Source organism: Mastacembelus armatus, chromosome 1, assembly GCF_900324485.2.
Source record: "Mastacembelus armatus chromosome 1, fMasArm1.2, whole genome shotgun sequence".
Taxonomy (NCBI): domain Eukaryota; kingdom Metazoa; phylum Chordata; class Actinopteri; order Synbranchiformes; family Mastacembelidae; genus Mastacembelus; species Mastacembelus armatus.
The window spans coordinates 2,624,809-2,763,686 of record NC_046633.1 but is presented as its reverse complement, the minus strand read 5'-3'; the positions used below and the strand labels follow the sequence as shown (position 1 = coordinate 2,763,686).

Here is a 138,878-nt window from a genome sequence, read left to right as displayed (position 1 = left end):
AGCTGCTAACTGGCTTGAGAGCCCCAGCAATGGGCTGGTGCACCCCTGACTGCACATGTGTGGGCACCCCGTGTACCCTCGGCTGTGTCCAGTGCACCAGGTGGGTGTAGCTGCCCTGCTGCCACTGACGAGACACCGGCTCACGCTCCTCAGGATGGTAGTGCTGCTGGTTGTACTTCAGGTCATCGTGGCGATGGAGATCAGCTTTGGAGGCGTGAGTCTTGGGTGATGCAGGGTGAACAGGCCGGGGAAGCGTCAGGGGAAGGTGAGGTGAAGGGGGAGGCTGCTGTGGTGGAGGAGGAGGAGGGTTGTGAACAGATGAGGATGAAGAAGATGAAGAGGATGAGGAAGATGAGGCAGGTTGGCACCTGCAGCCGACATGATCTTCCACTGAGATGATGGCTTTGTCATAGTGGGCTTTCTTGTTTATGTACTGGATCTTAATCACCTGGAAAAGAGAGAAAACAAAAACATTGACACATATAACAGAGTTAGTGGTCCATAGTTACCGTATGACATAAGGAAACCATGTATTCATGGCAGCTTTATGCTCCATGTACCTGCAGGTATCTACTGGAGGTAACACTGGGAACACACTGCAGCAGCCTTGTGTTGCAGCAGCCTGAACACCTCTGCACTTCCACGCAGGGCGGCCACAGCAGAAAGTTGGCATTACGACGGTCCAGCATGGACCTCGTCACCTCCATCACCTCTGTCCGAACCTTACAGGCTGCCTGCTGGGCCGGCTGCGCCTCCACTGTGAATAGAGTTGAAAGAGGAAGAAAGTAATAAAGGAGGGTTTTGGTGAGAATACGATATAAAGTAATGAGAGACAGATGATACAACAAATAGACTGAAAAAATAAAAAAGGACACAAATTTATATGGAAACCTACCAAGACTTCTAATGTATCGGCCATGGGTGTGGTTTGTCAGAATATCATGCTCATCTTCTCCCTCTTCTATAGAAAAAGGTAAGAAGAGTTTGGATAAGTGAGAAGAATGAGAGAAAAATAGAGGGAGTTAAGAAAGTCAGCTTTACATTCTCCAACTTTTATATGAAACTGAGCTTTAGCCAGCACTTTTACAAGTGCTGACAAAAATCTATAAAACATGTAATGGAGTTAGGGCAGTTTTTAGCCAAGCTCATTGTTCACTGCACAAAGGAAGCCATTTTTCTCCTCCCGCTAAAACAATTAGGCTATTTTCTGCTGCAATTTGTCTCGCCAATGTCAAGAATACTGTTGAGGAGAGATATGAGTTGTTAAATATAGCTCATATGTGGGTCTGTGTGTGTGCACTTGCACTCTCACATATGTCGTCATTTCATACTGTAGGCCTTTAGTTCTAATTTTATCCGTTGTGTAGATTGTGTTTGGTCACTGTTCATGTGCTTGATTGTGTGTCTGTTAGGGAGTGTAGTTCATGGATGCACAAGGTGTTATCTGCTTGTTTCTTTAGCACTAGTTAACTGGCTGGTGCTGAAAAAGAACAGTGTCTGATTGTCCTTAGAGGCTGTTTACTAATTAAATGGGTTCATTTATTTGTCTTAATGTTTGTAGGGCTGATGCCTTTCTTCCTCTTTGATGTATTAACATGTGCCCCATTTAATTCTGTTAAAACCAAACAGCCAATAAAAACCAATCATCATTAGTTCTGCAGGTATTTAGTCAGAGAAATGTAACATTTTGTCCTGATATTGGTACCAAACGTCATGGTTCTCCATCCAGTAGCTGTCTAGACAAGACCACAAACGTCATCCTTACTACGGTCTAAAGGAAAAGTAAGGGAGTCATGAAAGTCAGAGCCTTTCAGCTAGCATGTCTAAAAACAAACTTTAAGATGACAAGCAATGAAATCTGGCAACACCAGAACACAGCATCATGAGAAACATGATGGCAACAACGTGCCCAGACTCCATAATCCAACTTGGGCCCTTGAGAAACTAAAACTCAGACTTCAGTTAGAATTATTTCAGATAAAAACATACACTGAGTCACTTCCTCGTGCCCTGATTCTGAGCATCCTTCCCTTTGTTGGTTCCTCTCAGTGGTTGCTGTTATGTCACAGTGTTATTTATGCATTATGGAATGATCAAAGGACCATCTATTAATATATGTATGTGTGACTTGGTTCCTCAGTTGGATAAGTATATAATGAATTTTTTAATCACCCACTGAGCTGCCTGCACATGTGTCTGACTGTGTGCACTAGTTTGTTTTGGCTCTGTTTGGAGGTAGAGGCATACAGGAGGGGGGGGGGGTCCCCTCTCTGTCACACAAACACACACATCCATATTTCAAAACCTGGGGCGGAATCCAGAGCATGAGAACAATGCAGTGACCTTGTGCTAAGGTTTTCTCTCTCTGTCTGTCTCTTTTTGTCCCACACCGCAAGGTCACAGCTACTCTCTCTTCCCCCCCTCTCCCTCCCTATCAGATGGGTTCATCACTCTTTCTGCTGTCTCTAGTAAATATAGCTCTAATGGTGCTTGGCATGTGAGACTCTTGCTTTCTACATTCCTGTCTCTTCCAGCCTGCGTAGACCCACCCACACATTCACCTGCTTCGTGTCTGTGTTATTAGCCTGTGTGTGGTGGTCATTTGTACCTATTGCGTTGGTCTCCTGCAGAAGAAGCAGCTTCAGGTCATCTACAGAGGAGATGGGAGAGTTCCTCACCAGGTCGACCAGCGACGGAGGGAGAGGATCACCCTGTGGAGACAGACACAGTGATGTGTTGTTACTTACTTTAGAAACACAGTGTTTGCCAAGAATGCTATCAATGGTTTGGAATCAATTACAGTAAACTTTTATGCTTCAGCAGCTAAAATTCTATGGTTGCTTTCACTAAAATAAGCCATAAGAGGGCACCTGACCTGTCCTTTTGTAAATGCTTCTTCAGTGTAGCTGAAAAATACACCGTCCCATTGCCAGACTTTACAAGACACAGCCTGTGTATTTAAAGCGTTCCATAATCTCATAATCCTTGTGCACCATCGTCAGATGGAGAATGAGGCGCTGAGATGATTTCAGTCGACTTGTAAAAGCAGAAAAATATTTGGATCTTGTGGTTAGACTCAACTGCAGTCACTGCAACCACACCAACACAACCATATAGTATAGGTTGTTCCTCCCTAAAGCAAACCATAAGTGAAATTAGAGTGATATGTTTACCTTTAATATGCTATTGCGTAAATCAGAACTTGTACTATAACAGGTATCTTGCACTAAACCATTATTTTAGGTTTTTATGAAGCCAAAGGTTCAGTCGGGGTTTCAGGTCCTCTGAAGGATCCAGTCTTTGAGAGCTGAAGTCCTGCCCCACGGCTGTGACGTTATTTATTGCTATTTCACACATAGAGTGTGTAAAATAGCAGGAGCGGCCTCTTTGCAGCAGAAAGAATGCACTTAAGTGGGACGTGCACAATATGCATGCATACAATCCATGTGCATACAGTGTAACACAATGGATTCTTGTGGATTTCATATTGCCAACAACTTTCTTTAATTATTTCAAAGTGGTGTCAAAAAGATATTAGGACTGAACTGTAATGCGAAAACAGCAGAAGAAAAATGGAAACATGCAGAGAAAGAGGGCTCATGTATAATATCTGAGTCCTCCATCTCCTGTCTACACTTGCTCCAGTTTCACTTCCTCCTGCAGTGGAAATGATGGTTGTGGTCGGTGTTTGTTGCTGCTGTTGTCACACTCTCCCTGTCTGTTTACCCACAAACACCGCTGTTGCTCCTCATGTAACAGAGGAAATTAGCCTCTCGCTCCCCGTCTCTCTTCTCACTGTTGAGCTGTCTCACCCATTTTCTTTAAATTCTGCTGAAATTCACTTGATCAGGCTTCCAGCTCCAAAGTATCAATGTTTTGTGCTAACTTATTATTGCATTAAAAAGTTGTACAGCTTAGAAAACATCTGCGTATTACAGAACACAAAACCTAATACACAATTATTTAACAGTTATTTATGCAATTTCTTCACCACTCAGGAAAAGAGAAATCTGTGATCTCTAGTCAACATTTAATGAATGCCATCGCAGGAATTCATTCTGGATTAATTCCAGCTGTTCTTAAGGAGATCCCTGCAGTTTCTTTATTGAGATCAGAAACAGATTGCTCAGTGTTCTGTGTCACATTTTGCTTTGGCTTGCTGTAAATTGATATTATCTCCGAGCGGTTGGAACAGCATTTAATAGAGTCACATGCCAGAAAGATGCCAAAACAATTAAGGAGTGTTAAGAATATGAGGAGAAATCATTTCAGCTGAGATGCCAGAACAGAGAAGTGAAGAGGAATAGCATGAATCTGAGAACTTTTACAGTAACTTTACTGCCACATGTTTGTGATTTGTTTGGTTGAAAGTCAAACTTTTTATTTGTGATCAACCTTATTCAAGACAAACCACCAGCACTGCCAAGGTTTGTTGAACCTCTGTTCTTCTAACATTCAAACCAGGGTTTTACTTTTCATATTTTGGATGTTTTGCTAAGAATGAAAAACACCTGGAGGTCCAAATTTATTGCTGTCAGATTCAAATAAGATTCATGAGATTACTAATCATTTTATCTCTCTACTCTCTAGACTCTTCCTCCTTTTCTGTCTCTCTCTGTCTGCTTTGTGGGCGGTGGCAGCTCAGGACACCTGGATGACTTTCACGAGCCACTGGCTGAACTAGTTAAGCAAACACACACATGCTCACACACTCGCCCCCTCTTTTCCAGTTCACATACAGATGTTTAACCACTTAACTGTCCGCCCAGTTTGCCCAGAGAACCTCACACACACACACACACACACACACACACATATTCACATACAGAGTTACACATGCAGAGCCAATTTTCACTCTGCAGCAAGCTATCATTACAATCCTAGTGTCAATCGCAAACACACATACATGCACAAACACACACATGCAAATCAGAGGTTGGAATACACAGACAGGAAGTAGTTCCATAAACCATTGGTTTAAAAAAGGAACGAGAATTGGAGAACAAGTTAATGATAATTATTTGAGCAGAAGCTAAATCATCCAGGATGAATGTCACACTACATTTGTTGCTATCTAAGACATGCACACAAAACAGGCCTCTTATGTTGTTTTTTTGTGAAGCCTGAGTGAGTTTTCTCTTGCAATTAAAGTGTGACATTTTTAATATTTAAAGCTGCAGGGGTGTGTTTGTAGCTAAACTAAAAGAAGTCTGTCTGGTAGGATGCCATGATCTACAGGCAGGTAACACACACACACACACACGCACATATGCACACACGCACACACACACACACACACTGCATGGGGCCTTGAAAGAAGCCTGGAAGGCAAAAAGGTTGTATGGAATGTTTGAGGAGAAAGGTGAAGCTCACTGCTCACACACAGTCACACATATACAAACACACAATCAAACAGTAGTGCAGACTGTGAGAAAACATAAACACATAAAATGGGAATCACACTGAATCCAAGTGTGTGACTCATAATCACACTATGCAGCACAACACATGCCTTCTTTTATCAGAGATGGCAGATGGCCAACATAATGCCGCATAAACTTGCTAGACTCACAGAGCTCAGCGGCTGCCGCCCTCTCATACACACAGTAAACACACACACATACTAGCAGAATAAATAGATTCCCACCCGGCTGCTGTTATGAGGGTACAGGTGTGGATGGAAAGACGAGAGAGGACAGGAGCCAAAGCAACTTGAGGGTTGAACAAACCTTCCAAACCTTCACAGTAAATACTCTCACTTTCAAAATTTCAGAAAAACCTGCGGGAGTTGTTCTACAAGTATTTCACAACCACAGGAATTTACACTGTAAACAGAACACTATAGCTGGAATGGACCATCAATTAATATATCGGGTTCATTAATCCAAAGTGCAAATAACCTTTAGTCGCAGTCCTGCATGTAACTAATGGGTGAAAGCAGCTCAGGCTTCTTGTTGATGGTTTTAAAGTCCTCAACTCATATGCAAACTTTTAAACTGATCTGATTCCAAAAAAATAATGCCAGTAATTTTGAGTGAATAGTTATTGTGCCATTTCAGGCTAGTTTATGCTGTTAGCTGTAGCTAAGTTGTAGCTACTTCAAAGTAAAAGCCTTCCAGCTGCTGGGAATCAGAAAGATGCCAAAGAGCCGTCGCTGGTGGGCTTCTTCTATTAAAAACACATTCACAAGACTGTTTCAGTTCGCCTGAATTCAATCTGATCTAAATTTAATGTCGGTTTTTAATGTTTTCTGTAGAGCCACAGCCACAGTGAAATACACACTGCATACATCTTAACTGTGTATTTTCTCCACTTCGACAACCCTTATTCTAAAAATGTTTTTTCTATTTCTAACCTTTTTACCTGCTTATTCTGTTATCTTGATGATGGCATTTGATAAATGTGTTATATTCTACCAAATTTATTAGAATATTGCATCTGTGATCTACAAATCCATATCACTCTTAGAATTTATAACTATCATCCCTAATGTTTCCTACTACTAGATTGTGCTCTAATACTGCACTACATCGGGCTTACAAACAAATACTTTTATGTTCCACTGTGCTTTTCTATCTCACACACACACACACACACACACACACACACACACACACACACACACACACACACACACGCCCAGACGAATAACCCCCTCACTGTACACACACAAAAACACCAGCACATATGTCCACTAACACATAATGCAGCTACACCAAGCCATGCACCCAGATGTGTGCACACACAAGTACACACACTGCTACATGGCACACAAAGTCTGTGAAATCCCTGGCAGATTAGTTGTTCTTATGTAAAATGGATCAAACCATGCAGCAGCAAATCATCCCAGCTTGCCCACAGAGACAATACCCAGACAGCAACCTGTTCAAAAGCAGTCAATCAGCTGTGTGTGTGTGTGTGTGTGTGTGTGTGTCTTTTCTGTTTTTTTGTGGTGACTTAACTTTTGTGATTTGAACAGCAGATGATGAAAGAACTGAAGTCTGACATGATGTGTGAATGCTATTGTGTCTTTGACTCCAGTTTGGTTTAAATGGATTTAAAAATGACCCATGACAACTGTGTGTGTGTGTGTGTGTGTGTGTGTGTGTGTGCGTGCGTGCGTGCGTGTTTTTGACAATATTCTGTTTAAGCTGCAAGGTCTGACTGCATTACTCACAAACACGGTAACTTGTGACAATGTTTTTTGGATTTACTTATGATAGTCAACTGTAGTGTGCACCTCCAGTGACATTGCTGAATAATCAGTGTGTGTGTGTGTGTGTGTGTGTGTGTGAGTGAGTGAGCAAAATCTTTTCTCCAGACAGAATTGGCAGAAATAAGATGTCAAAGACGTCAGCATTTTGCCCTCACTGGTCTAAACTTTGTAAGGATTAGAGCGTCACAGAGTCTCAGTTGCACTCACACATCGAGCTGATGTTGTCTCACTGGGATCACATGGCAGGTCAGTGTTTATTGAAATCAACAGAAAATAATGTGAGTTGTCCACAGAGATACAGGACCTTAAGCTGCAGCTGATCTCCTCATGCACAAAAAGGTCGGGGATACTAATAGTTGCTGTGATTTGTGTGCACACTACAGGAGGGCAGGTTTAACAGGTTAACAACCAGTTTCCAATCAGTGACTGAGGTCTCTGGATGTTGTGCCTCTGGGGCAAAGATTCTATTATATTCCAATGTGGTAAGAAACAGAAGGACAACAAAGCAAATTATGTGGCAGATGACAGGAAAATTCAAACAATTATCCTGAAGCTCAAAGACACAGCACAAGACTTTAACGGTGTGATGTTGGTGCACAATCTCAAAAAGCCTTTTTTAGGAGTGGATGGTTGTGGGTTTAGTGTGAATTTCATCTCTTATCAGCATTGGCTACTGTGAATTAAAAGAATCATCATTATCCACACTTCACAATGTAGTTTTACTCACTGAAAGTAAGCCTAGCTGTAGAGGAGACACATTAAAAGTGTTCTTATTTTTAGTTTTTAGAACATAGGAACTGTTTTACACAGTCCATGCACATGACCAACGATTGCTAGTGGGATGTGACCAAATAAAGGTGGAACCGCAGGATTTGTGAACCATCTCATTAGAAAAGTTAATAAGTGCTTTATGTTAAATATTCATGTCGAGATGAAGTGAACAAACACACACAGAGCAAAACCAAAGCACTAAGACCTCCGTCCATGTGCATCACAGTGATAATCCTTATTTGGACCAACATTTTTGTCAACAAATGATACTGATGTGCAGACTTTTCTCTTCTTCTGTGCTGAAGTTATTTGGCCATCTGAAGGTCTCTGTTTACTCACTACTAGATAAAAAAAAACAAGTCTGTTGGAAACATTGGGCTTTATTGGACAACTGCCCAAGTTTCACTAAAGTAATCAGTTCCAGAGAAAACTGATTACTAGTGGAGTGGCAACAGGGCCAGAGCAGTGTTAGTGTTATGGGGTGATAGTGATGTGATAGCAGCAGGGCTAATAGGTGGATTTTGGCTCCAGCTTCCTATGGTAGGTTAACTCCTGCTGCCTGGCCAACAGCCAAGGCGTTACCTCACCCCCTCCCGCTCTCCCTCTCTCTCTCTCTCTCTCTCTCTCTCTCTCCCTCTCTCCCTCTCTCTCTCTCTCTCTCTCTCTCTCTCTCTCTCTCTCTCTCTCTCTCTCTCTCTCTCTCTCTCTCTCTCTCTATGACACTCCTTGCAGGAGAATCACTGCCATGACATATGAAAAGGAACCGCAGAGAGAAACAGATCCCACATAGAGCACAGGCTGCTCAGTCACAGAAGGAAACATAGACTGATGTTTAGGTTGTTACACACACTGATACAGTTTTGTCTTGCACTTAAATTGTTGTACAGAATCATCCAACACAAGGTTTGCAGAATCACCTCATGGGACAAGATATGTTCTTTAAGAACACCTGACATCTCATCACTGTCACCGGCTTGAGTCAGAACATTAACTCAATGTTTTTACTTGTTTTGGTCTCATCAATTTTCCGGAGCTTCCTCAGGATTTAGGATTATATTAGTATTCTTAGTATTTTAAGATTAGCAAAAGATGAGAAAAGGAATCCAGGCACAGAGAAAGACACCAACACCCATCAAGAGCTTTTGGATGGTGCAGGGCACCAGCTGACAGTCTTCACTGTTATTTGTTCTGTGTTCTCTGTCTATAATCTTTCAGTTTAGTGAAGACAGTCACATTTAAAAATACACATTAGTTATGAAACAGATATAAATATGTGAATGAGCAAATCAAACGTAACAAAAGTTCTGTTAGATAACTAATAAAACAGTTTCCCCTGATAAAGGGTGTTTGAATGTCTTCTAATGATCCTCACATTTTAATTAACCGCTACATCATTAATGTTTTTGTCTCATGAAACAGCTGCCCATTATTAATCATTGTCTGTTAGTTTCCACGCACCGACATGAGCTCATGTGTTTGCCGGCAAATCCAGGTCTTACCTCAGCGCTGCCGAGCCGCAGATGGGCCGCTGAGAGCGCAGCCAGCAGCAGCAGGACCCAGGACTTCATGTTGCCGCCCAGCCTGAGGAGCCGCAAGCGACCGGCTGGGCATTTAGCACGTCGGTGTCCAATCCCCCGGTTGCACCGAGCCTCGTCCCGGTGTCGTGTGCTGGCCGCTTGTTAAATATCCCCAAATGTGTCACTGCCTATAAGCGCTGCTTGTCCAAATGTTTGCTCACGGTGACTCACACGCAGGCTAGACGTCTGACTCTGTCCATACCGCTGTTTTGAAAAGTCACCAAAGGAGACGTTAAGTGGACTATGGGACAGGAAGGTAATGCAGGGAATTATGACTGACGGAGGCTACAGAAACACAGATCCCATTATATCAGGCTGCAGTATGAGCGCGAGTCGCCGCTGCGCTTCCAAAAATGTCTCCAAATGTGTGATTCTTGAAGATTCTTCGTTAACATGTGTCAAAGTGCTTGATGCATGCAGGGGGAATTCAAGGCAGAAAAAACAGATTACGAGTCCCTTTTCCAAAAGAACAATTAACAGTAATGAACCATTCAGCTCATAAGCGAACCCTCACAACTCGAGGTCCGTGCGTAAAAGTTGGAATCCTTGGAATGGCGCGTTGTGCGTAATTCTTTGGACGCTCCGCTGCAAAAGTCAGACTGTTCTCATTCCAGTGCGATTCACTTGACTGCAAATAGCATCTGTCTTATCTACGCGTCTCTCATCGACATGACACACAGTTTATCTATTCCGTGTCTCTATTCACTCTCCGGCGTTGCTCCGCTCTCAGGTTGCTCTCGCTCCTCACACTTCTCCTCTCTGGTTGTGTCTTGAGTGGTGGGCAGCTTTTCCAAATAGAAACAGGGCCTCCCTCCTCAAGTTTTATGTGTCAAGTCAAACAAGGAAAACCGGGACCTAGACTTTTTTGCTTTCAAAATAAAAGCCCGAGTTGGACTTTCTATGACGATCTCTGTGCTGAAATTGGGTCCTCACATCCCCAGCAAAGAAATTAATGTGTATGACAAAAAACTACTGGTAATAACTATAATAAGTAAGGAACATACCCTGTACGCTGCAAATAGACTAGCGTTTCTAGTGTGTTTGTGTTTCAGTAATCAGCAATCATAGTACAGAAATTAGAAGAGATATTATTTTGAAAATTTCTGGAGGTCTGAATCCTTTAATGGTGAAATTGACTCCTCAAATCCTGAAGTTTGCGCCAGGGACCCAGTTCCTCTCTTAAAGGCTGGGCTTACCACCTCCTTATTAGGAGCAAGGAGACCTGAGGTCCCATGGGTGCTCTTAAAGGGAAAGTTTTATTAATCCCTTTCTGCACTGTATTGGCTTGAAATGTGAAGAACCTAATGAAATATTACTTTTTCCTCAAATTATAATAACATGCAATAAATTATTATTTAATAAATAAATTTAAAGACAGATAAGACTTGTGCAATCTATTCACATCACCATAATTAAGAATTTAGATTTTTATTTTAGTCTAATTACCATGAACTGTTCAGTAGCACCAAACAACTGAAATCTTCACTGGTCCTTAAATACAGTAATAACAATCAAAGCATAATGGATACAACTGGTGAGAGGCATGTTGTCTATTCTTTCCCAGTAAAATAAAATGCAGAAAGTGTATTACATCATCAGCAAATTCAGCTTGGTTTATGAAGTTATGAGTCAGAGTTGGAGCAAATGGTTTTCCAACAATTGCTCAGTGTGTGTTGTAATCTGGTTGGATTATTTTGTGGATTGAAGGGCTGGGGTGAGCAAACAGGGCTAAACAAAGACAAACTATCTCAGAATCACTTGCACCAAATATGTGCTGCATCATCTGTTCAGACAGAGTGAACGCCACCACATTAGGAAGCTTTACAGGAAAAAACCCAAATAAAAAAAGAAATCATAAAAATGGCTATACCTTGCAGACCTTTAAAGATACTCTAGAGATATTTAACATCTCTTTGGATTTAATAATATTATTTATTAATTTTATATATTTTAATTCTCTCTATATATATTTATTATATATAATATATATTTTGTCTGGAATTGTTTTTAACAAAACCTCAAAAGCTCATGTTACGAGTGAGAATTTAGAAATGTTCACTATGAATATGCAAGTAGAGATGCCATATATTTAGGGGTTCCTAATATGTTAAACAGCTAACACACACATCACAACAAGCAGATACTTATCATGTTTGTTTCATGTCTATGCTCAGACAAACATTTGCCTTGCAAACGATATGACTAATATTGGAAGCAAATTAGGTCGTCATGCTCAGATGACCTGATAACACGTGAATATCTAAAAATGTTCCTGGTATGAATAAACCTTTGAGAATTGGTTTTGAAGTTCAGATCATTTTTTTAGCACAACAGATCGAAGATGCTAAATTACGAAAGAAAACGTCTTTGATATGTTTGTTGTATGTTTAGTTTTTCTCTTCATTTATTCTGTAAAGTTTCGATCTGCTCTCTCTCGTCATAAATATGAGAAGATAAATGAACAGAGGACAAATCTGCATACATTCCTGGAGTTGACTGTAACTGTTTTCCAGGAAGCTCAGTTTTTCATTTCTGTGGTTGATGGAACCAGGCATCTCTAGTTCCTGGTTATTCCTGGATTACACACACACACACACTTATTTACATATATCTTTGTGAAGACACTCATTGACTCCATACATTCCCCAACCCTCACCTATCTAAATGCCTAACCTGAACCTTTACCCTGACCCTAACCTCAACATAATTTTGACCTGAATCCTAAAACCAAGTCTTTGCCCCTAAAACAACAGTTTGAAGGTGCATAAGAAGGTGTGGACCAATACAATATATCTAACTTTATCAAAATGCTTCACTGTATATCATAGGAAACCCAATGTGTTTCTCACAATATGCTACAATACAAGTACACATTAACTACAAACATGTACATTTTTGTCATTATTATAATGAGGAAACATACGTCACCCTGTTGGTGGCAGCAGTGTCCCCTCTCTCAATCACTTGGTGCACTGTGAATGAAGGTAAAAGGTCAGCGTTTCCATCGGAGAATATACTGGATATATTGGTGTGTGTGTGTGTGTGTGTGTGTGTGTGTAGGAGAGAGAGAACTTAAAACTGTATCAGGTTTACAGTGTCGCTTACATTCAGTCCTCAACGTGGAATTCCAAGTATGTCAGAGAGGAAGGAGGTGTGTGTGTGTGTGTGTGTGTGTGTGTGTGTGTGTGTGTGTGTGTGTGTGTTTGTGTGTTTGTGTTTGTGGTGATGTTTGTGTGTTTGAGCAGGTGAAATTATGTAAAACATGTTTGCAGCTTGCACAGTTGTCAGTGACTCTGTGAGTGAAGTGTGTGATATCGGGGCCGCTGTTTTTGTGTCATTGCAAAGTCAGGAGTAGCTCGGACGCAGGCAGTTGAAATGTAACTAATAGCCAATTAATGAACGTTCCCCATGAAAGGTTACAAAACAAACAGGACATAAGACGAAGGAAACATCAGCTGTTGGACAGAATAGATCACATACATGATGTTACCTAATTAAAGGCCTCCTTACCACCTCTTTTTGACACAGACTATACTATTTAATGATTTCATTGATTTAATAAAGCTCCCTCAGGACCACATATATAAAGGCATGACTAGCACTCTGCATGAACAGTAAACTGACTGTAATATATAAAATTGGCCCATTTGCACTTTTCTGCTCGTATAAAAGAGCCATATTTTGGCATTGGATGACACATGACCATCCCTGTTTGATTTGAATTTGAGAAATCATATCCAACCTCCAGAGAAGGAACTTGACCATAAAAATGTTTTATTTTATTGTCCCTGCAGGAAATTCAGTGTTCTGACCTATGATCAAAGGTAGGATAAATAAGACATGACCTAAGCCAGCTGCAGCTGTAGTTCTGTTGGGTGTGTTTGTATGACTGTATCTCTATGAACCTCAGCACTGTGTGTGTTCACACACATTTACTGACTTACTAAGTGTGTTAGGAAAGAACTTGAATAATGGTTTTGACATGATCCTAATTTTAGAAGCTATAAGTTCAGAGTAGACCAGACAGCCAGCACAGAACTAATCAAAGAAATCACTAGCCACATGTAGTTAAGATGAAGAGTCACATCTGTCTGTTTCAGATCCTTAGAAGACTCCATCTTTAAAGTCTTATTCATTCCACTTATTTGACTTAGTGTCTGGTCTCCTCTCTTTTTACTCTCCTCCGCTCTCTCTTCACTATTTCCGCCTCAGTGTGCATGTGCTTCTGAATGAAAGTGTTAATTAACCCCAGTATCCTGATCCAATTAATAGAGTGCATTTCTTTCCTCCTGTCCTGTTGCCAGCTTCCTCTGTAACCACAGCCAGTTGCAGGATGAGGCACACAGCTGCTGTGCTCCCACCAGAGTTCAAACTTGGGTCACAGTCTCAATACAGGGCCTCATTCTGCTGGTGTCGCATGATTCTGTGTTATTCAGGTGTGTACATGAGCTGTAGTGAGTCTTATAGCAAAGATTATTACTGATAGATCCCATGGGGTCAGTAGGTTTATTTGCAGTCTACCATCCCCTTTGGCAGGCATACAGTTATCATTTTAAATTCTACTTTATTTACATTTGCAAGTATCAGTTGACACCATTTGAGGCAGTGAAGAAGACTGCATACTGGTAAACATGGATGTAAACAGCGTTATGTAATTAAATAAAGTATTAAAAAATTAAATTTGCAAATATTTCATGCAGAAGGACTTCAAAGATACACATATGGCCCTTAACTGCAAAACACAAAAATGTAAACACAACTTTTTTGTTTACAGGAAAACTCCACAGCACAACTTTAAGTAACATCATTTCAGGTGTCAAAAAACCCACTAATTTACTGTGTTTATTTTATATTACTGTATATGATGTTTTTATTTTGAACTAATGTTGAATTTGAAAGATTTTCAGTCACAGGTAATTTCTATAGAATATTTTTTTTGTATTCACTTCTTTCTTGTTGGGAATCTGGAGCAGCATTTAGAGAAAACAAAATACATTTTTCACTCAAGCGCAGATTAATGAAATTCTTTAAAAATTACCATCTGCAAAATGCAGACACCCCCGTCAATTCAGAGTCTGAAGGCACAAACAGTGAACAGGGAGTTCTGGGATACAGTTGGCCTTCACAGTGAAAGGGTAATACATTCATGAAGAAAATATAATCGTAGGATGATGTGAATAGCTGGATAAAAAAATAAAAGTTTATAGTGAACTGTTTAGACCTGCAGATGTAGTCACTTTAACAAGTGTGACAATGATTTCTTTGAGGTTAGACATCAGAAATCACATATTGATTTATTATTAATGCATTCCACACATTTATATCCCAGACTTCCAGTATGTAAACATAAGTTAGGTATAAATACTGATCAAAGTTTTATACACAACTTACTTCAACTTTAACTTCCACTACATTTCAAGCAGGGACTGATTAGCTCTGACTGGCTGTACTGAAGAAGCCTGTGGTGCTGAGAGATCCCAAAGCTCAATGATCCAACACCAGTTATTGATCTAAGTATGTCAATTAGAAATAATTTTAGAATCCACAATATGAGCACTGGACAAGAAAAACTGTTTTGTACTATAAACTGATGTAAGTAATGGAATAAACACAGTAGAACCAAACAAGAAACCTGAGTAATAGCTGGTAGTAGTTTCCCTCCCAGGTCTTGATGAAGCTCTTATAGACTCATATTCCATTTTGGGCCTCTTATTGTATTGAAACCAGTGTTAATAAACTTAAAGCGTGACCTGGAAAAACATGGCTGCCCATTGGTATTGTTGTGGCTCTGTGAATCACCTCACAGTTTCTTTCTCAAAGAGCGCTTTAATGAGATGGAAAGCAAATGATCAGTGAATCAAGGGAAGGCAAAGGGAGGAAAAGGGGGAAGAGGAGTGGAAGTAGCTGAGGGGAGAGGAAAGGAGTGGGAGGGCAGAATCATGGCTGTATTGTTGTGTATTTTCCCAACGTCAACAGCAGAGGAAGTGGAACAGAGCAGCTAAATATACAAACAGCACAATGAGGCAGCGAGCATGGAGCAGCTGTGGAACATGGCTATCACCAGGTACAGGAGTGTGAAACACTGAGGATCACCTTTTATTTTCCAATAATCCAGACAGTCAACACTGGCTCATGTCAAAATCACACCTCTGAGCTTCACAGTGCAGTGTCGATAAGTGTCAGGACACTCATACCCACGGCTTTACAAAATCTGTCAAGCAGTCATTTGTTTCCCTTCATTTCAGTGCACTCACAATATTTACCTTTATTTATTTAATCCCCATTAGCTGTTATTCATACAGCATGGAAGTCAATATACTTAGAACTTAAACAGCTGTTTAATACTTAGTTGTCAAAAACTCAAACTAATAGTTCATCACTTTCAGTTTCAGTTTGTTTCGGACTTACCTTTTTAAAAAACAATATAAGAAAAAGATGCAAACATCCTAAAACAACAGCATTCACATCATCACACACATACAGAGGATCCTTATACATAGCCTACTGTACAAACATATTCCCAGCATATTCCTATGCACCCTGGCATATTTGGTGTGTGTGTGTGTGTGTGTGTGTGTCCGGTTTCCCCCTGCATTATTCATCTATTTATTCTGTTTCTTTTTTTTTTGTATATGTTTATTCAGGGACAGAAATACCATTTCTACTGAACAACAGTTCCACACAACAGTTGTGTCAGTCCTGACCTTAGACACAACACAAATTAAAACAGCTGCCAATTAGCATTTGGCAAATGTTTGACCTATGGGAAAGCAGCTAGGTTGAAATGGCAAAAGCCAGAAAGCTGCTTACTGGACTTTAGTAACTGGGTTGTGTTAAAATGCAAGAAAATATTTAAATATCTTCAGACATTTCACATGAAAACATACATTTCATGGAAGCTTTTATTAGTGATACACTATATACTTACATTACAATTTCAAGATGTTCATGGATGCATCCTGAAATAACCGGAAATGTCTGGACTTCATACAGCTAATGTGACATTACAATACGTAGCACTGGCATATTTGGTGTGTGTGTGTGCGTGTGTCCGGTTTCCCCCCTGTCCAGGTCATGTGGTAATTGGACCTCTTGGCCACAGGAAAAAACAGGAAGAACAGCAACAGATATTTTTTTCTCATTACTGTGGCAACAGCGGACGTAGTTATGGCTTTAAATGGACCTGCTGCATGATTTGACTAGTGATAAACACATGACAGCATGACTGGACAGCATCATCTTCATCTCTATTGACTTGTATGTGCCATTTAAAGGATGCTTTTATCCACAGCACCTGACCACAGCATGACTATAGTTTCCAGCACAGGAGGCTGAGCAGTAAGGGTCCATGTCAATATCATCACTGTTGTCCTCCGCTCTTCCTCCTCCTGCTTATCTTCTCTCCTCCTGTTCCTCTTTTGCATCACTTGCAGCAGCATATTAAAACAAACTATTTCCACTATTATATTCTTAGTTCATATCCATCATCTATATCCACTTTTTCTTCAGGTTACACTCTGAACAGGTCACCAGTCCATCACAAGGACAAATCCTGACGAACAACCACACAAGCTCACACTCACTCCTATGGGCAATTTGGAGTCACCAATCATAATCATATGAGTTCAGCTGGCTCAAGTCAACTCTGAGATGACACATTTCAACTGCTGTCCAGCCTGATAACTTACTGTATGTGCAGTCTTTTTCTCTCTTCCTGCTCATGATGACAGTCAAAACACTCAGACTGTTTCTAAAGCAAAGCTGCACAGCCCACATGCTGGCCAAACTGCTCTCAGCAGGATAATCAGTGGACACCAGTGGTCATTTTATTTGTGCACTGATGATGTTTCCACTGTGCTGTGCTAATGTGATAGTGTGTTAATCCTAGCACACCAGCTGAACCCATTTCAGTAATCTAATAATGAAGCTTACTGACTTCTAGTGCCAAGAGCACATACAATTTTTTCCTTTTAGTGAAATATCATCAGTGACAACATTCTGTACAGATTTGTGGTTAGAGTGTGAAGCAGGACCTCTGGGCCCTGTGATCACGCATGAAGATTGGGGAAGCAAAAAACACAAAACATTCAATTATGTATCTGATGCTCTTCCACTGATGCTCAGTGGAAGAGTGTTTGACTGCTGCTCATGAGGTCGCCAGTTCAAGTCTGAGTACAGTTCCTCTTTAGGAGAAAGTGGCAGCTTTGGTCCCAGTATTCAAGCATGTGTGTTAAACTGGGCAAAGAAGCCCAGCTGTGCCTGTGGAGCTCCCTGAGTTTTTACAAAACATAACTGATACACTAATACACAAGTATTGTGGTTTCCTTTTACAGAGAAACAAACTTATAAAAAGTCAATCAACTGTCCTGTGTAACTACATAAAGTCGTCCTTTGTTTCCTCAGCGTCAAACAGTCACAGCCCCTGCACATTTGAAAGGTGGCTGTAGAGGCTTTCTGGTTTTGTGGGAAAGGAACTGCTGACAAATGTTGCTCATCCAGCAAACTCTGGACTCTCCTGTTTACCTATGTGTTCGCTTAAATACGTGTTAGTTCTTAAAACTTATCGCTAGTATAGGGAGGACACATACACCAACTGGAGACCTCTTTAAGGAAGGGACCTCTTTAAGGCAGCATAGTGTTGACTGAGCATCCACTAAATGAATAATGCCTTTCAAACTCAACTCCACTGTAGGGGGCACCCAGATTTGAACTGGGGACCTCTTGATCTGCAGTCAATTGCTCTACCACTGAGCTATACCCCCTCACATTGGATGAAACATTACATCTATCTGTTGTTTTAGCAAGAGTTAGGTCAAAAATACCTCTGTCTTTTTCAAATAAGCTCCACAACATTAAACACGTCTTTGCTGCACTTACAGATTGCATCCCTTTGAGTTGCAATGAGAAGCTCCATCTCAGAGCTACACTCACAGCAGCAAAGTGGTTCTTCTGCCAAATAAACTATAGAGCATCATTTACATCTCCTGAATAAACAAAAGAAACAATTGCAAAATAACAAGAAGAGTTCAGGACTCCTGGACTCAGGACTCTCTTACAAGAAGTAAGAGATATGGACAGGATGTGTAAGGCATACTGGAGTTGACTTACTACTACAAAGGTGACACAGAATTTATTGCTAACTACTCCAAGCATGTATAGCATTACCAAGTTGCTTTAAAGATTTCCAAATAGATTAGACACAAGCGTTCCTCCACACCTCCTCTTCGCCTCTTCACCTCTTAAGGCGGCTTCTCCCACAGGTGTAGCGATGTCTTGACACTCACACACACACACACACACACACACTTTCATCTGAGAACTGCTTCATTCAGCTTGTGGGAATTTCCCCCTGTATTGCTGCAGGAAGGTCGTTTCCTCTACCTTCCAAAAAGAAAAAAATAATCTTCCATTTCTTCTTCCTCCAAGTCTTCTGAACCTTGTTTTACCCTTTGGCGTTGGAAGCGTTGCACAGTCCCCCTCCTCTTCCTCACTCCCCCTTTTTTCATCCTCTTCCTCCTCCTCTTTCAGCCACACTCAATCCTCCTGTTGTTCATCACCCTGTAATCCTTTAACAACCAGGCCACCAAGTGTTTTCCATAGGTCTTCTATAAGGTCTCAGTGTCACACATCAAACAGCCCCTTCATGCACTTTCATAACATGTCCGCTGTGTTGCTGACAAGAGCTTATAGGATGAAGGAGAGTTGCAAAGTGTGAATGAGGGTCCCTGTCTTTCTCCTCCATCTTTCATCTGACCTACTAAGAGTAAAAAGGAGAAAAAAATTAAGTAATGACTTTCAGTAGTGACTTTCATTGAGGGCATGGAGCAGTGTTGGCCTACCGTTGTGTGCAGACCAGTGCAGTAAGCTTTGATACTGTAAAAACAAATGATAGCCCTGAAACAGTTATTTTTTTTACTTATAGATATGTTTTAGCTTGTTTTGTCTCTTTAGTTTTCTCACTTAAAGCACACTGGGAGCCGCTGTACCAGAGTCAATTCCAAAACATCTTTGGCAAATAAGGCTGATTCTGATTCTAAGAAAATCATCTCACTTACCAAGTTTTTGTGAATATTTAGAATAAATAAATAATAAAAGTCAGAGTCAACATAACAGTTAAAGACACTGTGGAGTAACTTTCCTTTCTTCTACACAGTTTAAAATCAGTACACTACAGGCTCACTGGAAATAACTTAAAATTTTCCTGCACCTGTGTTTCCCATCTCTCCGACTCCAGCAGTTAACCTTTTTTTTTGCAATCAACGACTTTCAGTGAGGCACGACCGCAGTTCTTTCCAGCCAGGTTTATTTTCCCAGCGTGAGGGCAAACAGACAAAATGAATTTGGAATCGGGTTCTTAATTTTGGAACAAAGCATCATAAGTGTCCCAGAAAAAGCACAAGCTGCTGTGAATGATGAACTCACACGTGTACATACACAACCGTTGCTTGAAAAGCACGTATGCCAGACTCAAACACACATATCACCCATGCTTGAAGGAAAGCCACTTCCCTAAACTTGCCATCTGGGGAAGTTTTGGTGGTTTTTCTGTGTAAATTTGCACAGTTGTGGTTTTTACAGAGCTGCTAAGAAAAGTCTGTACAGATATGTGTAGCAGAGGAAATGCGTCAGCAGAGGAGGAATACTAACCTCTCAGGACAACTCATCCATTCACACATAGACTGTATTACATTAGGTCTGTGTTAGGGTACATATGACCCTGTACAGTCTGGGTCAGTAGCTTGCCATTTTGAATGTAGTTCAGACTGTGAAAACATGCAAAAACTGAAAAGCTGGCAAACAGTTTGGTTCTGCAACAGCTTTTTACACTAAAAACTCCAATTCAAAAACATTTCTGGAGCTGTGACAATTCCTTGCATGACGTTCTGTGCTGAACTGGACATAATCCTTGAACGTATCTCTGTGTTGCTTTTAATTTCCCACTGTCCTGGCCTCTCTGCAAACCCTGCGGTTATTCGGGATCACAAACATTTACACTATACTGCTTATATGAGTCACGGCTCTGGATCAGCTATTTTCATGTAACAGAGGCCTGATTGCCTAAAGACTTATTTGCCTATCAAATTCTGTCTTGTAGTAGTAAAATAATTTAACATGAAAACAATATTAACAGAGAGGCATGTTTAAATATCATTCCAGACCTGCCTGCTTGTTGAACCCCTTGTTGAGAACGGACTCAGGTCTGTCTTACCCTTATTGACCCCAGGCTCAGCCAGTGAGTGATTTCGTGAAATGCGTCAGTGGATCCCACTTGATTACTCTAAGTACCACTGTATTATTTTATATTTGCTTTTGCTGTTTGGTGATGTGTATAAATATTGTGAAATATATGTATATATAAAACATCTTTATAAACCCTGTACTAGTGTTGCCATCACTGGCCAGCATATAATTCGAAAAATTGAACTTTTAAGAAATTAAGACCAACTAATTCACCGAAAAAATGGGTCAGAACCTGAAGGGCAGGTGAGGGGGTTAATGATGTACGCGGGAGACAGAGGGATGGAGGCAAGAATGAGAGAAAGAACGAGAGAAAGAAACTGAAGGGAAAAATGACTGTGAGGTAAAAACTATTTCTGGAATGCACCTTCTCTTAAAGTCTAACCAGGCAACACACACAACCAGTGACAACCGAACCCATTTCAGCAGTTTATGATTAGGTTATATGGACACTGGGTTTCTACGTTTTCTCTACAAACACTGTCTGATTTAGGGAACTTCCTGCTCACCATCTCCTCCCTGCTCCCTTCATTCTTTGATATTAATACTTTGCAATACGTGTTGCTTCATGTGTGTGTACTCATGCCAGAAACTATATACACCTTATAAATGTCAGTCCAACAGTAGGGTGTGTCAGTGTGTGTGTGTGTGTGTGTGAGTGTGTATTTCTGTGAATTTATTTGTGCAATTATTTCTTCAAGTCAACCTAAAATTAAAATGATTTACATTTTATCTCAAGTGTTTGTTTTGACATTCACTTATTAACACTATGTGGGGAGGGTCCAGACAATTTTCCACACCGTGAACATTAAATCTACCTAAGTACTTCCTCTCACCTAATTAACTACTGCTAATTATTAGCCATTACCTCATAATGTATTTTCTGTAACCATTGAGAGGACTGACCCTCAAAAGGCTTAAAATACTTTATCTGATTATGACAATAGGTTGTATTACCTTACCCAAGAAATGTAATGCCACCTCTAATTTTATGTTCTCTATTTGGCTGTGTGTGTGTGTGTGTGTGTGTGTGTGTGTGTGTGTTTGATGTTGATTGTTGGATTGACCTTTGTTCTCCTTGTTGCTGTCACATCTACTGTCCTCACTGTTTCCTGTTTACATGAAGTGACTTCCTCTGGACATCAGCAAGCCTTCAGACCAAACAGCCACATATCTGTCTTCTTCTTCTTCCCACTTAAATCCATAAACACTGCCAGACGTGGGCAAATGAAGCAACACTTGCCTCCTTTCTGCTCTTTTGTCCTGAAGGAACTGATCAGTAGTGGAGATTAAGCAGGAAGCTGGGGCTCAAATGGCCAAAATTTCTTTCATCTCTCTCTCTTTTAAGATGGTTTAGTGCATAATACACACACACACAAACATACACATAGACCTAATCACACACACACACCATTCTGAGAGCTCTCTAATGTCCTGCCAGGCAGGTGTGTGCTAATCTTCCAAATCCAATAATAATGGCAATCCTGATCTTCATACTGTATGGGCCTATGTAGATCAGTGGTGCAGCTGTATGATGTGTGTGTGTATGGATTAATAGGCAGGTACACACAAGTATACACAAACACACAAAGTGATATACAAGTTCGTCCAGTAAGGGATTTGAGTTTTTGTTTTGTCCCTGTTGTCTTGAAGTGTTAGATAATTTGCTGTTACACAACAGTTTGCATTGTCCAGGCAAATGATCACTTTGATTAAGTTTACGATTTTATGTTCATAGTTTGGGTCAATATTTCTACTTGTTCTAATTATATTATATCTTCCCTGCAACAAAGTCCAAAAACCCAAAGCAGGAAAAAAACCAAACACATTTTAACCAGATTATCAAAAACTTTGTTTTAGGTCATACTTTTATATTTTATATCTAATTCATTTTCTTTTTCACATAGGTCGTGTTAAGATGGAGCTTTGTTTAAAATCGGAATAATCATTTACTAATGACTTGTTTCTTGCCCCAACTGACACCTCTGGACTTACATGGTGGGTACAGTGTGTTTTCAGCACTGACAGGAAGGAAGACTACTGTAAAAAAACAGAAACCAGAGGCTCCCTCTCTGTCTGCAGAGCAGCATTAGTTTCTTTTCTGTATTTTAATGGAAAAACCTGCAGCAGATAAATTGTAATTGTAGTGAGCTCCTCAAAATATTTTATACGTTATACACATATCTTAAAATAATATATTTAGTCTGATGGACTGGGGACCTGTCCAGGGTGGACCCCTGCCTTTCACCCAAAGAGAGCTGGGATAGGCTCCAGCAGATCCCTGGGACACTAGTTAGGAACATGTAGGTATAGATGGTAAATATATTTAGTGGGGGGATGATGTCTTTACTTTCCCAAAAAGTCCTCGCATATTACACACACACACAAAACATACACTCACACAAACGTAGGATACGTGTTTGTGTGGGTGTATGTTTTAAACACCAGTGTTCAATGCTCCATTGTAGGTTATGGAAAAGACTATTCCAACAGATGGAGAGAATTCACAGCACTGAGACAATGGAAGAAAAGGAGGGAATCAAACACACTGACATCACTCACTAAACCCCTGAGACCAAAATGAACATGTGAAAGAATAAGAGAAGGAGGACTCGGAAAAAGGGAATGATGGGAAAGAGATGATAACAATGGCATCATAAACTTAGCAGGGCAATGTGAAAATTCCTTTAATTGGACTATTGTGGTTGAGGTTTTGGAATAATGGAAGGAAGAAGGACAGAGATGGAAGAAAGAAGAAAAAATGAGTCAGAAAAAGGTAGGACAGAGGAAAGAAAAGAAGGTAGGAAAAGAATGATAATAAAACAGGAAAAGATCCATAAAAGGAATTGAAGAATTAGGTAAAGTTACAGAAAATGATTGACAGAAAGAAAAGGAGCAGGTAAATCAAAGGTGGAAAGCCCTTGAGCGCCACTATACTTCTTGTTTTCCAATGATTCCTGCCCTACCCACTGCTGACTGTCTGGATCAGGTGTGTCCAGGGTAAGGAAAGAGCAGAAAGACAAAGAGAGTGAAGAAAAGAAGTCAAGGGGAGAAACAACACGTGAAAGGGAAAATCCAAGTTGCCTTTTAAACTACAGTTGAGAAAGTAACACCACAGCACCTTCATCAGTGACTGGTGTGTGTTCCAGTATGTAGATAATGTGTGTGTGTGTGTGTGTGTGTGTGTGTGTGTGGTGTTGCAGCCCGAGCACATCTGAGTGACTAATTGTGCCGTCTGCTCGCCATAATACACACACACACCGAGATTATGCAATAACCATTAGGATAATCTCCTTGGCCTGGTATTTTTCCCCCAAGAGGATAAATATCAACACGTCTAGATTACTCTCTCGACTGGAAATCCTTCATTCTGCTTACCTAATCCCTGACCTCTGCTTATATTACACCATCCATCCATGCATCCATCGCTCACTTCATTCCCATGCTCTCACTCTACAGAATAATTAATCCAACACTGAAATTTCACTTCCTCCTACCATCAGTGAGCTGTTTAGTTTGAATCCTATTTACATCACAAAAGTATTTTTAACATTTTAAATGGTTCTTATTGAGTTGGATATATGTAAACAGAGGGTCCCGCTGTTCAAACAGTACAGCTGCACAACCTGTTAAGGAGCAAGGAGGAGTGTTGAAACTGATACATGTTGAAATTACCCACTCTTACTGTGGTCTAACAGTATATACCGTATTACACTCAAATGCACTTTGATGCAGCCTGTTTCTGTTTGCTGTTGCAACAGCCTAATTCTCTTATATGGATCATTAAAGTTTAATCTTCCTGCTAATGTAGTGAATAAGGGCTTTAAAATGTCGTTTGCTTTGGTGGACAAAGTCCCTGTGAAAGACTGTTATCATTCTTCAGTCAAGTACAAAAAAAGTAAAACTATCCGCTTTCTATCCACCCCTTGGCCTGAAAGCGCACACACACACACACACACACACACACACACACACACGAAGTGCACGCACAACTGCAAAGATGTATCCTGGAAATGTAACCATCTGAGAGCTTCACGTTATAATGTCATCTCTGTCTCTGATAAGTTAATATCAGCATTTTCTGATGTGACATTACCTTATACGACTGAAATGACCTAAATGACACTAAGGAAAAATCCTGATCCTGGATTGTTGAAATTCTCTGAACACATCCACGCTGTATAGAAAGTTACTATTAGCTGTATTCCAAGATTTTGAATATGATATAACATGCTCAGACATATACAGAGAGGTTTCACCTGACATTAATCATATTGCTTTTCCTTTTATGTTGTGTTTCTGATTGTTGGCATCAATTTCACCTCCCTCTATCCACAGACGGTGAGTGCATGCACGTACAGTATGTATGTGTGTGTGTGAGTGTCGGATGAAAATGTAGTGTCAGCCACAGTTCAGGTAGCACTGAAACACAGAGCAACAAGTGAAAATCAAAACACGGACAGCTGGTTCCACACACAGACTGGGTAGTTTACTATGGATGATTTAGCGCAGACAAATACAAACTGAAAAGGAGCAAAGATTAAACCGATATGAAGAGGTGACAGGCAGGGCAGCAAAGAGTAGGAAGGAGCAGAAGAGTTCCTAACCTGTGTAAACATTGTGCATTTTTATTGATCACAGTAACTGAGGTGAAGTACGTTCTAACTGCGTTTACCTTAATGAACCACCCTGTTAAACAAATAAATGTTTGTTTCACTGCAGCCCATTTCAGATGTATAGAGTAACTACTTACACACTCTGTCCATTTTGTCCAGATGGATCATTTAAGTTAAAAGTGCTGGAAAGTAGCTATTAAACAAACCACTTTAAATTACACATCAATGTGTTCTAGTCTGCCTGCCATTGTTTTATTGAAATCTAGTTTTAAAAACTTAGAAAAAAAGAAATTTGTTATTAAAAAAAGATGGAGCACCAGAGTAACCAGTCTTAGATATTTGTAGAGCCTTTATTTTCGTATGTGTTGAGCTTTTCTTTGTTTTTATACTGTTCGTACAGAAAAATGATAGATCCCATCCTAATGTGGATCAAATGTATTGTGAGATGTCCTGGCCAAATGAATATATAAACAATGGCAAAGTTGGTTTGTTGTCTCATTGAGTAACTTGAACAAGTGAATGACTGTGAATGAAAACATGAAAACATGAACACATGATAGTTTCAGCAGCACAAAGACGTGCACCTAGTGTCTGCAGGTCATGGACGAATTAAAGTCCTTCTGAGGTCATGACCCAGGCAAACATGAACGTCTGAAGCTTGCTTCACATTCTACATCTGGCAGATTTGTTCTCATAAATCTCTGCCTCTCACACAGTCAGACACACACTCACTTTAACACACTCACACACTCGCGTTCTCTGACACACTCCCTCCATCATGGCCTTTTATGTATCAATGGCTCCATTGACAGGCTTGTGTGAGTCTCTCTGGGTGGCTGCTGCTTTGGGGCTTTGGTGCTTAGACATGCTGACCCTAAGTTTCCAGACACTCACTCACAGCAGATATCTAGAATAATATCCTACGTTAGCTCATTTTCCAATGCCACTGATTTTAATGTCCCCTGGAAACATCCTTGTTGGTGGTGGATTTTTTTTACATTTTGCATGCTCTCCCTGTGCTGGTGTAGGTTTTCTCTGGGTACTCCAGCTTCCTTCCACAGTCCACAGGCAGGCTGAGGGTACCTGATGACTCTAAATTTCCTCTAAGTGTCAATGTGAGTGTCTCTATCTGTGAACTCATGATAGACTGCCAATCTGTCCAGGGTGTACACAGTGTCAGCTGATTGGCTCCAGCCCCCTCTTAACCCTGGATGTTCCATGATTAGCAGTAGATCATGGATGGATGGTTACATACAATATAGATCAAAACTGTGTTGTACTATTATCCCACTTCAGACAGTCTGTGGGCAGAGCTCCAGACATGAGATCACGAGGAGACTCCCTTTGGTGTGGTGACGAGGTGAGGGATGAAATTTTGTGGTGTCTGCAGCACCCAGGTAGAGATGCACGGTTTTGCAAATGTGCACAGCATCATGCCTGTTCGCAACCACTCAGAAACACACCCACTGACATGCATGCACTCACTTGCACATCTGAATTCAGCCTTTAATTACACACAAGCTCAAACATCCACAAATAAATAGTAACAGTTTGAAAGAGATAGACTTGTTATTTAAAGGTTCACCATTTGAAGTTTAGACAAATGTAAGCCTGGATGAGGGGTAATGATCTCTACTCTCCTTAAAGATTCAGCTGCTACAGGTTCTAGTGAGATTCACACCATAAACCACCCGTTACTCTTTTTTACCCCTCTCCTCCCCCCTCTCTATTTACCCCCTCTGTTTCCTAATGTTATAGTGTGAACTACAGAGGCCTGGTTGTGACAAATTAGCAGCCTCTAATCCAAGGCTAGCGTTAGGCAATCCAGTAGAACGCTCTGGTTACTGCTTATCTGGCACAAAGCACTAACAGTACAGAAGCCTGAATTACTGCCATGAATGATCAGAATTCAAGACAAACCGAGTTAGGGCACTAATGGTACCAAAAAACCTCACCATCTTTGGACATTTATGCATCCAGAAGGAAGAATGCCACATGTGGATCAAATTTGAGTCTTTTGGTTGCTTTTAATGGTCTCCATCTTGAAAATTCAAAACCAGCTTTAACCTGGTTCTTTCTCTCTACAATTAACTTCTCCCTCAGGTAATTACTATAAAAAGCAATTTGCCTCTTCTTAGTCAGCTTGTCTGGTTAAATGAAATACAAACTGACACATGTACAAATATCAGACATCTCATGTCACAGTTTCCTTTCATACTGTGTGGACTTAAAACCTCTGTTCACCTTAATATGCCTAAATCACTGTCTGGGTGTTTGTCTGATGTGGCTGTAGCCATCGTTACACAGTACACAATACAGCCCTTTTACTATTTATAGACCTAAATAGTCCTATTGTGATGTAACCTTTATTCACAGTCTATCATCATCTGCAGCTATTCATGAAATTGCATCCACAGAAATGATAAGATATGATGATGAGAGCACAGTGGTGGTGGTTAGTGGTTAGCACTATTGCCTCACAGCAAGAAGGTTCCTGGTTTGAAACCCATCAGGGGCCTTTCTGTGTGGAGTCTGCATGTTCTCCCTGTGCTTGTGTGGGTTTTCTCCAGGTACTCTGGTTTCCTCCCACAGTCCAAAAACATGTATGTCAGGTTGATTGGTGACTCTAAATTGCCCATAGGAGTGAGTGTGAGTGTGTGAGGTTGTTTGTCTCTATGTGGCCCTGTGATGGACTGGGGACCTGTCCAGGGTGGACCCCTGACTTTCACCCAAAGAGAGCTGGGATAGGCTCCAGCAGATCCCTGGGACCCTGGTTAGGACTAAGGGGGTATAGAGGATGGATGTACTGTGTATGACTTTCACCTTTTCTATATTTCTGTATTTCTGTTAACAGTAGTGATAAATAGGTATAATGCACTGCAGGTTTTAGTCTGTTAAACCTTATAATGTAATGTATGTATACTTTACCTAAACATTGCCCAACAACAAACATTTCATAGATCAGACTTTGTCATTTAGGAACTCCTTTTTTCTCAGGACTCTTCTGAATAAAGTACTGCACACATCAAGGCGACAGTATTTTTGAAACTTTAACTAAACTCCTTTAACCGAAACTGAAAAGGCTGCTCTATTCTTTAGTGTGTAATTTATGGATAAATATAAGTGGTGGTTTTGAGAAGTCAGACTTGAACAAAGCGATGACACCCACTTCCTGAGCAGAAAACATGTTGAGGACCAGCTAAATCTTCTCACAGAGTCAGTAGCTTTGGAATAACACTGAAATGACCAGTAGTCATTTACCAGCCTACTCATCCTCAGGACAATTTGAGGAAGTGGAGATGATGTTTGAACCGAAATGAAAAACAACACAGTTTTCCTTTTAAGGAGTCTTTATATTGGCTTCCTGAAACTGTCGCTGCCTCCCCTGCATCTTTCTCTGTCTGTCCACTACCTGTGATGTCACTGATAAAGAATTCCCCACTGAGACTGTAGGGAAGCTGTGGTTAATAAATGACAATATCTGACAAAGACTTACTGGCCTCTGTACCACACAAACACACATACATAGACACTGTCTCTCTCTCCAGTCTGGGTCACACACACTGACAAAGTCATACAACAGTTTATGATCTCAGATTTTTTTATGTCATGTATTACTCATGCTATGTCTCCCTTGCAGACACATTTTTTGTTATTGAATAACCATAAACCTACTTTAAAGCAAATCAAACAAGATATAACCACAACTTTGCCACATTATCCTTTGATAAAGTTCTTATGAACATTTTTCAGTTGCCTGTTTATAAATCCAGCAGGCACAGAGCAGCGCTGTAAATAAACTCTAGTTTTATCTGAGTTTTTTGTTTTTGCTGGAATCAGCTGCTTGCACTTTCTGAAATGAGGCTGCTAAGGGCAGTGAGACTGACTAAGAGCAGTAAAGTTGCAGACTGTAAAATCAAAATGAATAAGCTGAGAGAAAATGCTTTCAAACTTGTGAACTGCCAATTTGGCTTTTAACATTAGAAACAAAATTTAATCAGTTCTTAAAATAAATGTATTGAGTAAATCAAACCAGTCAAACATTTCTTTCGTGGTTTGTTTTTCAGAAACCGACCTTTTTTTTCTAAAAAAAAGTCCTTGTTTTGTGACTATGTGAAAAGATTAATGTCCCCATGAGATTAAACATTCAACTTTCACATTCTCTGGGACATTGCAACATACCACAGGTGTACTTCTCTTACCATAATACCCCTTTCCTGCCTTTACTCGCTTACAGACATCTCTGACTCACTGCGGTGAGGTCAGTGTCCTGCTAGACTGGGAGTGGATTATACCTGTGGTACGCTGCTGTCACAGTGCTCTCAGGGTAGCTTAAGATTGACCATTCAGATCCACTCTGCGTGGCTCAACAGATTAAAATGTGTGCCATGCTGCTGGTGATGTCATGAAGTTAAGGTCTGCACATGACCTATATTGCATATCATCAGTACTTCTTTTCCTGCAGACTCCACAGTCGTCTTCTTTAAGATATTGGGTTTGCTAGAAGGTAAATCACAAATTGAGATTAATATAATTTTGTTTACTGTGTACATGACACTATCACCACAGACACACCTTTTCACAACATGTTGTCAATGTTTTTACAGTAGTACGGACAGTTTCTTCAGTAAAATATAACTAAAATAGCCCTGAAAAAACATGTTTCTGAACTGTTTTCACTAGAGGTTGGGTACCTGAGAAAAAAACTGATGCCATTAGGTAAACTGTGTTGCTGAAAGTGATTGTTGGCTGCTATGGAAGGAAAATCTGTTCCAATTATGCCATTCAGCACATTCCAGTCATTTTCCTTGCAGGAAAGATAACTTGAAAATGGAAATGCCCTTCAGCTTTGTCATTAAAGTATGTGCATTTGGTTGTTCTTTGGGGATAAAAGAAAAGCAGCTGATAACATGGGAACTTTATCAACAAGTCATTGGAAGTTACTTTATTTCCTCTACTAGGGAAACCCCACTCACGCCCTATGGTCATCGCCAAGATGACGAGGGAAACCCCACTGACTCTCTATGGTCCATGTTAAGAGGACAAGAGATAGCAACATTAGGGGGTGAAAAATTCAAGTCATAAGGTGGTTGGTTGGACAGGAAAACAATATTGCTGCCATATCGCTCATGACTGTTTTTGGTTGTTTTCTTCTACTGTAATTCTAAACTTCAATTTATATTTAGAGCTCTGCAAATGTCTCCTTTTCATATCAACTACAGCTTGTTGGTACAGGATGGACTTGCCTACGGTTTGAGTACAAACCAACTCATTAGATATTATACTACTGATGTGTAGACTGCATCCCACATGTAGCTATCCAAATATGAGCTTCTCACCAGACATGCACTGTAAAATATTTAGTGCATGTGACCTAGAATAAATGGAGAGAGGCCTACTAGCCAGTTCTAGTAAACAGTGAGTACTAGTGCAGTGCACACACATCACGCTCTATTTGCTACATGCAATAAATATCCAACACACATTTTGCAAAAGGGCTAACCTGTCAATGTGACCTAAGCTTTTGCACCATCACTGCTCCAATTATTTATTGCTACAGTGCTGCTGCTCCGTCCTTCCTCACTCCAGTTCTGGGCTCTAAATGGAAAACTCTACTATATCACAGCAGGTTTAAGTATTAACTTCTCGAATCAGGTATAAAAAAAAGTTTGCTCCATCTAAATTTAGTGAATTAAGCTTCTTGTTCATTAAGCAACTAAACAAACAAATCTGGGTCCCTTCAGATTTGTCATGTGTGCATAGAAGTTATCATGTGTAAACAATCAGCATTCCATAATGTTTAACTTAGAACTACATACCTTCAGTACAGTGTGACCGGATTTGCTACGTGCTGCCTATAAGACCTTGATAAGAGATCACTGGTGATGACTCAGACAATGTGTGTGTGTGCACGTCTGTGTGTGCACGTCTGTGTGTGCACATCTGTGTGTGCAGCCAGTGTGTGTCATTGTCTGTAGGTGTGTCCCCGACTGTCTCTTGACTGTTTTCACTCTCTCTTGCCCTTCTTGTCCCTGCCCCCGCGTGCCCCAATCTTCCCGTCTTCATATCCCCACTGTCACACTGTTGGTCTCAAAAACAAGCCCCCACCACACACACACTCACGCACATAGACACACACACACACACACACACACACACACACACACACACACACACACACACACACATTTCACTCTTACTCTATTTTTGATGACATTCCAACACAGTGACTTTAAGCCAGAAGCAGGAAAGCTTGTGTGTGTCTGTGCATATGATGTCAGCTGTTTGTTTATGTATTGTGGTTGTGTCTGGGGCACCAGCTTGGTAGATAAGCAGGGTGGGAGTGTGTGGGTGTGTGTGTGTGTGTGTGTGTGTGTGTGTGTGTGTGTGTGTGTGTGTGTGTGTGTTTGCGTGCTGTGGGTGTTGAAGTGAAGGGAGGAGGGAAATGCCAGACATGAAAGAGTGCATAAAAAATGCTGTGTTGAAAGTCAGCGGAATAGGCCTCGGGAGTGATGAGCTTGTCAACTTTATAGACTCTTCATTGTTGAACAACTGATGATTGAGTGTATTCCTATTTCTCTGTCTCTCTGTCACCCCAGCCAGAGGAAACTGCTGCATAATGATAACAGACTCTGAGACAATGGGTTCAACGGGCGTAAATACACAGGCACGAACACACATGTTCAGACACAGAACATACACATGTATTGTGCCAGTGAAGTTCAGTGGCCAGAGGCCCCGCCTGTACTGCTGATAGTCCCCAGACCTTCTGAAATTATTTATCAAATAAGGAACAATCCGGACATACCAGCTGCATTTCTGAGCTGTTTTTTTCCCCCTAAAATGACCCGTTGGAATAAAAAATTATCTGCTCTTCCTCCTTCTCTCCCACTGGCTGGACCTTGTCTGCCTAGTGATAAGGTCAGATTGGGTTTATTTTGGGCTGCTTACCATACTATAAAGAGCACCAAAGCCCTGAGGGTTTAGCTTAAAAGCTTTTTGTTGTATTTTAGGTGAGCTTGGTCCCTCACCTGTGGCAAACAGACTGAAGAAACCATTCTAAAACCTGGTTTCTCTTTCTGAGAGGTCTGACCTTGGATGGTTGCACTATCTGCTGCTGCAGTTGTCGCTTTCTCTCTTCAGTTAATCAATACACATAAAAAGCTTTTAGATACACATTTGGAAATCAGCCCTGTCACCTCTCTAAAATCTCTAGTCTCTCTAGGTGTTATTATTTATCATTAAGGTTTTTAAATGCAATGAACCTTAAATAATTTAATGTACAGAGTGCTGATTTAGTTGCATTATACAGAACAAATAATCTCAATGGACAAGTACAATTTATTAGATTGCATTACCTTTTACCTGCCTAATAAAATGGTATGTATTATATATTGCATTCATTACAGTTATGCCTGGAGTTGTGCTTGACTTCCTGTGACTGTAAGTACAGCCATAGCATTGGACAGGCAAGTAATATTGTACTGTTTAATTTAACATGGGCCATCATTACCTGTGAGGAGCCTCCCTGTCAAAGCCAGCAGTATTTGGGAGTTAGTTAGTTAACACGGCAGGATGGCGCCACAGTGTGTCTGCAGGGCTGAACAGCAGCTGAAGAGAAGCATTTCATGGAGGGCACATATATATGACCAGTAGATGGCGCACTGTGTTTTGTTATTGCCAGAAGCATAGTGCTGTGAACCGCCCACACGATGAAACCGGAAACAATTTTCATCAGTGTACAGCGTCATCCCTATAGTCGTGTACAAAATAAATAAATAAAATGAAAAGGGAGCTCTCTGATGGTCACTATTTCCTGTTGAAAACCCTGTAATAAGAAATCTTTGATCGTTTAAATAAGAAAATAATACACAATTTAGCTCCACAGAAAGTTTATTTCATGATTGACAATAATTCAGTTTGTGTATATCTCAAACAAGCTAAATTTTAATTTAATTTTAAACAAAACTACTTACCTTTAAACCAACCAAGTGACAGTTTATTAAGCATTTTAAATGGTACAGATGCGTTGTTTCATTAAAACGCTCAAATCATGTAACGCTATGGGTTAAATCTCAATTATTATCTGAAAATATCCAAACGTTGTTAAGCTAACGTCAATAATATTAATATTTACAATAATTTTAGCCACACTGTGATAGAAAAAAGAAGAGAGAAGAAAAGTCCACAGAAGCGCATGGTGTCAAATAAGATGCGTGTTTGTAAAACGCAGAGCTTTATTTTGTAAACAAGGACCGGAAGTGTCCTGCCTTTATGTTGCTAGCTTGACTCTGCTAATGTGAACAGCGGCGAAGCCCCCGAGCTGTCACAACAGGCTGCTCGACTGTCGGTCCGCGTCATGTCACCCAGCTCCACGCTTGACTCATGGAAATTCACCAGCTTTTAAATCGCTGTTTGGGGACTTTACCGGAGTTGAGCACTAAGGAGGTGCTTCTTTAATCGGAGCTTGGTGGTCTTGAGGGCTGAAGAGAGAAGTATCATCGTTTCCTGACGGAGAATTTGACAGTTACCGCCTGGTTGTTGGTGTTTTCGTTCAACTGCGACAGACCTGGCAACATAACGGGGTAAGTTAACGGCCCCGAGTTATATTAGTGTGTTAACTAATATTGTTCAGTCAGCGTTAAACATAAAACACTGTCTTTCAGTGTCTGTGGACTTTATGTGTTGATGAACAACTGTTTAGTAGTTTATGCTGGAGTCTGTTTACGGTTAGTTAGCTAACATTTTTTTAATTAACGCTAGCTCCCTGCCCAAAATCGATACTAATCAATAAACGCGGAGGCGTGAACATTAGCTAGTTAAGTGCATTGTGTAGGCGTGTAGATATTGTATTTTTGTCAAAGGTTTGTTAGCTTGGCCACGGTAAGTTAACGGATCCAGTAGAGAGCGGTCAACAACTTTTTTTATTAATTAACGCTAGTTAGCTAGCTAAGTTAATGTTAACCCAACATGTTGTGCAGGTTTTCCGTGTAAGAAACTATTATAATTGCTAAGTACATCACCCCTGTGAGTAATAACCTACTCAACAAGTTTAAAAGAGTGTTTTTATGATTATTTATTTTATTATTCTGTTGTTCCGGTGCAGGATTTTTTGTTTACAGTCATATTGTTGTGTCTGAGTCTGGCAGTTTGTTGGGTAATACTAACTAATACAATCCAAAACAACAAATACTCCTTCCTGAAGATGGTAATGTTAAATAGTTGGTTGTTGAAAGTAAGGCATGGATTTACTGTGTGGTCATTTTGGAGTCTGTAGTGTGTGTGGCTATCTAACTGCACTGCTTTATACAGGGAGATGTGCCTCTGTTTTTAGCCTAACCTCGTTGATATAAATGTAGTGCATGAAATAATAGAAACACATGTCAGTATAATGCAGTGTGACTCAACAACAGCACAGTAATACTCTAGCTACAGCAGTTTAAACACAAACAGACCATAATCCACTCCATGATTTTAGGATTTATTGCATATGTACATATATATAATAAACCAGGCTTTTTATGAGTTTTATTAACTTATTACTCAATTTTATTTACACATTTTACAGCACTAAATCACAGCTATTGCACTAATAAACAACTGATAAAGCAAATATTGTAAGAACTAAATTAAGATGGTAATTAAAACACATACAACATATTACAACAGTTGGGAGAAGACTATAGGATAAGAGAGAGTTTTGGGGAGGGACAGAGGACATTTTGCCTGACTGAAATTGTCAGGCAGGGATCCTCAGACAGCTGAGTGACCCGGCTGTGGGACTTCTTTCCAGAGGATCTCAGGCTCAGCCATATTCCCTGGCACTACTGTAAGTCAGTGTACAGCAAGCTCTCAACAAAAGCAGAGAAATTAATGGAAAGACGCTGAGGGAATGCAATCCAGGCATCTGGATCACATTGATACTAACATACCATATTAGGTAGCTGCTCAGCATTAATGACTGGAGTTAGTCTTTTCCCCTCTCTGCATTACAAAAGGCTTTGGGTAATTTGTCTAAAGCTTGTGCACACAGATGACTCATCTGCTTTACATGTCGTATTTCACTGGCGCTACCCTAAAGTTAGCCACCGTATCAAAGCATTTGCCAGTTGGTTATGGTTAGTAGAAGACTTTGCATTCCTTTCTTTGCCTGCTCCTTCCCAGTGTTTATACTTTTCATGTTTTCCCCTTTTATTCGTGCACTTTTCTCTCTCTTTTTCTGCATGTTTCCACTTACTGGGATAACTCAAACCCTCTTGCTAGCTTGAGCTTAGCAGCACTAAACCTTGAAGAGTATTTTACACATTTTCTGTCCAATGAATTGACACTTAAACTTTCCTGTTTCTTCCTCTGCTTTATGATTTTACCCCTTGGTCCACCATTCAATCTTTCATCTTTGTTTTGCTACCTATCATTCTCTCTCTCTATCCATTATTCAGGCATCTTCGTCCCAAGCTGCCCATTCTCTTTGTCTTTTTTTCTCTTGTTACTTCTTTATTCTTTTGCTCCAGTGTCCTTTTTCCTTCTTTGTCAGTACCCTGCCAATGTCAGTGGTAAATATACTGGGCCAATTACAGCACCCCACCCCGCCCAGCCCTGTACAAACACCACTGCTACATCCTGGTCTCTGCTCCTTCAGATTTCAGTCCACTGTAGATCACTGCTAGTGACTTATTGGGGTCAAACAATTAAACACTTAGTTGATTACTTGATCGATAAAAAATGAAATAATTGCTGTTTTCATAGTTCATTAATCCTTGAGTAATTTTCTAAGCAAAAATAATTCTATACTATATACTATTATATACTATTCTCTGCTTTAGACACTGCTTTTATCTGTTTAGTGTCTGTGAAATAGATGTCTTTGCTTTTTGAACTGGTAGTTGGAAAAAAAAAAAGACCTTGCATTGGACTCTGGGGAAACTGTGGCCTGGATTTTGTACTATTCTCAGATATTTTATAAATCAAACAATTAATTGAAAAAATAACCAACAGAAGAATTTCACTCTGTGTCATTGTGAATCTGCAAGGGGATGTGAGATACCAACGGGATGACTACACCTGCTCACTGCTGTTCAGGAGACAGTTTCACTTTGGAGTTTTTGCACTAATTCACTTCCTGTGGGGAGAACAGTGACAGTACCCGAAATACAGTTAATGGGAGGTTTGATATGCTTTTTCTCACCTTCGTCATTGTAATTTAGATTACAGTAGCTGTAATGGAACATGGTTTAGATTTTTAGCAGTCTGTGCTTCCTACTCTGGATGAACAACTGCACCTTTTGTCTCTTTCAACACATGAATCCGGCATTAAAGATCTCTCTATGTATTGTGGCATACTGCTGATTATCATTTAACAGACCCCTCATGTACACACATATACCCAAGGACCACAGAGTAGTGCTGTGTAGTGACAAAAGCAAAGCATGGTGGGAATAATTGTCAAGAAAAGCAAAGGAGGAGCAGTGGTTTGCATAGGCATCTTCTGCTTGAATAAGAAGGGGGTTGGTATGTTCAGGAGGGCAAAAGTGCTGAGCCAGGTTGCACTGAAATGCTGTTTAAAGTAGAAGGGAGGATTTGAGGGAATCAAAGTACAACCTTACTCTCCCTCTCCATACTCAACTAAATCTTCTTGAAGCATTATGGAGAAATAAAAGCTGCTGTAATTGTGAAAAAACAGGCATTTGATTGCTCAATTACTGTGTAAACAGCCCAGTGGTTGAACAGAGGAGAGTTACAGTATTTGTAGCAGGTCGCTCTGCGAGAAACACTTCTCATGCTAAGTGTAGAGAGTGGGGAGTAGGTGCAGCTTTGTGATTCAAGAAAATAATGTGGTTTGCTGCTGCTCTGTTTCAGTGTGATGGTGTGTTGTCATTGTTTACAGTAAACAGAGGGGGCCTGTATGCTGGCATTGGCAACCAAAGCAATGGGTTGTTGTTAGGTGTAGTCATGTGTGATGTTGCTGTTATTGCGTGTTTACACTGTCACAGTTGGGTGATGTTCTGGCCACAGGACATGAAACTAATCGATGATGATAACATTAAATGAAAAAATGTGGACGAATAATGCATTAGTGTTGAGCAAGTGTGTGTGAGGAATGGCTGAGTGGATGTAAAATAGTCAAATTAAGCACTAACAACCTATTGGGGAGTGGAGGATTTCGTGTGGGTGCGTGCATGCGTGCGTTCACACTGACTTCCTGTCTCTATCTGTTGGGTACATATAGCCACAACTTCTCTTCCTGTCATCTTTTGCCGCGCTTCACGGTAGCATGAGTTAGTTACTGCTCTGCTGTAGTTCTGCGCTAAAGATAACAAAACGCTTATTCAAATTTGATGTTATATTCTTCTGAGAGCACACATCTCTTTTAATGGAGAGCAGGCTGCATTAGGATTGAGGACATACCATTAAACAGGACTGGACAGAGCATATGTTAAAGGTTGGTGGATTTTCTGATGGTGTGGAGTCAAATGAATGGAAACTCTAGCAGCGATGGTCATTACAGAACAGATTAACTCGCTGTGCATCAAGTAAAATCTAAACGCTTACCTTAAATGGCAAGTTTGTCACACTGTAACACTTATTTTATTGCATAAATGTAGGACTGAAGCAAAAAATCTTCCATTACAATGTGTTTTCCCTTATCATGTCAGTTTAACCTGTTTATTCACATGTGGCAGTCTTTAGAGAAGTATCTCTGGAACTGGTGACATGACAGAATCATCAGCCTTTAGTTAATATGGAGTAAGATGTGACATTATGGGTGGAAGACATTTATTTATTTATGAGATGAAAACTGATATAAACATAAATCTCCCTGTTACCTGCTGTAACTAAATGGTTGTAACTAATTAATGATGTCAAACCTGTTTTCCTCCAGTTAATGGATATAAACAAAGAGGGATAAACATGGGCCCTTATTTGCCAGAGGAGTTAGCACCACAAGTAGCTAAGCTTGTGAGCTCTAGTTAATGCTAATTATCAGCACTGTAAGAACACAATGACCAATGAGAGCGCTTAGTTTAAGATTCCTGTTACATAATCTTTGTGATGGCAGTGCAAGTTAAGCCAGCAGAGACTTTCTAACAAACAGAAGATGTAGTCAGGTCGCTCTTGTCGAAAACCTCACCGGCTGTGTCATACTTGGCCTCAATTCACCTTAAGTACGGTGTATAAGTTAAGGTATGTATGATTTATATGTGTGTTTGTGTCACTTTGCAGTATTGTTTTGTACTATATGTGTTAAGGCCATAGCATATTAACACTGTTAAACTTGTGTGTTCAGATATGTGTATTTGTGTGGGTGTGGATGTTTTTTGTTTTGTTTTTTACTCTGAATGTCTCAGCAGCAGGACGGCTCCTGTAGATTAAGTGGATTACAGGCAGACACGCTTAATCAAGAGAGCATCTGTCACGCTGTTAACACAAGCTGCTTTAACTGTTACGCTGTTACGCTGCTTTAACTATTTGTTTTGATGCAGATACTTTTATTAGAGCTATTACCTTCTGCATCTACTAGTAGTAACACAAATACTCTACTGCAACTATAACTACAACTTCCTACTGTTGCTGCTTCTGCAACAATACCTACCACTACTCCTACCACTACTGTGGTACTATAACATACGCTGTTGCTCCTGGTCCTCTTTGTACTATGTAAGAGGGGCTGTTCAGATTTTGTTGCATCATAATATTGTGAATATTGTGCTGCCTTACCAGGCAAGAGCAGTGCCTCTGCTAGAGGTGCAGCATTGAGCCGATAGTTACCTACATATAGTTTCAGGTTCTCAAATGTTTTTGGAAAAAGGATGTTTGTTCTGTATTCATATAGAATTAAGTTTATACTGTGACAGTAAACACAATGAAGTAGTGTTCCTTGTAGTCTTCCCTCCATAAAATGCAAAGCATTCTGTGAATCCTATTCCTCTTGTCAGTGTGTACTGATCGGAGGCATCGTATAACTTAAGGAGCTATGTAAAGTGATGATAAATCTCATCTCATTATTTTTCTCTCCCTTCCAGTCATGTCTCGTCGGAGTTCTCGCCTTGTATCTGGTGGCTACTACAATTCAGATGAAGAATCTGACTCGAGTAGTGTTACAAACATATCCTACCGTGAAAATCCTGTCAAGTATGTGTGTGTGTGTGTGCGTGTGTGCATGTGTGTGCGCAACAACTTCAATTTTGCAACAGATCAATGATGATCCTTTCTCTGATCCTCCTCTTGCATTTTTTTCAGGGTTTTTAAGAAGAAGGCAGGGAACCGCAAAGCTGGCTCCCGTACTTCCGACAGGGCCAGTAGCAATGCTAGTTCACCCAGCTCCCCGCTACCAGACACTACAGGACAGTCTGATGGTAAAAAAAAAAAAAGCACAACATCCAAGCCCACCATCAAGAGTAATGACTTCCTGTCACTGCAAAATTCATAATAATAACAACATAAATGAAACAGGATTGGAAAGGCATTTCAGAGCAGTGCTAAGTGACTTATTTAGCCTCTCAAATGCTGTTTTTCTCTGTTTGACAAAGTTGTGCAACTAGTTAACTGGTCCAAATGCATATAAGACGTGCCTGCTTTGTACCTCTCTTTTTGGGTGGGAGGTTGCATTGGCAGGCGTAATGGTTAAGAAAACACTGCATACTGCATAGGTTTTTGTGGTTAACACCTGTGACCTGAAAAATTTTTAAAGCAAAAACTATACTGAACTTTACAAAATGTTACATTTTTAGTCAAAAACAATCAAGAGATTAGTTTAAAATAATAAATAAATTGTTACATTGTTATCAGAGGTTAAAATAGACCAATAAATGTAATGAACCTGGTAGTATTTGCTTAATAATACACCACTGAAATTAATGTTTAATAGAATATCTACATCAGAAAAGTGCTCCTACTTTAGGTTAGGTATAAGAAAACTAATTTATTCACAGCTGTCATTTTCGTTTCTCCTCTCAGGCCTGAGTCCTTCTGCCCCACGCAGTCAGACCCAGCCAGTCATGAGGACTGTACCCCATGTGTCCACCATAGCCACCCCTCGTCCTGCCCTCATCCCATCAGCAACCAGAAGTCAGACACCCACATGCTGCCCCTCAGCACCTTCAGAGAAGAGCCCTAATTCTGGACTGTGCAGCTCCAGCGCAGCAGGCTTGCACCTCAGGCCCAACCACAAGGAGCTGAGTCATAGTGGTGTGGATAGCTCAGGGTACTCATCCTCTGAGGGCACTTATAGGAAGCCCACAGTGACCACCAGTGGAATGAGTAAAATGAGCAGTAACAGCAAGGCTCCCAGTTCTGGATACAGACGGAGAATCAGCAGTGCCTTCTATAGCCTGATGGGTGCGTACTGTAGTGTGTTGTGTGTGCGTGTGGTATTGCATGTGTGTGTCTTTGCATGCCCATCTAATAATCTCATTGTGTCCTGTGTTTTGTGCAGACTCATTGTCACTGATGGCTGCTGCAGCTCAATCTAAAGCGATGCATGTCATAGCTTTAGGTATGTCTTTGGGTTTGTTTTCATCTATGCAGTACTGTATGTTCATTCCTGTGTTTGTTTTACTGGAAGTCTTAGGTAGATTTGTGTAGTATGTGTTCACATGCATACTGCTTTCACATGCCAGCAAACCTGCCCACAAATCAACTTCTCTTCTCTTCAGCTAACACATCATTCGGCGGTCACATGAAGAAGGCTTGTGGACTGCTTCTCCTCCTGATCATTATACTTCTATGTAAGTGACACATTTACCAGATTCAGGTTTGTGTGTTTTATCTGATTGCTCTGGGGATTTGTTGTATTCCTGTGTATTTCAGTAAAGTGGACATGCTTTTCTGTGGAGCGCTAATTAAATCCTACCACACCTGCTCTCCTAAAGACATTTTAGGTTTGTGATACTTGGGGTTTCCCCCAAGAAATTGCAGACGCAGGTCTGGTAATGTCTGGACCACAGTGTGTACATTTGACGCCTCACACATCTCCACCTCAGTGTGGTTAACTCACACTATATGTCATTATAAGTTTCACACATCAGGTGTTTGGTTTTCAGAGATGCATGGAGACAAGTGATGTTTACTTTGTGTAAACTGTTTCTATTTCTAAATATTCTTTGTAAGGTACTGTCATTTCTGTCTTCTACAGGTATTTGGTTTCTCCTTCCCTTGCTGACCTATTTCGTCTCCCGCATGACTGTCACCACGACCCCATCACAGACAAATCCCAAAAGACATTCTGCTCTCCCTACCTCTGCTCCTTCTCAATCCAGCACCTTGCATCCTACACCTGTGGTGGTAGGGCTGAACAGTATCTCACTGGTTGTATGTTTGTGCGGGTTAGACTGATTGTGGGTAAATAGATTAATTTCCTTCAGTGTGGGTTAAGAGTCATTTTGTCCTTCCAGGATCCAGCTGTGGTGTCTGCTGCTGTAGAAGCAAAGATGCAGCATCTTTTGGTAAGAAGCAGATCATTTGACGTTTTGAAAATGAATTTTTATGTGTTACTTTTTCCAAATTCATTAAAACTGTTTTTTTTTTTTTTTACAAATATAACTTTGCTTATTATAACAATAAGCTAGGTGATGAACAGTCATATAGTTTTTTCAAGTTTAACTTGTATTTCTGTGGTTGTTTCCAGGTGGAACTGCAGCTGAAGCAAGAAGAGCTTCTTTCCCAGGTTTTTTTCCTCTTATGTGTCTTGTCTTGTTCTCTTGTCCTTTTTCACATTTGCTGGTGAATTTTGCTGGTGAATAGGTCTTAATGAGCCTAGGACTAATTCAGGATGAAAAATCTGCTGTGCTATAGTATCATCTAGTGACAGTAATGGAGAACTGCAGGGAGCACAAGAGACATAATTCTTCAGTTGCAGCATGTGAGGGGAGTTGATTATGCACAGGCACTGATGTAATTACAAGCAAATAGGAGGTGCCATCTAATGCCACTATATTTAACTTGTTAATGTTAAATTGATGTCATTTAATTTGAGAAAAAAATTGTAATAATTACATGGAAAACTGTAGAATTCATTGCTTTGAAGTTTATGTCCCCATTGGAAGGAACTTGCATGTAATTTAAGTTCTTGCTGAGAAAAAGCTAATAAAATGTCCAAACTATGTTGGCAATATGTTTTTTTAACCCACACACTATGGCTAATTTCATTAGATGAAGAAGCGGATGCAGCTGGATATACATGATATGAAAGCCAAGCTAGAGGCTATGGAGTTGGACAGTCAGCTGCATCTGCAGGAGGTTGCTGGGCTGGGCAGGAAGATGGCAGATTACCAGAAAGAAGGCCACACCACTGCTACTGGCCTCAACGTCAGGATTCAATCTTTGGAGGCCCAGAATGCCAAGGTAACAGTGCCGATAGAGATGTGCACAACTATCATGTTTGGGATTTATATAGTCTTCCAATCTGACCAATTTTAATGTGTCTTGCTGTTTTTTTTTTTGTAGCTATCCCAGGATTTATCTTCCATCAAGCTGATGCCTCCTGCCGCCCCCTGTCCTGAAACCAGTGCTGCCCCTGTCCTCGACCATCTCACCCCGGAGTTTCAGCAGGCCATGGAGAAATGGTTTACTGACCGCATCAAGGTAGGCAGAGATATAGAAACTGTAGATAGATTTTCAAACCACTTAGTGACTCTAAAAACCTGACAAAGATAATCAGAGCACAGAGGTCTGTTATTGTGAGGCTTGTTTCCTTTGTCATGTAGCTGTGTCCATTCATTTCTTATTAGACCTCTGAATACTTTGTTTTATATCATGTCACTGTGAATAAGGCACAAGATGCAATCAGGCTTGAGTACAAAGGAAGCGGCTCAGACTGTGGGCGTCCTATGGCTGACAAAATGGCGGACTTTGCCCTGGAGACACAAGGTCAGAAACATCTCACTGTGTGTTTTTGTTTTGAAAGCAGCCACAATTTTTGTGACTGGGAAAACAAATAAAAATAGTAAAATGCAGTACTGTAATAATTAAGATGTCTATTCGTTAACCGATTGCCATTAATATTACTACTTGTTTGGCATGTGTTTGTGTGTGTAGGTGCCAGTGTGATCAGTACCAGGTGTTCGGAGACGTATCGTATTCGTTCGGCGTGTGTGACCCTGTTTGGTTTCCCCCTTTGGTACCCATCTGAAAGCCCACGCACTGTTATTCAGGTATACACTTTATCTCCCTCTCTCTTTCCTTGTATCTTCTCTCATCCTCCTTTTTTCTTCTTAACGAAGCCACCTGTCCTTTCTGTTCCTCAGTGTCTTCTTTGTTAGTAGATAAAGATTAGCAGTTCCAATGTTTATAGCTACACCTGCTCCCTCCTCGCAGGGTTACCCGGTGCTGCTCCCAGGGAAATGCTGGGCGTTTCATGGTGTTGAGGGAACTCTTGTCATCTCCCTCTCTCACCCTGTGAGGATAACTCATGTGACGTTGGACCACCTGCCGCGCTACAACTCCCCCACCGGCCGCATCGACTCCGCACCCAAAGACTTTGAAGTCTACGTGAGTGTTCCTGTACAGACATGCAGTCTGGGGGTTGGGCTGTTGAGAATCCCAGCTGACATGGGGGTTGTGGGGAACACCATGGACAGATCACAGTCCTGGCACAGGGCTGACACATAGAGACTGACATACACTCACACTTATGGGCCATTTAGAGTCACCGATTAACCTAACCCCAAAGTGCATGTGTTTGGACTGTGGGAGGAAGCCAGAGTATACCACTCTGATTGAGTGTCAGACACATAGAAATGCTTTCCAGTTCAGATTGTGAATAATAACCCAGAGCTGTAATTTGTCTTTCCCAGGGGATGAAAAATGACACAGAGGAAGGAAACCTGCTGGGGACATTCACCTACGATGAGAACGGAGAGTCGACGCAGACGTTTAAGCTGCCTGTAAGTTCAAGTCTAAATAGACAGCAGCAACACATTTACAGAATCACATCTCCTAACTTCTTCCTATTCTGTTTAAAAGAAGTGTGGGATTAGTTTATTGAATGTCCAAATGCAGATATTTCTTTCAACTATTAATTTTTCTTGTCTCTCTCTCCTTTTCTTTTTTCCTGTGCCCCCATGCACCTCATGTAGAACCCCAGTGATGAGGTTTATCGAATTGTGGAGATGCGTGTTCTCAGTAACTGGGGTCATGTTGAATATACGTGCCTTTATCGCTTCCGAGTGCATGGAAAGATCGCCTCCACATGAGATTCACTGACAGAAACATGACAGCTTATGACAACACACAGGGAAGTTCTTTTGCGATGTACTTTTTGTTTTTGAATAAGTAAAATTCTAAATGATGGTCTGATGATTCAGATTCAGGCCTAGGTACTACTGGAAAAATGTTTGGGGTTGACCAGTGGCACTGCCTGATCAACTGTTTTGGCTGTTTGACAGCTTATTGTTAAAGACACATAAATAATAGTTTTTTGTGCATGCTGCAAAATCATTTTTACGCTTTTAATATTATTATTGCTATTTATCAGGGATTTCCGGCTTCGCTGCGCACAACAAATCAACTTTTCTTTCATTTTGCCACTAATCAGCTACACTGGAACAACACCTTTCTCAGTGGTACATTGACACGCAAAAGAAAAGTGTTTTAAATTTAACCTTACTGTCCCAGATTTCCACAGATGGGCTTGGGATTCAAACTAGCAACAGCTTGTTATAATCATGAAACTAAAGGCTTCCTGCCAAATAAATAGTGAAGTGGTCCATCCGTCCATTTTCTATACCCGTTTTTCCTGAATCAGGGTCACAGGGATCTGCTGCAGCCTATCCCAGCTCTCTCTCGGGTGGAAGGCAGGGGTACACCCTGGACAGGTCACCAGTCCATCGCAGTAGTGAAGTGATGTTAAAGTTAAAAAGCGTATTGCAATGTGCTCTGCTCTTTTATCTGCACTAAATGACGTTCAGTATTTAATACCTTTACAATATAAAGATCCACTTTGTAGTTATAAGTAAAGCATGTTAGTTTTCTTTAACTAGTTTAAACATCTTTTCTGCAAGTTTTGATAGAACAAATTTCTGGTTTTTGGTTGTTGCTGATGTTACGACATATAGGAGAGTGGGTAAACATCATACAGAGGCCAGCATGGCTGTAATTTTTTGTTTTTAGTCAACATGGTTTTTTATTAGGTTAAATTTGATTTAATATTCAAACAAAAGGTAAAAATGCAGCTTTGTTATTTTTTTTTTTATTTTTTTTTTTTAGCACGTTTTTATCAGTTTTGTACTTGAATACTTGAAAACCTTTTTCTAATCTCTTTGAAAGGCATCGATCTCTTTCTACTTGTTTGTACATAAATAACATTTATGTTTGTATGAGCAACACAAACAGGAAAGAAATGTATTTATTTGTAAAATGAAAATATTCATTTATGATTCATGTTATGTCTTTTTCTAGCATCTACTCAACAGTCCTTTAATTACAGTCCAACATGATAGACATGCCAATTCATCAGTGTAACGTTCACACTGTCTAAACTATAAAGTACAATTAAAACAAATATGAACTGGACTGTACACAACAGAGCAGCATACATTACTGTCATTCAGCAATTTCAATTATTATTATTATTTGTTTGTACAGTACATTTGGACAGAAGATGCTATAGAAAATATTAGACACTAGAAGTAAAATCTTTTATTACTTGCTCATGTCTATTGTTAAAATATACTAATGTTAAAGGACATGTAGAATAAGAGACAGATGAGATGACGGAGGATTTCTGTTTTGAATCATGACAAAGGGGAATTACAGCCCAGCACCTGGAATTATGTCTTAGCTATTTTATAGGATGTACATCAAATCTAGAATGTCTTTGCTAATATTAGTGGACAAAAATATTTTGCACTGGCCTCATGAATTTATAATTGTAGTGCTTTGCATTTTGTAATAAAGCTGGTGACTGTAGTTCACACAAAGATTTTGGTATAGTTTTAATGTTTGTATTTGCAAATATTCTTAAAATATCTTAATTACTTATGATTTGCAAAATGTACAAATCTTTAGGACTTCTCATGGTAGGAGCACCCTGATTTAATGCACTGAGTCATTTCAAATGTGTGTTGTACACTGGGTGCTGTACAATGTATAATGTCTCCCAGATCTGAAAAACCGAACTTTCTTAAATGACCTAAAACAGGTGAAACATATGTTTTCATATTTAAAAGCTGTTGAGCAGCCTGTCTACTCCTAACGCTGGTTTTATGTTTATGTCCTTGAACACACATACAGTGTTACTTTTGTGTAAAGCCATATGAGCAACATGAGGAATCAGCAGTTAATTAAGTTCTTCTATATACATAACTACTAATCTTTAATCAGCAGTTTTTTTAAAAATCCAAAACAACAACTTAAACTTTAAAAGTTTGTTACCATTGTCTTAATTTAGAGATTCATATGTCAGAGACTGCCAGAGGTATTAGGTATTTGACTGTTCATGTATCAGTTCCTATTTGTAAGCCAAACCTGGATGTTTGTTTTATTCAATAAAATGTTATATTATTTCTCAATGCATTTGTGGTTTTTTATGTTGCATTTTCTAATGTTGTGTTTTTATGTTGTGTTTCTAATGCTGGAAATCTAATGCTTGTTTCAGAGTAGATTTGCTGACACTGACCATAGCCCATAAAGCTTATATTTCTAATGAATGCAAACCTAGGTGCCTGTTGTGGTCTACATTCAGTGTTGGATGACTTACTTTGCTCTCTCAAAACCACAAAAAACAATTCTCTTTTTGCATATCTTAAGATGCATAGAGACAGATTCATGAATTAGACATAACTGCTACATAACAGATAACTACCACTGCCACAATATGTATTCTCATATGTAATTATGTGATTTCTCAAAAGTATTTGTATTCTATTGTACATAAAGTGACAATATAACATCATTTTTCCTTTATATTTGAAATTATGTATCCATCCAGATAACAGTCCAGCTCTTTCTTTACATTCGGCTGTGAAGCTTCAAATTGTAGCAATTTTTGTCTCAATAGTGGAGCCATGGACACATCTGGGACAGCAGCTTGGTCCTGACAGGGCTGGGGAGAACTGCTCATGGAGAACTGCTCATGGAGAGAGCCAGGTAAGTCACAAAGGTGAGAAGTGAATAGAGACATGATGGGGATAAGTGATCAGCAGGTGCTCTGTGAGTGGTGGGATGCAACAGACTGACCAGCACGAATGAAATCAACACTATCTTGAATTCATCTATTAGCTCAGTCATGAGTCAATCTGAGTCTGAAGAAGCCACTTGATTAGTGGTGAAAACGTTTCAACCTAAAAACTAGAATTTCCAATTGCCATGACCATGGGCGGTTTGTTCCTAAGGGAGATTGGGCGACGCACCACCAAAGGATTAAAGACAGGATTTCAAAAAATAAAATTACATTAAGATTTTTAATCACATTAACATTATCTGTCACTGTTGTAGGCAGTTAATCCTGCCTGTCTCTGAATATGGTCCAATCAGCGTCAAGGCTTGTTCCGTGGATGCTGCTCCCGCGCCATTTGGGCCGATTTCAGTCTGGGTGAAAATCGCCCAGGTGGTTCTCATATTCTGTCATATTCATTTTGTTTTTTAAACTTTAGACGCTGCAATTGATTCTGTATAGGTTCTGTATGGGTTCCGGAAGGGCTTGCACTAACGTGCTTTCGTCATTACGTAACCTGGTGTTACAATTCGCGGGAGTAGCAAGCTAGCGGGATTCACGGTCAACATGGCTAACATTACCTCATCTCAGAGCGACACGATCAAATCGTTAAGAGAAATACCATTCAGTCGTCGTAGTAATCAGGATAAATTGACAAGTAAAGAATCAGGATCACCCAGACCAAATTTAAACATAAAACAAGTATCTATAAAGCGGGGAAATGTATAAACGGGGTTTTTGGCGGAGCTGGTATGAGCGGAAAACATGGCTAGCGGGCTGTGAAGTAGCTAACGCTTTGTTTTCTGTTTCATCCTGATGGAGGCACCGACACGGACACCACATGGACAACCACAGGTGTGTGTTGGTTTTACATCCAAACATGTCTCTGAGGGTGAACCAACAATGGCAACCCACTGCTGATGATCACTGGTATGTTCATTCAGTGTAGAGCCGAATTACTATTCAAGACATTGACAACGAACTCCAGGATTTTTCTTGTAGGGTCCTATTTGATGGAGGGACCCAAAAAACAGGACGATATCATGACTACGACATTACTGAGGAGCAGAAATGTCCTGTTCCTTTTGAACACAACAGCTTCCCAGACAGCAGCAAACATCAGTCATGTATGGTGGCCCTGAGAGCTCAGAAACATTTTCCAACAAAACACAAGGACATTAAGGACATTATGAAGACAGCTTCACCAGTCTGATGACATGGGCCCAGCATTTGGACAAAATACTGCAAAAAGAGAAACCACAACCAAATATATTCGTGCAATGCAAAAAAAAAAAAATCAGATGATAATGTGTCAAAGAGTGGATAGTTTGACAACATGCCTTTTGTTTTAAAGTCACTGTTCCTCACCATGAGAAAGCCTTAACTACCCGACAAACTATTGACTTACTCTCCTACTGAGAAATATGTGTTTTCTTGAGTCACAATTAGGTGTCTGTGCCAATTAACCTTGTCCCTTTGGTAAATAACATGTTGGAACTCAGATCCGTGACACCACAAATAAAATGAAACACATAGCTGATAATGTGTAAATGTGTTGGTTATATAATGTAAAATGTGACAAAACAAATGGCACAATTTAAGTGAGGGGGTGTTGGTTGTGACTTTGCAAGCTTGTATTCCCAGCAGGGTTTTCATTCTCAACACTCAACACAGTCTGGGCACGTTCGTAACATCTTGCATTGGATTTCTCATTTATACTTACCTTGCGTCACCTGTTTACTGAATATGTGCAGTTGCATCAGTGAGATGAATGTAGATAAAGCACCCAAAGGAACAGACCTTGGACTGACCTTTTTACACCATAAACCATAAATGAAGAAGCAGCCTCAGACCACTGACCTCAGGAATCTATAAGGATGATTTTTTTTTTTATAATTAAACAATTCAGAGTAGTAAGTCGTTTCTATGAAACATTGCATTGGTGCCACAAAAATTACAGGCGTAACAACAATATGTGTTGGGTTTTTCAGCAGTCAGGGAGCCCTGAAGGCAAAGGGTCCCCAGCTCACAATTATTTCCCAGACCTGAAAATAAGTCAAGAAAGTCAATAATATTTGTCCCAGCATGTATAACTACTTCTACTGGGACACAGTGCCAACCTGCCTAACTCCATGTGAACACGCCTCTTTGTACGTTTCTAAACTCTCCAATCCCTGAAGATGTTTCAGTAACTCTTTTGTATTACTGCCCAATCACAGCTTGGGTTGGACACCACAGTGAGGAGGGCTACCCCATGTCCTTCACACCGGCCCAATCCTGAAGTGGCTTAAGTTCCTGTGGAGCATGTTTGTAAGCCCTGGCCTTGAAGATCCGATGCTACATGCAGGAAACCTCTGCAGTTGGTGGGCAGACTACGACCGCAGGACACTGTGAACCTACTTTAAGGTAAGATGAGTTGAGTTGAGTTGAGTTGTCCCACCTTGTAGACCTCTGTGAGGTGTTCTGTATGCTTATGTATGAGTGTGGCATTACATCAGAAGGTTTTCGATTTTATTTTACACATTTTTAGATGACAAGCAGAGACAAAATGGTTGGTTTGATTTTTCACTGCAACGTTTAGACTTTTGATACAAACATTAAATGTGGATAATACAAGTGACCACATATTACCTTTTCTTTTTTAATAACATTTCAACCTCTTCATCCAGATTCAGCAATTCTTCCCAGCAATGTTCAACACCACATTAAAACCGGCCACTGGCTTCAACATGAACTGTAGCAGCCCTGGAGCCACCTGTGGACCTCCACTATGGTACGAGTTACCTGCATGTGCTGTGGCTCCTTACGGCTTCGTTTTCTACTTTGGGGTCAAGGTGTTCAACCTGGCACTGGGGACACCCAGTAACATCCTGGTCATCTGGCATATCACCACCAAGAAAAGTAACATGTCCACCTCTGACATCTTCATCCTTAACCTGGCCGCCCTGGATGCTTATTTCTGTGTGATGACGCCCATAGACATCGTGAACCGAATGCTGCTGGGTGACAGTCGCATTTGGTACTTTCAGAGGTTCGCATATGGAATCAAGGATTTAGCACCCCTCTTTCTGGTGAGTTTTAGTACTGATTTTGTACACCACTACACAGATAAATATAGTCGAGTACCTGCATTTCACTGTATACAATATTTCAATACAGTAGTATTAAATTGATTCCAATTGTACCATCATCACCTTATGACCTTTTTTGTTAATTTCTTTGTGGTTTGCTTTCTACTCTTTAACACCAAAAATACAAGGTTGTCTATAATTATGACAAAGGCCAGAAGGTTGAGTGCAGAACTTTTCTCTTAAACAAAAGACATAAATGAAAGCCCATGTCAGTCAGGAAGTTCAAGTCACTGGATAATTTTGGACTGATGTTCTAGCATCTGAAAAGCTTCTTCAGTTTCTTCATCAAAGTCGTAGTCCAGTAATTTTGTTTCTCTGTCCAGACACAATCTCAAATCACATTATACTCTTGAGTCAGAGTAAACTGTTGCATGATTCCTCTTCTGCTTTGCTGTTCCAGGTGTGCATCTGTCTGGACCGTTACGTAGCGGTGGTCCACCCAGTGCTGTTCACCAGCATCCGTGACAAGATCCGCTTTAGCATTTTGGTGGTGGTCTGGTGTTTTGTCCTGGCTTATGGCCTCGCTAAGTGCATCCTGGGAGCTGCAAGTGTCAATGAGGTCTTCAGCGGCGTTATCCTCTTTGCCTTTGTGGTCATGGTCTTCTGCAACATTGCCATCATCTGGGTCCTTCGCCGCTCTGTAGCAGGAAAGGAGGAAATTCACCCAGTGAAGAAGAAGGCCTTTAAGATGGTGCTGATTATTCTCGCCATCATTGTGGTCAACTACTTGCCGCCGGTGGCTCTCATGCCCTTTGCGTCCTACTACTCATTTGTGGCTTTCAATTGTCAGATCAGCATCAGCTTGTTCTCCATCATGGACCTGAGCTGTAGCGTTGAGCCTCTCCTCTACATCACGAAAATGGAGAGGGTGGGTGGTAGGTGCTGTGGGTGATGTCAAGGTGTAATCAAGCCACCAATGATGAGTAAATCCTGCCTCAGAAAATTATTTTTAAAAAAGCTAAGAGGACCCTGCCTGTACCACATTTTGTTATTTGATGAAATAATTCCATGAATATTCCCATTGTTATCACTGTTAATGCTACAGATCTGTCTGACAAGAGCCAAGATGTTTTTATCACCATCTGACATATAGAATTTTATTATCTCATAGAAATGTATCATGTCAAATTTGGAGTAAATATAAAACTGATCTAAGCTGCATGGTAACAAAACTACAGCTGCAGCAACTAGCAAAAGAGTTAAAGCTTAGTCTTAGCTGAAATTAAACTGTTTTTTCCCTAGTTACGTGTAGAAAACCTATATTTTGATTAACTTTTTTTTAATTCAGCACGGCTGTGAAAACTAAAATCCTTCCAAAAGCAGGTTTTTAGGCTTCTTTTAAGCACATCTCATATTGAAATACCATCCTTTTATATAATATAGAATATAAACGATAGTTTATTATCCAAAACAAACTAGTTAAAGATATTGTACAATAATATACTGTTTGATACTTTATTAGTATATTTTCCAAAAGAAGTGTACAGTGTCTGATTTGTCAGTAAAATAATTTGTCTACAACTGCGTAAAATTACATTTTTAACAGCTAACTGTTAGACCTTTCTGTTACACTGTTTACTGGTTATTGCCTTCCCCCTCTACACCTGCAACCAGCAGCTGAAATCCATGAAGTTCACAGCAGTCCCAAAGTTGTTGCAGGAAATAGAAATTAACAAGAAAAGCCAATGAGGCTGCTGGTTAAAGTACTTCAAGTGTTGAGTTCATTCTTTACATCATCTGTGTTAACTGGTAATGGAAATCCCTTGTTGACGGATATCTTTTTGTACACATTAATGACAGCCTGGGGCAGCGCCTGAATTACAGAGCACTGAAGAAGCACTTAGCCAGTCATTAATTAAGCCTCATAGACAGAAACACACTGTGGGCCCAATTAGCAGCAGTGTTGACGTACAGATGCATATCATCAAAATGAATGCATGTAATGCAAAATATGCTGTTTATGTCTATAGTTGACATTTTCGCTTTACAATGTTCATATGTGATAAAGTCTTTATTTTGATTTTAAAACTGAACATATTTTAGTCTGTATCTGTGTTGGTCAGCCTGTAAAAGAATTGTTTTTTGCATTTCATATTTTGGTTATAAAAACTGAATGTCTGTAATGTAATATGTCCTATACTAGAAAACTGAATATTATTTAAAATACACATATTCATGTCAGTCATTTGGTATCTGTAGATTAAATTTCAGAATAAATGTACAAATCTATAAGCTAAAATCACTTTATGTGGTATCTCATATTTCAGGTCAGACAGTTTCTTAGTGGCACAAAGAACATTTCATCAGTTCTTCAAATCTGAGTTTGAATCACTTTATTACATACAGCTTCATAAATATTTTTTCAGTATTCCTCATAACTGATGGAGACACATTGTATAACAGCTTCAGAGCTGCTCTAATGTGAAGGTTATGCAATGGTTCTTGGTTCAGATGTCATTTTTTAATTTGGGGTATTTGTGTAATTTCCCAAAGGAGGGAGGAATGCTGGTGACTGATGAACACAAGAACAGGAATCGACTTTAAATTATTTCTAAATCAGAGTAATTTTGATGTGCATCTCCTTTAGGTTTTCCAGGCTGGCTTCAGGTCCGTCTTCCGAGGTCACATATCCTGGGTAAGTAGCACAAAACTGGGGAGATGGTGGCGTAGTGATGTCACCTTCTACTCCCGAGGGAGGTAGAAACAGTGGTATCAACTTGGCATGAGCATAGTCAATCTCAAAACCCTCAAAAATAAGCCCTATGCCCCAGGCACCCAACCCCTTCTCGAGAAGCTGTGACACCTTCCAGGTCGCCAGTACCAGTCCTTCATAGTCCTCTTTATCTAGTTTGAATATATCCGAGGTTAAAGGTCGGCGGGGGACCAACACAGTAAAGCCAGGGGAGTTAGGAAAGGGTGTAAGAAAGGCCACATGACCTTCGTCATCCCACACTCGCCACTGCTGCTCCTCTCCACGAACAATGCGTGAGAACAGACCAGGGTGTGTCGGATCGACCCCCAAGAAAGTCAGATTTGGAGGAGCATCAGGTGAAGGAAGCTTGGCACGAATCTTGTTCTGGATTTCAGTCAGGCTGGAGTCGTTCCATCGGGGGGCAGACTTGGAAGTGCAGTAAGCTGGGTCATGGGCATTGTACTCCTCTTCTCCCGCCAGGTGAGGGCGCCATTCTGCATCTAGCCCATGTAAGGGGAGGACACGGATCTGTTGTGACCGTAATAAAAGAAAATATATATTTAATTAATGAAATATATTTAATTCAACTTTTTGTATAGCGCCAAATCACAACACAATCATCTCAAGGCAGTTTCAAAAAGTATTAAACATCTGGCTGCCAAGATGATACTGGCAAATTGTTTAAATCATGTTCATGGCAGTGTTCCTGCTGAGCAGTTCAGGTACACTCTGGGAGAGGGACAAAATGCATCTGTCTTGGTATTAAAACTATTATCATGCCTGTGTTGTGTGTACAGATGACAGCTGTGTTGGGCTTGTTGGGAGGAAAGCTCAGGAGTCGTAGTCTCCATTGATGAATGGGTGAAAACAGAAATCCAAAACAACTTTCATCAAGACAACTGGGAACCACACAGAATGGGTGAAGTCTCACATTCCCACAGACATTTTAGAAGAAATAAGTAGCCAGAATAAAGAGTAGCTGCACTCCAACAGGTCGAGGCAGATGCTGCCCAAACTGAGTCCTGTTCTGCTGGACCTGTCTTCAGTTAAAGAGTTTTGACTCTCCACTGTCGCCAAGTGCTGCTCATGACTGTATTGTGACATGCCACTATACAAATAAAATTGAACTGAACTGAATTGAAAACTCACCTGGGCAGGTCTGTCTCTGTGGGGTCTGCTGACCAGAGCACACCTCCGAACCCCCAACCTGTCACACAGCAGCTTTGCAACAGTTCTTGCCCCCAACATCCAGGACAAGTACTCTGACTCCTGCAGGTGGAAGATGCTTCCTCCTGGGCTGCCAGAGGTGCTGCGCTCCAAGATAACAGAGCCTGGGGTCCAGGGACGGGGGTGCAGGTAGGCCACCAACCCATCTGACTCCCAGATGATATGACGGTGGAGAGTGGAGGACATTCTGCAGAGGCAAGAGGAGAAATGTGGAATATTTTCTTACATTTCACTATCTACTCTTGGTTTTTAAGTCCCTCACAGGTTTTATTTTCCTAATCACAATAATAAACAGACAATATGTGCAGATTCTAAATTGTCGGACTGCTGCAACACCTACACAACACCAGACATCCTGCACAGGTAAACCAAGTGGGAGTTACTTTTTTGTTTTGAACTAATATTGAATTGAGTGACTATATATATATGGCCTATCTGACTCAGGCAGATGATAATGGGATACCAGTTACAATATTAACCATGTAAGACTTATTAGTTAATGCATTTACCTGATTTAGCATCATCTGACCTCTGACCTTCTGACCTCAGGGTGAAGGCCACTCACTATCAGTTTCATTAGTTACATCTAAAAAAAACAACCCGGTTGTGATGCATTACCAACATGGCTCTGTAACACAAGCTAATGTTACTAAATGAATCTTAAAGCAGACGGAACCTCCTGGACTTTAAACCAACTCAGAGAGAACTTGACGTAGTGGTGAAAGTGTTTCACGGTGAAAAATGACGGTCCAACTTTAAAACACTTGCTTTTTGAACGGAGTTTGGCCGTAAAGGTCAGTCCACTCGAACAGGCTTTATGTTTTAAATTCAGAGGACCTACCTTCTAATAAAAAACCTCGAAGCGAGAAACAGCATCAACGTTGAGAGGAAAATATCGCGTAAAGACGCCCTAAGCCGGAACATACCGGTTCAACACGTTTCCTACTTTACTTACTTTACTCACTTTATTGGCGGGTGGCAAACCAACATGAAGGCGCATTACCGCCATCTACGGGCTGGAGTGTAGACCAGTAGTTAGTCCACTTCGACAGAAAACAAAGGGATGCCGTGTATTAGTCCCGTAATGGAAAGTTATAGACCTGTTCCGTATGGAACCAGTTCTGTTCCGCACTTTTGAGACTCGGTTCTGTGCGAGAGAAATATCAGAGGACAGACTTGTGTAGGCTATGAGGCAGAAGGAAACAATTTCCCTTTAATTGTGCATAGAAAATCTTTGCCTGCAGTTTTAAGAAAGGACACCAGAGGGCAACTGTGAACTGCAGGAAGAGATGAGGAAATTTCTCACTTAGAAAAAAAGGCTAAAAAACAAAATAAAAATTTTCATTGCCATTGATGCAATAAAACCTTTTGAGCCATAGTCTTCTTCTTGAGTCAGTCTTGTTTTGAGTCACTTCTTAAAGCCCATTTTTATAGACAGTGTTCTCTTACCTTTGTATCTTATGTATATGGATGAAAAGAGTGTCTGTATGCATCTGTATATGTGTCTATGTGAACAGCTGTGTGTGTATTTATACATATATGTATCTTATTTTCATTCTTACTACTTGTTCAGTTTTTATTCCTGTGCTGGTCTGCCTGTATTTTCAACAGTTTATCACACACTGCATCACACATGGCTTCCTCGAAATAAGAGAATGTTCACTTCCTCTTTCTTCACAATGTCAACTCAAAAAAAAACCCCAGCGTAAACCTTTGAACATGCTTCTTCTTTCCTCTGCCCTTTTCATCACAGCCTGAAATGACTCACCACACACAGACACAGACAGACAGACAGACTTGTGCTTTTCTGGTGTTAAATCTGTCACGATCCATCACAGGTCTGATTCTAAGGCCTGGATTTCAACACCACTTTGAGTAAGTGAGGACCAGACAAAATGACCAAAAGGTCCTTACATTACTCCTCACAAAGATAAACAGAGTATATGGATTAATTGCTGTATAGTTAGTATAATAATATTTATAATCTTGCATAGTTTGATAGAGGAACATAGTTTTAGAAAACATTTTCAAACATCTGTCTGTTTTTTTGGCTCTGTTGCAGTGGCCCAGTTTGGTAAACTTGGCATCTCTAAAAGAACCAACAACCAAAAACCACATAAAACTTCTTCAGTCATTGTTGTTAGTGTACTGGAGTAAATCATCAGCCTTCGAGTTGAAATTCAATATCATATCAGAGGCCCAGTGGCCTAATGGATAAGGCATCAGCCTCCGGAGCTGGGGATTGTGGGTTCAAGTCCCACCTGGGTCATGAAGCACCTCTAAAATATTACATGGCATATGTTAATCAAGTTTAAACTCCCATTAGTATGTGTGAATGAAGTGATAATGTTCATCACTTCCACCTTGGAGGAAATTTTCTGTATGTGACCTGAGACTAGGTGATCTCTCACCAAGACAATGCTTGAGTGGCTTTGGATAAGTCTGTTCATGAGGGGCCCATGGACAGACTCAAAACACATAGCATGAAGGTGGCAGTTTACAAGCACTTCCTATCCAAATTGCCACATTTTGAGAGGATCTGCTGGAAAGAACTGGATAAACTGCCCAAATCCAGGTGTGCAAAGCATATAGAGACTTATCCTGGAGGAAGCTTGATCTGTGACAAAGGGGATTCTAAAAACTATACTGATTAGTGCCCTTCTGCATTAAAATGCAAAAACAGTTGGGCTTCCATATTTATTCAGCTTTAATTAATTAAATAAATGTATTGTGGTCTCAAGTGTGGTATGGTTATTGCGCTTTGCGTGTATTATTGTGGGGGGGAGAGGACAGCCGCCCATAAGGTGAGCGGCCCACGTTCAAGCCCCGACTCCTGCACTCCTCCACTGTCCAGGGGTGAGGAGACCCCCTGGGCAACAAGGGACATAAAAGGACTGTCCTCTAATCTCCTTTTTAAATTATAGTGTTTTATAGGCTAGGGTTAGGGTTAGGGTTGGGATGGGTTAGGTTTAGGCTAGGTTTAAAGTTGGACTAAGGTTATCGTTAGGGATAGGTTTGGACTAGAGTTGTAGTTAGGTTTAGGCTAGCGTTGGGGTTAGGCTTAGTCTAGGGTTAGGGTTATGCATAAGGGTTAGGGTTGGGATGGGTTAGGTTTAGGCTAGGTTTAAAGTTGGACTAAGGTTATAGTTAGGGCTAGGTTGGACTAGAGTTATAGTTAGGTTTAGGCTAGCGTTAGGGTTAGGCATAAGGGTTAGGGTTGGGATGGGTTAGGTTTAGCCTAGGTTTAAAGTTGGACTAACGTTATAGTTAGGGCTAGGTTTGGACCAGGGTTATAGTTAGGTTTAGGCTAGCGTTAGGGTTAGGCTTAGTGTTATGCATAAGGGTTAGGGTTGGGATGGGTTAGGTTTTGACCAGGGTTAGGTTATGCTTAGGCTAGGGTTGGACTTAGGCTAGGTTTAGGGTAATGCTTAGGGCTAGTGTTAGGTTCATGATTGGCCTAAGGTTATGGTTAGAGTTGGGCTAAGGTTCTTAATAATCTTTGCAACACAATACATAGGGTGATTGGCCACAGTATTTAGTCACAAATTGTGCCAAACCCATATGGGTGATGGTCCAAAGAAGTTATCATCAACAACAAAGTTAAAGACAGCTAAAGTGAAAACTTTTGTTAAAATGTTCACGACTATCTGTATTGAATAATGTCAAGGCTATTATCCAAATTCAACTTATTCAAAGAGAACCTTGTAATCTGTAGTATTAGTTTAGTTAGTGCTTTGTAGCAAACTCCAGTTGTAACCACTTGCAGTGTGAGATAAGTCCAGCTGTCCACTCAGTTAATGTTAGATGACACAATTTCAAGTCTTCAGGTTGTTGCTCTAAGACATCATCCTCCACTTACAATTCTGACAGTGTGACAGCATTCGCAGGCGGAGTTCATTCAGTGTAAGCCAGGAATAGACTTGCAAACAGCCCAAGGTTAGAATAGCAGAATGTGCCAGATTACTTGGCTATTGCTGACTTACAGTACAGTTTGCAAACTATGAATAGCCACACAGCCTTACTAGGTTTCACCGTATTGGTGAGCCAAATGCCATCAGGCCTTGTAATGTCATGTAAAATATAGTTACAGATTTTTCAACAGAATACATGAGACTACAAGTCATTACAAAGAAAAATAAATAAGAAAATGTGTTTTCTAATGTGTTTCCATGGTCGGAAAAAATAGGGGATTACCCAGTACACTTATATACCAGTTCAGTAGTAATCAGCAGTGTTTAAGGTGGAATGTTTTCTTGCATTTACTCGACGTTGACATAATTCAATCAAAACATATTAAATTTTAATATAACAACAGACTATTCCATTTGTTTCTATTGACCTTCTAGCATGACGTGATTTACTGATGATTGGATCTTCAAGGGCTTACAGCTTCTTTCAGCTCTACACTGATGCTGGAGAAGCAATTACTCTGCCTCAGGCGTCCTACCGAAGGGTTTGCATTAAAGGCCAGTTGGTATGATTAAAAAATACTGCTATCTGTACTATCTGTAGATGCAATTGAAGAAAGTTAGTTACCCTTCATAACAGTAGCAATGTCAGAGCAGAGGCTACCACAGTTTAGCACACAAGGTCTGCTTTGTGAGTTTTTATGGGTCCATTTGAATATGAACTGGTTTGCCCTTTACCAAATATGTGTGAAAACAAAACCACGCGCTACAGATAATTTCAAGAGTGTCGCTCCAGGTCCTCTAGTCTTAGTAAATAACTTACTGAAGGCTCGGCTTTTAATCTTGTTAAATGAAAGAGTCAGTCAGGCCAATTCAGTCATGCAGAGCTCACAAACGAAGACATGACTGCACACAAACATGTCTGGTCTGACGGTCGTTATCTGACTTAATTAATCATGGAAACAGCAGTGATGCAGTGTCGTTGTGTGATAGATGAATGGAATAAATCTATTTTTGTTTTATTATTTATAATTGTTAGGATTTTGCAGAGGAATGTGACAGGACAAGAATAATCTGTGCTGCCTAATTGCTGGGAGCCACCACACCCATGTTCTGTGAAAAAGAAAGACCAGTTTTTACTAACGTGGTTCTTTAGAGAGGTTCCAGCAGATCCCCATGACCCTAAATAGGAATAAGCGGATAAAGTTAATGGATGGATGGATGTGGCGCTTTAGAATGAAGCTTTCAGGTGCGAAGCATATTCAACACATCGTTTACAGTAACTAGACTCCACATACATAAACCTCAGGTTCTTAGGACAAACATACAAATAAAGCATGTTCTCCCTACTTACCCTCTCACATAAAACCCACACACTTGGGTCAGTACAGAGATAAGATTTGAGATATCATCTATCATCTGATATCACTTGAATTAGTTATACCTGGGCTTTTCCTGCTATGAAGAAGGTGAAATGTTTGGTATGAAAACGGTGCAGGGTGGGGTATCACTGAGAAGTGTGTGGCACAATCACATTATCAGACTGTTTATGCTGAGTGAGAAAAAATATAATACTGAAAAACAAGAAGTTACATTTTTTTAAACATAATAGTGTTTTATCTTTAACAATAACAAATATTACTTTCTAATTGTAGCAAGAAAAAAATATTTTTTTTACCATGATACAGCTTCTGATTAACTCATTTATTTGAAGCCTGTGTATCTAAGTCACAATGGAGCCAGCTTTGTAATCTCTGGTCTCACTGTTTGGTCTTTGCTCTTATCTGTGGCTTGTCAGGAGGGCAGGACCTCACTACTGTGGAATCTATGAAGGAGATGTGTGTGTGTGCCAAAGTGGTTTTACTGCCAAGACTAAATTTACTCAGCTGCTTGACACTAGTCAGCCCACTGGGCTAAGTCTGAACATTACTGTCGCTTTCTGAGATGCTACACTGACTTCTTTCAAGGCCAGGAGACATAACTTTAATCATAAGTCATACTATCCTAAAGACTGCTGAAGACAGAAACTGTGTTAACTCAGGCCCCATGCATCAGGCCATCCTCAACCCACTGCTCTGAGTTCCAAAATACGGCCTCAAATGTGAGCACACACATAATACTCCCAGGGTGGGAGATATAAACATGTGTGGAGTCCAAGCTTTGGCCTAAACTGTGCAGAGACATGTGTGGCTCAGCTTGCATGTTGTTTCTTCTTTTTCCCTTCCCCCTCCCACCTGTCAACCACCTGTGAGACTGGTTAGTCTGGTTTCACAGTTACAAGGACCTTCCCATAAAACATTTGCACATCTGTTTTTAGCTTTCTTCTTGTTTCTTACTTCCTGATACAAAGTTTTAGTTTCAGGCAGTCAAAAACTTCACTTCAGGGTTCTGCAGCTGAACTTCCAGTTTGAACTTGTCTGCAACAGGATTTCTCATCACTGACATTTTCATAAATGACTTTTTAAGCCTCAGTCATTCTTCTGGTCTAATGCACGTGAGCTGTAAACTTACTCATCTGACAAGGTTGACTTACGCAAACTAAGCAGTTATATTTGCAGTCAGTGTACCCTGCTCTATTGTAGGCAGTGAAAACCAAACGTGTTTTATAAATACATCACCCTGCTGCTTCCTTGCTTCCACCCTTCACCTGGAGTGTGGAGTCTGTGCAGGTCATGCCATTGACTAGCTCTTGTCTTAAAGCCTGGAAGTAGTTTTTGGGTCATTATCCTGAATCCCTTTGTCTTTTTCATCACCATTTTAACTGCAAAATTCTACCTCCTGTGCTGTATTGTCCAAATACTTTGTCACAGTAACAAAATCTTTCTAATACTGCATTTATCCAGTTTGTAAGTACTGAGAAGTTGGAACATTTGCACTTCTTTCTTCTTCTACTGCAGACACATAAGTGACCCAATACCTGAGCTCTGAAACTGACATTTCATTTTAGAATAAAAACTAAAACAAGAGCAACCTTAACATCCTGATGTATTTTCAAAAATTGACATCAAGGGCAGTCTTGACATTTCACTTTCATCACTGAGTTTTAATAAGCTCAAAGAAAATTAGCCAACCACTTTCATTCTTTTAGTAAATTTGTCACTGTAAAAAGCACATTACACGTCACATGAGTACTGACAGATATTTATTAGAAAAAAAGAACAGCAAAAGTTTTCTTTTTACAGGCCCAAACAGCTGCACTAGGAGCTACTGAAAACATGATCAAGTTTTGTCCAGCATTAAATAACAAACCCCACAATCAGCAAGCAAAAGAAAATAAAACTATATACAAAAAAGATCGACAGTGTAAGAGATTTCATGAATAGGCCGAGGCCCCTTTCTGGACTTGAGAATGTTGTGAAACGTGAAAATGAGGGGAGGGACTTGGGGTTAGAAAGAAGTAGGTGTACTAGGGGAGGAGCGGTACCTGACTACACCGATTGATGTATTTTTGACAATGAGCTGGGAGTGTGAGGGAATATGATGCCAAATTTCAGTTTACAACACTACTGGGAACTACGGTGACTCATGCCTAACCTACGAAAACAAATACACACTCTGCCTGTTGGTACATGTGCTGCTAGTAAGGCAGAGCGTATATGTCGGGCTCTAACAGGGGACTGAGAGCCAAGCATGTACAGATGCTTCACCTGACTACCTCCCAGCCCCCCCACTCTACACTAGTAATCTCATCAGATTTGACAGATTTTCCACTTTTTATATAGGGATCTCTCTTCGCTGTTCAGTGGCAAGTTTCATACATCCACCATCACATGCCGATAATTTAATCACTGAAAACATGAGCATAATCGGGGCTAGAAATTTACTTTTTTTACATGGTAGGACCAAACTTTTTTTTTTTTTTTTTTTAATGCTGTGGGATCAACATCAGCCTCAACACCCACCAGACCACTATCCAGCACAACTGCTGAAGTTGTCTATGCTACCAAATATATTTTGAAGTCACACTGACTTAAAAGTCATGTGTAACTAAAATGGTCACAATTTGGAGCCCTGCGTATGACGCAAAATTGAATTTCTTTAAGGCATGTGAGCGTTGGAGCAGAAACAGCCCAATCTCTCTGCAACAGTGAGATTGTACCACACGAAACTTATGGTATTTAAGCCACTGAACTGGTCTTGCCACGTCGATGCTTACGAACTTCCTCCATCAGATCCTTGAGATATTGAATCTCTCGGCTGATGGACTCCGCCTTTTCCATCAACTCGTGGTTCCTCTTCTCCAGCTCGTCACATTCTGTCTTCAACTGCTCCTGCTCAACCCTCTTCTTCTGCCTGTAGCGAGTGGCCGCTGTCTTGTTCTGCTCCATCTTCTTCAGTTTCTTCTCCACCACCTTGGGAGCACCAGACACTGATTTGACCCTTGAGGCCTTGGCCGCGGAAGCAGCTTTGGGCTCCGGCTTGCAGTAAGGTTTGGTCCTAGAGGAACCAGCTGTAGGGGAGGGTGTGGGAGGCGGACTAGAGGCCAGGCGTGGGGATGAGCTGCCAAGTGATTCGATGCCAGAGTCACTGTCACAGTCACTTGATGGAGAAGAGGTTTTGACAACTGGGTCAGGAAGCACCAGCACAAGGTGACCAGTGGTGGGAAGGGAAAACATGATGGGACTGGTGGTCTGAATGTTTCCACTGGGATCAGGTATGATGGTGGCAGTAAGCGATGTGACCATTTTCTCTGCATCCAACACATCCACTTCACTTTCAAGCTCCAATGTATAGGCTGGGGAGGTGGGAGACGGAGAGGGATCTGGGGAGGGAGGCTCAGACTTCATAACGGGTCCCTTATGAAGAACCACCTCTGTTTTCTTGGCCTCAGTTGCTACAGTAAGAGGGAGCTCCAGAGGGATGGAGGGGATGTTGGCCAGTGGCAGACCCAGCTCCATGTTGTCTTGTGGGGTGGGGATGTTTGTGTCGAACGGGTCTAAATCCAGATCCATGTGGGAATCAAGAGAGGCCAGGAAATCCTCAGGGGAGCTGGGAGAATCATCGGATGAGCAAGAGCCAATGAGGGAATCCAGGTCAAATTCACTTAGATCGATTTTCTCTGACATCCAATCCATGCCTGACAAAGCATCATCTGCTGACAAAAACATTTAACAATATTAAAATACAAAATAATAAGCCAGAAACTGTGATATAAAAACAATGTAAAATATTTTAGGAGCCCTCTCTCGTTATCAGTGTTTCTGTGAACGTAAAAGGGAATAAAACTTTATGGAATTGTTTTAAACGTCATTAGAATACCCCCCCCCCCCGAGAGGTACCGGTATATGAACACAAGGAACAATTTTCTCTGACGCCAAAACCACAATGAATGGAATGAGGATATCGCACCCAAGATGTGTCACTGAAAACACTTAAAGCCAGTCAGAGCTAGTCAACTACAGAGCCACACCTGCCAGCTACCAGCCAATTAAAGTTGATCAATACCCACCACATTTTGCTTCTGCCACATTTTGCTTCTACGTCTGGTGCTAGACAGCAGAAAGACTTTTTATCTATACGTATTTACTAAGTCCTCAGTTTGCCGGGTCTCCTTGTTTGCAGGGCAAGTTGAAATGCTTTGACTCACCATTGAGGCAAAATATTTACTGTCAGCCAACAACTCCACAAACAGCAGTGGAAGCTTTTTTTTCCTGTCCCAGACATCAAATGTGCTAATTGATTGGTCCTTTTGGAAATTAAGATTTACCCTGATCAAGTTTCGAATAAACAGAAAATCACTCTCACCTTTGCGATCGTCTGCTCCAACATGGTCATCGAGCAGCCCGCTGGCACCCAGCCAGGTGAAGGACATCAAGTCTGCTCCGGCCTTGGTTCCCAGGAACAGGGAGGTATTGGTGGGAGAGGGGGAGGGAGGTGGAGAGGCAGAAGAGAGCGGGGAGGATGACAGGGTCCGGTAGGGAGAGAAAGAGAGGGAGGGCGAAGCTGGCGCCTTCCCCTCTAGAGAGGAGGAGGGAGAAAGAGCTTCATCTACATCTTGGTCCAGAAGGGGCCCCATGGGGTCAGCCGTCAGAAACGAGGGCTCTGTGGACAAGAACCTCAATAAATACCTAATAATCTGCATAAAATACAAAAAAAGTATAATACTGCACTTATTTAAGGCTGAAAAGCCAAAATGCTATTTCAGGTCACATCTCGACCAGGAACAGCTACCTAAAGTTGCCCTCAATTACTTTATCAGGGACACCATCAAAAGTTTCAATAAATTACAAGTGTAACAAATGAATGAATGATGTTTACCACAAGATACAGGCCAAATAATCTGCTTTGAGACCAAGCAAAACATAACTTTCCTCTGATTCCAAATGTTGATTCTGGAAGCTAAACTTCAGTTTGCCAGACTTCACAGCTTTTTATCCAAACTATCTGCGATCTGCATTGAGCAATGTTTGCACTGCTGCTTTGAGAACATGCGTCATCGCAACACCAACCTAAGCACAGGGCCTCCACGTCCTCCAAGGCTAGCTGGGAGAGAATCATGGCTGCTGCTGGTCAGTGGTAGCCGGGTGAATAAAAACAAAGTCAAGTCTGATGATGGTAGCGAGTCGAGGGGTTCGGTAATGCTGTCGACGGCAGCAAGGCTGAGGGTGGTTGCCGAGAGAGACCTGGGTAAAGAGATGCATGTTATAGAAACAAAATGACTTCCGTGACATTTCATATAAATTTCTTGTGTGTGGAAACATTTAGGGAGCTGGATGCCTACAACTAAACACCCAAAACAAACAACACTTCAATCTTAAAAGAACACAGAGGCCAAATAAATATATTCAAACTGCATTCAAATATACCACATGGTTGACAAATCCTGAGCAGGCCAACCTTATCTGTACACCAGAAAACTTCCCCATAGTGTCTTAAAACTTTGCTTTATTGACCAGTAACAAAGAAAAGTGTTTAACGCTCTTGATGGGGCGGCTTGGGGCATGAAGGCTGAGGTTGTCTCTCACATAAGGGAGGGGAGGCTAATTTTGGCTAATCTGTTCCCTTGAAGTGTCAGTGCAATGTTGACGGGAAACACCCCGCTGCACCGAAGGGGGCGGGGGGGATAAGATTACCTAATTTGGTCATGATTTGGCCGGTAACCCCGCCCTCCTCCGTGAGTCACCATGGAGATGTGGGCGGGTAAGCGCCATTTTCACAACAGAGCCGTTTGTGTGGAGGGCAGTGCGCGCCATTTTGGACACGCCACGTTGTCAGGGTTTAGTACACACAAACACTAACGTTACCAACCTGGCAAATACTTTGAGTGAGGGTTACTGTTGCTGTGGAGCGCGTAGGAACTTTAAGTCAAACCAAACAAACGCGCCCCCCGTAACTCAACACAAAACATATGCTGTCGGGATGTCTGGGACTAACTTCAGACAGACTTTAACGACACACACCAATCCCCTAAACCAGAAAGCCCAATACACTTTTAATCCCATCTCGTAGTCATAAGTACTATATAACTTACAGCTCACGTAACCGTACTCAATAGCTAAGTTAACTTAGTCAACTACCGGTTACTTGACAGCTAGCTATACTTGAACACAGACGTTCACATTTCGACAAAAAAATACTTACGCCATTTTGCCAGAAATTGCCAGTGCAGTTAGCCGTTGCACTGCCGGTTGTTGCCGCTGCAAAGATCGCTGCCGCACGCCTTTACACTGCCATTTTAGCGCGGGAGAGCTTCCAGTGGCTACCGATGATGTCTTTTACTGTTGTGGAAATGAAGAAGGGTGAGACACGGTCACATTACTTTATAAAGGGCCTACGCACCGCCGACCGTATTCCTCCGCAGTATCACTCCACGGAGACGTTTGTTTTCTATTCAATCAGCAGCGCGGGCGAGAGGAGTTTCCGCTCGAGAAAGGGAATTTACAAATACCGATGCAAGCCCCTCCCACCCGGAAAATCCTAGTGACTAATGTACGCACACTGTTGTTGTCGCACTTTTTGAGTCTTGTTTTTAATTGGCTAGATGCATATCTCCATATATTGGAGACTAGTTCCATATGGAGCATGCGTTCCTACGTCATATGTAGGTCAGATGCAAAAAATGTAAACATTGAAGTGAGAAGTAGTTTCTGAGCTTTTTTGTTTAGTTTTTAGTTTTATTTTTTTTTGTTTTTTACAAATGTCAGTGACTGGTAATGACAACAAAAACAAATCACATAATGCAAACTCCATATGTTCCAAATGTTTACAAACACATTTTATTTTAGATATATTTCATATTGTATTTCCAGTGCTCACACACTTGAGAAGCCAATCTCTAATTTAATATAGTTAAATGTTGCCTGTTTTAGGTTGATGTTACAATATGTTAGTCAAACATGTTTAACTTGATTTATTACTATTACTAATGAATGAATAATTAACCATTCTCTTAAGTTAACATCAAGTGACTGTCGATACTAAGTGAAGCTAACAGGTCAATTAGAGTTAGACGTTATGAGTAACATGTTGTAAATGATATCAATCAGCCGTGTGACTATGAGTTATAGTATTAAGGAGCTGTCCAAGCTCGTGCGGAATCAATATTAGCTGTACTACTGGTTAAACTTGATTAACAGTTAACAGGGCTAAGACTTTCACTGCCACCTGGTGGTCAGCTTTAGATATTAAAACCTATTTAGTTCTTGTTTTTACAGTCGTTCATGAATATCATTGTATATTTGTGTGGGTGAAGAACAGATTAGTGTTAGGCTAGAGAGCCAGTAAAATGTTTTATTCATGAATTAATAGTTTGATTAAGAAAGGATCTTAGTAATAGTATGTTTATGCAAAGTAACAAAGAACACAAGATATTTAAAAGAGGAGAGTTATTCATAATCTCATTTATATACAATATCCATCCTTCCATCCATTATCTATATCCGCTTATTCCTAACCAGGGTCACAGGTAATATACAATATAATCGTATCAAATTAAACACCATGAAGCTGTAAGTCATAATGCTTTTAAGTAGCAGACAGTAAAATGTATAACATATCATAAAAACAAACTAAATTAAAGGTATTTCTTAAAGATTACCTTAGATTAGATCAAAGAAGTAGTTTTCAAATCTTTGCCCTTTGTGCTGTTTGGATTTGTTCACCACCATTGTTTTCACATTCTTAAACACATGGCGCTATAGTAAATATAAACACAAAATCAGTTTTACAAACTAAAATGAATTTTTCTGATAAATGTTTAGGAACAAGGTCTTCATTTGCCTAAGCTCATCCAATCCCTTATTCAGCTCCTCTGCTAGAGTGCGGATTTTCATTGCAAACTTTGACTCAAGGCCCTTCTTCAGCTTCTGCCCATTCTTTCCTTGGGTGAAGTACATATCCATGCCAATTGCAAAGCCTTGTATCAACCCAGACGCCTTGCTGTTTACCTCTAGGGCTTTGGCACTTGCTCCTCCTGTAGTAGCCAACTTCACTACCCTGTCTGCCCTCTCAGATTCCTTTATGGCTTCATTCAGAACAGACTGGTCATGCTGCTTTAGCTGCTCCATGCTCTTGTTGAGGAATTTAAGGCAGTTCTGAATATCCACCATGAGTTGCTCGTACTCATGGAAAATCCTGTCAATTTTTTTCTGGTCCTGAGCGACATTCACCTAAAAGAACAGATTTCATAATCTGTTAAAAACAGCAATTGTAAACAAATGATGGTATAGCTATCATGTTTCTCAGCCTACAGTATGTGTCACTTATGTGAGCCTGGTCAGCACAGACATTGCTGACTGCCAAACTGTTTTTCAGCAGATTACCATAAGTTATAGTACAGGAAGGTGCAACAGATTTAAAAAGTTTAAAAAAAAAGGAAAACCTACTCTATAAATGACAAATGCTGCATCCATCAGAAAAGTTTGTCCCACCTTGTTGGCAATGACTGCTGATGCACCAGTGACGCCGCCGGCTGCAGCCACTCCTACCCCGATTACAGTGAGGGCCAGTGAGGCTCCCAGTGTGAACGGAGACAATATCACACCAGCTGCTGCTGCTACTCCTCCTGCTACACTCGTAGCCCCTCCTGTGATGCCAGCTATCTTTGTCCCCTTTGAAACCTTAAGGTTGGAGGGCATTTATTTGGTATCAAGAAACTGGTTCTGTTCATCAAATGTAATGAAATCAGCCTTATGATTTACTGAATGCAGTATCACACAGGTCTCATATAAGGTTGCTACCTTGTCTAGTTTGTCAGCGATGCAGAGCAGTTCAGAAATGTGTCCACTCAGGGCACCATCACGTTCAGACAGCAGGTGGATGTAAAGCTTGATTGCTTTATCAACCTGTTCAGCTTTAGTGTCAACGATTCTGGAATTTATTACGATTAGATTTCATAACTCAACTTTAATGAGTGTAGGCCATTCAGCTAAACCAAAAACACTCCCATCAGCCACTCCTGTGTTCAATGCTAATTAGAAAATCTTTGGATGCCAATATGCTAAACTAAGACTAACATTAAGTGCTTAACTTCTGCATGTCAGCAGTTTTATTTTGAGCATGTTAGCATGCTGATGTTAGCATTTAGCATAAAACACTGCTGTGCCTCAGCTAAGGAAACAGAAATGTTCAGTAATGTAAAGATGAAGTAAAGACTTACTTTGTTTCTCTTTCACCTTTAAGTTTGAGGTCTTTGCACAGTGAATTCAAGTCTGTGAGGCAGAGAAACTGTAGTTTACCAACAAGATCTCGCACACACACACACACACACACACACACACACACACACACACACTTAAACATGAATCTTTTCAAAATGGTTTTCTTACACTTTCCATAATCAGATCCAGCAGATTGTTCCACTTCCTTCCACCAAACCACCAGAGAGCCAGCATTCTGGTACAAGATGAAAGGTCATTTATTTACGAGCCCAAAAGATGTAGATATACTCAGTGATAATGTTTTAAAAGTTGTGGAATATTTACAAATATTGTGCCTACATTAACACCTTAGAATGCAGGAGTACATGTATCTGGATTAACAAAATGCTAACTAGACTCAGATTCCCAACTGACTCTATCAGAGCTGGGATCCAGCCACTCCTACGTAGATATGAACAAAAAGCAGCTCTTCTTATCAATCTATTCATAAATAAGATGAAGATAATACCCAGGTAATCTGCATTTGAAATCTAAACCACCCATTCATACTACAGTATTTATCATGGTAGACAAAGGCAAACAAATGGTTAATTGATTCAAGCGAGTCAGACGAGGTTGATTATATCATGTTTACTGGTTTGACTTTAACGTTGCACTAGAACCTCAAGTACTTTCATTTATTTATCTCAAAGTGGACCAGAAATCTTACAAGAGAAATGGAACTAATTTCTTTACTTATTAAAGCAACAATGTCAAACAAATTGCTTATCAAAGCACCTCAGTGTGTATAATGGGATGTTAGAACGAACTGACCGATGAATTGTTCTTTGCAATGTAAGAAGCGGCTGAATGAGACGGAATAAATAATCATAATCATCATAATCAATATGACTATGAATAAGTTGTTCAGTGTGCAGATTTGTAAATAAACGTTTGATTGCAAATGTAAATGACAAATGTCTGTGCACCCAAGTGAGAAATGGTGTCTTGTCAGGTTTTGCTGGCTATATAATAATAAAAATAAGGTCCCTAACCCAATCACTAGTTGACTCATATAACAATGCATTATTTTGTGATTTGTCCCCACTGGTGTCTACCAGATATTAATATAATTTGCCATAGCAATGTCTGAAATGTCCACAATGCAACACAGGCAAATATTATTGTGTATGTGGTGCTCAGCACATTGGAAACAGCAAAAAAGTTCAGTTTAGTCTGTGGATTATTCAAATAAACAGTTTCTGGAGAGAAACGTTGTTGATCACAAGATCTCAAACCAAAACTAGCTGCACGGCAGGATACTACCTGCAGAAACATGTTTGTGCTGTGGCTAAATGGAATCTTTAAATCTGCCTCTATCAAAATGTCTGTATTTTTTTTAACAGGGGCCATTAGTATTAACATTTATAGACAAGCAGTACAACAGTTCAGGTTCCTAATCTCTTAATATTAAATAACATTCAATGAAATTAGCTTTATTTCTTACCTGAGGCATGGTGTAACTGTTGCAGTATTTAAATTGTTCTGTAAGCACTCTTCTTTGCTGCACTCACACTGTCTCTGACCACTGAGTTGTAAATTTTAGGGGTGGGTGGATCCATCCACCTGTTGCCCTACAAACTGAACTTGCTCTCTCAGATTCTGATCACATGTGTCATCAACTCAGGCTCCAGCACTGGAGATATGGAGAAAGTAAAAGTGAAAGTTATTCAAGATGTAAAGAAAAACATGAAGGAGACAAAGAGATAGAAAGTGGATCGGGGCCAGATGAGAACAAGACACGTTGACTAAAATTCTCTGAGAGGCTGATATAACATCAAGCCTACTTCAAAATACAAGACTGGAATCTATAAATTAACTGACAAACGTCTTGATAATGGCATTGATAATTAAAGAATTAATAATTAAAGTATAAAAAAAATCAATGTTTTGCAAATTATGCAATGGTGACATACATGTTGTGAAAGAGCCTAATAATAATGCTGCTGCCCATATTCCTCTCCCTTGCTTGGCTGCATTTCGGCTGTTTCCAACAGTAAAAAGACTCAGTACGGGTACTGGTATTGGTGATCCTGCCCTGGCATTACTTGGCATCTGCCTAAAGCCAAATTTTGTGTTCTCATCCTAACGAATGTTGATCTCTATCAATTGTCAAATAACAAAGACATGGAAATTTTTCAAATCGTTGACATCCTACACACTTGGTTAACATTCTGCCATTTTTGGAATGAAAAATATTCTCTGAAGTCAAGTCCATGTCCTGAAGATAACAAGCTGATGACTATCCATCACACATACTGAGAGATTTTACTTTACTTTTACTTCTGCCTCCTTGTGGCAAAGGGGGAGAAGACAAAGTGAGCTGGTATCTTTCAGCTTCTGACTGAATGAACACACTTGCTCCAGGTGATCAGCAGTGGGTAGGGCAGGGACGGTGGCCCTCAAGGAACACGGGTTGCCCAACTTTGCTCTAAGGAGATGTAATTATAACTAGAAGATCATTAGTCTTTTTCTACATAACTTTATTGCCAGAATGAAACCATGAACAACAAACCAAACCTGACTGTTGATATTGAAAACACATTCCTCCCACATTTCATCTTTGTTCAAGCATAAGTTCATTACTAGCTGCATATAACTGGTAACTACTATAAGTCTTGAGACAGATGTTTTGATCCACAAGCCCTTTAAGTCACAATATTTTCAAATTGGCATATTTTGGAATTAAACTCTTGATATTGAAAACCAGAACAAACATCTGCATCAAACCATGTATAAATCGTATAAATTAAATGTTCCCTATGTGTTTTTGAAGGACTAACACCAGCAGATTCATTCTTTACAATCATGTCTTCTCAAAGTGTCTTTTTCCATTGAACTGGAATCAACTTTCAGAATATAGTCTGGTCCAGAAATTCACTTTCATCCATAAAAATGTAGCCCTGGTGTTCCTGCTGCCACAGCAGTGTCTTTGTGTTTGGGTGCACTTCATTTCTTCTCCTCTACAGTCCTGCCAAAGTATTCCTTCTGGAACTGCTGGAACTCCTCCTCTGTGAACGACGACTGTGGCTCTTTGGCTTTCTTGGCAGGTCGTTCTGGGTGATTCCTGGACTGTCTCCCTAGATTGTGACTCAATATCTAATGAGACAGAGACCAAGTCAACTCACTCGAAGAGACAGAAGCTGACAGAAACATAACATGAAAGTAATTCAAATGATCAGGTAACACAAAATTTATTACCAAATAAATAATATATTTTTTAAAAAATTCCACGAATAGACAAACTGTATCAATAAATAATATACTAAAAATTCAATTCAACTGCACTTAACAATATATAAATGACTTTCAAAGCAATGTATTGTAATTGTACTTGAAGTCACTACTGATGATGGTAAAATGAGTGGGACCTCCACATTTTTTACCTTCAGAGTTTCAGAATCAGCTGTTTTGTAGCCAGTTTTCATGAAGTACTTGAGGTTAGTGCTCATCTGACTCTTCTCCCCCTGCTTCTTCCTGAACTCCTCTACAACACACATCAAGTTTAGTGACAGCTACAAACACCTGGGGGCTGCAGCTGCACAATCACATCAACTATCAGTGCTGCTAAGATAACATTTGTTTAGCAAACTGACAGCAATGTTATCGTTTCTACACAAGACAACGCCCTGAAAGCTTTTGGATGTTATAATAGAGAGACACCTGGTGGTTCTAGAGACAGCAAGAACTGGCAGCACCGTCTATTCTAACACAATGACAATCATTATGTTATTCCTCTTGAGGACTGACCCACTGCAGACTTGATCCTCTTGTCTTTGACTGTAGCTTTGCTCTTGCCGGGCCCCAGGCGACCCTGCAGCCGCTTGACCTGTTTGGTGACTCCCTTCCGCTTGGTGCTCACCAGCTCCATCACGGTGGCCAAGCTGGGGGTCTGCTGCTGCTTGGCCTTCTCTTTACTGACACCTGGCAAGGTGGGGGGGGGGGATATGAAGAAATATGCGCTGATAAATGACACCGTGTGCTGAAAGTGCACTAAAACTGTGCGTCAAAAATGCGTCAACTAAAGCAAAGGGAGAATAAGCAGCAAATTTTAGACAGTAGCTGTTAACACCACAGTGCAACAGTAAAATATCTTTAACATTAGCTAGGACTGCTCATCTGTGTGCGCTGGTAACGTCAGCTAACCATCTAAAGAACCTATAGCTAACAAGCTAAGAGGCTAAACAAACCTTTAATATCGTCGCTCAGCAGCTCCAGTCCTCTCCTGATCAACGACGCCGACATTTTGATATTAGGTTTTGTGAAGTGTCTACGAGCTACATCGATCAGAATCGATCAAAAGGTATACTACTGATCAGGAACATGTGAGTCTATCAACATCCGGTGAGCTACTCCTGTGCGTCGATTTAAAGCAACCGATGAGAAAACTGTCGAAGCTGCACAAGTGTTCCTAGCTGTCTCTGCGGCTATTATCCATACTGGTAACAAAAAACAACAACAACAACAATATCAAATTTAACTAAGTTGAGGAGACTCACTAGGATCACTAGTGTCCTTCAGCATATAAAAATAATAGGCCTGTGTCGAATCAGTGTTGATTTATAGCATCTTTTATACAGGCTGGTACAATTCAAATGACAATAAGGCATAAAAACACAATCAGGTAAAATAAATAATAAATAATTATAATACGTGAAAATCACCTCCACATAAAAATGTGTTGAGAAAAAAGTATTTAAAAAGTATTAAACATATATGTCATATATTAAGATATCAGCAGCTGTAGTGCACCTGGGCAAAAAAGGTTTTATGTCCAATAGAAATGAGTCAGACTTGTGCTATTTAAAAAATATAGGCCGAGATTAAATTAGAAGCTCATAAGAATAATAAAGTTGTCCCAAATGTGTTAACACTTATTCCATAGAGAAGCTATAACCAGCTACATCTCTGAGATACTGAAGTGCTGTTAAACATAATGTTTCTCCTCTAGTGGCCATTAAAATCTTAAATAAATAACCTGCCAACTCTTCTGAGCGCATTAACCCAATGGGAGCCGTGCAGACCTGCAGTATCACAATGTGGACGGTGGCACCAGCCAAGAGATTGCGCATGTGCCTGGTGTTTACACATTAACCCAGTGAATGGAGAAAGGAGCAGACGTGTGTTTGGAATACATGAGACTGAAATATCATCTGGACTGATGAATCAGGTTTGTGTTAGGCAGCAGGTTTATGTGGCATGTGGGGAAGCAGTGGCCCGTAGGCCCACTTAATCCACGGATCATCACAAACTAATCCCATTGCTGTAACGAGTCACCGCCTCCATTCACTTCCAGCTGTTGCACGGTGAACTGTAGGCGTGTTCGTTGTGGCTCTCTCTCTCTATCCCTGTCTCTCTCTCTCTCTCTCTCCACCATTAATAACCCTGCTCCCTCTACCGCTCTGCAACTTTGGCATGGGAATAGGTCGATGTCATTAAACTGCAGTAAACACTGAAACCTGATTAACCCCAACCATGGCGCTACAGTCGAGAGCTTTGGTCAGCTCTAAATGGCTTGCAGACGCTCTTAAGATCCAAGGGAAAATGCGCATCCTGGACACTTCTTGGTATTTGCCCAAACTGCGCCGCACTGCCAAGAGCGAGTTCAAGAAGAGACACATACCAGGTGCAGCTTTCTTTGACATAGACCAGTGCTGTGATAAAACCTCCCCCCTGGACCACATGCTACCGTCAGAGAGGTTTTTTTCAGATTATGTTGGGAATCTGGGAATAGGCAGAGACACGCACGTCGTGGTGTACGACGCCAGCGAGTTCGGCGCGTTCTCTGCGCCCCGAGTGTGGTGGATGTTCCGGGTGTTCGGGCACAGTGCGGTGTCGTTGCTCAACGGGGGGCTCAGGAACTGGGAGCTGGAGGGTCGACCTGTAAGTGACAAGTACGCCAGACCCACACCGACCGAGTTCAAGGCCTCACTGAACCACTCTTGGATCAAAACGTATGAGGATATCCTGGATAACATCGAAACTAAGACGTTCCAGTTGGTGGACGCTAGACCGAGAGGAAGGTTCAGAGGGCTGGACCCTGAACCCAGAGACAGTAAGTGGTCTGCCATAAGGTCCTGATGATGATGATGATTGCACCTTTCTGTTTAGGTTTCTTGCAACCAAAACAGCAGCCAAGGTGACAGCGCTTCACCATCTGCAGGGAAAATAGTTTAGAGTTCAATTAGTCTAAAGCTAAAAAATACACATTAAAATATAGAAATCTGTTAACATTTAACCCAACTGAAGTGTTTTATCATATTGGGTCCTTCAGAAGAAAATATTTTTGTAAAAACAAAAAAAAAAATCAAACAAACCACTGCTGTAGGAACCAAAAATCATGTTCTGTAGTTCGAAGAAGACAATGGGGGTCTTCTTTGGTCAAAACATTTTTCTACACATGCCTTTTTCCAAATATAAGTCAGTCAGTGTGAAAAAAATATTGGAACATTGTATTCTGTCTTGTACGGTTGTGTTCCTGAAATATTCCTAATCACGTGCAAATCCAGACATTAGGCCACGGCGCCAGGAAAGACCAAGTTTATTAGACATTCACACCTGCCATATCATTTTACATGATCACGTCACGTTTTACTTTAAAAAACACATATAATTTAATGGTTGTCAGATCAACCTTGCTGATTACATTAATCCAGTCATGTGCTCACTGATCAGACACTGTTCATTCATTGATTAGACCAGGAGAAGTGAAACAAGAGCAGATATGATGATCGGACACTGTTCATTCATTGATTAGACCAGGAGCAGTGAAATAAGAGCAGATATGATGATCAGACTGTCAATATTGAGGCACAGAGGAAATTAGGCAGACTACATCACTTTATTTAACCCAGTGGCTGTCAAGTCTGTTGAATTCCTGGAGCTGTCAAGGAGTTATCAGCGTGTTTGTCCTTGAGAAGTTTTAAGGTGCTTGCTAACCTGGTTGTAATCAGTATCACAGGTTTTCTCACTAAAATGTAAGATTTATTGAAGATGCCTATTAGAATTTTTCAAAGACTTTAAAGTCCTAAAGAAAAAATATTAATAGATTGATAACTCTGATTAATCCTTTCAATTGCATATTCTAAAGATATGTATTATAATATGTATAAAGCACATAGGAAGAATCTGTTAAAATTGTAACATCACACAAAACTAAAAACAAATATTGTGCATCATTGGATCATTTGATTGTAATTTCTTAAAGTTCTGCAGGAACATCATATGTTTGTATAATCACAATGATGAAAGCTGATCACTCAGCCATGGGCAGGGGTAAACAGGAACTAGCAAGACAGGTGATACGATGACTCCTGTCACTTCTACATCTGTTATTAATGGTTTGATTTTGATTCAAATCTGATTAAGGTCATTTTAATATCACATAGAAAAGACAGTTGTAGCACACAAATCAATGAAGAGAAATGGAAATCATTGCACCCGTGTGAAATTATCTCAACAAAACATGGCCGTCTTTGACAGTGCATGACACAGACATGCAGTGGAAAAACCATAACGCTTCCCTGAGGCCATGACTTCCTCCGCTTTTTGTAGAGTTTACTCTGTACAAACACACAGGCAGCAGCGTGGACCTGTCTCACTGAACACAAACAGTGTTAGTGAGTATACAACACATACTAACTTAACCAACCCCTTTATCCAAACTCACAGGCCCATATGCTCACACGGACACACACGTTGCAGCACAGTGCAGTTTGACGGCGGTAAGACATAAACTGAATCATTTGTTGTCCAACATTAGTCTTTGTTGAGTTTTACAGACAGTGTAGTACGTGTCTTATCTTATTCTTTTGACTTCTGTCACATGCACATTGACAGACTCTAGTAACAAACACATTCATATAAAATGCCCATTCACAAGTGAAACTTCATTTGTTACAGCAGTCTCAGCAGTGAACCTTGACCACAAGCAGACTGACTGTTGCCATTGAGATATTTTCTATGCAGTTTAGAGTTTAGGGAGGCATGAATGGGGCCAATATGAGCCTCTGTTGTATGTAGCATGAATCTGCTTTATTAGTTTGGTGCAGAACTGTCTATTTTTGTTACATTTGTCCAAAGAATATTCTCGGTAATTAGGAGTTGGTATCAGACCTTCACATGCTTTTAAATGTAAGTAAGTACCAAAGATGTTATTGAGCCTTTGCTCAGTCATATTTCAGCCACATATTAACAGAGTCAAATTAGAACAGAAGCAGTTATAGGTAGTATTTAATTTAGAAAACGCTCCTGAACAGGAGCTTATGTAAAGCTTGTCAACAGTTCACGTATTCTTGCTGAATATTTCTTGCTCTAGTTAATGCACATGCACATTTTTGTCTTTTTTCCTCTTGGTGTGGTCTTCTCACCTTCACTTGTCACAACTATGTCTTGTCTGTTTGTATTCCAAACAAGCTTATCGGTTTCTAGTGGAGCTGCAATTACATAACATTACTTATGTCCTCTGAGCTCTTAGTGTTGCTGATGCATGCAGTGCTGACAGCTGCACACATGCATGATTTTGCTGTGACGTTGGATCTTAATATCTCTATTCTAAGAGGAACTGCTTGAGAAAATTTTGGTGAGGAAATAACAACAAATAACCCAATTACATCACACTTGCTTTCTCAGGCTTCTGGTGCAATTATCTTCGCAGCATTTTGAGACATTTTACTGTAGAAAAAGCAGATCTGTTGCTGATTAACAATTGATCTGTTATTTTGAAGTCTTCCAGTAAAGTGTAACAATGACAGCACACACAAAACCAGGAACCTGAAACCACCATTATTTTTTATTTCCAATAATATACGTTTCTCACGCACTGTCATATGTCACATCTTCTGTCAAAAAGTCCCGTCTTCAGTCCAAATTTTCAATCTATTACCAGAATTAAGACTGCACGTACTACTGACCCTGCTATTGATCCAGATTGATGGCAGATTAGCTCTAAATATTCAACTTATTTTTTGTTTTATTGGTTGTCTTAAGAGGCTTGTTTACATTGTTCACAAACACTATTTATTAGCATGTTAGCACATTAAATTTTGAATGTGGTAATATGTCAAGCTAAATGATCCAATCCTGAACTTTCAAAATAATATTTTATTTGTGTATTTGAGATGTTTCTGTTAATCTGTTGCTATTTAACTGAGAGGACATGTCAATTGTCCTGAAGCATAAACGCATTCTCACATATCTTACTCGCTCTCATTTCGGTCTTTCTGATTGACAGACACAGAGCCAGGCCACATTCCCGGCTCCATCAGCATCCCCTTCCACTCCTTCCTGGCCTCATCGGGTCACATCCTACCCAGGGAGCAACTCCAGGCTCTGTTTGCCCAAGCTGGTGTTGACCTCAGCCGCCCTATCTGTGTCTTGTGTGGCTCAGCTGTGACTGCGTGTCATGTGGCCCTAGCGGCCCATGAGTGCGGGCACCCAGGGGTGTCTGTGTATGACGGTGGCTGGTCAGAGTGGTACACCCGTGCCGTGCCAGAACATGTCATATCTGAAGGACGAGGGAAACATTTGTGATTGGTTAAGAATTTGATTGAAACGGGAAAAGCTTGTTTACAGCTCTAATGCTCCCATCTGCATTAAAATAGATCTACACTTTGAATCACCCTGACTCTGAAATTCTTGAAATGTCATGTGCAGACAGTCTGTGTGAAATATATGTGAGGATGTTTATTTGTCTTGTTAAAAAGAACAAAAACTGGCCTGACAATAAAATCGTTTGGCAAGCTGGTGGAAAAGTGCACTTTGGTTTGACCATTGGACTTTGAACCTGTCTGAATATCTGAATATCCAGAATGCTGATTAGATACACACGTCTTTTCCTTTCAAAATAAGATGTCCACCAGGGAAACAAACAATTTGAGTCTTGAATAAAATGTCAGCAGTGTTTTCTGTATTTTAATTTAGTTTTCTATACTGACTCCTCACTCTCTTTTTGAGACAACCTGTCTATTTCCTTTTTGACAAAGCTTATAGTTAGGGCTGGCTCAGGTGACCCTGACCTTAGTTATGGTGTTTTAGGCCTAGACTGCGGGGGGACTTCCCATCATGCACCAAGCTCTCCTCTCCCTCACATGTATATTCCTCCATTGAATGTCACTAACCTTGTGCTCTCTCTCTCTCCCCTAGTTTGTGCTCTCTCCCTCTCTCTCTCTCTCTCTCTGTACCTTCTTCAGGTGTCCCTGGTCCTGGAGCTTCCTGGAGCGACAGTTTATTTGTTGTTTATTGTTGCTGTTCTTTTCTCTCTCCTCTATCCACTCACCACAACCTGTCGAGGCAGATGGCCGCCCAAACTGAGCCTGGTTCTGCTGGAGGTTTTTTCTGTTAAAGGGAGTTTTTCCTCTCCACTGTTGCCAAGTGCTGCTCATAGGGATTCTTAGGGTTTTTATGTAATGTGTCTGGAGATGATTTTTCTTGTGATGCAGCACCTTTATATAAATTGAACTGAATTGAATTGAATACTGAACACAAGGTCAGACACAGATTTGAAGGACTGTGCAATGAACTACATGCTGAAAGTCTGCTAACCTCCACATTAGACAGGATTAATGTCTTAATAAGCCAGACAGCCTGCTCTTGGAAGAGTCATGGTGGTTCCAGACTTCTACCATTTCACAATTATTGAGGCCACTGTGCTCCTGGGAACACTGGTTTTATCTATGTCTTCGTTTCAGATTTTTTTTCACTTTGTTATTATGAGCTATTAAATGCAAATTGTGTCAGTTTAAAATTACAACACAGTTAAGTGAGTTCAAAGTCAAGAGGGCTGAACACTTCATGAATCTATTATATGTTATTGCTTATGTGACCTGCTCACACATATAAATATGGCTGTTATTTAGGAAGATTTAATATTTCGCTATAGGCAGCGAGAACAAAGTCAAGTGACTGTGGTGACCTAAAACAACCCATGACATCAGTTCCAAAAGATAACTAGGGAAGGGAAGGGAAAGGGAAGTGAGACTTCTAAAATTTGTCTTCCCCCTTTTGTTTAAATGTGTCACTTCTCAAGTAAAGATCATTTCTGAGTAGCGTAGCCAGAGCTACTCTCTTTTTCTACAGATAACACAAAAGGAGTTAACCCGAGTCTTCATCTATCATCCTGAAGGGAGTAGCCGTGTTGTCCTGGCCCTAGTGGGTGAGTGTGTGGATCTGATAAAGAAACGATTTCTGTTATCTTGTTGTGAACAGGAAGTCCATAGGAACAGTTGTTGGAGTTTAAAGGGACAGTACTCAGCCAAAAGTCGATTTTATCCAGTGGTTCAGATCTAAATAAATACTTTCTTAATTTAAAAAACTCAGGTAATTTTTAGACAAACATGTAGTTTCTCACTGTCTTATTTACACTTTTGGCAATTTGTTTTGTTTTACTGACATATGTACTCAGTACTCTAATGAAAAATCCTTAGCCAATATTGTATTGATTTTATAACTATAAAATCAGTTCATGTCTCATTTTAAATGGATAAGAACAGGCCTAGAAACAGGTAACAGCAATTTTAAAATGAATCAGATTGTTGATAGTAGATTCAATCAGTTTCCACTTGAGAGCAGCAAAACACCAAAGCAGATTTTAACCACAGCATAGAGTACAGCTGTTGTATGAAACTACTGGACTTGGATTGACATAACCCACATCATGCAAACAAACAGGGATGTGAGAGTCGCTTTTTAAGGGCATAGGTTTCATTTGTGTATGTTGGTTTACAAAAAGCTGAAGTTAAATATGATGTAGCACAAATAGCTCTAACATTTTCACTCACAACTCAGAAGAAACAAATTCTCAGTAAATGTAAGTCTGCAACTGAAACAGCTGATTAACTTCATTCAGGCAATGAATGGAAATCAGTCTAACAGAAAAATGATTTAGTGACTGTAGTAAAAATATGTGCAGCATTTAGCTTAGCATTGTGTAATGTTCACTGCCACAGCTTTTGCTTTGCTTTTTTTTTAAAGAGAATACAGACATGCCCATAAGTATGGTAAAAAAGTTATTGGGCATAAAAATTCCTTTGTGGCATGTCTACCTGGGGACAGAATCCATAAGTGCTGTTCTGTGCAGCCATGCATTTCAAAGTTCAGCTGAAGTATTGGGCTGTAGGGTACAAGGCAGCGGTCTCTTCAGGATCATCACTTACTTTGCTTGTAATTTGTGGTATAAGCTTGTTCTAGCAATATGTGGACTTGTCATAGTACGTATCAGGAAGGATTCGTCTGCATTTAGATCCTAAATTTTTAAACGGCTGAGAATTTTGAAGATTTGTTAGCTCTTATTCTGGTCCTCATATTAGTTTTGGGTCTGGTTTTAGCACAGAACTTTATGGACTGTGGATTGTGCCCCCAACTCTTGGCCAGTATGGACAGGAGAAATGATTATAGTATCCAAGTGTGTAGTCTTTCAATGATCATATGGATATTGAGTAAGATTACAGGAGAAGACTGATAACACTCGTATTTGAACACAATAACTCTGAAGCCACAGGCAGCAGCTGGTTAGCTTAGCTCATTATAGGTACTGGAGACAGATGGAAGCAGCCAGCCCTCTGTGATCACTGGTATCAAACAACCTCTAGTAAGACCTGTATGTAGCTCATTCATTAATGGACATATTAAGCCTCCCTCATGAAACCACAGCTCGTTGTTTATCGCTGACATAGCCAACATGGTGTGTGGTTATCAGTGGAAAGCTGCCTACCAGCAACGTTTGCTGCCTTTGGACAGTCTTTATGCTAAGCTCAGCTAATCATCCACTATTTCTAGCTTCAGACATGGGAGTGGCAAAATAATCCAACGTTGTGTCAAACTGTTAATCTAAAATAGGAAACTAATGAATTAAATTGATTAAATGAAGAACTTTTCAGTTTAAATTCTGGGTAGTTTTTGGTTAGAGTGTAGACTTGAAGGATGTTTTAAAGGCATCTTGAGGTGTAGTTTGGGGAATCACACACTGTTACTACTATGCCTGTAAAATGTTCAAAATGAGAGCGGAAAGTAACAAAGCAGGCCAAGAAGAAGTAAAGTTCTAACACTAAAAAGGGGTTTCCACCATGCTGTTTCACACTTCTTGAAACATGAATAGCATCACCAAGATACTACCGTTAGGGAAACCACAGTAACCGCTACTTTTTTTTCCCCTCTTTACTCAGAACGTTTTCATATACATCATCTTAGATCCTGACAAGACACAGTCTTGTTTTACAAGAGAAACAAGCCTTCAGTGTAGCCCGAGTGTTTTTTGACATGGAAATGACTGATCAACAATTTTTAATGTGAATGATCACAACCTGTCATGAAAGGGGAAGACGAGCAGTCTACAGGGCGACACTAGACGGGTAGGTTCTTCTATGAATAAACTTTGGTCGAAAGATATTTTCTGATGTAGCTGAAACCTCTTTTTCAGTGTAATGAATGAGTCTGTGGCAGGAAACAATGTTATAGTAGAAGTGATGGTGACGATGGAGAGAACGATAAAGTCGAGTTTGTTTGGTTCATGTGTTTTTGAAGTCAGAAGTTTTTTACTACGTTATGTCTGTTTCTATGTGTGTGTGTGTGTGTGTGTGTGTCTCAGTGACTATGATGATTATGATGATGATAAGGGCATAAAACAGGATGATGAAACTAACTTTTAGCTATATCACAATGACGACTACACACTGAAAAATGACTAGACAGAGCAGGCTGAACCTTGGTCGCCTCTTAGAGGCATTTTACAAGTAATGCCATGTGAACTCATCTATTTGAGGAGTATTCATTTCAACCATTTAACTTTGTGTTTTTTTAAACGGACTCAAGAAAGTACCTCAGCATGAATCCTACACGTTGTCTGTATTAAAGGGAGAGCTGAGAATTTACAATGCTCTAAAATAAACTATGACATTCTTCCACACATACACACACATACACACAGCTTTCATGCATCATGAAAGGGATCTTAACATAAAATAGAAAGAGAAAGACAGGTAAATAAGGGGAAAGAGTGTTTGAAAGTGAGAAATGTGGTATATGTGGGAAGGTGAGCAAAGGTGGAGGAAGTGAGAGACAGAGAAATGCAAACAAATAACACTTAACTGGGCATTTTTAAAAGCCATAAAACAAATATACATGTTTTGGCTAATAAGAATCTGCAGTCAGACCATCAGCTGTGTGGCCCGGTGCTTTTAAGTTTAATCCCAATGTCGCCATGTTTATGCGCTCACACTGATGATGCTAACATGCTGACGCTTCCACTGAAGTGAACAAATTGAATAACAAATTGATGCTAGTAGCAAAGTTGGGAAAAAAAAAAGTTTCTGTAGGGAACATGAATTTCAGCACCACATTTCAAAGCAATCTATCCCAAGGTGCTCATGACAGTTCAGAAGTAAACAGATAAATATCAGGGGATTTGTGGCCACATTTACTGGGCTACATCCTCTAAAGCGTGAACGTCTGTACCTATTTTTAAATACCATATCCCGTAAATGTTGAATAAACAATATCTGAGAAGCTCACGCTTATCATTCTGCTAATCAGTCACATTGTTGCTGCAGTTTCAGGTCATGTTGCTTACTCCTACACACTAGGACTACGTTAGAGCTATGCTAATTTCACAACCAACACCCCACACTTATGAAGTTATAACTTTATAACCAAAGAGCAATGGCAGTTCTTTCTCTGAGCACATGTTTTGCTGTATTTTTAACTGAAATACATCTGTTGGGCTGTGGTTTTGTACAACATGTTTATATGTGTCAGCCATGTGATTGACTGGTGACTGGGGGGGTGCAGGATCTCCTGTACTGTTCTATCCTGCAGCGCAGTGAGCTTAGTCGGTTAGTCCAGGATGGTCTCTAGTTATCAGGATATGTGATAATGAACGGATGGGTTGTGGAGATAACGTACATCACCATTTAGTCAAACTGTCTTTTTCCTGCACCAGACAAACTGGGCCAATTTCTAGTAACTAGGAACCTGTTTCAACTGAGCTCTTCAAAACAGGAGAGCTTAGGTGAAATCTAATAAGGGAACATGACGGGATGTATACTGGCCCTGCTTGGTTTATTCCCTGCCAAAAAATACATGCATGTACCCACATGTAACCACACGTTAAACATTTGACAACTGTAGGTCAACACAGAAAAGAGCCGTGGATTAAAACAACTCAAGTGTCTATGCGTGTTGGTGGCAGCTTCAGATATTGCTGAGACATGAAACCGAGGAAGCCCAGACTGATTAACATACGATGGAGTTTGACGGTTTATCATCCACAAAAATCACTGCACTGTGGTTTATAATACTCTGAGGCAGGTTTTTACAACTCAGTTTCCATCTGCTATTACAGCAACTTTTTCAAAGTAGTGGCCATGAGGTAAATAATCAGAAATGTAGTGTTCAGATTACGGTGGTTGCCAGATGACGATGAGTTCAGGTGTACTCAGGTGTACGCCACTGCATCCCCAGACTGGTCTCATTATGTCCAAGCTCTGCTTTTTTCACTCAGGACAAAAGTCAGCTGAGATGTGATTAAACTCTGGCAACCCAGTTAACAGTCTTCGCCAAAGTAAGTAGGTAATGAAAAAAATTCAAATAGCCCTTATAACAAATATAATGAGCAGCTACTGATGTGTGTATCAGTATCAGTTCAGTTTATCCCACAAGATAAGAAGATGAGGCTTTGCTGTTTTTGATGTGACTGCAGCTCAACCTTCAGTAGTTGAGTAGTTGGTGCACACCAGTACTATCATATTTTCAAGAAAACTGTGAAAAAGACGTTTTTTGTTTTTTTTTTATTGGAAACAAGAAGAGCTTTCTGGGAAGAAAGGGGGCTAGGAAGTGGTTTGTGCGCGTGTTTATTGTGCACATGTATTTTGTGGTTGATTCGGTCTCCATGTCTTTACGAAATGGAGAAAAGAAAGAAACAGAGGAAAGAGAGAGACAGAGTGTCAGCTCTTTCATTTCACCGTTGGAGCAGGTTAGGGGAAGTCCAAGTGTCAAAAAAGGCAGATATAAACTGAGCAAAAACACATCTTAGTAAAAAAAGTCAGAAAGCAGTAGACAGTGCCTCATAAAGAGAGACTAGAAAGAGTTCTTGATTTACGTGATTTAGTGTGTTGCCTCCGCAATGATGTTTTTTCCACTTTCAGCTGATAATCATGCAATGTGCTGACTGAAATGAGTCACTTATCTTATGATCACTTAGGAAATGTTGGACTGATACAGACTTTATTGGGAAATTTACGGGACTGGGCAGCAGGACTTCAAATTAAGCCACTGACCTCATGACATCAGACCTGATTTGACTTAGGTCTTGGGAGCTAAAACCTTGACATCTTCACCAAAGCAGAAGAATCCTGGCTCACAAACAATTGGTACCATGTTATGAAGATAAATAATCACATGTTGCATTGAATGTGGCTTGTCCCGCTTCTAATCCGACTGGAGCTTACAGAAAATAATATTCAGATTTGGAGCATTGAAACTTTACCAAAACAGGGAGTGTCCACTTTGAAATTACATTGAAAGGGTAGTTGACTCAACAGGAAAAAAGCAGATTAAAATTGGACCTGATGTAGGAGGAGAAGACATATTCTGATTATTAACAGTTAGTTTGAATCATGCTCCAAAATAAAACTCGGGGTCTTTTATTTCCCATTTTGCAGCTTCCGCTTCTTTCCTCCTCTTCTTTTTGCACCTCAAACCTCATGCATCTAATTTGAAACCCAGCCTAAGACAAAGCTTCTTCAGAGCCACAGTCTGCTCAATACACCCCATGACTACTAAATTGACTTTTGGATGTGTAAAATTTGTGCACTCCCTCTTTAAAATTGGTGACTCAAAACCCAAATTTTATGAGTTTGATTATGAATGTGATTCTCAAGAACAAAATTCTGTGGATTTCCTTACATGCATATGTTTCATTATAAAAGCTACATGTCATTACTGTGGCCGTTAATGTATATAAAGAAACTTTATGCAAAGTCACTTAACAACTTGGATCAGAAAGTGTATTAACATGTGGCTAACCACAGCAACATAACTTCAGCTTATTGTTTTTTTTTATCATATAACTCTCACTGAAACTAACTTTACTTTCAGTTAAGCTGACAGACTGAAAATTGGATAATGATTTGAACACAGCCAGCTTGTTTTCACTCAGCAGGCACAAGTATAACACACCCACCTCAGATATCCTATAGGCGAGTGTATTTAGTTTCACCAGTCTACAACAGATCGCTGTGATTGTGTTACATAAAAACTGAAGTTTTGAAAGGTCAGTCAGAGTAGAAACTGCTGAGGACTAATAGTGGATTAGTAGTGCCAGGTTGGTGTATTTATACAGAACACACGTTTGTACATGGACACTGAAGGTAACGCAGCAAGTGGCACATGTGATCTGTTATTGATGAGACAGAGTTATTCCTCCTTGTCCCATGTGGGATGTAAGATCACAGTAAGCTCTGCCCTCTATTCCCCATCTGTGACAACATCTTGTCAAATTAATGTGAACCATAGCAGTGGGCTCTGCCTTTTAATTCAGACGTTTTTGCATTTGGTGTTTCTGTACAGTTTAAGATTCTTGATCTTGTTAAACTACAGGATACTAACTTGCCGTATTAAGCATCTGTGCAGGAGAATGGGCTCATTGTTTCCCCTTAACAGTTGGACCATCTGTTACCACAATTATAATAAACTATAGATTTTTTATTGATATTAGTTTTAAACATTTTGGACCCTATATGCAGCACCTATAACAGAGAGGCCTGAAACTAGCACAGTGGTATACTGAACAGATCCTCTTCCCCTTTGTCAATTTTTCTGAACTTTAAAAAAAAGGAACTTACTTCCTAATTCCTGACATATTTGCATGTTTCCTGTAAGCCATACTCATGGTTTGATACATTTCAGCTTTTTAAATTGCTCATTGTGACGATAAGTTAACGATTATAAGCCAATGACAGGAACAGGATGTGCTGTTAGCAGAAAGTGCACCTGTTATAATGGAAAATTTTGATTCTCAGAAAAAACACTCTGACCTTTATTAACCCACATACGCAGGTGACCAGGTAGTCAGCAGGAACCTGTGCCTTCCTCTGTGCATGGAAAAAAAGATATATATGTTTTGTGTGTGCACACTAGAAAAAAGAAAAGCTGTCTTTAATAGAAATATATTCTTACAAATAGAATATCTTACATTTGTAAGAACACTAGTCCTTAAAAAGATATTGCACTGTTGGTACTACTGAAAGTTTGTTTTTGTATTTGGGTCTGTGGGTGTGCTTGCAGTGGGCTGTAATAACCACACACCACAAATTGCACCTGAAACACAGAAGCATACTTTTCATCCTGTTTTTGACATGGTTTAAATGTCAGTGCGGTTCAAATACAAAAACAGCAATTGTTAAATATGTTCAATGTTTAACTGGCAAACATGGAAAAAGGAGAAATGCACATCAAATTGCTGGTATTAAACACTATATCGTGTTTGTGTCTACTGTGTGGAGAGCAAATACACACAACTGTGGAAGTGGCTGCAAGGAAGTGAAGGAGATGGGGCATAAAAACTGCAGCATCAACACATAACTACTATTACTATTACTACAATTTCTAGTTAGGTACATAACAAGAATTGCTGTCAGAATACACAGTAAGAGTATGTAAAAGAGGAAACTGCAATGAAGTAGGTGAAGATACACAATATTCACACCTTGTGTGTGTTAATAATGTGCAGGGGTGGATTCAAACTGATAAATGACTAAGAGTCATGACCTTCAAAGGTTGAATACCTTATCTCTTTTCTTTGTATGGGTGGTGTTTGCCTGTTTTATCTGATAGGAAAAATCTTTTTTTGTCTGATGTTTTTCACAGAGCATCAGAAGAAATGATACCAGTACTGTGAGCCAAATCCTGAGGAGCTTCACCAACAGGTAAGACAAAGCCCATGTGGAGTTCACATTTCATGCTTTTTTTTAAGATTTGGCGTGTTAATATCTAACATGTGAGAGGTGGTATACCACATATGGTTACAGATCATCAGACGGTAAGAGAGGATGTGATACATGAGCAGACAGCTGCTTTGCTTAAACATGAGGGCTTCTTCTTTAATAAAAAAAAAAAACTCCTATTATGGCTGCATGATTATAGAGATCATTACTGAAATGCTTTATTGTAGGTTATTATTCTAGGTTTTTATCACGGATTAGTTAGTCTGCACAGCTCTATGCCCACATCGAAAATTTCATCTATCAGCGTCTGTGACAGGCAGTAGTGCCCCGGCAGCTTCCACTAAGAAGGAAAACCTGCATGTAGCCTGAGAGACAAAACTTTCCGCTTGTTAAGCTAATCGCTGTGACTGCACAGTAATAATGGAAGACGACTGAGATGTACCTATCCACTTTTTTACCAACTCCATTCTTTTCTCATTTGGATTTTGGCAGCTGGACAAGATTTTAGGGAGAAATAAATATCAGGTTAAAACTGTAGAAGTGACTTTAAATCACATAAGGACATCAAGTATGAACAACTATGACTTGCATTTTGGTAGTTGGTGTAAAGCTATCAAAGATACAGGAGCCCACTAGAGGTCGATAAATCAAATCAGCATAAGCCTGATTCAAATTTTAGAGAAGTTACCACTTGTAAGTGTATTTCTTTGAGACATGACTCAGAATGTGAAGCGGAATATTTGAAGATTTCTGAGTTTGGCATCCTGGGGGACACAGTCACTGGGGACGCCATCAAAAAATAACCTCAAAAACAGACACACTTAAAGAAAAACTACACACTGCTAAAACTCCTGTTTTTGTTGACCTTCAGGGGTTTAACCTCTCAACTTGTAAGATCATTAATGCAGGCTGTGGTTTGAGGTGAAACAGAGTTGACACACCAAAACACTGCTGCTGTTACTTTGCTTTTCTAATTACTTTAATTCATTCATTCCTTTAATTACTGTTGAGCAATGAAATACATAAAAACAAGATCAAATACAGTATATAGATAAATAGACAAAATATAACTATATACATATAATTGGTGCTGATGCCTGTTTTTAAAAGTTAAGCTAAGATGGATTGTCTTATAATGCATTATTTCTCCATCACTTTGGGTATGTATCAGAGTTTTATCAGTCGGGGGTCAGTGGAACCAGCACAGTCAAACTGAGACAGGATCGGAAACATTTCTTTTTTTTTTTTTTTTTTTGATGTTTCCTGCTATATCTGTGCTCAGGGGTTGGTGTAGGTGTGTGTCCAGATGCAGAAATAAACACAGGTATATGTGAGGAAGCAGAGTAGGATCCTGCCATATCCTGTCAACAGTTGTGTCTTTTTTATCTCTGCAGGATGAGAAGAAGAAGGAAGCAGTGAGTTACACTGAAACAAAACCAACCCTGCATCTACCACTCACCGCTTTAAAGGACTAAGTAGAAGACAGATGACAAAATAATGGAGAGAAATAAGAAAACCCATGTGTTTTTTCTTCTTACGCTGGTTCATGTTTCTGCTGTCAGAATGGATTGTCCCAAACTTCCAGATAACAGTAATGATTTTTTCATTTTTTATTTATATTGCTATATTCTCCAACATCATTTATTACACCCAAGTGTCATTCTTTTAATTTACTCTCCATTGCCTCACACAGATCTCACTTGCTACACTGACTATAATCATATCATCACCTGTGTGTGGAACAGCACATATGTCGCTGAGCATGAAGTGTGCAAAATATATGCCCAGAAGAAGGGTGCTAGGAAAAACAGGTAAGAATATAATATATTTACCAAAAAGAAATATAGACTGCTATTTACTATAGGTGATGCAATTATATCAACCCAGATAACATTTGAATACAGGTAAATGAAATGAGCCCTGTGATGGACTGGTGACCTGTCCAGGGTGGACCCCTGCCTTCCACCCAAAGAGAGCTGGGATAGGCTCCAGCAGATCCCTGGGACCCTGGTTAAGGAATAAGCGGGTATAGATGATGGATGAACGAAAAATGATTTTTTTTTTTTTTTTTTTTTTTTACAGTAAATTTGCAAAGAGAGAGTGTGACCTAAAGCCTTTTGACGACACCACCCCAGCTCTAAAGAAGTGCTCCATGGACCTGAATAAACGTAGTGCAGTAAGTCACAAAGTTTTTTATTATCATTTTTCAAAACTCAGTTTAATGTCATCAAATTAGAGAAGAATGGGTCTGTGGACTTTCAGAGACAGCACAACATTATGAGTAATACACCGACTGGCACTCTTGCCAAGAGTTAGACAAGAAATCACAGTACGACTCTCATGTCTGTTAAACATAAGGCTACACAGCTGGGAAGATCAGCTTAGTTAAGAGTATTAGCCAGATGTTTAATCAGAACATCTTACCCATCGAATCGTTACCTCTCCTACCAGAAAACATCTTAACCTTCAAAGTTCCTACACTGATTTAGAGTTTTTGTATTGTTCTTTCAAATGTTTTCTAAGAGCAGTGTTCTTTTTTTAAAAACTTAGTTTCAGACCTCCGACATGTGGTCCATTAATCTGAGATGTGACCCTGTAAAGCCAAGCCTAAACATTTCTTTCACCATTCCCTTCAAGCCACACTGCCAGAGTGAGTATAAAGAATAGCACATTGATTTACCTTGTGAGCTTTTCACCAAGAACTAAAACAAACTATGTGTCTATGATCCCACAGTTAAGCTGAATCCCCCAGAGAAACCAGAAGTCAATTTTACCACCGTTTCCTTGTTACTTCGAGACAGCTCTCGTGATATATCAATTTTCAGATTCGAACTGGAGTGGAAACAAGAGAATCTCCCATGGAGTGTGTGTATATATTTTGTGTCTGTGTTAATAGTCAAACACATCAATGAGTTTGTGTATGTTGTGATTTTAACAGTAAAGGTTAAAAGATTTTTTGCAAAGGCTCCATTGTAGGGAATCTAAGAAACAGTTAACTAACAGGAAAACACCTTTATCTTTTTCTTTTTCAGGATTTGTCTGTGCAGAAAAAAACAATACAAGGTGATGCAAACAACAAAGCAGAGCTGGATCCAGATATGCTTATAAAGGGAGAAAGATATGAAGCACGAACTCGAGTGCAGACTGGTGATTATTCAATCCCGAGTGACTGGAGCCCCTCTGCATTATGGGTGTCACCCATAGGAAAACCAAAACCACCACCATCAGGTAAAGGCTGCTCAACATGGACAAAGCTAATTTGCTTAATTTAAAAAAATGCAGCCAATTGAAAGCGACATTTTACTATTTCCTATCTTTTAAAGTCACATTCATGTTTCTTTTAGCTGGTCACATGCAGCAATAACATTTGGACACTTCTTTTGTTGAACTACAGTATGTTCACCTGCTTAGACCTGGATAACGTACTGATTAAACTGTCACTGCATATCAGGATAACTGTATACACTTCATAGACATACAGTCCTTAAATGGTCATGCTCCAATACACTGATCACCCAACCAGCTCTTGCTTGAAATATCCAGATAAAGAAGTAAATGCTGGGGTGACTGGAAATTGTGTATGATATGCAAGTCTGGTTGTTACAGGATAACCTTAGTACTCTTACCTCGGATCTAATGTGTGTGCTCTTTCCCCTGTTCTTCAGACGTTGTTGTGGGTGTTTCGGGCATCGTCATCACTGTAGCTGTGACATTCACCTTGATTCTGGCTGTTGTATTCCTTAAGGCTGACAAAACCACCTGGTAAGCAGACAGCCACAACATAAATACATAAATAAATAAAATAAAATAAAATAAAATGGAGAAAAAAATGTATAATTACATAATTAGATGTCGATTGTGTTGCAAACCTGTGGTAAATTCTGGTTGCTTGTATTTAGAAGATATATGTGTTATGTATATGTACAAATCTTCTCAAAGATTTTCATTCTGTTTAGGGTTTACATAGTAAAGAAGATCAGGGGTCCACCCATACCTAACCCAGCTAGCTCCTTCTTACAGGATGGAAATTTCCAGGTGAGCTTATGAAATTTCTTTTTCACAGTGTTACTCACTTGTTTTAACTGGGTGCATTTTAGTTTTAATACAAACAGTCAATAGTGGGCTATAGAATAAACTATATACACAACACTGATGCATTATAGTGGCGGGCATGTTAGGAAAAAAATGCTGATTTACATGTTTGACAAATGCATGGCGTCATTAGCATTTATCTGGTGTTGTGCATCAGCTCCTGTAAATGTATAACATCAGTATTTGGTTTCCACTAACTAGAAAAGTGTCTGGTTCTTTAGATGCTAAACTATGAGCTAAAAGCAACTATAACGCCCCATAAAGCTGATGGGAAATCTGAATGTGTCGGTCATTACCAGTAAAACCTTTGAGATTACACATATCCATTTGATCTTTTGTTGATATAAAACATATCAATTTCTGCAGCTCAAGATAGAACAGGACAACACATTTTGAAAAGGCACAGGGCATGATACAAAAGAGCAAGATGCTCAAACTGTGTAGGATGTGAAACCAGGCATAACCAAACTAATCATCAGTCAAAAGACATATGACCTTTATGAACCAAACCCTTGCAGCAGAGAATGAACACCATAAACACTGCAAAAGTTATTTACAGGTTATTTACACATCTTTACAAACTTTTGATGTTATCTATTTATCAGATTTTTAAAAAAATCTGATTCAGATTAGACTTAATCTTAATCTTTTCAATCCTACTCATGTTTCCCCACCTTTGGTCTTTTCTCCTTCAGGACTGGTTTAGTCCTCACTTCAGCAGCGAATCCTTTCAATCCTTCTTGAAACCTGTGGAATTCGCCTCTGTTGAGGTGACCTCCAAAGTGGATGTTGTTGCGCCCTGCAAAGCAGAGGTGGCACTTCTGGAGAAGATGAGATGTGAAAACAGCTACGAGTCAACCAGCTCCAGCTTTTCCAACCCCAGTTACTCCCACCTGTGTCCTCCTCCTCCCATCTCCTCACTCACTGCTGGGAATCTGGAGCCCTGTGCTGCTGATACACCTTATGGGCCTGTTGGTAAGGCTAGTGAAGCTGAAAATACTGAACAGGATAAGGAGGAAGACGGAAGGAAAGAAACTGAGATCCTGGCGTTACTTTCTAAATGCAGCAGAAACAATGAGCCAGTGCAGATGATTTCAGACTATGAGAAAGTGGAGAAGTCTCAGATTGAGCGCTTCAGGCTCCAGAGTCTAGATTCCGGTGTGTGCAGTGGTGAAGAGGTCAGTGAAGAGAGTCTGGAAACAGACAGCATCAGTGTGATGCATAGCCATGATGAGGGACCTGAAAGAAAGAAAGAGGAGGAGAAGGAAAAGATAACAAATGGAATAGAACAAGAATTTCAGAACCTGTTTGGAGGCAGTGGAGGCATTATTGGTAAAGGGTCTATTCAGGTTTGCTCTGACTATGAGTGTGTCCAGAAGCTGCAGCCTGACAGCCCTGAGCTTCCTAGCCTGGATTCAGGTGTTAGCAGTGGGGAGGAGCAGGTGAGCCTGGAGGATGTCGATAAGGCAACAGAATCGACAAGATTCCTGTTTCCTCCTCCTCCTCCTTTCTGTCCTTTACCCTGCTCCATGCCCTCTTTTCCACAACTGCCTTTAAAGTTCTCTGGGCCTGATCCAGCTTTATTACCTCTGCCAAGTCAGATACTGGCGAGGATAGCTTTGTCACCATCCAAGTCAGTAGAGCCCTCTGGTGATGGATATATGCCAGTGAGACAAGATACAAATTAAGAAACAGAGAAATCTCTTCAGTAGTAAATGCTGTCCAATTTTATATATAACATGTGCAGGTAACACATGCTTCTTCTTCCTTATTGTCGCTGCGTAACAGTTTATGAACATTTAAAGAATGTATTTTATCTATGTCAAGTTTTATATATTTATCTATTTATCATTTATCACATCTATATGTGTTCACTGTTCCGTTACATGATGACAAAACCTAAAGGTAAATAAAAACCAGAACAATGGCAATATTAGGAACAAAAACAACAAGAGAAAATATATATATATATATAATAGCTGCTTATATTTTTTTAAATTCAATTTGGCTGTTTTTGTCCTGTAAACTTTTTTTAAAATTTGGAAAGATTTTGTATTTTTTCCAAATTGTGATTATTGTATCATGCCTCATGAAGCCTTTGCTTTCTTTTAGTGTTGCATTCTTGTTATACCAGATGCAGTCAACCGAAATATTTATTGAGTCTCACCAGAGCTTATAGCTTGTGTTTGTTTCCTGCTGGTCATACAGGACAGACATATTAATCCATTTGAAATTTTGTTCTCTAGTACGAAAGGAAAATGTTAATGGTGTGACCTCACATATCAGTATATGAGTATTATGTATTATGGTATCTGAGTGGCAGCTATAATAAAATCCACTGACAGCAAAGCTGACTAAGTTCTGAATGTTATGGGTTGTTAAGGTCTGTAAAGGTCTGTAAAAGTTTTTATTGTTATTATGAGACTAATAAAAATGTACTAAAGATTTTCCTGGTTGAATAACCAGTTATACCAATGGATGTACCATGTTACATGTTACTTGTTGTTGCTCTGTATCCAGTAATAGAGAATGCTGTTTTCAAAGATACACAACTGCTGGAAATGCCTAATAAACTAAATGTGAGCAGATCTTTTAGAAGTGTGATCCTGAATATTAATTTCCACATTTATCCACAACATTAAAATGAGCTTAGGTCAATGTTCTAGATCTTGATATTGATATTAGAAAGTATTAAATTTAACAGACATGGCAATAAACAATGTACCTCAGTTTTGAAAAGAAACAGTCTCTGAAATTGCTGAATCATTAGTGCATGAGCTAAATAAATCAGTGCTTCTAAGACCTTAAGACTTTTTAAAACCTTAATATAGCAGAGAATACAATTTAATACATTTTGACAGTCAGGGACAGGAAGTGTCCTGTTTTTCTGTCTGCAGATATCATGTATAAACTCTGCCTCTGCCTTAGACGTTTCTCCCTCTGCACTCTCTGGCACACTTTCTGGACTAAATTAACCATGGGAAATGAGTATGTACAGAGCCTAACCCTGAGTTATTCCCATCAGATTTACCTGTGCAGTGGCGCATCACCGTTGCTAGGCGATGATTCCTCACATCAGTGTACCTGTGCCTACCTGTTTCACTCTGCAGATGTGAACGTGGAGGAGTAGTTACAGTTGAAGCCAGCAGTTATGATTTTGTGGATGCAATGTGGTCTAGGTCTGCTGTCATAAATCAGCCTCTCTAAGCAATGTGCAGATCCACATGAGATTTGGGAACTATTGACTTTTTTTTTTTTTTTAACCTTTGGACTTGCAAACAGAGAGGGAGCCGTTCTATGTCTGTCAGAACAACATGTCTGGTTATGTGACTTTCAGAATTGCTAAATAAAAGCTGATAAATTCAACATCCAGACATCGATGAGCTCCCATGGACAATGAAATGGTTTCTCAAGGTGCAGAGGACGTGGACTGAGGCAATGGCACTCGGGCATGGCTCTAAGAAATCGGTTTCATGTGACCAGGAGGTCACACCTGCTTCTCTGAACAGTGGGGTCAGTAATACAAATTCAGACATACATTTGTTGTCTAACATTTACCACCCTGTACTTTCAGCTAACTGTTCTGTATAACAAACCTGTGGAGGTGTCACTGCAAAACAACATCTACCAGAACTAATTTAGGCCTTTTATGAAACGTACAGGGAATAGACAAGAATAGAGACAGAAATCTCTACACGGCATACACAAGTCATCTGGCTTCACAGACTAAAGATTCAGAGACTAAAACAAAATAAAACAAAGGCTAAAAGTTGTTAGTGCAAAGCTAATCGTTGCAGCTAAAAAATGTGTGGTTTGGTATTTTCCTGCACCTAAACCAAAATGGCTTATATTTTGGTTTTCTCTGTCACCTGTTCTCGTGTGGAGAGTCTTTCTAGGGTTTACAGAATGCCCTGTATCATTCAAGAGTCTTCAAAACTTAACTTTTACAAAAAACTGTGACATTTTTGCAAATCAAACTTTCTCAGGTATATTTCTTTTCATTAAAAATAGTTTTTTTTAAATTTATGATGGTTAACAGTAACAGAAGCATTTAAGGGAAACTGCTGATTTTTATTGCAATGTTGTGAATTTGCAAATGTACCAATGGTGGAAATATGATCTGAAACAATATTTACGTTATGTTGGGAGGCTAAAATTAGAGAAAACTCATTTATCCATATGATTATCATTAAGACAAGCAAGAGGCATAACATACTGTGAGTACTCCACATGCCCTGATGTCTCTCACAAGGCATGAAAACAACTCTGACTGGATTTCTGATTGCAAATTTCATATTTTTAAACCCAAAGAAATTTCATCTAAGTGTTTGGCTGAAGAAAGATGACTCTCTGGTGACCATGGAGAGTTTTTGTCTGTTCGCCACAGGTAGAAGCAGGTACAAAAGCTGTGGTTCCACTTATCAGGAAAACTCGGTGTTTCAAGTGTTTACTGGCCTTTCTCATCATCCTCATCATTATCCTCATTGTTGTGGGAGCCACAATGGCCTGGTACTTCCTGGGTGAGCAGTTTCCTGTCTTTATTTATTAATACACTCTTAGCCAAACCATTAACTTGACTATGTAGAGCAACACTGCTCAGCCACTCAGTTTGGTCCGTACTAAACTATTCCAATATCACCGTCCTCAGAGGATGACTCATATACCAACCCTCTGACTTTTCCTCCAGCACGGGACATTTATATATTTTTAATGACATAACTTCATCTCTTTGGTTCTGTTTAATTTTCCATCATTTTGGTTGATTGCTAAATAGCTGTACTATAGGCTGTATTAACTGCTAATTACAATGTTATTGTGCTAAGACACTAAACTAAGATGGGGACCAGTGGGGATGGGGATAAGTATTAGCTTGTTTGCATTGTTAAACTCTAAACAAAGTGCAGCCTGACAGAGGACCTGGAATGACTACAGAGTCTTAGCTCTGTTTATTTATGCTGTGTTCATTTTCATGTGTCTTTAACAGAATGCCAGGTCTGGGAGTTGCAACCTCGTGTGGAGCAGCAGTACATGGCCTACCTGACCATCCTCAACAGGAACTTCACTGATGACCTATCCTCTCACAACAGCCCTGTGTTCAAGAAAGAGGCCAAGGCAGTACAGAACGTGGTGAGCAGGGACCAAGGATTCCTCTGACACTGAAGTACACCAGAATAACTTGGTTCACATCCTCAGGGACTTTAGAGTGATGGAAGCTTTAACCCTGTAAATAAATGTAATTGCACTGCCCAGAAGAGCAGCATTTGTTTGAAGCTCTAGATAAACAAAGGTTATGGAAATCAAGTCAACATGTTTTATAACATGCTGAAAATAATTCATCAGTGTGTATGTGGTCAAATACACTTACATGAAAGGTGATGTTGTCTTTTACCGTTTTTCAGGTACTGAAGATAATGAGAGGCTCAAGTCTTTCTCGATATTTCAACTACACCACAGTGTTCGGCTTTGGGTCTGTCGCTCACACTTTTTCATGCACAGTACAGTAATAATAATAATAATAATCATGTGGAGAACAGTACTAGAACAGGTGTGACAGAACCTGCATACAGTACTGCTTACCATCCTGCCTTACTATGGATTCTTTAACCCAGAGGGAGAAGAGTAAAGGAGTGAAGTGTTGTGACACTAAGACAGCTCACATTCATGTCATTGGGGGATATAATTTGCATTATTTCAAAGGAGGTATAGCTCAGTGGTAGAGTTCAGATCTGAGTGTCTCCTACCTTGGTCTTATAGTTAGATAAGTCTGAAGCCTAATTAAAATCTGGTGTGGATTATTTTACCATTCAAACAGGTATGTTTGGAAATTGGACCTGTAAACTCTTGTGCATCCAGCTTTGTGCATGTGGGCCTAATTCCAAATGTTACTGCCATGCATCCTGTTTGCGTGTGAAAAGTGAACATTATAACATTCATGAAAGGAGGATCACTTTTAGCTTTTAGTTTGCATTTAACTGTGTGAATGCTTTGGAAGATGTAGTTTGTGGTGCTGTTTAATGTCACTCCACTTTACCGACAGGTGTTTCAGTATGGTTTTCATTTCCCTTCCATTTCACAATCATTTACGTCACTTATGCTTCCTCTTTTGTCACTTAGATACATTTATTTAATTGTGAGTGTAATTGTGCTTTGCTCCTGCAGAGAGGGCAGTGTTGTGGTCTACTTCTGGATAGTGATGTCTGTTCCGAGTAGCCACGTTGGGAGGGTCACGCTGAACAAGGTGACCACGAGCCTGGAGGAGGGCCTGAAAGGCTACAGTCAGGAGACGGCCAGTTTCGATGGATATCTCTTCCACCTTCCCTCGCTGTCTGTCAGTGGTGAGAAAAAGAAAGCAGAAAGAGAGAGACAGTGTGTAGGACAGAAACTAAATGATACGTCAAAGAGGAAGATGGACAAGTGAAAGAACTACTGCTTGAATTTTTGGGGTTTTTTGCTTTAATTTCTCCTGTCTTTTTGCTCTTCTCTCTACAGAAACTGACTCCAAAGTTATAGAACTTTTGAAAGCTTCATTTGGTATCGCAATTTATTTTCATTTGCTCTTTCATTACTTATTATTTTTCATTTTTCATTTTTATTTATCTGTAATTAGCATGCGGGATAATATACATGGAAGCCATTTCCACGAATGTTTTTTAATGTAATATTAGAAATGTATGATCATTCAATTATGAGGCAAGAGAGGAGAAAATCTAACTTACCAACAAAAAAGCCCCAAGAGACTATCTCGTCATCTGGTATCATTATGACAGGGTTTATTTTAATAATAGATGAGATGGGGCAGTTCTGTTCAAGAGAAAATATTTTGAGGCAACATTAAAATTGTATTGGGTAATGAGTAATAAGTAATGGTGAATGGGGTTACTAAAGTAAGCACTGTAGCTGATGTGGAGTGGATGTGTCAAAAGAGTATTTTTCTAATGTAAAATTCAGAATTTGAACAATAATAATTTAGCTAATCACTGATAATGATGTACTAGCTCCTGGCCTGGAAGAAATGTAAGTAAATACAGGTTTGTACTGTAGTATTAAGGTGGTTAGGTGGGAATGCTAAAATTCAAATCTTAGGTTTGAGCAGACACAATTTAATTCCTTGCACTCTTGTGTTTTTGATTTTGGAATCGCAGTAAAAATTCTTCCAAATCCTTCTAACCCAATTTACCTCATCTTGAATACCACACAAGACCGGACTAGCTCTACCTCTCATTTTCCCCCAAGACTGTTACCGCTATAAGAAAGTGGCGTCCAGCAGCCTCGAGGCTCTCCGTGGCCCAGACACACAGCACTCCTCCTGCCTGTGGCACCTCCAGGCTGCCCCTGGCTCCCAGCTGGAGCTGCACATGGAGTGGCTGCTGCCAGAGTGCCGGGACAGGCTAGTGGTGTACGACTCCCTCAGCCCCACTGATAGTCATCTCATCACATCGTGAGTTTTATTCACAGAAATTGACAAATATATTGTCCATCTATATAAAAAGAGAGATTCTCTCACCCCCATTAGTCATTGCCTCCGTCTTTCTGTCCTCCCAGTGTGTATGGCTGCAGCAGACATGAGCGTGTGGTGCGGGTCCTCTCATCAGGAGAGTGGATGACGGTGGTTTGGAAACAGGGTCTTTACAACTACAAGGATCCCTTCTCTCTTGCTGCACAGACCTGGGGCAAGCAGGGTGAGGCCATGTGAATCCAGTCCAGTCCAGAATCTTAGTTTAGAAGTACTGAAATGAAAGAAGAGAGAAGATGAGGAAGTTCCACGCATAGGCTCTGTGAGGCTGTACTGAGGCCTGGCAATAAACTGTGCTAAATATTGTCTGGACAACAACTATACAGCCTAGTCAAGCATCCAAACAAAGCAAATTTTTTTACTGCTTTGGATCTGATCTGAAACACGTGGACATCTGTCAAGTACAGGCCTTAATGCCAAAGAATTCTAGAGAAACTTTATCCTATGTTTTGTAGATGAAATTCTCTGAGGCCCAAAGTAACATGTTTGTTTAGTGGGCTGGAATATTTCTATCTGTCTCTGGCTTTTCCAGATTGTAACGCCATTATAAAATTGAAGGCAGAGTTAGGGGTCCAGGGAACACTGAGAACGCCTTTCTTCCCCAGCTACTACCCCCCTGACACCAACTGCAGCTGGAGTTTTATTGTAAGACACATTCATCCCTGTGTCCACAGTATAATGTGTTCATTTTATAGGAGTTGAGATGTAGGTTTTTGAATTGACTGTCCTGTGTATGTGCTCAGATGCCCAGCACAGGCTTGGGCCTGACTCTGGAGTTTGAGGGCTACGAGCTGAGCAGAGCCAGCTACAACCAGGCCTGTACCCAGGGACAGTGGATCATCCAGAACCGCAGGTATGCTCTGCCACAGTGAGTCTCACTGCTCCGTGGTGAGTGAGGCCGACTCTGCCTTGATGATCAAATTCATCTGCAGTGACAATTGATCCAAGACTACAGACACCAGCAAGATATTACGTTTGATTGGGCTGATGCAATCTGATTATAAAACCTCAGCGTGTGCTGGAGAGGAAAGCAAAGCAGTTTAGAGCAGTCAGTCTACATCAGTAGAGATCTGCAGCTCCAGCTGTCTTACCTCCATTAATAACAGAGCTTATATAAAATATATGATATATAAAATATATTAACTGATAGAGTTACAAAATCTTCAACAAAATTCTTTACTTTATTCTCTTGGCAAAACATGTTTTTTGAGAACAGACCTCTATTTTTTATTAGCGTTTTTTCCCCAAAATGGACACATATAAAGGCTTTTTAATGCTTTTTATCTGTGTAGAACAGATGTGTTAGAAATTTAAAAGCAAACAACTGAAAACTCTGCAGACCACACCTTATGTTATAAAAAAAACCTATGCACCGACATTTTAGGTTGAGCCATACTTCCTCTTCACAAGGCTTATTTTCAGACACCAAACCACTTGCAGGTGGCAACAATTCATAGACATAATAGCCTGTAAAGACGCTCCTGGTGCAATAACGAAGAGAGATCAGAAAAAGCTCAACATCCTGTTGGCAACTGTGTGTGGTTTGGTGTTTGACAAGACTTGTTGGTGCCTGTAAACACACAAGACATGATGGTTGGTTTGGTTTTACTTGGTTTCTTATTAAATAAAGTACAAAAATGAACCAAATTAAAAATGTTTTGTCAGTGCCGTCACATTATTCTATTCTGCTCTGAACAACAGAGGGCAGCAGAAACCCTTTTTTTTATCTAGAGGCATATTTTATTTCTATTTATATTCAGTCTTTTTCTAAGAAGTATTTAGCTGGTGAAGATGTATTATTAGTGTCTTGAGCAGACTGAGTCAGTCACTTGCTGAAGGGCACTTTCTAGTCAATTTAAGCAGCTCACCTCAACCTGTAGTTTTCCTCCTGAGCATGAAATATATCTATTGTCTGCTGCAGGGAAGCATAACTGGACTTTCCTTTTAATTTCAGACTGTGTGGTACCAGAGGCCTGCAGCCATACAGCGAACGCATCTTCCTGCTCTCCACAACAACCACTGTTGTCATGACATCCGAGGTGCCACTCACAGGGCCGGGCCTCCAGTTCTATTACCGCGTTTTCAACTTATCAGATCGTAAGTTGTGGCTGCAGCAGAGAAAAGGCCTGTGGATAAATTAATGGATAAATAACCTTTGCACTCTGTTTCACGTAGGTTTTTGAGAGTCATTTTGAATTTTGTGTGTGCATTTGTTTCTGTCTGTGTTTTATAGCCTGCCCAGGCAAATTTCTGTGCACTGTTAATGGCCTGTGTGTTCCTGCCTGTGATGGACTCAAGGACTGTCCCAACGGACTGGATGAGAGAAACTGTGGTATATGATTCATGTTTTAAATTTATGAATTCACACATACGTTACTGTTCCTGTTGATGCAGGAAATTGACCCAGCACAGGAAGAACAACAAAAGTGGGTGGATTGGTGCATTACCTAAAGCTGTCACATGATTCTGAGCTAATTACAAATTAGTTGAAATGAAGGAATTGTAGCTGCTGGGATGCAGCAACACAGGATCTGCCCTATTGCAATACAACTTCAGAATAAATGAATTTGAGGGCATTATTGTTTAAGCATAAGCCTCATCAGTGTGCTGTTGTTCATGTAATAAGCTGGCTTAAACAAAGTGTGATGTTGATCTGTTTGGCCTTTTCTTTCTGAATCTTCTCAAACTACCTGTGTACCAGACAGTGTCTCCCAATGTAAGCACCCATGAGATCCGGCAGGTTTTTAGGCGACAATGCTATTTAGGTTTGGTTGGTCATTAAGTTCTCACAAATGAGATACTAGTTAATATGGATGGACATTACAGTAAAATGCTGTAAATAGCAATGTTGTTTGCTAAATAAATGATATATGGAGAATTTTCTGCAGCCTGAAGGCAAAGAGCATAAAAGTTAAACTCCACCTTTTCACTCTCCCATTTCCCGTAACCAAATATCACCAGATGTGACAACTTGCATCTGCATCTGCTTAACCCATAACTGCACCTAAAATATTCAGGTCTCAAGATTTGTTTCAAACTTTGAATGGGAAGCACAGCAGACTACCTTTTTAATAGCTCCATATTATTTTCTAACTTTTCCAATTATTTAAAATGACTTTATTGTTTTATACAATAATCAAAATATTAGACACACAACTTTTCCCTAAACTGTAGTTCATAGGACTCAGTGTTATTACATACATTGACACATATAATGCACATGGCCTGATACATTTCTTTTGTGTGTGTGTCACAGTGTGTGTGGCTCAGTTTCAGTGTCCAGAAGACAGAAGTCGGTGCGTGGACTACTACAAAGTGTGTGACCAACACCCAGACTGCCCTGAAGCCACAGACGAGATGAACTGCACTAACAGTAATGACCACATGCTGCATGCTTTATGAAGTTTTAGTACTCAGAACACTGACTGGGGGTCATGACATTTATGGGTAAAGAATGGGACACGCAGTCAGTTCACCTGTTTTCTGTTTTTCACTTTAACCTAAAACATAATTTCTAAACTCTTTGATATTTGAAACCAAAGCCTAGTACTTATCTGTTACACATCTGTGTGTGTGCCCAGGTGTGCACTGTACAGATACGACCTACATGTGTGCTGATGGAACATGTCTGAAGAAACCAAACCCAGAGTGTGACTCTGTTGCTGACTGCCCAGATGTCTCAGATGAAAAACAGTGTGGTGAGCATGCACACACACACACACACACACACACACACACACACACTGCAAACACGCAAACTTTATTTACATTTTATAAACGTATTTAGCATCTTGCTGCATCTATTTTCTATTTAGCTTTGAAATATTTTCTGTGTATTCAGACTGTGGCCTGAGGCAGTTCTCCAGTCGTATTGTAGGAGGGGCCAACGCCACAGAGGGGGAGTGGCCATGGCAGGCCAGCTTGCAGGTGCGGGGTACCCACCTCTGTGGGGGGGCACTGATCTCCAGCCAGTGGGTGGTGTCCGCTGCCCACTGTTTCAATGACGACCGGTAAGTGCAGCAAGAGACCTGAGACCCTTCGTTCATTGAATTTGATGACGCACTTTTTATAAGTCTTGTTTACCTTTGTGTTTCTTACATTTCGTCCAGCTGTAACACCTGTCTGAGTCAAAACCAGTGTAGGTACTTATATATGTCTTTCAAAAACAGAACCTGCAGGCTGTAGCTGCAACATCCTGCAGAGAATTAAGAATTAGTTTCTCTAAATGTTCCTGGTACAGTAACTAAATGCTTGTGAGAAGGGAGAGAAGACCCCCTTCAGGGTTTGAAATATAGAAACAGTTGCTCATGTAACAGACTCTGTAACAACTTTTTTTCCCTCCTCCTGCTCCTGCAGACTCTACTCCCCCTCGGTGTGGACGGTGTACCTGGGTAAACTCCTCCTCAGCCGCAGCAGCCCCACAGAGGAGGTGGCGCGAGTTCAGCAGATCCTTCTTCACCAGTACTACAATGATGAGTTGCATGACTATGACCTAGCCCTGCTGAAGCTGGACCGGCCCGCCTCCGTGCTGCTGGCTGGACATGCTCGACCTGCCTGCCTGCCCCCACCGACCCACCAGCTGGAGCCGGGCCTGCTCTGCTGGGTCACCGGCTGGGGGGCTCTCCGAGAAGGAGGTGAGAAGGGAAGAGGGGCATCTGGAGAGAAGATAAAGGTTGAAATACTGGTCACAGAACCACTGCAGTTGGTATACACTTGTGTAGTGGCTTATAAGCAGAGTTAAACTGGAGAAATGTCTGCCACCCCTCACTCCTGCTTACATGTTTACAAGACAGTAATTTCCCCCTCAAATTCTTTGAGAACCTTTATTTGAGTAATTTCAAAAGTCTCAATCAAAACAAAATGGACTGAAGTAAAGAACAGGATTGGGTTGCGGCATCCTGCACTCTAGTCAATTAAATTTGACCTGACAAATTAGACTGACATGTTATTTGGTGCGGTTTGTTTTATGAACACTGTTGTCCAAGCACAGTATAATGTTTTTGTGATAAAGTTATTTTATTCCTTTACCAAGCTAATCAGTAAGCTTTTTTCCATTGGTTTTTGTATTAGGCTATATTATGCATTATTTTTACAGAAAGTGACTACATGTAACTTCTGCTAACTTTAAAAACTAAATTTTCTCAGTGTCACTGTGAAAGCAATGAGATGTTAAGCATGGTGGGTATGTCACCATGATAACAAAGCAAACACATGAAATGAATGTGTCAGATTTAAAGCAACATGAAAAAATAGGGTGACGTGGGTGGATGTGTTTGGGTTGTGGTTTCTGTTATCATGATGAACCTAATGAAGAGAGTTTGAGAAAGAAGGCGTTGGAAACCATTTTCCACCACACAAGGTTCTTAAGAATTGACCTGGCTTTTGTGCTAAGAAACTGTGGTAGATTTACATATATTAAAGTGCAGTTGCAATGCTGTGCAGGACTCTACTTCCAAAAAAGGAGAGAAATTTCACTCCACCCAACAGGTAAGCTGTGTGGTGAAGATGTCACTTCTGCAGACCAGAGAAAGAGTTTTCTTTCAGTATGGCCAAATAGTACAAACAGTAACACAGGGAAGCAGAGGTGAATGCAGACTTGCATAATCCTGAAAATATTGTTTGTGCATTACATTTAAATCAAGATAAGATTCTTTCGGCCTCACTGGAATAGCTTTTCTATCTGACCCTATCCAGGCACTGCCAGTAATGTGCTTCAGAAGGTGGATGTCCGCCTGGTCAGCGAGGAAGCCTGTGTTCGCACTTATGGCCACCTGGTCACTCCCAGAATGCTTTGTGCTGGATACCGCAGTGGACTAAAAGATGCCTGTCAGGTACTAAGAAGAAAAACATGTAAATAAAAAAAAAACAAAAAAAAAACATGCTATAACGTTCTTTTTTCACAAATTGAAATTAAAGCAGCACTATAACTATAAAACACACATGTATATAAAACAAAATGTCAAATCATGATGTGAAATTAAAGGTGACACTCAATGTGAACACGGAGAATCATCAACTAACTCTGTTATTTCCCTCTGATCTACCAGGGTTTTTATTTTTTTTTGTTTTGCTTTGCACAGCCTTCACCTTTAGGCCTACTGTTTTGGTTCAGTCACAGTTCTCATGAACTTTATTTTTGTTTTTTGTTTCAAGTGAAAATGAAAAAAAAAAAAAAACCCTGTACACTACTTTCCCAGCACCAAAGTCTAAACACAGTTAGCAACTAGCTAAAGAACATATGGGAGAATTTAGCAGCCAGATATTTAAGCTAGGGTAACTAATGTAACATAATATGTTTGCATAGACACTGACCATGTCACCTTTAAAAGGCATTAATACTGTATGTCAGCATTGTGTTTAGAAGTTGTCATGGTGCACTCCTAGTTTCCAAGAATGTAGTTTAATGTTAATGTAGCTTTAGGAATTTTTTTTTTATTTTGCACCACATACAACAGTTTAATATTCATGGAATATTTCAGAGTTGATATAATACTTTGAAACTGTTGTTGAGTCATTTTGTGTTGGAGACTCAAATCTCCCCCCTTCCCCATTAACCTTGTCTTTCTCTATCAGGGAGACTCTGGGGGTCCCTTGGTTTGTCAGGAGCCATCAGGTCGCTGGTTTCTGGCTGGTGTGGTGAGCTGGGGCAAAGGCTGCGGGCGTCCAGACTACTATGGAGTCTACACGCGCATCACCAGGCTCACCAGCTGGATTAAGCAGGTCATCAACAGTCCCTGAGTCACTGCAGATAATCATCATCCTTACATCACCAATGGGTGCAAATTCAAAAAATGCAATAGTGGATGAAGCAATACATGATTTGATATTGTGTCTCAGCCAAACAGAAAAGTGAGTCTGTTTTTTTTCAAATTTTATAAAATGATGGAGATGACTTTTAGAACAGATATTACAAAACATGCCAAAATAGCAAAATAATAATAGGCAATATGTTATTTTTAGAATGGTGCTGTTTTTTCAAAGTGATTATAATGTAATGATAGTCCAGACAGAAAGGTTTAAAGTACTGTGTAAAAGTTCATGTTAGTACTTCTTTTATTATTTACTCTCTTACTGGCCTAATCTTGTATATTTCAAAGACAACATAATAAAACACCTCCCCTGTTTTATAATCAAATTGTTTGCATGTTTCACTGGTTGTGAATATGATGAGCCATGTTAGCGACTGTATTTAGCCGTGGTATTTAGGCAGTGGGGCAGTTTGCGTGGGTTTACTCCGGGTACTCTGGTTTCCTCCCACAGTCCAAAAACATGTATGTCAGGTTGATTGGTGACTCTAAATTGCCCATAGGAGTGAGTGTGAGTGTGTGAGGTTGTTTGTCTCTATGTGGCCCTGTGATGGACTGGGGACCTGTCCAGGGTGTACCCCTGCCTTTCACCCAAAGAGAGCTGGGATAGGCTCCAGCAGATCCCCGTGACCCTGGCTTTCAGGAAAAAGCGGGTATAGAAAATGGATGGATGGATATTTCAGCCTGGATCAAATGACCATCACTAGTGCAGGCTACCAGCGAGACTAAAAACTGTTCCATTTACACAGTGCCTCAGTCTCTGATCAACACCTCCCTCTAGTGGAAACACATGCCCTTACACCTGAAGTAATATTTTATCCTCTGCCATCTGATTTCATAAGATGCTGTTTTCTGGTCTAAGGTTTAATGGGGACTTTTACAAGCCCATTTTGCAATGTAAGTGGATATTTTGGGGTTTATGCATCAACGCATCCAAGGACCTGCAACTTTTTTCAGTTGATTTTATTTTTAACAACAACAATATTCTCAGTGGGACTGGCAGCAGGTGTCAGGGCTTGGCATCCCTCCCTGATAGTGGATGCTCATGAGTCATTGTGATTCAACAAACCTAGGATGAAGAGGGTTTGTTCTCAGAAGTCTGATTAGATCCTGCTGAATGAAAGGCAGACAAAATCTATTTTTCTACCTGGTCCCACTCCTCTATGTCTCATTAACTTCTCCTCTCTCACACACTCATCTTTTTCATTTTGGAAATGAGCCCTAATCCTTGGGGATTTTTCAATATTTGGAAGTTCCCATTTTGAGTGTAATTGGTATTTTATTAGGGTGCAAAGCATAATGACAGTTCTGCTCAATGAAGCATAACTACAGTGCTCAAACTGCCCTCCAGGGGCCATAGAAGCCATTTATCATGGCAGTTGCCTATATGGCACTGTTCAGTGGTTATGAATGGCATTCACAGCTTCCTACAGAGGACATCCTCATCTTTAAAAGAGAAGATTTCTTATTGCTATTTGTAAAGGACAAAAGATTAAAGCATTTCTGGGTTGTTGAACTCAAGCAATTTTTACATTTCTTCTTCTGGCAAACATCAGAGGGCACCTTTGAATACAGGCCCTCACTGCGCATTAACTGACAAATGAGGTAGGACAAAGCAGATTTCCCCCATTTTCAGCAGCTGATTGATGTAACTTACTCAAACATGATCAACACCTGCCACGACCCAGGTGGGACTTGAACCCACAATCCCCAGCTCCGGAGGCTGATGCCTTATCCATTAGGCCACTGGGCCACAGGGTAAAGAAGCTCACTCTGCTAAGATCAACAAAAAATAAAATCATTGCCACCAAATTAGGTCAAAATGCTAGAGAAGAAATAAAAACAAAAAGAAAAAGAAAATCCATATTCAGCCTCCCACATAAATTTCCACACAATTCCTCAGAGGTCCCCAAAAAAGAATGTGGTCTGTTCATCCTCTAAAAATATGATGCTTTTCTTAAAATATGTGGCTCTATCAACTATCTAAGATATGAAAGAACAAATGTTGTTTCCCTGGGAAGAGGAAAAAGCGCAGTACGCTTTTCTGCATAATGACCTGTTTTTACTGTAACAGCACAGAGGAGAGGGCCAGACAGAAAAGGTAAACAGACAATGACTGAGTTTAGGAGGTGACCTGCTGCTCCAAGATCGACCAAACAATCAGTCGGGATATTTATCAGGAAAATGAGTGGATCCAAAACAGAAGACTGTTTAGCAGTTTTGTGCAGAGGACAGAACCAGAAGGAAAGCTCTATGGTTTTGCTTTATATTGTGTAAAACAGCTAAGGAGACAGATAGAATGACAGAATATGTGTTGTCTTAACTCAAATATTATTTGACAGTGACTGCAGTGCCTGCAATATTAGACCATCAGCCACATGAAATATGGGAAATATGTTTTTAATAATCTAGAGCCACAATCTGCAGCTACATACTTTCACTGGCTTAAATCAAGTAGCAAAAACCAAAATGAAGAAGAAGAAAAAAACAACAGAAATAGACAGAGCCGATGTCTAAGTAGTGTTTTATGATTTTTATTACTGGACTAAAACAGTTTGGAAATGAATGATGGGCATCAGCATCTCTCCCATTTCTCAACTGACAAAACTGGTGTTTGTGGAAAACAAATGATATCAGTAGGAAACTAGGGAGAGAGAAGTGATTGCCAGCGGAAACTGAAAGTTGACGATTGGAAAAACAAAAACAAAAAAAAAAGCTGTGGCTGACTATTCTTGGCTACAGTGATTCACCCCAGATGTTTTTCTGTGGTCACTCGACTGGGAAATAAATGGACATAAGGTGACTGAGTGGATGTTGGTTGGACATGGTGTAAAAGACAAAATCTCTTTGGCCACAAGAAATCAATCACACAGGGACATCTAATGAAGGAATTTACCACCATGATAATCCTGGAGGATTACATAAGTGGTATAATAATTGTGTTGGGGGGGGATCAGTGTCAGTGTATAAACAATAAGTACTTTGAGATGCTTTCTAAAAACATCACATAGCCCATACCCCAACATTAGTATAAGGAGAACTTTGTTTCAGAAAACACAGTTTCTATGCCGTGATAACCAGCTTCTCACAATGACCCCCCTCTTCCAAAGAAATGACCCTAGATGAGATGTATTTAGGCCAAGTATGAAAACACCCTGAGACAGTATAATTCAGCATTTCCAAACAGCCTCTCTGATCTCAAAACCTCAACCAAGTATGTCGTATTCACTGGAACATTGCACAGCTGAACAATCACATCACATCGTGACCAGCTCCTCAAAGTACAAAAAAAAACCTCTTAAGGGCTTCAAGGGGAATTAAAAACTGGTATTTTAATCATCTCTTTGTATAAATGAACATTCCCATCCATGCTCTGTGAAATATCCAGTGCATAGTGTTTTCATCTCGACTGGATCAACATGCATGTGTAGGCTGTTATATGTGGCGACCACGGACATGTCCATAGACCTACCATTAGAGGTTAACACATCACATGCATCTTCATTAATAGGGTCAAATCACAAAATGCAATCTATTCACTCTGTAATATCACTGAAGGTTTAGCCAAAGCATGTGTGGGCGTGTGGGGTAATAAGTTTGTCTACACCAGAATGAGATCCACTTAATCTCCATCCAGTAGTTTATTTGCTGTCCTCAAGGCTGCTAGATTAAAACATCTTCACTGAACCCACTGAAACATAAACACTGGCCTTTGTAGGACTGTACACAGAGTCCTTGCACACAGTAGGCTTTACAAACCAGTTTTCACAGGTATGGACTAACTAAGTACAAGCCATGGATACAGGCTATATGAGCTTGATAAAGCTGAAGGTTAAGCTGTTTTTGAATCAAGAAGACTACAGGCTAAGAAGAAAATAGTAAAAGGTACACTATTTTTTTAATTTTCAAGTTATTTATTTCTTAATAAAGCTCTATAGAAAGAAAAGGGGTACGGCAACTTCATGATCCTAGGTGTTAATATTTGCCAAGTGTGGATTCAAACGATTTTTACAATCAGAAGAAGAAAAACAGAGCAGAGATATAACCTACAAATGTAATTTAACTCAGAGATTAAACCGATCAGTAACACAACCTTGGTTCTGTTGTATAATTTACAGGAGCTCAGTGCATTATTCTCTTTGTGGACCCCTGCATTCATATCAGATGCTCCTGTCATTTTGAATTGAGCCACCAGATGTCACTGTACCTGTCTCCACATCACCTGACCCTCTCTGCTCACCTCTAAACACCTCTTCCCATTTCCACCAGCTCCTTGTCAGATTGTCCATTTGGTCACACCAGTTCTAGTTGTACTTGTCCTGTTCTCTCACTGCCTGTCTGCTTGCAAGACAGAGTCATCTTTATTTTCATTATTAAAGTTACGCAATTGCACCAGCCTGTGACAGAAAATAATCTCAGTAATCTTCACTATCAGTCCAGATACCAGTTCTGGGCTGAATGGGGACATCATGTGTGGATCCCATGGATAAAAGATGGGGCCCAGTCAACCAGAACTTATAAACATGTAATACTGTGGACAGAGTGCCGGAAAAACAAACTGACCAACTGACATTGGACCCATGAAGCCAAACTCATGTGGTAGATAAAACAGCTGCTTGCACATTTAACTTTCCCTTGACTGTTGAAGGTTCGCAGTCCTGTCCATAACTGACAGCTGTAAAACCTCACGGGCAGAAAATAACTCTGCTCAGTCACGGATGCTCACTCATCTCTGTCTGAAAATCAAACTAAAAGAACTATTCAGAAATCAATCGACAAAAGCAGCTCCGTTTAGTAATGGAACAAACACAACTGAATGGGTTCTTAAGATTAGATGATGTGATGTATTGTGTCTTAAGGATTTAAAAATCCATAAGACACTGAATCTTTCCAATTGAACTCATCTAAATGACGCTCTTAGATGTTATAAGCTCCACATTCTAATAAGATTTGCTAGATTTAAAATTGTGGATAATTTGCACACAGCTGCAGTGTCGAGCCACCATGACAAAAAAGCATCTTTTCTACTTGTCCATATCTCCATTGCTCCCCTGGGCTCCTCTGCTTCTCTGCAATGATGGTTTAACCAGCTGAAGCCTGTGAGTGTTTTCATTGTGGTTGAGATTTGTCTTGGGACCAGCGGTTAAACTGGGAGAGGAGGAGGATGTGGGAGGAGGACGTTGAGAATATGCAGAGGTCCAGTAGGAAGCAGGATGAGAGGAGGAGGCACAAAACAATTACTGGATGGAAAAAAAGAAGCAGCATGTATTTTTGAAGGCTACAGTATGTACAGTTTTTATGCAAATGAAATACTAACCCCTGTTTTTGCCTCCAGCAAGATCTCAACCGCTATAAGTTCTTAAAGGTTTTATATATGAGTCTTTACTATTATATCAAAAGTGATATAACAAAAGCGGTAATAAACGTGTATTTAGATTAAATCTTAATCACCATTTTCATCATCATCATCATCATCATGCCAATGGCTGAAGGGAGATATATATTTGTGCACTGGGGAGTGGGATTACAGCATATATACAGCCTGCACCACCTACACTGTATTTTACACCGAGTGAAAAAAATACATTTACACATTGATGGTTGGAGCTGAGAATATATGACATGCAGACTGCAAGAAGGAATAGTTCGGTCAGCTTTGGCTGCCTGTGTTTTGCACACTGGGGCCTGCTGAGCTTGCTGAGTAAAGACAAGATTAAACAAGTTGAAGAAAACCTCAGTAATCGTCACGTTTGCAATAGCAAAGCAAAGCCGTTTCAAAACCTGGTGGAGAACTGTTGTTAACCTCTTGCATCAAACAAAAATCTGGCTTGAAAGATTCATGAGACACAGCATGTTGTTGGATGTTGCTGACAAAACATCTTAAAATGATGTGGGAGTCAAATTGTATTAGTTATTGCAATAAAATGACCATTTATATTCCCAGAAAACCTCAGGAAGAGGTTTTAGCTCTTCAGAAAGACGAAGAAACCATGAATAATAAAAATCCACTAAAGCTAGAGGTAAAGCAGGGTCAGTAGTCCTAGAAAAGAACAGCCTTTTAGAAATCCTAAGTGAAACCTGTTCAGCATGCGTGACACAAACACTCAAGGTTAGAGAAACCCTAAATCATTTTGCTGATTGGAATCACAGTGTTGATTTCAGGTCATAATCAGTGACTGCAGTTTTCCTTAACTATTTTCAGTCCGTTTCAGTCTAGTGTGTTGCTAGTTTAAGTTATCACATCGTCTATCCAACCACCTACCGATGCACCACAGCTATATCAGGTCCAAAAACACATACTGTGAATCAGAGCTCAGCCCTCAGTCACCAGTGAAGAGCTCTGTTCAGTTCACTTTGAAAATGTGTTGATAGGGATTTGATCCAGAATGTTTAGTTAAACCGTTTAAATGCTGATTGTTGTTTTCTATTATTATTTTTGCCCATGTTGTTTTGCTGCAGCACTTAGTGTTGGTGCCCCCAGTATATTTTTTAGTTAGAGTTGTCTGCATGGCTGGTCTGAACATGGCCCAACCCCATGTAATCCTTAACACTCCAGCCTCTATATCTGTTTTCATCAGGCTTTAATGTGAAACTCTTTGGTTCAGACTTTCAATGTTATTCTCATGTGGTCACAAAAACCTCTAACTACCAGGTAACATAACTGCAGCTTTGCACAGCTCCAGGTTCAGTAGTTTGAATCAATCCACACCTTTTGCCAGAATACTTTATATTTTTCTGCAAATTCAAAACAAGACTAGATTTTTTCAAAACAAGATTTTTTCCAGGAGTATTGGGAGGATCCATTGGTATATGGGGAAAACCCTGTCAAACCATTCTGACATCTTCAGCCTTGAGGAAAGTAGACTAGCCCCTGAAATGTGACACTGATTGTGTGTATATATATATATATATATATATATATATATATATATATATATATGTCTGGGTTAATGGGGATCAGGTGTGTTCCTTTTCCTGCTGATATACACTTATGGCTCTCTGCCTACTAACTGGTACCAGATCCCCATCTTGCTGTCTATCACGGCGTTCACTAAGCTTTGGGGATTTATCCTAAGACAGAGAAAGTATGCAAGAGAAAAGGGAGTTTCAATAATGAAAAAATATGTCAGGATACTAACAATACAAGCAAGGAAATAAAGCAGGCCAGCAAAGACAACAGTGAAACATCACAAAAAAAAAAAAAAAAGAAATGGATGCTTTGCTTGAGAGTCTTGAAGTAAGTTTTTACCAAATACATAAACCCTGCATTATAGGAAACCAGTCTGACATTAAACACACTCAGAGGTACACAAGCAAATAGATGAGTCATCATAAAAAGTGTGTGCTGTAGCTTTGTTTGTGTGCAGCAGTGAAAAGATGAAGGACATAAACACATTTCTATACTGTTTATATATATGGAAGCAATTTGTTTCAGGTTGCGAAACAAGAAAACCAAAAGAAAAGAGAAATGCGGACTAAACAGAAAAAGTGAGAGCCAATAATAAAGATGGAGAAACATCATTATATGTTCCTGCCTTTTGAGAGAATGAACGAAGTGCACTGATGACCTGTCTCCACTCAATCTGAAACATTTAATCAAACTCCGAAGCAACTGCCCCTAGTTTACTGTTATAAAAGGAAGCAGAGCAGGAGAAGGAAAAAGACTTGGTTTGTGTGAAACAGCTTGAACTCCATAGTAAAGAGTAAAATTACACGGCACTCATTGTTTTTGTGACCTACAGTCAAACCCCATAGCGAGCTTTTAAAACATAGGCTGTGCAGTGCATGGAAACTGAAACGCATAAAACAGTAAGTGAACTGAAAAGGTGTCACAACAAAATTGTTGCTTTTATTCTTTTCAGTAGTCAACCAAATATCCTTTCAGCTGCTAGAGGTTCTAAGTGTGAGTCAGAACAATACAAGAAAGAAGAGAAGGTGAGAGCACAGTAAAACGGACAAGGTAGATAATATAATGGAATAGCAGGGAGTTAATCTGAGAGAAAGATGAGACAGAGGGTCAACTGGAGGGAAATGGATTCAAAGTTATTTAAAAAAAAAGGTGAGAATGAAGAAAATAAATGGAGGATATGGAAATGAAAGAGACAGAAAATAACCCCAAAGCCACAAAATGGAAATATCTATATAAGCCTGCTTCAATAGGCAGCCCAGGAGATGAAAAGAAGTAGATGATGTGAGTGAGTGGAGGTGGAGAGGGAGGAGGACAAGTGTTGACAGAAGGAAGGAAGAGCAGAAAATTGGATTGAAAAAGTGAGGAAGACATTAGCGTGGAAAAGAGATGGAAAAAGGAAAATGGTAGTACAAAAAGACAACAAGATGGAGGGTGAGAGAGCCAGATTAAACGAAACCCTGAAGAAACATGGTACATGGAATAGAAACCTCAATAATACATACTCATTCAGTGTTTTCTTTGGCTGACATGCTTGGTTTCAGCCCTGTTCACTCCCACTGGATTACAGAGCACATTCCTGCATGAACTGCAGTTTAATTAAAACTATAGTGAAAGGGTAAAGGGCAGATTTGGCCTGATATAACTGAGTTGTAGCAGAGTGAGCTGCAGAAGGTTGTTTCAAGGTTTATGACTCATAAACCAGAGTTATTGGAGACAGGGGCCCTGCAAAACATCTCCCTGTCTCAAATGAAATTAGTCAGAGAGCGAAGGGTTATGGAAACATGCGCAGACAGGCAGTTTAAACAAATCACGATGAAAATGAGATGCACAATCTGATCTCATGTTTTGTACTAGTGCATTTAAATGTGACTTTTTTTTTTTTTTTTTAAAATGGCAAAGCAAAAATCACCCAAATGAAGACATGTGGTTCTACAAGATTTGCAGGACGGAGAGCTCGGTGGTTTAGGAATATCTGCCCTTTCATAGCGAACACTTACTGGGCTGATCGTGCAGAACCTGCTCTGCTTCGACTTGAGGGAGACTAACTGCAGGAATCTACTGCTGTGTGAAATGATAAAGCTGCTGAAATGACAAAACAGATATGAGTCAAAGTGGAACTTGCTGAGTCACAGTAAACTCAACAAAAGCACACTAGGAGAAAACTTATTGTATACAGTTAAGGCCAGATCTGCCATAAAAACATTTAGTGTCATGGTCAGTGACTGAAGTTCAGCTGAAAAAGCCTGGAATACGTTCGGTGACATTTTTAAACATTCAGTATCAACATGGTTAAATAATAAATGTAGTTCTTAGAGCCGGGCTGATGTAAAGAGAAGAGAAGAAAGAAGTGATGGGAGTCATAAAGAAACAGAAGGTCGAGCAAAGAAATGGAAAAACTGACAGACATATTGACATATTGACAATGAGCAGCTTTTTGTTTCAATTGGTCATATTTTGCTTTTATCAAGCAAAACTTTAAATGTGTGTATCTGTATTCATTCTGTATTTTAAAATCATCCCCCTTAAAGCCGACCATCTGTTCTGCTTTTTGTTACAAAAGCTCGAGAAAAATAGATACTGAGTTTTATGTATCACACAGTTTTAAAAGCAATCACTGTAAAGTCATGTGTTTGTGTTTTGCTGTGTATGTATAACTGTACGTACACATTCATATCTGCTGCTGCAATGAGCTTTCCAGTCCACAGAGGTGGTCCTTAGCTTTTGACTAATGCATTACTCTCAACCACATCCACACGCACTGCAAACTCCCCTTCTCTCTTCCACCATCTGTCTCATTTTCTTCCATGTTTAACTTCCACAGATGGGACCCAAAGGTGTCACACAGAGCTGGGAGCTGATGCAATTCCACAAAAAAAAAAAAAAAGGCTGGAGAGACAAAGAGGAGCAGAGAGACAGAGGCATACAGAGAACAAAAGACAATATGACACAGCGACAGACAGTATTATAAAAGTTTTATATTCATATAATACAGTACCAGTGGATTGTGAATAGTTCTGGCATCTGGATAAGCTTGGAAAAACAAAACAGTATTCAGCCTCTGACCTATTATTACAATACAGTTTCTCCACAGTGATTTTTTTCCCACTGTAGCTCACATTCATTTTTACAAGGGTTAAAGGAAGAGTACACCTGTTTTTAATTAGCCAATACAGGCAGGTTTCAACAATTCAAACTGATTTTAAATTTGCTTCAAAACATGCTGCATTTTATCTATGTAGATGAAACGAGGTGAGCAAAGTCCCAGAGGAAAAACTCATTTAAGTTTTATAACTTTGATGGTTCTGATCAAATAAAAACATCTATAGGATCAAAGTAGACTAGTTTTTTAATATCTATTTGTTCATGCTGAGGCATTTTCTATTGAAGAGCTACTTATTTTTTTTAATCTACAATCATAACTTTAGTTACTGGATATGAATAAAATTAAGATAAATTCAAATCTGTTTATCAGCATCAGTCAGTGTGCCTGGCTCTACTTACAGCTTATTTATTTTCCCTTTTAAAGCTGATATATCAACATATAGAGTTACTTATTTCAGCATCCAGCGGATACAGACTACTCCAATACTCATTCTCCTTTAAGGTCTATTTTGCTTCCCACTTAATCAGGTCAACATCTGGCCTTGTGGCTGCTAAATGCTCCACCCTGTTCATCAGCTAATTGCTAACTTTGCTTGTCTGGCTCAGTGAAACATCTGACTGCTTGGGGTAGAAGTCAGGTTGACTGAACCAAAGCAGTGAAGCTGTGGTGAAGAAACAAAAACAGTGGAGAGATGCTGAAATGCCGATGGGGAACCTGCAGAATTACATGGTACAGTAACTGGCAAGTCACAGAATGATTTGATACAGAAATGTTGATTGCAGCAGCTTTAAAGTTGTTCTTTTAGGCACAACACACCAAACATATTGAGGGGTACAGTTGGGAATATCTATTATTTCTCTACCACTATTGAGACACCATTTTCACCCCATTTGTCAAGAAGAAACAGTGGTGTCCTCCCCCCTCCTATAAAGCCTCCTGATTTACTCCCTTCTCTGCTCTTACAATGAAGTGAACAGCAACAAACTTCAGATCAGATGAACAAAGACATGGAAACTCACATCTGCAGCCAAGTCATGCAACACCCTGATCCTGCTTGGCCTGCTGTTAATGGCAAGCATGCACACATACTATACAGAGAATAGCTGGAGGCCAGTGAGTAAAACAGGGACTTAGAGGAAGTATGGACTAACTTGGAACATATGGGGACCAACAGCAGTAAGGAACAATGATTGCAGACTAAGATAGAAAATAAACTCAAATCCTCTGTTAAGAAAATGTAAAAAACACTCTCTGAAGATTGGAAGATTATAGGTTGAACTCACAACATGAATCAAGGCTAAAAAAAAAAAAAAAGAAAAAAGATTATATCTGTGAATGTGCACTTTCAAAGTCCAGGTTCATGAGTCCCTCCATGCACATCACAGGTTATGGCACCAACAAGCTAAAAAAATAGCATTAATATCCCATTTCCAATTCCTGGCAAAATGCCGGGCTGGGATGGACAGACGGACTTAACTTCATGCTCTCACTTTGTTGGTTGTTATCTGCACTTTATAGTGAGTCTGACTGGATTTTACCTCCTTAGCGTGATTATGTGTGATGTTTTATTACTTTCTACACCCAGGTTTCCAGTTTGGCACAAATCAAGCACTGAACATTTGAGCTTGTATGCTCAGCAAAGCTGCAAAAATGAAGATGTTTACATACTGAATTCTTATCCAGGGAAACTTTTGAGTTTTTGGAACCTGTGTTGCATGTAGTAGTGTACAATCTACAGTAAATTCATATTGTGAGATATGTGTATTTTATTTTTCTGAATCGATATATGCAAATACATAATCCTTTTTAGATAGCCCTTTAAGGCTCAAGGAGAATGACACACAGTGCCATGCAGTCAATATAATCATCAGTACATCAATACAGTTATCAATCACTTAAAGTAATCCTATCATCACAGGCCTGACCTTCACTTTGAACTTTACTGCAATGAAACATGACATCATCCCACAAGGTGCAATGCTGCAGAATCACATATTGTACATGCAAATGGGCATTTCTGCTGTTCACCTCCAGATCGTCGCGACCACAGCTCTAACTTTGCTCACTGTGCTGTGCTTTGGCATCTAACAGGCTTTAAACAAAGTTCCTCCATGAAGAATTCAAGGATCACATTTCATTGTTGCACTAGGACATAAAGCACGCCTCCACCCAGTGCAGCCCCTTTGCATTGCTTCACTTTAGGCCATATGAGCCCAGCCTCTCAGGCAGAGAAAATTCAGCTTGCACTAAGGATCAAAACCCTTTCCACCAGCAGCTATTAGCACCATATTATATGGTTAGGCATGTACTGCAATAACGCAGATTTCTACAAATTCCAGTAATACTGTGCTGCTCTAAATTATTACATAAATGCCAGCTGTCATATGTAAAAGGTTGGTAATGGCATAGCTAAAATGTGGCACTATAAAACATTTTAGTTGATTCTGCTTCAGTAGTATATAAGCTAATCTGCAGAAATTGCAGATAATGACTTTTGGGGTTGTGGGACCTCAGGGCAGCTTCTTGGACACTTATTCTTGAAAGCAGTGAGGAGAAGACAAAAATCTTTCAAGCTGTGTTAGTACATTTTGACTTTAAATACAACCTCCTACTACACACCTCTTTTCACGTTTGCTCTAGTTTATCATTTCACCTCTGAGGCATCTGTTTGGCTCACTGCTCATGAAGCTAAACAGGCTGACAAGAGAGAGCAAGCAGCCAGAAATGGAAAGGAGGAAACCCAGCTGATGTATAGCTGGACTGAAGAGAGGGGGGGGACTGTGGAAGTAGCATAAAGAAAAGTCATGGGAAATGGAGGAAACAAGAGCTGTAACATTTCTAAACTGGAGAAGAGACATAGATGGCATACATATGGTTAGTGTCCACCCCAAACAACCCTTGACCTCATGCCAAAGTCCATTAGGCTCTGTAGACGGACCTGAGGGAGTTGTTTCCAGGCCGAACGACCCTGTTCTGACGCCTCCTGCAGGAATTCACTGAGGCAGTGGGTTGGGGAACTGCAGCTGGTAACAGATGAGCTTTATGAGGCAGAATGAGATTGCCTGCCATATAATTAGCTGATTTTACCATCTCAGCCATCTTTCCATGTGGCTTTCAACCAGTGAAAAAGCTAAGTGCAAGTTGGCTCCAGGCCAAGGCCACTAAAAAAAAAAAAAAAAAAAAAAAAAAAGAGTGAGTGAGTGATTTTGTTCCAGTTTGCCTTAAGATGTCTGCTTATCAAATGGAATTTCCCTCCTCACTTGATCTCAGACTATAATTTATCATCAAGAAGTATTTTATGATGGCTGTTGTGATGTTTTTTAATTCTTTTATTCTTCTTCTTTTACTTTGCTGCTAATTCCCTCAGCTCACTGCAGATTTCCAACAAACCTCAGATTTGTTTCATTTTTTAAAAGGAGGTTTTTGGGTCAGGTTGTGTATATAAAAAAAAAACAAAAAACTGGATACCATGTTTTGAGATGTCACACAAGCAATCGCAGAGGCAGATTTTTCACTGGGAGCCGACGCCAAAAATGTATTTCAGGTCTATGTGGGCCTATGGAGTATGTACATCCTGGACCTCTAGCTGAACTGAGTCCTCAGACACATGAATGCCATGAAATAATTTACTGAACTGTACGACTTTTATGGTCGAACGGACCTAACTCTGTCCACATTTCAGTGTGATGCTCAGAAAATGTGTGCTTCACAGCTGCTTTGTCTTTTTTCTTCATCCTATAGAGTGCTCTGTGCTGCAGATTTTATATTTCATGCCTCTAGTTTGCCAACTAATTTTTATTTCTTCTGTGCACACCCCTGGTCCCCTGGCAGGCTGGTTCTCAGGCCACCAAGGACACACAGATGTTAGATATGGTAATGGCCCCTCGAGCCATTTCATTGCACATCTGGAAAATATCATTCAGATGTTTTAAAATGGTCTGTTCCTTAAGCTTAGTGTACGGGACACTGACTGACACTGACTTAAAAGCTGCGTGACAGGAACAACAGACAGTTTTGGATTCTGCATCTGAAGAACTTTATCTGTGTTATTCTACAGGGACATTATTCTTATGCTTTTCTTAAATGATTGCAGCCATATTCTCTTGACATTACAACACAGTGATAGATGAGCGTGGAGAAGAGATGACAGGTTTATGTAAATGATATTAAAGAAGCTCCTACTACACTTTGAGTTTATGAGAGGGGGGGAATAATGTTGCTGTTTATTTCAGCATGCAGAGCTGGATATCATGGGGCAAATCAAAAGAAAGGGGCTTGTTGCTGACTCAGACACTGTAGAGTGGAAAATAGGATGGAGAAGCAGACATGACCTAAATTTGTGTTTGGGTGGTGACAGTTCCTCTGTGCCACTTTTAGCTTTCTGTTATGAAACTCTGGATGAAGGTTCAGCTCCACTGTGACAGGGATGGATGTAAATTCTGAGGAGGGGGGTCGAACAGCAGATGATCACAGGAGGAAAATGCATCAGGAGAACAAGGAGGGGGGGCACATTAATGGGTCGTGAGGGGAAAAGACTTGACTTTTGATGTTTGATGAAGAAAGGAGGGAGTAAAGGTGTGTGTCCATTTCTGTGTGAGACAGAAGAAGGAGGGAGAGCGCATGGGAGGGAGAGCCAGAGAGAGAGGTTTCTCCTCAGTAGTGCCTCCTCTCGGTCTGACACCAGCAGTCTTTTCTTCCTCCTCCGCTGTGGTTAAACTTCACCAGGTAAGAATAAGCGATCAGACACAGACACGATGTGACAGTGACTTCGTGACAATCCCCTCACAGCCGACGCGACTCTGCATAATAATCCTCCGGAGTTTGAAAGAAATCAATGAAAAAGAGAAGAAACACCCAGCGGCGCGTTTGCGAGCTTGCAGAAGCGTCCAGGACTGGAGAAGTTATTCACAAGTCGCCAACTCAGCAGCAATTTGCTTTAAACTTACCTCCAGCATCCCCGTGCACGCTGCCACAGCCTGACACGTTTCTTTAAGTGCGTCTTGTGTTTATGTGTTTGTGTCATGGCTTGTGTGAATGGTTTATCTGGACTGCAGTTGCATGCCAAACTGATGCTCTGGCGCTGTAGACGTGGCTTCTTAAATGAATTCATTATGAGTGTTGCATGTGTGTTGTGGTTGGGTTCGCATCCAGCCGTGTGTGTCCGGTTTATTGGCAGCATGTTGCTGCAAATTGTGCACACAGGTCTGGGTGCAAGGGAGGGGGTGGGGTGTCCTGATGGTGAGGGAGGGGGAGGATGAGGTAGAATAAGGTTATAAGGTTTATATCTAATAGATTAAAGTTCATCAGCTTAGCTCCTGTAACACAAAGGATGTGTGGAAAATGTCACCTTGCATGATGATATGTGCCCAAACTGCTTTACACTTATGTTTGCATGACTTATATATTTGTTTTGTTACATTCTTCATTTTATACAAGCAGCCAACCTTCTTTAGCTACATACAGCAAAAATATTGGAGATCAAGGCTTCTGGCTTCTCATTACTGATGAATGACAATAGGTTAATGCATCATATATTTCATCCCTGCTGTGTGATGATGTCAAAGCACAGCAGAAGGCTCTAAACACAGTGGACAGTGGACAAAAACTTTCTGCCACATATTTGGTGTCTCAGCGTTTTTTAGTACGATACTGTAGATATATTTCTCAAGTGGCACTAGCCTGTATCAGTATTCATTGCCTACACATCTATGCTGTATTAGATTTTGTGATATTTTGCAGCATGTGACACTTTCCTCATGACAGTTTTACAAACACATCATTAAATATCTCAAAGCACATGTTTGACACAACCCACTCTGAATTCAGAGCTGCTGAAGCACCACACTGACTTTGGTTAAACAACAGCACTGACTGATGAATAAAACTACTGGAACTATTTGACTATATCTGTAACTGTGTGGCTGTATTCAAACACACCGTACTACCATCGTTGGATATTTGAGTGAAGTAACTAGTGAAGTTATTTCTAGTATTAACACAAACCAGAGTGAACTTGAACACACACACTCAGGTGACAGGTGTAACATGTTAATAGTGAACAGACATGCTGTTTACCATGTTGACCATTAGCATGCTAACAATCGCTAATGTGCACAAAGCACAGAATATAGCTGAGAATGTCATTTTGTTGTACAGGCATTTGATCATAAACCAAAGTGTCTGACAATTAAAATCTTTGACCTGATGTTGTCTCTATATGAAAAAAACATGACTGTCTGAATGAAATTCCCAGTGGTTGCGGAGGTATTTCAGTTTGGCCCAGAGCAGTGACCAACTGACAACCCAACTACTTCTTCTTTTCGTCCAATGGAAAAAATAAAATCCTTGTAAAACACGCAGAATGTCTCAGCCTCACCAACTGAATGGCTGCATTGTGCTCAGTGTTTTAAATGTAAATAACACAAATCTAAATTAAAGTGATAAAGTGAATAATTTTTCACACATATTGTGAAAGTGAGGAGAAAAGTATCCTTGGCTGTGTGACTGGCTGTAGGTGTGAGGCAGATTCATAAAACTGTTTATATTTTCTATTAATAAATGTGGAGGCAGAGCTCCAGTCATTTTATTTTCTCCCAGTCATGCTGTGTCCATAATGTTAAATCCTGTTAACTTTCATCCATCACTGCAAAACCCCTGAGACTCTCACTATTATCTCACTCATCATTCTCCTCCGTTTAATTTGTTTTGTGTGTGTGTGTTTTCTCCCACATCTCTCGTTCATTTCATACTATTTTGGTTTACAGAGGATTAGAATTCAGAGGGTGAACTCTGGGAACGATGATGACAAATTCAGGGATAGAGAAAAAGACGGACTGAGAAAGATGGATAGAAATATGCCCAAAATGTCCAAGTTGTCAAGTAAAGAAAATAGTTGTAGTCTTTTTTCTTTGAATGAGCATTACTACTGGCACAGGAAACACACAGGAGTAAATTACAAGGTAGCTTTAAGTGACCAATTACAATTCTTGCATGGAGGAGCTAAATGGTGGAGAGCAAAATGAAATACTAAGGCATGCTTTAGACAGTCACACTAGCAAACAGTTTATTTCTACATCCAGAGAATTTTTTGCATTCATTGTGAGTCAGGTTTCTTTCCGCCTAAGGAATACAAGTCCAACTCACTAGCTCTTTTTTTTTTTTGACTCCACCAGCCGCTGAGGGAAATATCTTGGTCTTTAGCTGACAGATGTTCCTCTGTGTTTACCATCCAAACACTAACCTTGTCTTTGTACCGTTTGATGCCGGACATGCTGTATACAGTGGGTCTGTTTACTGGAAACAGCTGTCTGCCTGATGAGGCCAGTGAAAGTGAACCTAAACAGTAAAGCTACTGGCTCTTAAAACCAAAGCGATGAGTTGAAAGATGCTAAAATTCTCAGTAGAGCTGCAGAGTTGGGTGATAATCTCACTATGAGCAACCTGTTTCACTAAAATCATGTAATGTCACTTCAGAAATGTCATTTGGTTGTTGAAACTGGTCTTCGCCTTTCATTTGGGATGGCCCTGAGCTGACAGTTGGATCCCACATTGTTTGAAAACATACTGTTATTACAAATTACAATATCTTAACGTGCAGGTTGTATAATTCAAGTAACATGTAGTAAAAATACTTAAAGAAATACTAAAGCTGATTGAGTTGAGTTGTTCCTAAACCAAGTTGTTTTTTTTCCTCCTTATGTTCTTGCTTTCAACTATGTATTCACGTGCACATCACAGCTGCGTTCCTTCACAGTTTTGACAGTGCATGTCCTCAGGAATTAATGCTATACATCTGTGAGATGAGAATCCAAATGCTGCTGATGTTTTCATATGCAGGCCAGTGTGTGAGAGTGTGTGTGTGTGTGTCGGCAGCTACCAGAGAAAGTTGAAGTGTTTGTGCTTATCAATGATGAATTTGATGATGGTTGGGTAAGTACTCTGAGAACGCTGGGATATACCCCTGCTTTTGGCTGTGTCATCTACTCAAGCCATGTGTCTGGTCTGTACTGCACACTGGTACTGAGGCAGCTGTGGAGAAGATTCTCTGCAACAAAACAAAACTCCCTGGTGGACCAAGCATGAGTGCGAAATCCAGAAAAAGTCTTGAGGATTACTGTCAGTGTTGAGGTATCCCTCGATCCCAACTGTGTTTGTTATGGAAACAACTTGACACATGGCCAGTTGTCCACAGGAATATAGAAGATAAACCAGAAAATAAAGTGACCCAAAAATGTTGGTTTTGATTTAGTGATTTTCCAGTGTTTAGCTTGTGGTCAGCTTGTGTAACTTTTTAGAAGTTCCTCTGGAGAACGGAGTAATCCAGAGCCTTATTACAGCAATAATGTGACCTATATGATCTGTTTAAGAGTTTGAAACTGCTAATGTCTTACTGTAGATCTTCCTTTGCTTTGGTTTGACATGCATGTACATATTTTTTTTTTTAAACTTCTTGTTTTTCACCCTCAGGTTGTTGCAGCCATGTTGGTGGTGTGCATGAGGCTGCTTCTCCTCCTCCCCCTGGTTTGCTGTGTCCCTTCCCTCTCCAAACCCCCTTCCAGACTCTGCAAGCGGTGCTGTGACAACACAGACCAGCAAGCGGCCGTGGCTCAATATCAGATGCCAGAGGTCCGAACTGTCATCAACATGACCATCCTCAAAGGTACCATAGCCTTAACATCTGTTTGTATGGACGTTTGAATCTCCCTGCTACAAACTACCTTTACACAATCACCACTTCTGCACCTCCCAGATAGCTCTATGTCTGGCAAGGCTACTATTTAATCATAAGAGTAATCACGTATTGATTATGGAAGAGATCTGCTGGATCTGTGGAACTGAGTCTGTCTTTGAGAAGGAAATGCTCTGTGAAAGAACCAGGCTGCCAAGAAACAGGGACTTTAATTGCTTCTGACAGTGTGTGTCACAGTAAATGTATACTGACATATCAATTTAAGCTTGGAAGAAACATCTCATGTAAAATGCATCTAAGTCATTGAATCTGTTTTTAGCATAAGAAGCATATCACCATGTCTCTTATGTCTCTTGCAAGTGGAAGTGGGAAGTAAGTGAAGTGAAGAAAATGATAATGTCTAATGTCAGATCGACTGATGCTGTTCTTCACACCTGTGGATTACACTTTTTGGACTTGATACAGTGAGTGGATCTGTGGAAGACCAAATCATACATATTGTACATAACTTTCAAAACCAGAGCTGATCTGAAGGAGATCGGAGTCCAGTCACACTCAGCCTGAAGTCGACTAAAAGATAATTATCCCCAGTCCAAAACTGAGGTGACCCACATACAGAAAAAATGCTGCTACCAGAAGCAGCATGATTAACAACTCAGAAAAGTGATCTGCTGCCCTGGAGCCTCTAACCCTCAGGAGGACCTAAAAACCTGAGGCTGCGTGTGGAAATTACTGCTATTTCTATCCAATTACTTTGTGGCCATTAAATTAGAATAAACCCTGGAAATTAGCAGACCTTAAAGTGGCCTCTACAGTGCAGTACTTAAGCCTTTATCTTAGAATATAAGGTTAAGAGGTTTGATTTGTCATTCCAGCTATATACATTGGTACAGTGCACAGGTGAACGAAACACGTTCCCCAGAACCCCATGTGCTACATATCACTAGATGGCACATACAGTTATATACCCTAAAGGATCCCTAGAGCCCTAGATCAGGGCTTCTTCAGTTGGAGGAGGCCAAATCTGATTAGAAAGAATGTACTTTGGACCCAGTCTGACTAAGACCAGAGCCTAGAGTCTTCTAGTCTATACTAGAAGCAGCGTAGACCCATGTGAATCCATTTGTTACACATGATTAACTCAGTTCCATACGGTCACAGTGAGCCCTGTCACAGTCAAGTTTGTGATAGCTTATGTGAGTTATGACAGCGAGAAAGGCTAACGGTGAATGTGTGTTTCTTTGTGATGCATTTGTGCAGGTTTGTGTTTAAACCTGGGGGAAGCAGAAGGAGACAGAAACTTGAAGAAGGGAAGGAGAGATCGAAAATACAGGGTTTCTATAATATCCTAGAACTACACAATCACAGCTGGAGTGAGGACTGGGTGAACATGTGTATCTAATATCAGAGCAATAGCAGCCAACTCTACCAGAGCAGTCCAAAAGATGTGTCATCACTCAGTTGTTTTATCCGCTGGCCCTTTGATAAGTGGACATGCCAGGGCTGTTCTGACCCACTGTCAACCCCCAAAGCTAGTCCAACTGCTCAACCACAAACAAGAAAACTCTGTCTCTTGTCAGTTAAACACACACATGAATGAAAACACAATCCATGCACACACATAATTAGGGGCAACTGAGGCCATTTTCTAACCACAGAAGAACTTGTGAACTTCTTCTAAAAGGCCAAATTTGAATTTCTTGGAAATTGTTTTTACCCTCTGGGACTAAAGCTGTTTTTTCCACTGGGCTACAAACTTCGGGAGCTGTTCTGAAAATTAATTGAAAGAATGTAGACGCACACAGACCAAGATATGTACAGCTCAGTGAAAGTTGAATTAAGACTTGCACACAAGCACTTCATCCACACTGGGCACTCAGGTCAAATTATTCATTGGTAGGAAGCAACATCTTGGATTTACAGAGTGTTTTAAAAGGAAAATGTTCTTCATTTTGGAGAAAAAAAAAAATCCTGAGAAATTCATTTTGAGAATCAGCCTCTGAAACTCGTCTCAGTCTGTTATTCTGCTTGATTATATGTTTGAATGTTGTATATGTGCACAGTCCCACAGAGCTGCAGTGACTGGATTTAAACAGTGTAACCCACAATCAGTCAACCAGCTCAGCCTGCAAAATGTCTCAAAAGAAGCCAGATAAAGGAGGATATTCATAGAAGGATTCCTTTAAAACCTACAATAGTAAATTTACATAACAGCACTTTTATAGTATATTTCCAGAACTGCAAGGCCCACCACGTTTATTTAAACATAAGCTATTTTGCAACAGCATCTAAACAGAGGGGAAAGGAATTTACAACATTTACTTTCAAACGTACTCCAATAAAGGGATTGTACTGTACTAATTAGAATTTTACATCTAACAATCTAAATATCTAACTAAGAAGAAATGCCCACAGGGGCCATAACTACAAGTGGCCATGTAGTTATGTGATTTCAGGATAAAGGATCAGTCCCTTATAGGGTGCCGCTAAGCTGCTGTTCGTGGACACCAGTGTGATTTTCCTCAGGGCTTTTTATGTGGACGCTGGTCACAGCTGGACAGATCAGTGTGGATGTGTGCAGAGGATGAGCTGTGTTTACTTTAAGTCTCCAGGAAGTTTTAGGTAATGGTGAGCGAGGGCAGCGCTGTGCCTTCTTCCTGTGTGGTTTATCCAACCCAGACGAGTTTAACTCATGACCACATTAGGACCTGCCTGAGGGGATCTAGCAGCAACATCCCAGAGAGAGCACAGCATGATTTGAACAAAATCTGTTATTTATAGCTTTCTTTATGACTCGCAGGCTTCAGAGCTTCATAGAACTACATATATTTACAAAAGTTTTTTTGAAGCTTGACAAGCATGCAATTTCGACTTTACCAAAATGGTTTGAAGATGTTTCTTTACCCGTCAGTAAAGGAGCATGCCACCCCATACATTAATGTGGAAATCACTAAAACTATCATTAACCTTTCGTCAGCAATTTCAGTAAGCTCTTTTGTTCCTCCATGCGTTTGTCTCTGTTTACTGACTAAGGAATGTCTTTTTAAACAGCTGCTTTATGATAATATGGTGAGAGGATTTGATGGCAAACAGGTTTGTATGTACTGGGAACAATGGGGAAATTCAAAATAGTCTGTTTTCAGTAAGAAGTGGTGAAAGGATGTTTAAGCTCAGTAATTTTCAGATTTTGTTGACAAGGTGCTTATAAACTTAAATTCACTGTGGTGTCAGCAGAGCAACAAGGAGCCAGGATAACAAAGTGAGGGTCATAAAAAATACAAAACAAAGGTCAGAGATTACTTTGAGGTCTCAGTTGTGGCTTTTACAACTTGCAGATACTGACGACAGTTCACATTTTCCAGACAGCCAATCCTTACACACGTCTTGTGTTACGGTCCAACATTAAGAAATGCATGGGTTTAACAAAAATCCTTCAGATTTATAATGAGGATTTAAAAGATCATGTTCAAGTCTTGCTGCTGATTTCAATCTGCAAACGGTATGAAAGGCACAAAGCTTAATGCCATTGTGTGCATGACAAAATGGACAATGGAACTGTTGTTTTCTCTTGGGTAAGTGGAAATGAAATGAAGTTCTATAAATCTGGAATATGATTATGTATTGTACGTAGTTCAAAAGAGAAAACAGTCCATATTGGGCTCCTGATGATTTTGTTTGCACCGCCAGGTGATAAAGGAGACAAAGGAGACAAAGGCACACCTGGAAAACCAGGTCTGGACGGCCCTCCTGGCTATCGTGGACCCATGGGCCCTAAAGGCAGCAAAGGCCAGGCAGGTGCCCCTGGAGATGCCTGCAAGATCCCTCACTCTTCTTTCTCGGTGGGACGTCGTAAGTCCCTGCACAGTGTGGACTACTACCAGGCACTAGTTTTTGACACGGTGTTCGTCAACCTCCACGAGCACTTCAATATGTTCAAGGGCAAGTTCTACTGCTACGTGCCAGGGATCTACTTCTTCAACCTCAACATCCATACCTGGAACTTTAAGGAGACCTATCTACACCTCATGCACAACGACAAGGAGCAGGTGATCCTGTACGCTCAGCCCAGTGAGAGGTCCATCATGCAGAGTCAGAGTGTCATGCTGGATCTGGCTCTGAATGATGAGGTCTGGGTCCGACTCTACAAGAGGGAAAGAGAGAACGCCATTTACAGTGACGATGTGGATGTTTACATCACCTTTAATGGATACCTGGTGGCACCTAGTATCCAATGAAAATATAACGAGGGGATAATAGGAGGATTGGTAGAATCTCTGGGTCGGATTATTTAGTTGTTTTTGTTTGTTTTTTTTGTCATGGACTCTGCTTTATGCCAAGCAAGAAGAACTAAATAGAGAACATTACATGTTGGTGCTTTCCTTTGAGTCTGGAGAGGAAGATGATGTGCTTCTTTCTTATAGTAAATGTAGACTGCCCAAAAACTTTGAATCAAAAGGAGCAATGCAAAAGGGAAAGGTAGCACAGCACACGATTAGGAAAGAATATTGAATTACTTCCTTTGCACTACAAATACACTTTTGTACAAAAGTAAATCAGTTTGTCCTGATTCCTTGCTGTGCTAATTCTCTTCTTGGATTACTCCTTTCAGGGACTTTGTGTATAAACACAAGAGTATGACTTACAAGGAACCATAAACCTGTGCAATCTATTATTTCCTGTAGTTGTGTTGTGACGCTTCTAGACATTGACACAGTATCTGTCAGATTTAAAAGTTTTCATACAGACTGCTGTCATGCTTTAAAGAAGACTTTGTGCCTTTCAGAAGAACACTTTCAAAGGTCAGTTCACCCTAATCGCAAAACAAACATCCCATTTAAAGCTGAGGGTGTTTAGTCATGCACACAGTGTAAATTTGATTTGCTGAAGCTGAAAGAGTCACCACCCTGGCATAATGAATTTCCAAAGTGATACACCGTGATTTACTAGGACTGCACGAAATCGGAAAACATTCCTTCTATCTGACAAACACATTACATGCTGCATCCTATTTGTTCCGATTATCCCTCCTAGGGGTAGGTGTGAGGATGGTGTCACCTCAGAAAGGTACACCTGAACATCTCCACCATTGCTTCCTGGTGTCTTGTAGGTGCCTCCTGCCCCTCATTTGCCAGCACTAGAATCTCTTTGTACACAAGCCTCAATCCACCATATTAAAATATTTCATATAGAGATGAATCACATTGTGTTTGTGGTGCCCCAAGTATTAAAATGTAGCAGAAAGTGATGTGGGCTGAAATAAATAGTCTCAGTGAACAATGTCCAGAGTGGACCCTCTAAAATCAAAACTATCTGCCTAGAAATTGGGTGTGAAAATAATATCTTTCTGTATTGTTGAACTGTCCTTTTTGCACAATGACATGTACTAGTTACTGTATATCTCAGCTTATCAAAAACAATGACAAAGTATGGTGCTTTTTAATTAAATGCAGGGATGCATTAGATTTTTGATGATTCTCATCAAATCCCATGTATTCACAAAGAAAGGTTGGACTGCAGAGCAGTGTTTGTAAATAGCTGTATAAATAACTGTCTTTAGAGCCCACAGTAAGTCTGTGCTATACACTCATGCTGTTGGGGTGGGACTGTTTATGTGTGTAAGTATTTGTTAACATTTTCTTCTTCACTAACCAAAGTGTTTATTTGTTCTGTATCACACACAAACAAAAAAAAAACAAACACTTGTTCATGGGAAATTAAAAGTCTTCATAATTTTACATGAAGTGAGGAGCCTGTTTATTTTATTAAAACACCTTGTTTTAAACCCATGAAGCACCTGCACATTGTCAAAGTCCACATTTCTGCTGAGAAAATGTCTTCACCCTTCTAATTATTGACAAATGACACCATCCAGTTTAAGACCTGGCTCACAATTAAGCGACTCAATCCTTTGAAGAGCATTGTATTTGAGATATCACCCAAAAAAATGGGCAGCACGACAACAAACAAACAAACTAGCACTCACAAACTAGTCTGAAACTCTCATGAAACAGCGGATTGGTCTCTGCAGCATGCCAGCCCCATCTGTTCTGCCATATCTGTCCCATTAGCTATAATACCATCCTCAGAGACACTCTGCTGGAGGAAAAGCAGACTGCAGAATTGTAAATACTTTAAGCCTTGAGTGGAGATCTGAGAAGTGCTATTGGGAAACAAAACAGGACATATGAACAGTTTCGGGATCATCAGCCCATACTAGTTGAGGATGTGCCAACATACACAGCAGTCAAGCTGTTACTTAGAATGAGCCCTGGTTGATTTAGTTCACTTTTGCATTTAATTTGACCTAGTTTGGTTTTGTCCAACTTAGTTTTTGTTATTAAAACTGAAACTTCACATGCTACTTTTACAAAAGGATTAAAAGGAATATGACAATATTCAACAACAGCCTGAAACGTGAAAAGCAGCAACACAAATACCTTAAAGCCAAATAAGGGGAATAAATTACAACTGAACCTTATAACAACATTTACTGGAAAACAGTTTTGTCCAAAACACTTTACACATAATTGCACTCACTTCGTTGCCCATTAAAAATGCCCTCACAGTGATCAGCTCAATTAACTCAATTTTCTGTTAAACAATAAACAAACCAGTGCATAAATTCACTTCCAATTATCCCTGCTTGGGCTAAAGCACCAGCTGACAAAGTGAGTGGAAGGATACGGTCCTAGTTTCTCACATGCATTTCTGTTAAACAGCATAGTGTTTAAGACTGGACCAATACAGAGGGATCACTGGGGCCTGGTCAAGATTTGCAAGCAACATACGCTCTGTATATCTTACTGTTATGAAGATAGATTCAGTCAATATCCAACCAAAATTAGCCAGTATGAATCACATCCAGGTATAACTAACATTCTGTCAACTGCAAAGCTTGAGGTTTTAACATTTTTGACATCTCTTAGCAACATTATTCACAACCTATTATTATATATATTATATGCAAATGTAAAAAAAAAACACCAAATCTTTTTCCCTTTTGAGGAAGTTTGATTTATTATTAATGAATCCAGTCTCTAGTAATGTTTTTTTACTAGAAGTTGTTGTAAGGCTGGTCTCAAAAGCACCACACTGCCTCATTATTACAGCATTTGTTCAGTGGATAAATTATGTATATGGCTGAAAGAATTTCTAAGGTTGAGCCATTTCAATGCTTTTTTTTTTTAAACAAAAGAAATAGCAATGTGACATATCTCAAACATAAATATCATAGGGGATTGCATATCTTTCTGCAGCATTTAATTGTGTATGACAGATTAAACTGTGTTACTTTAAGAAGAAAATCCAAGAGAAGTGATGTGAGGAAACGTTGCAAAGAGAAACGCACCATGAGGCTGTTCACCAGGGAGGCAGAGGAAGGGTCCAAATGCAGATGGAGGCAAACTGGCAGGTGCAGCTTATTTAACAAGGCAAAAGCAGACTTACTTGAGACTGAAGCAGCCAAACCAGGAAGGGAGAAACCGGAGTCCAAAACACATGAGTAATCCAATAAAAGGCCAAGAAAAGCAGAGTCCAAATACAGGTAGTTCAGTATAACACAGGTGGAGTCCAGGGGAACAGACAAAAAGCAGAATTCATGAAGCAGTCACAGTCCAAACACAGGAAACCCCAAACAAACAGGTTCCTCAGGGAAACAGGTGCTAAAACAGGCTCTGGGAGTGGTAAGTGCAACAGCTATGATAGCTCATCAAACTGATAGATAAAAACAAAACAAAAGAAGCAGACCAGTAAATATAGCAAGAAGCTAATCAGGTAAGTGGAGAGAAGTGTAGTGGGTGTGGCATCTAGGACTGGGCAACAAGGAAATGGGAGGCAAGGGTGCAGAGGAGAGTCAGGGGAAGATCCGGAGAGCGGAGTGGAGTCCAGCCTGTGCTGTGGAGGGCGACAAGCCCCCCCCTGCCCACTGATGGTGGCCTCTTGCAAATGCTCCAGTCCAATCACTCAGTGCCAGCAGTTGCCTGACCCCCAACTTTCCTCGTTTTTCATCCAGCACTGGGACCAGTAGTGGCAGAGGCACAGGAAGGCCAAATTTGAAAAGTTTAAGAAAAGAAAAAAAGAAAGTTTAAAGAGTTTGACTTAATATTTGTCATGCACTCTTACAAGAGTCACTCATCATCACCACTTAACATGGCCACATGACACGAATAATAAAACATTCCCACGGATATTCAGGAAATAATCAACATGAGCCATTATGAAGGACTCACAGTGTCTTAGTGTCACTTGCCATACATTTTTACTAGATCTTGACAAAGTACTTGACAGGACAATCAAATACGAAGTGAAACTCATCCTTAACCACAACACACCATCATACATAAATGCTGCTCTATGGAATACCTTCATATTTACCTACTTAAACTACCAGAGGACCATAAGTCACAACTCATTAAACATGCAACTTGAAAACAGATCAGAATGTAACACACAATCATAGCACTTGATCTTTTCTAATAATCACAAACTAACAGACTAATAATATTCTTGTGTAAGACGCCATGGACCAAATTTACATCTTGATTTACAATTGGTATCATTAGTCGAAGTATGAGTGCTATGTAAGGCCTTTGCATTCCTATTCTGCTGTGGTTCTGCAGTTATATACCCGATCAAGCAGAAGGGACATTGGAGGGTGGAGCTGTGTGTTGAGGGGGAAATGTTCTGAGACTACGAAGACAGTTTTCTATAGGTTGACGAGTTTGAAGGCTGAGCCTGGAGGCGAACAGCTGTTTCCAGGTCCGACCAAGCTGTAGCCTGTTTTCTCATAGATTAGACGCAGCAAGCAGGACAGAGTGCTGAGGCAGTGTACTCCTGATCACAACCACATGACCTCTGACCACACTCATCTGTCAGAGGGAGACAGGCCTGAGAGGTAGATGGAGAGAAACGAGAGGAAGGGAGGAGGTAGAGGAAAACAGGTAGGGGCAAATGAGAGCCTGGAAAGTGAATAGATAAAAAAAACAATAATGACAGTGGTTGTGAAATTAAAACATGAAAGGCAGATCAAAGGGCACAACCCAGTGTCTTTAAATCACAAAATTACAGCTCTTCAAATCAGAAAGCCCTAAGAAATAAATCTACGGTTTCTAGAGCTATAATCTACCACTGTTCAATAACTAGAGCAGACAGGAGGGCATGCTGTGTGAGAGCCAAACAACCTTGCATATCCTCTCTAGAGTAAGTAAGACATTCAATAAGTCATTTCTGCATTTATGCCGTTTACATACCAGGAAGCTACAGTGTGTGTTAACTAATGGCAATATATTTAGAGGTCATTCAGAGCTTCAGCTTTAGTTAGTAAAGAAAGAAAAAGTCTGACGTGTTTGTTTATGTGGGTGAATTTTAAGCGCACAAAGAGAGAGAGCTGCGCCAGTAATAAAAAAATGAACCCAGTAATTTATGAAAAATGAACCGTAGCGTTAGCAGAGTCCTGAAGCCACATTTGTATTGGCTGACTGGCAGCAGCTCTTTGCAGTGTGCTTCACATTGATTGGCTCACTCGCACCTGTGTTGCTATAGTAACATCCAATCAGATTTGGTTAGGTGTACAGGGTGGAAATTATAAGCTGACACTTCCACTCTGTTATACTCTGATTACAGTGTTTATCCCAGGAGTGTTGCAGCTGTAGCTGACCTGACACTGCCTGAACTTCTTGTTTCAATGTGATTAAAAACTCAAGTGATCACGGTGCACCCCGTGTCCTGCGCTGTGATCTGCTGCTTTTCAATAAGTCACAGGGTCATGATGCCAGCTGGATAGAAGCCCAGCTTTCCTGTGTTTGATGTTGGACCACACTCAGCTGTCACGGGCCTATTTACTGGACTTAAATTCTCCATTAAATTAAGTATCTGCTGCTGTTCTGGGGGGAATGCACTAAGCTCATGGAGACAGAGGAAATGTTGAGCCAAAAAAGTCAGTAGGCCACGTCCTCTGGGGTCCATGAATGTCTGAGCAAAATTTCACCTCAATTTATTAAGTGATTTAGGGTTTTTCAGTCTGAACTTAATTGATAAACTGGCAAATCAGCACTTTTATTCCTATGAGTGAGGAGCTAAAGAGTTAGAGCTAGTTGCCAGGGGAATGCTATGGGGAATGCTATGTGTTACAGTATATATTTGCATTAGCACATTATGCATCGCAAGAGTTGCTGCACTATAAACCAGCATAATGAATTATGGCATGTGTTGTACTGGATGCATAATTTATTCTAGATATCTATAATACATTACAGATATTGGAAATGTTTTCAATTAAATTCTGAATATAATATGACCACAGAATGGGTAACCTGAATCCATTACAGAAACTGCTTGTTGGAGACTTCACATTGACTTTTGTGAGAAACGCAAAATTAATGGCAATTTATTTGAGTTGTGTGAGACATACTGTAGATCGTGCAATCAAACTGAACCAGAGTAGTCAAACAAGTGTCCTCTTAAACATAACTTAATTTCTAGATACGCCTGATTTTTAATCAACTCATTGCAACCAAGGTGAATGTAATCCTTTACAAGAAAACACTGACTGAAGTACACTGAAGTATTTCAGGATCTAACTGTTGTCTCATTGTCTCCTTTTCACATTTTCTCCTGTCTATCACCCACTGTTCTCTGTTTCCCTTGTTAAAGCCTCACCACCTAATAATTGGGTAATGGCTCTTAAGAGATCGTTGCAGAGTGCTGCTGGGTGAGTCAGATATGAGGCAGGGGAGGAGGTGTGAGGACCTTCCACACACGGCTCCATGCTCTGCTGGCTTTATTTGAGCTTGCAGTGAATGTCATGACAAGCAAAGACAAGCAGATTCACGTCTGTGCAAATGAGGTAAAAATTTTTTTGAACCTGCAGGCTGGTCAGTAGCAAGCAGACCAAGTTGTTCGTAACACGAGTTAAGCTTTTAATGACTAATGTTCACTTTTCTAGGTGTTATTGTGTCTGTATTGTTTCTTATTCTAATAGACTATGGTTTATAATATGAAACATACAATAGGTCTCTGAGAAGTAAGATGAAAAGCTGAAGCTCAGCTGACATTAGGGGTGAGGTGGGGTTCACCCTATATATTCTACTGCTAAACAACACGGTGCAAGCCTACACTGCCAGTAATTCTGTAAAAATCCTTTTAGCAACTGCAGCGAAAATGAGACCAAGCTTTTCAGGAGAACATAAGTTCCCCAGCAGATGTACAACCAGACATCCTGACTTATCGCTCTATCAGACGCTAATTTAGACATTTGACTTCTGAGCCAGAGAAGGCAGCTGACAGGGCGATCCTCCAGGTCCTGATCTGCCCCCATGCTCTTTCTGGGCTGAAGAACTAAATGCATACCACAAAACAAAGGTGGAGAGGTCTTACCTGTTGAGCTGTGGAAACAGTGAGCAGATTCTCTGGCTGATTATTGAAGATTTCTTCTGAATTTTCTTTTCTTTTATATAACTAAATATACACAATTTGTAATATGCATTTTTAAACCTGTAAATGTAGGAATCAGAGTTTAGTCAGACAACAGCAATGAACGTTTTCTGTATACATGACACCAGCTTATAAGCAGAGGTGCCTCTTGAGAGCGCTTCACCTTTTTGAATATGATTTGATGTTAATAGCCAGCTGTTAACAAAACAGCCAATGATTCAGCCACTGATTGTAAAGCATGGATGATGCAGCTGATGCCAATCAGTCAATGTTAGTTCTCCCTAAAGTCCCTAAAGTAACACAGTGCTCAATATCATTCCTATACTACAGTAAGTCCCTAAGAACTTGTAGTACAATGCAGACAATTATTTTTAACCCATCCAGATGTTATTATACTGCATCTGTATTGATTTTTTTTTTTACAGAGTTCTTTAGAGAGAGGAATACTTTAAATCTCACACTGTATATGAGAAGCCAAATATGGCATAGAGTTTACATTTTTTGGCACGTGTAACAAACACTGTGCCAGAGCTGAGTAAAGGCAAAGCATGAGCTTGGGCATGCACAGAGAGGAGAATGGGAGTAGTAATTTGTGAGGGCCAATAAATAGAGCTGAGCCACAGAGTTTATAAATGCACATTTCTGTGGATATTAGCAAACATGCCAATATATTTATTGAGCATAGAATACAGTGTATTTTTGTTTGCTTAAATTAAATTATGAGTGATAATAATGTCTCTTTAAAATATAATTAGTGTGTGTAAAAAGTGTTTTCCTGTACTCAGAATGTCCCATGGTGTGCTCAGCAACATGGGACAAATATAGGGCCATAGAAGATGCAGATAAGCAGCTATAGCGAAGTGGCCTGCTGATGCTGTCACCGAGCTGCACCACCCTCAACAATGGCTCTGTCTGCAATAACAAACACAGAGTAAATACACAAAAGCCCGCAGGTACTCATTTACACTTACACACCCACTGACACACAAAATGACTGCCTGTCTGGCTCCATTTTTCCCCTCAAATTACAGAGTGGTTTGCCCTAGTTAGCCTAACACCCCCCACCCGAAACTGTACTGAGAAGCAGATTGACTCACACACACACACAGTACCATGCAATACAGGAGCAATACCCATCCATTCAGCCTGAGGCTGTTTATAATCCCTGCCATCCAATTCTGCACCAGTTTTCCATTTGCAGAAGGTTTATGAGTTGTTATTAATGCTGACACACAGGGCCTGTGGCTCTCACCAGCTGGATTTTTCTTTTTCATTTTTTGCCAATTTTATAGTCAATTATGGATATTTGCAGAACAGGAACTGCAGGAAAAAGGGGATCACTAACTTAATCACTTCATTTATTTTCTATACTCTTATTTGCTATACTATAGAAAAGTAATAGTGAAGATATACTGCCAACTATCATGTACCGTATTCAAATTTGCTGCCTCATCAAGGTAATGTGGGAGGGCAGTCAATGTGGAATTGACCAGCATTGCGAGAAATACGAGCAGTTAAGAAACGGTACAGTAACTAAAAGCAAATGATGTGTCTCAGGATTCTCAGCATAAACTCTGTGGAGGAAGCACGAACGAAGACTCTCTCATGCCATCACTGCAAACGATCAACGCGTCATTTCACATACGTTTTCTTGTATTAGAGCAAATTGCATATTCACAGTACAGAACGTCACATAACGTTACATGGCCACTGTTTGTCCTGTAGGGAGCATAATGTTGTTATTTTTGCCACTTTGAAGTCATTTCCTACTTCATATTCATTTTCAGTTTAATTTACATTTACATTCCATTTAATTTTCTGTCTGTTCCCCATATGTCTCTTGGTTACTGCAATTTTGGAGAAAAGCTTTTTAATTGAATGGTCATTAACTGCTGAGCTGTTGGTGTCAGTAGGCAGCAATAGGAAAAACTGAGGATATTAGACAGTGATGAGATATCTTTGCTGATGGAAGCTGGATGAAAATGGCATTAGGGCAGCAAAGAAATCCATTTTTTACTGGTGAATAAAGATCGTCAGAAAAGCGATTTAAAGCTTGTAAGGTCGTACCTAAAAAAGTGTCACGTTGTTGATTGATGCTAGTTTTTTTTTCTGACAGAAAATTTTGATTTCTTTTGTTTGAATGTATGGATTTATAATCAATGACAAAAATCATCAGGATAGGAAACTGATTAATCAAAAAACAGAGAAAACAAATGGAAGAGGTGTGAAAATCTGTG

At 40.2% G+C, this 138,878-nt stretch overlaps 11 protein-coding genes and 3 non-coding genes across 19 annotated transcripts in view; 7 read left to right on the top strand and 7 right to left on the bottom strand.

Annotated features, from left to right (window-relative positions):
- Positions 1 to 10,362, bottom strand: part of pdgfba (platelet-derived growth factor beta polypeptide a) — a 13,866-nt gene extending 3,504 nt beyond the window's left edge. The window contains exons 1-5 of the mRNA XM_026303814.2: positions 9,487 to 10,362; positions 2,609 to 2,711; positions 896 to 961; positions 561 to 757; positions 1 to 448 (exon numbers count right to left, since the gene is read on the bottom strand). The exon at positions 1 to 448 is cut by the window's left edge and continues 648 nt beyond it. Of these exons, the coding sequence (XP_026159599.1) occupies positions 1 to 448; positions 561 to 757; positions 896 to 961; positions 2,609 to 2,711; positions 9,487 to 9,555 (883 nt within the window). The 5' untranslated portion in view covers positions 9,556 to 10,362. The remainder of the gene's footprint in view (positions 449 to 560; positions 758 to 895; positions 962 to 2,608; positions 2,712 to 9,486) is intronic.
- Positions 10,363 to 18,254: 7,892 nt separating this feature from the next.
- On the bottom strand, positions 18,255 to 18,326 carry trnac-gca (transfer RNA cysteine (anticodon GCA)). The gene has a single exon. It is a non-coding gene; the product is annotated as a tRNA-Cys (tRNA).
- A 15,408-nt stretch (positions 18,327 to 33,734) lies between these two features.
- sun2 (uncharacterized) lies at positions 33,735 to 45,117 on the top strand. 3 transcript variants are annotated; one of them, XM_026303806.1, is made up of 16 exons: positions 33,735 to 34,003; positions 39,440 to 39,548; positions 39,657 to 39,772; positions 40,374 to 40,754; positions 40,852 to 40,911; positions 41,072 to 41,143; positions 41,551 to 41,699; positions 41,810 to 41,860; positions 42,043 to 42,081; positions 42,567 to 42,758; positions 42,861 to 42,998; positions 43,187 to 43,283; positions 43,452 to 43,567; positions 43,731 to 43,904; positions 44,210 to 44,299; positions 44,492 to 45,117. In XM_026303806.1, the coding sequence occupies exons 2-16, from the start codon at positions 39,442 to 39,444 to the stop codon at positions 44,606 to 44,608; spliced, it is 1,899 nt and encodes a 632-aa protein (XP_026159591.1). In that variant the 5' UTR covers positions 33,735 to 34,003; positions 39,440 to 39,441; the 3' UTR covers positions 44,609 to 45,117. The 3 variants fall into 3 exon arrangements, with proteins under 3 accessions (XP_026159591.1, XP_026159593.1, XP_026159592.1); XM_026303807.1 differs by lacking the exon at positions 33,735 to 34,003 and adding an exon at positions 37,662 to 37,857; XM_026303808.1 differs by lacking the exon at positions 40,852 to 40,911.
- Positions 45,118 to 50,258: 5,141 nt separating this feature from the next.
- Positions 50,259 to 51,618, top strand: LOC113128060 (proteinase-activated receptor 3-like). Its single transcript, XM_026303103.1, has 2 exons — positions 50,259 to 50,639; positions 51,100 to 51,618. The coding sequence occupies exons 1-2, from the start codon at positions 50,259 to 50,261 to the stop codon at positions 51,589 to 51,591; spliced, it is 873 nt and encodes a 290-aa protein (XP_026158888.1). The 3' UTR covers positions 51,592 to 51,618.
- A 1,310-nt stretch (positions 51,619 to 52,928) lies between these two features.
- Positions 52,929 to 55,564, bottom strand: LOC113127705 (uncharacterized). Of its 2 annotated transcripts, XM_026302409.1 has the most exons (4): positions 55,460 to 55,534; positions 55,128 to 55,204; positions 54,541 to 54,805; positions 52,929 to 53,919 (listed from the first exon to the last, which is right to left on the bottom strand). In XM_026302409.1, the coding sequence occupies exons 3-4, from the start codon at positions 54,802 to 54,804 to the stop codon at positions 53,251 to 53,253; spliced, it is 933 nt and encodes a 310-aa protein (XP_026158194.1). In that variant the 5' UTR covers position 54,805; positions 55,128 to 55,204; positions 55,460 to 55,534; the 3' UTR covers positions 52,929 to 53,250. The 2 variants fall into 2 exon arrangements, with proteins under 2 accessions (XP_026158194.1, XP_026158193.1); XM_026302408.1 differs by lacking the exon at positions 55,128 to 55,204 and having other exon boundaries at positions 55,460 to 55,564.
- A 1,250-nt stretch (positions 55,565 to 56,814) lies between these two features.
- trnar-ccg (transfer RNA arginine (anticodon CCG)) lies at positions 56,815 to 56,887 on the top strand. Its single transcript has one exon. It is a non-coding gene; the product is annotated as a tRNA-Arg (tRNA).
- A 4,764-nt stretch (positions 56,888 to 61,651) lies between these two features.
- Positions 61,652 to 66,272, bottom strand: atf4a (activating transcription factor 4a). Of its 2 annotated transcripts, none has more exons than XM_026303793.2 (4): positions 66,108 to 66,272; positions 64,976 to 65,149; positions 64,272 to 64,568; positions 61,652 to 63,621 (listed from the first exon to the last, which is right to left on the bottom strand). In XM_026303793.2, exons 2-4 carry the CDS (start codon positions 65,022 to 65,024, stop codon positions 62,645 to 62,647), a joined length of 1,323 nt encoding a protein of 440 aa, XP_026159578.1. In that variant the 5' UTR covers positions 65,025 to 65,149; positions 66,108 to 66,272; the 3' UTR covers positions 61,652 to 62,644. The 2 variants fall into 2 exon arrangements, with proteins under 2 accessions (XP_026159578.1, XP_026159579.1); XM_026303794.2 differs by having other exon boundaries at positions 61,652 to 63,618.
- Positions 66,273 to 67,568: 1,296 nt separating this feature from the next.
- Positions 67,569 to 70,882, bottom strand: LOC113128485 (apolipoprotein L3-like). Its single transcript, XM_026303851.1, has 6 exons — positions 70,611 to 70,882; positions 69,293 to 69,359; positions 69,124 to 69,175; positions 68,705 to 68,834; positions 68,396 to 68,584; positions 67,569 to 68,134 (listed from the first exon to the last, which is right to left on the bottom strand). Exons 1-6 carry the CDS (start codon positions 70,617 to 70,619, stop codon positions 67,697 to 67,699), a joined length of 885 nt encoding a protein of 294 aa, XP_026159636.1. The 5' UTR covers positions 70,620 to 70,882; the 3' UTR covers positions 67,569 to 67,696.
- A 747-nt stretch (positions 70,883 to 71,629) lies between these two features.
- On the bottom strand, positions 71,630 to 73,519 carry rps19bp1 (ribosomal protein S19 binding protein 1). Its single transcript, XM_026303683.1, has 4 exons — positions 73,354 to 73,519; positions 72,914 to 73,087; positions 72,550 to 72,650; positions 71,630 to 72,262 (listed from the first exon to the last, which is right to left on the bottom strand). The coding sequence occupies exons 1-4, from the start codon at positions 73,406 to 73,408 to the stop codon at positions 72,113 to 72,115; spliced, it is 480 nt and encodes a 159-aa protein (XP_026159468.1). The 5' UTR covers positions 73,409 to 73,519; the 3' UTR covers positions 71,630 to 72,112.
- A 998-nt stretch (positions 73,520 to 74,517) lies between these two features.
- On the top strand, positions 74,518 to 78,779 carry LOC113127697 (3-mercaptopyruvate sulfurtransferase). The gene is made up of 2 exons (XM_026302392.2): positions 74,518 to 75,218; positions 78,396 to 78,779. Exons 1-2 carry the CDS (start codon positions 74,639 to 74,641, stop codon positions 78,692 to 78,694), a joined length of 879 nt encoding a protein of 292 aa, XP_026158177.1. The 5' UTR covers positions 74,518 to 74,638; the 3' UTR covers positions 78,695 to 78,779.
- A 1,150-nt stretch (positions 78,780 to 79,929) lies between these two features.
- On the top strand, positions 79,930 to 94,635 carry LOC113128432 (uncharacterized). Of its 2 annotated transcripts, none has more exons than XM_026303758.1 (11): positions 79,930 to 80,315; positions 88,022 to 88,080; positions 89,493 to 89,689; positions 89,792 to 89,909; positions 90,181 to 90,274; positions 90,649 to 90,748; positions 90,833 to 90,963; positions 91,131 to 91,326; positions 91,764 to 91,860; positions 92,055 to 92,133; positions 92,886 to 94,635. In XM_026303758.1, exons 3-11 carry the CDS (start codon positions 89,596 to 89,598, stop codon positions 93,876 to 93,878), a joined length of 1,902 nt encoding a protein of 633 aa, XP_026159543.1. In that variant the 5' UTR covers positions 79,930 to 80,315; positions 88,022 to 88,080; positions 89,493 to 89,595; the 3' UTR covers positions 93,879 to 94,635. The 2 variants fall into 2 exon arrangements, with proteins under 2 accessions (XP_026159543.1, XP_026159545.1); XM_026303760.1 differs by lacking the exon at positions 79,930 to 80,315 and adding an exon at positions 82,168 to 82,509.
- Positions 94,636 to 95,431: 796 nt separating this feature from the next.
- On the top strand, positions 95,432 to 106,857 carry tmprss6 (transmembrane serine protease 6). The gene is made up of 18 exons (XM_026303491.1): positions 95,432 to 95,703; positions 96,578 to 96,710; positions 97,175 to 97,317; positions 97,590 to 97,657; positions 98,350 to 98,525; positions 98,680 to 98,721; positions 99,424 to 99,628; positions 99,733 to 99,869; positions 100,236 to 100,348; positions 100,447 to 100,556; positions 101,658 to 101,800; positions 101,937 to 102,035; positions 102,960 to 103,076; positions 103,285 to 103,401; positions 103,545 to 103,713; positions 104,060 to 104,337; positions 105,398 to 105,534; positions 106,277 to 106,857. Exons 1-18 carry the CDS (start codon positions 95,587 to 95,589, stop codon positions 106,439 to 106,441), a joined length of 2,469 nt encoding a protein of 822 aa, XP_026159276.1. The 5' UTR covers positions 95,432 to 95,586; the 3' UTR covers positions 106,442 to 106,857.
- Positions 106,858 to 108,189: 1,332 nt separating this feature from the next.
- trnar-ccg (transfer RNA arginine (anticodon CCG)) lies at positions 108,190 to 108,262 on the bottom strand. Its single transcript has one exon. It is a non-coding gene; the product is annotated as a tRNA-Arg (tRNA).
- A 12,838-nt stretch (positions 108,263 to 121,100) lies between these two features.
- Positions 121,101 to 130,609, top strand: c1qtnf6b (C1q and TNF related 6b). Its single transcript, XM_026304209.2, has 3 exons — positions 121,101 to 121,247; positions 124,989 to 125,181; positions 128,899 to 130,609. Exons 1-3 carry the CDS (start codon positions 121,143 to 121,145, stop codon positions 129,444 to 129,446), a joined length of 846 nt encoding a protein of 281 aa, XP_026159994.1. The 5' UTR covers positions 121,101 to 121,142; the 3' UTR covers positions 129,447 to 130,609.
- Positions 130,610 to 138,878: the final 8,269 nt, after the last annotated feature.

What these genes read in the sequence shown, in the direction of transcription:
- LOC113128485 (XM_026303851.1), bottom strand. An exon ending in TGGATCTGATTATGGAAAGT is followed by an intron (nt 69,176 to 69,292) that starts GTAAGAAAACCA and finishes TCTGCCTCACAG; the next exon opens with ACTTGAATTCACTGTGCAAA. An exon ending in AAAGGTGAAAGAGAAACAAA is followed by an intron (nt 68,835 to 69,123) that starts GTAAGTCTTTAC and finishes AATAAATTCCAG; the next exon opens with AATCGTTGACACTAAAGCTG.
- LOC113127697 (XM_026302392.2), top strand. Translation starts at nt 74,639, where the DNA reads ATGGCGCTACAGTCGAGAGCTTTGGTCAGCTCTAAATGGCTTGCAGAC. An exon ending in GGACCCTGAACCCAGAGACA is followed by an intron (nt 75,219 to 78,395) that starts GTAAGTGGTCTG and finishes TCTGATTGACAG; the next exon opens with ACACAGAGCCAGGCCACATT.
- c1qtnf6b (XM_026304209.2), top strand. Translation starts at nt 121,143, where the DNA reads ATGGGAGGGAGAGCCAGAGAGAGAGGTTTCTCCTCAGTAGTGCCTCCT. An exon ending in CTGTGGTTAAACTTCACCAG is followed by an intron (nt 121,248 to 124,988) that starts GTAAGAATAAGC and finishes TTTCACCCTCAG; the next exon opens with GTTGTTGCAGCCATGTTGGT. An exon ending in CAACATGACCATCCTCAAAG is followed by an intron (nt 125,182 to 128,898) that starts GTACCATAGCCT and finishes TTGCACCGCCAG; the next exon opens with GTGATAAAGGAGACAAAGGA.
- LOC113127705 (XM_026302408.1), bottom strand. Translation starts at nt 55,542, where the DNA reads ATGTTCCGGCTTAGGGCGTCTTTACGCGATATTTTCCTCTCAACGTTG. An exon ending in TCGAGGTTTTTTATTAGAAG is followed by an intron (nt 54,806 to 55,459) that starts GTAGGTCCTCTG and finishes TTGCCTCTGCAG; the next exon opens with AATGTCCTCCACTCTCCACC. An exon ending in ACAGAGACAGACCTGCCCAG is followed by an intron (nt 53,920 to 54,540) that starts GTGAGTTTTCAA and finishes CGGTCACAACAG; the next exon opens with ATCCGTGTCCTCCCCTTACA.
- LOC113128432 (XM_026303758.1), top strand. Translation starts at nt 89,596, where the DNA reads ATGGAGAGAAATAAGAAAACCCATGTGTTTTTTCTTCTTACGCTGGTT. An exon ending in AAGGGTGCTAGGAAAAACAG is followed by an intron (nt 89,910 to 90,180) that starts GTAAGAATATAA and finishes TTTTTTTTACAG; the next exon opens with TAAATTTGCAAAGAGAGAGT. An exon ending in ACCTGAATAAACGTAGTGCA is followed by an intron (nt 90,275 to 90,648) that starts GTAAGTCACAAA and finishes TTAAAAACTTAG; the next exon opens with TTTCAGACCTCCGACATGTG.
- sun2 (XM_026303806.1), top strand. Translation starts at nt 39,442, where the DNA reads ATGTCTCGTCGGAGTTCTCGCCTTGTATCTGGTGGCTACTACAATTCA. An exon ending in CCTGATCATTATACTTCTAT is followed by an intron (nt 41,144 to 41,550) that starts GTAAGTGACACA and finishes TGTCTTCTACAG; the next exon opens with GTATTTGGTTTCTCCTTCCC. An exon ending in AAGAAGAGCTTCTTTCCCAG is followed by an intron (nt 42,082 to 42,566) that starts GTTTTTTTCCTC and finishes TAATTTCATTAG; the next exon opens with ATGAAGAAGCGGATGCAGCT.
- tmprss6 (XM_026303491.1), top strand. Translation starts at nt 95,587, where the DNA reads ATGAAATGGTTTCTCAAGGTGCAGAGGACGTGGACTGAGGCAATGGCA. An exon ending in CGTTTTCAACTTATCAGATC is followed by an intron (nt 101,801 to 101,936) that starts GTAAGTTGTGGC and finishes TGTGTTTTATAG; the next exon opens with CCTGCCCAGGCAAATTTCTG. An exon ending in GACTAAAAGATGCCTGTCAG is followed by an intron (nt 105,535 to 106,276) that starts GTACTAAGAAGA and finishes TTTCTCTATCAG; the next exon opens with GGAGACTCTGGGGGTCCCTT.
- atf4a (XM_026303793.2), bottom strand. Translation starts at nt 65,024, where the DNA reads ATGATTCTCTCCCAGCTAGCCTTGGAGGACGTGGAGGCCCTGTGCTTA. An exon ending in CGTGGAGGCCCTGTGCTTAG is followed by an intron (nt 64,569 to 64,975) that starts GTTGGTGTTGCG and finishes TCTTGTCCACAG; the next exon opens with AGCCCTCGTTTCTGACGGCT. An exon ending in TGGAGCAGACGATCGCAAAG is followed by an intron (nt 63,622 to 64,271) that starts GTGAGAGTGATT and finishes TGTTTTTGTCAG; the next exon opens with CAGATGATGCTTTGTCAGGC.
- rps19bp1 (XM_026303683.1), bottom strand. Translation starts at nt 73,408, where the DNA reads ATGTCGGCGTCGTTGATCAGGAGAGGACTGGAGCTGCTGAGCGACGAT. An exon ending in GCTGAGCGACGATATTAAAG is followed by an intron (nt 73,088 to 73,353) that starts GTTTGTTTAGCC and finishes CCACCTTGCCAG; the next exon opens with GTGTCAGTAAAGAGAAGGCC. An exon ending in CTGATTCTGAAACTCTGAAG is followed by an intron (nt 72,263 to 72,549) that starts GTAAAAAATGTG and finishes CTGTCTCATTAG; the next exon opens with ATATTGAGTCACAATCTAGG.
- LOC113128060 (XM_026303103.1), top strand. Translation starts at nt 50,259, where the DNA reads ATGTTCAACACCACATTAAAACCGGCCACTGGCTTCAACATGAACTGT. An exon ending in ATTTAGCACCCCTCTTTCTG is followed by an intron (nt 50,640 to 51,099) that starts GTGAGTTTTAGT and finishes TTGCTGTTCCAG; the next exon opens with GTGTGCATCTGTCTGGACCG.